At 40.5% G+C, this 121,896-nt stretch overlaps 1 protein-coding gene across 2 annotated transcripts; it reads right to left on the reverse strand.

The window, feature by feature from the left end:
- Window positions 1-50,487: 50,487 nt before the first annotated feature.
- On the reverse strand, window positions 50,488-109,385 carry Etv5 (ETS variant transcription factor 5). Of its 2 annotated transcripts, none has more exons than XM_021730326.3 (13): window positions 109,214-109,385; window positions 106,006-106,104; window positions 105,790-105,877; window positions 105,609-105,656; window positions 105,465-105,515; window positions 80,202-80,331; window positions 79,022-79,309; window positions 68,569-68,828; window positions 66,033-66,092; window positions 60,645-60,713; window positions 60,301-60,470; window positions 55,352-55,453; window positions 50,488-53,046 (listed from the first exon to the last, which is right to left on the reverse strand). In XM_021730326.3, the coding sequence occupies exons 2-13, from the start codon at window positions 106,048-106,050 to the stop codon at window positions 52,825-52,827; spliced, it is 1,533 nt and encodes a 510-aa protein (XP_021586001.1). In that variant the 5' UTR covers window positions 106,051-106,104; window positions 109,214-109,385; the 3' UTR covers window positions 50,488-52,824. The 2 variants fall into 2 exon arrangements, with proteins under 2 accessions (XP_021586001.1, XP_005331068.1); XM_005331011.5 differs by having other exon boundaries at window positions 106,006-106,124.
- Between the last annotated feature and the right edge of the window lie 12,511 nt (window positions 109,386-121,896).

Genomic DNA, 121,896 nt, shown 5'->3' on the forward strand with positions numbered 1-121,896 from the left:
TGGGCTACAGACAGAGGATCTCTTGGTCCAGTTGTGTGTTTGCTGGGGTGGCAGTTGATTATTTCTGTCCAGAACGAGGGTGGCGTCGCCCTGGGCTAACTTCAACCTTTGTTCCTAGAAAGCCTGAGAAGTCCTTTCATGATTTAGAATAAAACATTACAGTGGCTGATCTGAAATGACCCAGTGCATTTTAGAGGCCTCACTCTGACACAACCAAGGAGGTAAAAAGAACTTCAGAAGTTAGCCCAAGAGAGTTTGATATTTGTTGACGGTGAACAGGGATGGCACCACCGCTCCTCTACGTGCCCTCCGCCCCCGGCACTGTAACCTCCAGGCCAAGGGAGAGCAAAGCTTCCCCTTGGTTAGAAACCTGGGGTCTCAAGAGAGGAACTGAAGGAGAAGAACTGAAGTGGAGCTGTGCACCCCAGTGGATGAAACCACCCTCTATGATTTGGGAGGTGGGGGGGTGGGTTAGTGGTGGTGGTGGAATGGGAGGGACATGGAAGGAGATTTATCTCCATCATTCTAGAACTTTCCCTAGAAACCTGGGCTATGAAGTCAGGTAATGCTGGATTTCATTGTCTCTGCCACAGACTAGTTGAACTTGGCCAGGTTATTTGACCCCTGGGCTTTGGTTTCCCCATTCCCACCAGGATCGCTGGGAGGAAGAAAGAGGAAAGGCCCTTGGCACTGTCTTTCACGGACAGGAAGTGCTCATGAAACAGCTGTTACTTATTCTTGAGAGTAGTTCCTGCCCTGGCCTCCAACATGTTGCTCCTAAGTTCTGAGGGGCCCACTAGGCTGCTCTTGGAGCCCCCTGACCTGTCTCCTGAGCCCTGGCCCCCCTGACAGCCCCTTCATCACTTACTAACCACCCATCACCCAAGGTGCTGTCCCTTCCATCTTCTTCTGCCTGCCACTAGATGGCAGAATAAGCCTAGCATGAGAAAGGGTGGCGCCAACCTCACCCCAGGTGGATTTTTCTTGGGGCTCTTTTGGGGACCGAGACAAAGGAGATAGTTATAAGGGTGTATATTACAACCCTTTGGCCTCTTGGTTTCAGCCTGTTAGTCACCTTCCATGGTCATTTCAACAGACATGCGCTGGGTACGGTCTCTGGGCCTGGTGCTGGGATTAGGTACCTTCTCTGTCCCTTATTTGGGGCTATGAAGAAAGAAGGAACCAGGGCATTACCCAAAGGCTTCATCCAGACTCCCTCCACACCTACAGAGGGAGCTCTTCCGGCCAGGGTGAGCTCACTAGGTAGAGGGCTCCCAGGCCTTGCCCCAAGAATGCAGAGCACAAGGGCCTGCTGACCACCTGGGAGCTGTGGACCCTTATTCCTGCAGCTGCTATCTCTACCTGCTATGCTCCTGTGATCCTCTATCTTGTCCCTTGCAACTTTGAGGTCCCATCAAACTACCCAAGGGACAGAGACACACTACCCAAGGGAATCTGGGATGTGGTTAGGAAAAGGAAATGCAGTCCGGGCATGCCCACTCTCCAACACTGGCAAGGCAGTCAGGTCTCAGACCCCTCGCAGAAGTGAACAGGAAGGCAAAAACATGGGTTCTGAAACACTTTGGAGTTCTTACACTAGGACTGAAGAACTCCCCAGCTGAGTGTTGCAAGATGATTAAAATTTTGCTCATCATTGCTGAGGATGTGGCTCAGTGGTTAGAGCACTTGTTTATCAATCACAAAGCCTTGAGTTCAATCCCCAGTTCTGGGCAAGGGGGGGCGGAGTGGGGCGGGGAGTGTGCAGTCTGTCCTTGGTTAATTCTCTAGAGAAACTGTCTTAAGTAAACAGCATAAATAGAGATAAAAGTGAAATTCCAAGGATTTAGATTGGAAGTGTTGTATATGAGAAAGATGACCACCGCATAAACAGAAGTAAGCAAAATGTTCCGCATTGGAGGAATGGACAGTTCACTTAAGTTTTTAAATTCCTTTCAATTTAAAACTCTTTAGAACTATCATTTGTGAAGAATTTTCCCTGAAAAATAATTAATAAAATTATAATGAGAAATACTGAATGTGAAATAACATTGTAGGTTGGGATGTAGCTCAGTGCTGTCCTGGATTCAATCCTCAGCACCAAGATAAATAAAGTAATAAGTAAGTAATAAATGTAAAAGTAATAAGTAAATATAAAATGGCATTGTATCTAGTCTAATCTCAATTGTGTAAATTACACACACATGGTAAGATTTTAAGAGGAATATACCAAAATGTTAATAGGGTTTTCATTTAAAAGCAGAATTGTGGTTAATTTCTATTTTCTTCTTTGAAGTTTTTCCTTTGCCTCAGTTTTTTTTTTTTTTTTTTTGTACTGGGAATTGAGCCCAGTGACGCTTTACCATGAAGCTGCATCTAGTCCTTTTTAGCTTTTGCTTTGAGATAGGGCTTTGCTAAACTGCTGAGACTGGCTTTGAACTTGCAATTCTCCTGCCTCAGCCTCCTAAGAAGCTGGGATTACAGGCACATATCACTGGACCCAGCTGCCTAGTTTTTTATAATAAAAACATAGTTCTTCTAGGTTGAACTTTTATATAAAGGAATTATTTTAAAATTATAACAAATATTATAAATTGTCCTAATTCTACCTTATGGCAAATGTAATAATTATGAATGTTTATGTTCCAGTTTCTATACTAAGAAATGGATATGCATACTTCCATTAAATCTGTGTGCAAATACTCCAAACAAGGTTATCTCTTCATTTTACAGATAAAGAAGCATATTTCAGAGAGTTTAGATAACTTACCCAAAGCCACACAGCTATTAAGTAGCAGAGCCAGGGTTTATATCTGTCTGCCTCCAGTCTGAACTTCTTTCCATTGATCAATAAGTTCTCTAGGTATGAAAGAATTGAGCCATCAGCTTTATCTGGAATTCACTTGTTTGGAATTTGAACATATTTTTCTTAGGAATACTGTATAAATATTCACCTGCAATACTATATAAAGGTCACCCCTCCAAAAGCTGCTGAAGCCATGTCTACTTATAGGCTGTTAGCTACAACTTTCAATAGGATGTTGCTTGTGCTTGTTAACTCTGACTCCCAGACACACACACAGAGAATAATGAAACCAATGCGGGGCTAAGCACTTAGGGGACGGAAGTATCACAGAATTCCTGTGTGTGAGCTAGACAATGGTGTGGACCTGTAGTCCCAGGTACTTGGGAAACTGAAGTGAGAGGATGGCTTGAACCTAGAAGTTGGGGAGCAACCTGGGCAATAACACCACAGACCTTGTGTTAAAAACCAAAAACAACCAGACTTGGTGGTGCACACCCGTAATCACAGCTGCTTGGGAGTTTGAGGCAGGAATGTCGCAAGTTCAAAGCCAGTGTCAGCAACTTAGTGAGACCCTGTCTCAAAAGAAAACATATAAGAAGCTGGGGATGTGCTTCAGTGGTAAAGTGGCTCTGAGTTCAATCCCTGGTACCAACGATAACAACAACAACAACAACACAAATACCCTCAAAATACAAAAAGTTCATGTATGTGTATAAAAAGAGAAAGCAGAGAGCAGAGGTAGGTCTCAGGGTATAGGCAGGAGGGCCAAATGGTTCTTCAGTGGACAAGACAGGTCCCAGGGTTGAGTGTGGAAGCCCAACATGGAAATCTAGAGAGCCCCCAGGAGGCCTTGCAAGTATCAAACCCAAATGCTTCCAAGCGCCAGGCTGCTAAATGAAGGAGCAGGCCAGATATCAGACAGCAAGGAGGGGCAGGGATTAAGCCGACAGGGAACTGGCAACACACCTGTGAGAGGCATGAACAATAAATTTTAATAGAAACAGGGACAACGAAAGGCAACTTATCTCAGCTGTTCCTAACATGATGGCTTCCTGGCTTAGGCTTCGCACCTGAGCCTTCTGATTTTGCAGCTTGGTGAAGCGGTAGGGAGAGTAGAAGGATGCCTCGATCACGAGGAAAGGAACCTGAACAGTACTGCAGGGTCCACCCCACTTTGGTGATGGGAAAACCAGGGGCAGTGACTGTGGGGGTTTAGGAGCTTGTTGGCAGTCATTGCTCCTATTTGTGTGTCATCAGAAATGAAATGCTCCCCTCATTGCTTCTAGCAAATGTTTGGCCACAGGAGAAGAGAAAGAAGAAAGGAACCAACATTTTTTTGGTCACCATTTCATGTAAGCCTATCTCCCTGTAACGCTGGTGTCCATGGCAAACACTAGCTAGATGTTTACTGAACCTGCTTCCTCGACTTCCTTGGCACACAGCTGGGCCTCATTTCCCAGTATTTTCTTGCAATTAATTGCAGCCGTGTGACTGAGTTACAGACACTAGCGTGGGAGTGGAAGTGATGTGTGACACTTCTAGGGCTGCCTTACAGCTCTTCCCCTTGCTGAAATCCTCCATCATCTTCCCTCTGCACATGTGATTCATGTGCACAAGCCACATGACCTTGAAAGCCACATTTAGGGAAGAGCGTTTAGGAAAGCCCAGCCACCTAAATTCCATCTTAAAGGAGAGTGGTCCACAGATGAGGAACACCTGTTTTGGTAAATAAATTTCCATAGTGTTAGAGGCAATTTACACTGTGTATGTGTGTGTGTGTGTGTGTGTGTGTGTGTGTGTGTGTAAATAATTGTAGCAGTTATTGCCTTAACCAACACGAGTATTTTATGCCTATTTTATAAAGAAGCAAACTGAGGCTCAGACAGACCAAGTCATTTGCCCAAGGTTATGCAAATGAAAGTAATGTATTTAAATCCAAGCCGTCTCTATAACAATATACCGATGCCAATGTAACCAATAAATTCTATAGTGCTTATTTTGTGATTTCTCTTCCTATTGTAAACCATGCCCCATTTGATGGGAATCTCCAAAATGTAAGCAAGAGGGAGGCAAGAGTTGGAGTCATGAACTGAATCACGAAGTCTCCCTCTGATATGAAGCTGTTTGGAGGAAATCCACAGGCAATTCTCAGGTCCTTCTCCTGAGAGTCAGGTGGGGCTGCTGACAGAAAAGAACTGGGTCAGCAGCACCCAGTCCCCAGTCTGCCACCAGAAGCCCGAAATCCTGGGTGAGCTTCCCACTCCCAGTGCACTCTTGCTGATCCTCTTGTTCATTAACATCTGTGTCCCTCCAATTTGGGCTCTGGCTTGAACTCTGTGAACTGCTCAAAACGAGGCCCTTGCTACCTCTTTGTTCAAACAGACAATAGTTGCATTAACAAAGGAAAATCAGATGCAGGTGAAAGTTTATTTTTAACATTTCCAAGGCCAAATGGGGATTTAACATGAAAATAGAGCCATCACTTCCTGCCTGCTCTCTCCCAAAGTGGTTGGGGTGCTTTGGGCTGGCCAGGACTCCAACATGCTTGGATCCCATCCAAGCAAGTGTCCCACTTGATGAGGTAGACAGTTCAGTATTTCTAGGATCCCCTTTTGGCAAGAAATAGACACTTTGTTTGGAAATGGGGTCAAATTTGTGCCCATTGCATTTGATTGACCTAGGGAGCCAGGCTGCTCTGGGCACTCCAAATATGGGCAGTTTATTTACATCTTCATCAAATCAGACTGAAACCTGAGCAAATGTGTGATAAAGCACCATCTCTGAAGCCATTAGACTAAAATCCCTGTTGGGGGTAAACTCCCTAACTGATCCTTCCCTTGGGGTGCCCCTAGAAGCCTGCAGATAGCAGAAGTCTGGAGGCTCACGAACCAGCAGAGACTTCTGAGAGTTGCTATGTGTGGCACACTACGTTGTGCAAAGAACTTAGCCCCCTCATCTCATCCCCACAACTGTCTCCTGAGGCAAGAGTCCATTATCAGCTCTTTTTGATCAGGCAGAGAGCTGGCTCAGAAAGGTAATGAGTTACCCGTTAGTTGCAGAGCACATCTAAGATTATTTGGCTCCAAAACTGATTTTTTTTTTCCCCTTCCACCATAGTGTGGAAGGGCTTTGATTTTCTTTTCACTGATTTTCCACCTGCCAGGGGGAGGCAGAAGTGTGCAAATAATGATGTGTTTGCTTTCTCCTGAGAACTCCAGCAAGGGTGCTTTTCCTGTAGAAATCCAGAAATGAGAAGTTAGCCTGGCGCAGTGGCGCCCACCTGTAATCCCAGTGACTCAGGAAGCTGAGACAGGAAGATTGCCAGTTCAAAGACAGCCTCAGCAATTTAGCGAGGCTCTAAGCAACTTAGCATGACCCAGTCTCAAAATTAAACAACAAAAAAAGTGGGGGGGCAGTGCTGGGGATGTGGCCCAGTGGTTGAATACCCCTGGTTCACTCTCTGATACAAAAAAAAAAAAGAAAGAAAAAAGAAAAGAAATGAGACGTTATGGGTTCTCAATAGCTGCAGTTATAATAAATGTTTCAAGAAACCAGAACAAATAATTAAAAAGTGAAATGGTTTGCTCTTCTTTTGGCTTTACTTTAAGCTAAATTGGTGTCCTGATATAAAGTGGTTTTCCTCTTCATTTCAATTCCTCCATTGGCACATCTTGAACAAAGTGTGGCTTGAGAAAGGGGAGCAAGTAGTTCCAGGAACTAAAAGCCACATTTCTTCTTTCAACACACCTAGTAAATGCGCTTGCTTGTATTTTATGTCTTTCTTATGAAGTAGAGAAAAAAAATGGGAGCACTGAAGGGAAGGGAAGAGCAGCGAAGGGCAGGGTGAGGAGGTGGTGTGCAAGAGGATATCTGGGCCCAGGCATGGTGATACACACCTGTAATCCCAGTTTGGGAGACTGAGGCAGGAGAATCGTGAGTTCAAAGCCAGCCTCAGCAACAGCAAGGCACTGAGCAATTCAGTGAGACCCTGTCTCTAAATAAAATAAAAAAAAAATAGGACTGGGTATATGGCTCAGTGGTTGAGTGTCCCTGGGAATTCAATCCCTGGTACCCACTACAAAAAGAGGATATCTGGGGGTTGGGATATAGCTCAGTGGTAGAGTACTTGCCTAGCATATGTGAGGCCCTGGGTTTTATCCTCAGGCGCGCGTGCACACACACACACACACACACACACACACATAATACCTGGGCAGGGCCAAAGGTGGGCTTTATTTATTTACTTATTTTTAACTGATTTTTTTGTTTAAAAAATAAATGACAGCAGAATGCATTAGAATTCTTATTACATGTATACAGCACAATTTTTCATATCTCTGATTGTGTATAAAGTATGTTGACACCAATTCGTGTCTTCATACATGCACTTTGGATAATGATGTCTATCACATTCCACCATCATTGCTAATCCCTTGCCCTTCCCTTCCCCTCCCACCCCTCTGCCCTATCTAGAGTTGTCTGTTCCTCCCATGCTCCTCCTCCCTACCTCACTATGAGTCAGCCTCCTTATATCAGAGAAAACATTTGGCATTTGTTTTTTTGGGATTGGCTAACTTCACTTAGCATTAGCTTCTCCAACGCCATCCATTTACCTGCAAATGCCAAGATTTTATTCTCTTTTATTGCTGAGTAAAATTTCATTGTGTATATATGCCACATTTTTTTTTTTATCCATTCATCCACTGAAGGGCATCTAGGTTGGCTCCCCAAGGTGGGCTTTAAAGCCAGCCCCATCAGCTGGGAAGGGCTGCCTGAGGCAAAACTGACAGGCTGGGAATTACAGTCCTTCTTGCCATCTGCCTGCTATTTCTCTGTCCTAAAGCTCCTCCATGATCTCTGACTGGCCAACCTCATCACTCTTCTGGAAGGTACTCTGTTCCCAGAAGAACTTGTTTCTTCTTGAATCTCCATCTGCAGCCAGTATATCTCACTCCACACTGCCCAATATCACCAGCAGCTTCAACAAAGCTCAACAGGGGAAAATGAAGGCCTTCCCTCAAACCAATTTCTTTCTTATTTTTTTAACAAGGCCATTGCCAGTGTCCAGGAGCCCAGGCTTAGAGTCAACCCTGATTCCTCCTTTCCCATTAGCTCTAATATGTGTCGTCATGAACTCCAGTTTGTCCTTTCTTCCAAGCATCTCTTACCTTTTCCTCACTCCCTCTGCCTCTGTCCTATTCCAGAGACATGCGTCTGTCTCCTGGCTTGTTTCCCAATAGATTCTTCCCCTTCTAAACTGTCACTCCACTCTTCCTCCAGACACTGCCCTGGACATCAGACGTACTGGGAACAGCCATGGTCCAGCTGGGGAGTCAGGTCATTGACAAGCAATTACAGAGCCCTGGGATAAAGGTGGTGATGGAGGAAGCCCTCAGGTGGGGCCCTAATCCACAAGACGGGGAGGCATACGGGGAAGCCTATGCACTTCTGCCAGACCTTCTCTTACTTTGCTCATTTGGGTTCTAACTTTGCAAACTGAGATTCTGAGGTTTCCTTCAGCTTCATCCTCAGGACTCTCCAGTGGAAGAAATAGTATTAGTAATAATAATTATGGTAATGATGGTAAATCTTGATTATCTATGCACCAGATTCTCTTGTAAGTTCTTTTCCTATGTTAACTCTTCACAACAATCTCTGTGAAGGAAATGCTTATTTTTGTCATCCTTCACTTACAGAAGAAGGATCTGAGGCTGAAAGGTAGAGTCTGGGTTCAAATCTAGATGGTATGGCTCCAAGCCTGGCTCAGGTGACAAAATTGAATGTCAATATAATCCAGCTGTGTGGATCTTGGACTCTTTACCAGATGCTCTAATCCCCCCAAGGCCCTTTTCTGGGGAAATGCCCTTCTCTTTCTAATCAAGCCCCATGTCTTTTACAGAGCCTCCCTCTATGGAAAATTATGGGTCAGGACTCAGTTCTATGTTCAAGTCTTAGTTTGCAACTGTCAAAATCCTTTCTTCTTCCTGCCTCTCAGTTTCCCAGCCTCTATAACAAGAGCATTACTATCCCTTCAGAGAGCCATTCTGAGAATCATGTGAGTATGCCCCGAGAACTCTGGAGTCTTATAAAGATGCAAAGAAATCAATATTATTTTTTTCCTCTTGTTTCCTCAAAGTAAGAACACTTTTATACAGTCCACATTTCACTATAGCAAAATTTATTTACACATTTCCTTGAATAGTTGCCTTTTAAAACCTTCCTCATCTGAGAAATGGACGTAATCCCATCTGCTCTTTTATAAGGCAGTCGTGGGAAATAAATGCAATACTATTGAAGAATTAGACATAGACCAGACATTCCAGAGTGTGTACTGTGTGTCCCCCCAACCCTTGACTTTTCTCTAGCTGCTGAGGATAAATCATTTTTGCCTCTTCTGGGAGAGAGGCAGAAATGCCTTTCTTCTTCTTTCATTTTCTTTCTTTCTTTCTTTCTTTCTTTCTTTCTTCTTTTTCTTTTTTGTGAATGAATGGCTTCTGTCTTCTTGGAGTTTCTGATTTCATTCAGTATTAACACTACAGCATTTGTTTACCAAAGAAAAGCATTTGCATGCTCCTTTGTGTTGTCCACACTCACCTCCACCAGCAGCCCAAGCCAGTTGTGAAGTGGCAGAACATTTAGCGAGCTTAGCAGCACTCGGTGACCCTTGGAGTGCTTGTTCAGCTGAAATGACTTGTGTCTGGCACAGACCTTCTCTTTTGATTTTGGCAGAGCTTCAGGGAGTGAAAAAGCTGGGTTAGTGTTAGGGCTGGGTTTAGAATTCGGGACTCAACAGATCATACTGTTAACACTTCTCTTCTTTGCTAACTTTATGAAGTTCAAGAAAAGCTTTCTGGGGAACGGTACCAATTTATTTGCCAAAAGCTGAGATGGGCCAAGGAAGATGTAGTCAGCATTTGGACTCTCCTTGCCTTAGAATTTAACAGCCAAGGAGGAAAGAAGGATCTGCTGGGGAGCTGGGGAGCGGGGGGCCATGTGGGTAATGTGTAAAAAGGATTTGGAAGGATTCAGGATGCTGAACAGGCTTGGCTCCTTGTGCTTCCACCCCCACAGTGTCTCTCAAGCCACCCCTTCCTCCCCTTCCCTAGCACAGCACCCTGTCCTGGCTCTCATCTTCACACACCAGAGCGATACTTTCTGATGCACCCTCTTGCCCCTCTTGTTTATCCTAAACACTGCTGCCAGTTTTTATTTCTGTGCTTAAAAACACTCAAGACTCCCTAATGCTTATTTAACAAAAAACCTCACCTTTTAGAAGAGTGCGCAAGCCCCCCGGCAAGCCACGTGATCCTTCTGTCCTCATCTCATCCTTTATCTCCCACGAAGCCTTTAATGCCAGCCAGCTAGATGCGTGCTATCCAGACTTGCCATGTCCATTCCAGCCTGCGGGTCTTTGCCCAGGCTGGTTCCTCTGTCTTGGTGGCTTCCCCCTCCTTCCCATCTTTGCCTGGCAGTTCCTTCGTCGTCATCTTGGAGGACCCCATTCAAGTATTACTCCTTCTGTGAAGCTTGCTCTATTCCTCCAGACAAAGCTGATGCCTCCCCATTTCTACTCCATGAGACTTGTGTACTGCTCTCCTTTGTGTGTGCCACTAGGCGATCTTTGGGACAGGACCGTGCCTTATTTATAATTATGTGCCGTGTCTTCCAAGAAATCAATATTATTTTTAGCATATCTTGCTTTATTTGAATTTTTGCAAACTGATGGGACAAACTCTCATGATACCAGGGAGGAGCCAGAGCAATAGACTGAGTTTTTTGCTGTGTCAGGCTCACTGATTCTGCCTTCCCTAATTTCAGAAAAATGCAGCATACTGGGTAATGGGCACTGTGTAAATACCCCCCTTGTTTGTCATGGGTAACTGCTCCCTGTGAATGTGTCTGTCTCTGAGAAGGTGTCCCAATTGGCAGGCACTTCAGCTCAATTAAACTCACAATATTTATTCCCAGTGCACAGCAGACCCGGTGTTGGAGTCTGGGGTTGTCAAGCATGACGCTGACTCTGTCCCTTCCACGTACATTCTCGCAGTTTAATGGGGGAGGGACACACACAGAAATGAAGCTCAATGGGGTTCTCAGCCAAACATGGGAGCATCGGGGTAGGCTTCTTGCAAGAGGTGATAAGTGAATCGAACATTAAAAGATGCATAGGAATTATGCAAAGGCAGCAAGTATAACCAGACAGATTCAAGCTACCTCGAACATTCAGAACCGAAAGGTCATTGGTGAAATGGGGGAGAAAGAGGTATCAACAGAGAAGATGATGGCAGGACCTGGGCTTTGAACATGAGAGAGGAATAAGATACAGGTTGTAGGATAATCTGGGCAGAGAGACAGTGTGGGAAAAGACATGGAAAAGTGGGTATCTGGCTTTGAGTGATCAACTCTTAAGATTATCACTGTAGTATTAGCTAAGAGATAAGTCACGGGAGAGATGGGACTGGAGAGAGGCAAGGGTCCAGGTCTGGGAGGTTCTAAATGTCTCCAGAGAGTAATTTGGAGTGACACGGTTAGACTTGTATTTTGGCCAGATTCCAATGATCTATTAACAGTGGTGTCTGAAGATTTGGGTTAGTTAGTCTCCCTGCTACAGACAGGAGTCTGGGGCTTGGTCAGCTCTAGTATTAACCAGCAAAACATCAGCAGATCATTCACTTATTTTCTATCTTCTCTGTCCCCACATTGGTAGGATCAAGCTGACTCACCTCTTAGTGGCAGAGATAGGAATTAAAGCAACTCAGGGACCCAGAAAGCTGAGATGCTATTGAAGGACAAAGCATGCTTCTCTCTTTGGAAACACAATCAGGTTACACATTCCTCCCCTGAAAGAATAGCCTGAGCACTCCCATTCTGGATAGTGTGTTCTTAGATAGTGATGTTCTCTGCCTCTAGCATTTCTGTTGGGCCATGAAATGTGCTGGGAATTGAGAGGCCCCCATGCCCTGCAAATAGGCTGGAGAAGTCTCAGGTCAGAACCCGAAACAGAGGACTGTGAAATTGTCCATTAGCCTCCAAGGGAGGTCAGGTTGATCCAATAATTCTCTCTCTGCTCTTAGCCTCAGATTCTGCCAGAAATGAGTGTCTGTTGGAATGTGAGATACTGACAGCTACGGTAAACAAGGGGCATGGCAGTCCTGGGTCCTTGACCTCAGATTTACTACTGGGCTTCTCCACAAAATATATAAGAAGGGCCTCTGCTTAGTTACAAAATAAACAGTTCTTGAGGAAACACTTGCAGTTCAAGGCCTAGTTTGGGTGAGGGTGAACAATGGGATGAGTAAACCTGGCCTCTGTTCTTCTAACTGGAAACTTAAAGTTAACAGTTAGTCTTGACCCACACTGCAGCTTCTCTCATGGCCGAAACCTGTGCATCTCTGCTGATGACTCGGGAAGGATCCTGGCCTTCTTTCAGTCACTGCCCAGAGAGGGGACAAAGGCTCTTTTAGCTACCCAGAGTTCTGGAATCTAATTAGAAATGTCTAGTGGAGGCAGCTTCAAGTCCATCCAAGAAACTTCTCTAGTACTATGTGCCATGCATGCGCCAGTGCTACAACCACCGGGGACACAACTGCAGATAAGACCCAGTTTCTGTTTTCAAAAATCACTCCGTAATCGCAGTAGGAGGTTGAGCGATAGGACCTAACATTTACTGCCCTTTTGTTTGATGACTTAAGCAAGGTAAGAGAATAGGCACAACAGGGGCCAGGAGCCTTCTTTGGGTTGACTCCTTGTTCAGGCAGGCTTTTCCCTTGTGGTTGTAAGATGGTTCCCACATCTACTGGGATACCTATCAGGCTGATGTCTAATGGGAAATGGAGAATAATTTTTTCCCTCCAGGATCATTAACAAAAGCCTCATAATGCATCACTGGCTTTAACCATTCCTCAACTAATCATTGATGTGATGCAGAGGAGGAGATAATGCACTGATAAACTTGTATCCTAATCACATGCTCTTTGAACCAGGGGTAGGACCCAGCTGGACCCACAAGCTAAAGGTTGGGGAGGGGAGGAGGGTCGTGGTTACCTGAAGAGTGAGTGGAAACTGTGACCAAAAAAAAAAAAAAAAAAAAAAAAAAAGCTTAGACTAAGATAATAAGATTCCTAATGCAATCTACAGCAACCCAAAGCAAGTGAAGCATCAAGGAGGAAAGACACTGAAGTAAGGGTCACAGGATTGAATGAAGAGATTTCCTAGGACAGCTCTTGGATCCTGTGGAATCTCTGAGTGACTCATAACATAGCTTGAGGCTGTGTTGATTACGCTCATTGCCTTTACCTAACTCTTGCGCATCCTTTACTTTCTATTCCAGTGAACAGACTGAGCCAATCACGATGTCCAACCAGTAAGAGCAGAGAGAAAACAGGCCTTTGGTGAGACTGGTTAGCAGCTGTGTCAGCCAGCCCAGGAGACCACCCCACCTGAGGTTATTGAAGACATTTAATTTAAACATTTTTTTTTCCATTTTGTTTATGGTTTGAGTTCAGTGTCTCCTACTTTCATGTGGAATCTAAATTGGCACAGGGTCAAACACACACCTTCAGATCCATGCCAGCTCCTTTCACTGCAGAAAGGCTCCTTCGTGGCAGGCTCTACGCATACATCTTAATGCTGCTGAAAAATCATGGGGAAGGAGTCTGATTGGTCTGGCATGAATACCTTGCCTGCCTTTTGCACCAATTATGTGCAAATGGGCATGGTGAATAGTGCACTTTGGATTAATTATCTCTACTCTCAGATTAACTAGTCATGGGCAAGGGTTGATGGAGGAAGAGAATAGACATTGCACCTGAGGGTAAGTGTCTTACTGCATCTGTACCTGACACTACCATGGTTTTCAGAGTATGGTCCCCAGGCTAGCCGTATCTGCATCACTAGGGAAATTGTTAGCAGTGTAAATTCTCAGACCCTCACCAGATTTCCTGAATCAGAAACTTAGGGGAATGAGGTACTGCCATTACCTCTGTGTGTCCTGATGCACACTAAAATTTGAGAACCATTAGGTCACAATCATATAAGAACCTAAACCAAATGCCACAGTGCAGGGCTGGGGTTGTAGCTCAGTAGTAGAGTGCTTGCCTAGCATGTGTGAGGCACTGGGTTTGATTCTCAGCACCAAGTATAAATAAAGTGTAATAGGGGTCCATCAACAACTAAAAATATATTAAAAAATAAAAGAAGAACCAACCATTTTTTGTCTAAAGATGAGGAAAGCCTTAAGAAATGAGGATGTTTTTATGAGGACTTTTGAAAATTGGGTAGATGGCTTGAATAGAATATAATTTCACAAATAACATGGTAATTACAGTGAAGAATTTTGAAAATTCTTCACCTAGAGAAATCAGCTATTTTCTTTTATCTATGATCTTTTTCATTCTTTGTCCATGAGTAAACAAACATATTTGTAATTAACACAGGTAAAATTATTTAACTTTTTAACATTTTTCTTTAATATTTAACATTTTTCTTCATAATATGTTATGGTTTCTATTGCATAAACATTTTGGCCATTTAAAATAACTTTAGGGGGAAAGGAAGGACAGCAGAATAAAAAAGACTTTATTATTGCTATATGTATATATGTGACTGCATGACCAATGTGATTCTGCAACCTGTACACTCAGAAAAATGAGAAATTATACCCCATCTGATTCAAATGTATGATATGTCAAGATCATTGTACTGTCATGTGTAACTAATTAAAACAAATTTTAAAAAAAGAAAAAAATAACTTGAGGAAAATTCATTCAGGAAATTGGGGAGGAAGGGGCTGCTGAAGATTGAACCCAGGAGTGCTTACTACCAAACCATATTCCCAGTACTTTTTATTTGAGATGGGCTGGCCTGGAACTGACAGTTCTCCTGACTCAGCTTCTAGAGTCACTGGGAAGCTCTATGCTCACCACTGTGCCCAGCACATTTAAAGAAATTTTGAAGTTACCTGTAGACCTACTACTTTAACCCCATAATTATTAAAAATTCTTTCTCTCTTTCTCTCTTCCCCTTTCTCTCTCTTTCTTTCTCCCCTGTACTGGGGATTGAGCCCAGGAGTGCTTTACCACTGAGCTACATCCCTAGCCCTTTTTATTTTTTATTTTGAGGCAGAGGCTTACTAAGTTGCTAAGGCTGGCCTTCAGTTTGCAATGCTTCTGCCTCAATCTATCTCCAGTCACTGGGATTATAAGCATGAGCCACCATGCCTGGCTCTTCTTGTCTTTTTCTTACAGGAATTATTTATATAATTGGGATAGCAGTAGATGTATATTGTACATATATATATTTTTAACATGATAGCACAAACATTCTTTTTTCATTACAGAACAGTTTTCTTAGCCATCGTTTTCATTATGCACAAGGGGCCAGAAAATAAATTTATCATGATTTATTTAACCAATATCTTATTTTTGGACGTTGGTTGTTTCCAGCTTCTGCAGTGATAAACATCTTTGTGCATGAAGTGCTTTTCCCCACATTTTGAGTTATTTCCTTAGAACAGATTTCCAGAAGTGGAAATACTAGGTCACAGGATACAAACTTTTTTATGGCCCTCAATACATTTTGCCAAATTCTTCCAAAAAGTTTATACCAATTTGCATTGCCACCAGCAACGTGGGAGAGTGCCAGCTTTCTTGCACCCTTGGCAGTTTTAAGAATTCTAATTAAAAAAAATTTTTTTTTTGCCAATTTAATAGGGAGGGGAAGAACTTTGCCTCATTTTAATTTGCATTTTTTATTACTTTACCTAATATTACTTAATAAATTTTTTCCTCTGTTGCTTTAAAGTTCTTAATAAGCTCTTTTTGGTTGCCAAGCCCTTTTATGGTTGAGATCTGAGTGAACATAAGGGCAGGGCAGTGTAGTTTAGAGACCCCCCCCCCCCCCATGAGCAGCAGCTCAGGGTCAGGAAGGTTCACACACAGCCAGGCAGTCAGGAACCCAACTCACGGTTTTCAGAATCTTTGTCTTTCTGGGCTCCCCATCCTAGTGAAGAGCACTGCCAGTCATCTAATCCTTCAACCCAAAATCTGGGTGTCATTGTTGATTCCTCCCTGCCCTTTGCTACTTGTGTCCGATCAATAGCTGAGTCCTTTAAATTGCTCTTGAAATTGTCCCTACTGCTACTACCCATATGATCTTTGTTTCCTGAAACTCTTGCACAAGCCTCCTAATGGGTCTGGTTTCTCTCCAAATCATGCTTTACATTGCAGGCAGACTGATCTTTCTAAAAGCCAAATATGACTCAAGCTTTTTATTTTTTAAAATAATTTCCCATTGCTTTCAGGATGAAGTCCTCATATTGCTTAGTCCATTTCCAAGCCTTCTAGACCTGAACTCTGCTCTACATGATCTTTTCTGAGTGGTGCAATGTAAAGAGGTTGTATACTTCTGTTTTTCCATGAGCCATATGGCAACCATGTCCCAAGACTTTGGGGACCATAATTACATTTTCAAAATGGCTGACTGGAACTGGGGTTGAAAGATGGGAACATGACCTGGTTTCATGAGTGGACTTAATAATATGCCCTATCTCCAGACCAGTCACTTAGATGGTACTTTGCCCCAGAGCTACTCGAAGTAGCTCCAGTGTTAGTGAAGTGTTTGCTACCGGTATAAGATGGGGCGAGTACAGAATAGGAAATAGGCACTTAGAAACTGTTAAACCTACTTGATAACTTAAGAAAAATTTTTGTTATATATTTTTAGTTGTAGATGAACACAATACCTTTATTTATTTATTTGTTTGTTTGTTTAAATGTGGTGCTGAGGATTAAGCCCTCGGCTTCAATGTGCTAGGCAAGCACTCTATAACTGAGCTACAACCTTGGCCCTTGATAGAGTAATTTTATGTTTAGAGTTTAATAATATAAATGAGTTTTTATTTTGTGTCTTTTAAATTTTTATTTGTCTAATAATTTGATTTTATTGTGTTGTATAAAAATATTGGTCTACAATGCAATAAACTGGAAAACTAAAAACAACCAGCTCTGACCATAGATATCTTAGATTTTTACAGAAAAGTTCAGGCTGAGCTGGGTGCAGTGGTACCTGCCTGTAGTCCCAGCAACTCAGAAGTCTAAGGTAGTAGGATTGCAAGTTTGAGGCCAGTGCCTCTGGGTACCATGGAATAAAGGAGAGAGAGAGAGAGAGAGAGAGAGAGAGAGAGAGAGAGAGAGAGAGAGAGAGAGAGAGAGAGAGAGAGAGGGTGGTGGTGGGGAGGAAATAAAAAGAAAAATTCACACTAGAGCAAACACTTATAAATTCACACATGAATTTATAAATGCACTTTCTGAGTAAAGAGATATTTAATACCCCAGCTAAAGGTGTGTTGTGTTGTAAAGATGGAAAAAAAACCTGCAAAATAAAAGATATCACAATTTTAACAGACAACTGTTCATGATTTTCATGGAAGAACTGGTTAAAATAGAAAGTTCTGGCTTCTGACCCCTTAGTCAAATGTATTTGATATATTGGAACAGGACGGTGACTTGGAACAGTTAAGAGCAAGAATTGTTTTCAAACCCTTCCCCATTCTCCTGGTCTGGGATGAAAACAAAACAAAACCAACTTTCAATGTTCCTTTCAGCTTTAAAATCATGGACTTTCTTAATTCTACACTCAACTATTAAGTTTAAAAATCTTCCAATAAAGGTACTTGCTGGCATATGACAAAGAATAATGAGAGGACTGGAAAAAGATGTAGATGGAAAACTATTACTCTGTCTTTGTTATTATTATGGTGTATTTTCTACAAGTTCAACAAAATTTTTAATGAATTTATTAAAACCTGAATCACTTATCACACACTAGCTGCTTCATCCTTAACTTGCTATGTGACTAGGAGAGGTGCCTTCCCTTGTTTGTGAAGGGGGATGAGGGGGCTGAACTGAGTTGTCAGTATCCTTAAAGTTATCAAAGGGCTCAGGGGAGAAAGATGGGAAACCAAGCAAGTTGGGTAGTTCTTGAGAGTTTCCCCACCCACAGCCAGAAGAACTTCTCCTCTGTGTTTAGAGATAGGCCTTTGTGTAAGATTTTATTAGAAGAAATATTCCCTGCCATTAAAAGGTTGGGAAAACTATCAGGCCATATGATAGCCAAAGTCCCTGCTAGCTTTTCCTCTTATATTTTGTTGTTGTTGTTGTTGTTAGTGGTGGTGCATTATGGTTGTACATAACGATGGAATTTGCTGTTACACACTCATTCATGCACGCAATATATCAATATAATTTGGCAATATCACTCCCCAGCACTTCTTCCCCTTCCTCCCCTGCCAGCTTTATTTCTGCCTATTGGCTTTGTAACATTTAGTAGCAGACGCCTGAATTGCAGGTGTAATGTGTAGGCGTGGGCTGAGAATTCAAATGTATAGAAGATAGGCAAGCTATGTAAATGAAGGAGGAAAGCTGGATATAAGTCCAATGAGGACTGTGGGAAAGGAAATGCCCTGTTTAAAGAAAACCTCAGAAATTCAGCTGTTGCCCATTGTTGCCATGTGGGATGTGGGCCTGGATGTGGGCCTGTTTTTCATCAATATGTGTTCTGGAAGCTAAATGTGACTCATCTGCCTCCAGATCATAGTTTACCTGAAATTCTTGGAATTGTTTTTTTTTTTTTTTATGTTAAATTACTAGCACACACGAACTAGCAGGCTAGTAGGCCTGATCATTTTCCCCGTTGCTTAGCCTTGTATCTGGCATGTGGTAAACAGACGATGGATATTAGCTGTTATTATTATCATCATCATTATTACCAAATAATGATGGAGCAGACTTGGATCTGTTAATAATTGCAATGGAATTGTAACATAATTATACAATTTTGTGCTATTCAAATTTAATTCCTTTAAAAGCCATATCATAAAACTGGAACATTTTGGAGAATTACTGACAACAGGAAAAAGGAAATAAATGAATCTCACAGTGAACTTGAGTCATAGCCAAGGTAGGTCCTATGCTACTCTGCCAAGTGTGGCCCTTCAGACTCATCACTGCTCACAATGAAAAATATGAGGGTGGCCAGTACTGTCAAACACTTGGATGTGATTTCTCTGTGTGTGTCTCAAAGTCGGGCCTATTCCTTCAATCATACCCAACACAGTCACATTCAGGTGCCTAGATCTTTGGCTTCTTTCTTATTCCCAGAATTATTATGGCTTTGTAAAAAGTGATAGCATCTATGGAATTAAGATCCTCTTCCTTACTCTTGGAAAAAATGCCTTGCCTTGTCTTTCAAGTTTATAAATAAACTTGCTTATGCCAGATGAACTTGCTTACTTATATTGGATATAAATGCGCCGAAACTGATTTCAGATACTACACAGTGAAACCTATCCTAAAATTGACTCTTAAAAAAAAAAGTTGTGAAATAAAACCTAAAAGTGAATTTTTAAAAACTCTTTCTCAGTTCCACCAGCCTTACAAAATTATTGCCATTTCCTCGCATTCCCTCTTGTACATGGTTTTACGTTAAGTTAAATAAATCATGACTTTATGGAACTTAACAAGTTCCAAGGCTGATAAAGGGCAGGCAGTCATAAAAATGAGTAGTAGAGCATGGTTTCTATTGGTGGAGGAGGTAAGGGAAAGCTGAGAGATAAAGAATATTTTTTTGTTGGGGGGGGGGCAGTACAGGGCATGAACCCAGAGGTGCTTAATCTCGCTGAGTTGCTTAGAACCTTGCCAAATTGCTGAGGCTAGTTTTGAACTTGTGATCCTCCTGCCTCAGCCTCCTGAGCTGCTGGGATTACAGGCATGCACCACCACTCCTGGGGAGGTAAAGAATTTTAGAATAGGGCTGGGGTTGTGGCTCAGTGGTAGATAACTTGCCTCGCACATGCAAGACCCTGAGTTCAATCCTCACCACCACTTAAAAACAAATAAGTGAAATAAAGGTATTGTGTCCAACTTCTTTTCTGGTGCTGGGAATCAAACCCAGCGCCTCGTACATGCTACAAATCCAAACTTAAAGAAGAATCTTAAAGTGGATTGAAGAGAGAAAAAGACGACAACAGCTAGGAGTGGCTAAGTGACAGAAGCATAATGCAGAAGTACTGTTTGATAACTTGGAATTAGCTGGGTCTGGTGACCATGCCTGTAATCCCAACAACTCAGGAAGCTGAGGCAGGAGGATGGCGAGTTCAAAGTGAACCTCGGCAACTTAGCAAAGCCCTAAGCAACTCACTGAGCCCCTGTCTTTAAGAAATACAAAATAGGGCTAGAGATGTGGCTCAGTGGTTGAGTGGTCCTGAGTTCAACCACTGGTACCCACCACCAAAAAAAAAAAAAAAAAAAAAAATATATATATATATATACACACACACACACACACACACACACGGAATTATTGAGCCTAAAGTTTCCAGAATTTCTTTCAAACCTGTTCTAGTTGAGGGTTTCTGGTCCATGAGTCTCAAATGGATCTGAGGGCTAAAGTTGTATATATATACAATTTTGTGTTTTCCTTTTATTAAATTTTATATCAAGAAGCAAGCCATTTCTTGGGTGGCTATGAAGCCTTTGTAATCTGAAATATTCCCTTCGTATTAAGTATACTGTTATATCCAACTTATCATTAGTATAAATAATACTATGACAAACATGTTTTAAAAATATTTTTAGCTGTAGATGAACACAATTCCTTTATTTATATATATATATATAATATATATAAATATATAATATTTTTTAGTTCTTGATGAACCTTTATTATTTTGTATGTGGTGTTGAGAATCGAATCCAATGCCTCATGCATGCTAGGCAAGAGGGCTACCACTGAGCCACAACCCCAGCCCCTTTATTTTATATATTTATCTTTATGTGGTGCTGAGGATCAAACCCAGTGCCTCACATGTGCTAGGCAAGTGCTATACCACTGAGCCACAATCCCAGCCCACAAATGTCTTTCTTCTTCATTACAATTTTTTTCTTAGAATAATTTAGAAAGATGATTATGATTTTGATTTGTGTCATGTTGCCCCATGTTGTCTTCCTAGATGTTTGTACAAATCAACATTGCTATTAGATCAAATAGAGTTTTGGTTTTCCTGCAGACTTCTAAGAACTGGATTTTTATACAATTTTTGCTTTTTATTATCTTAATCCTTATATTTTTGATAAAATAGAGGATCTTTTAAAACAGTTTATTATTTGTATTATGTGTTAATTGCCTACCCATGTCTTTCACCATTTTGTCTAATGGAGCTGAGGTGATATATATATCGCCACATTTAAATACAAATACTGGCGCTGGGGTGTGGCTCAGTGGTGGAGAGCTTGCAAGCATATCCGAGGTACTGGAATCTATCCTCAGCACCACATAAAAATATATAAATAAAATAAAGTTATATGTCCATCTACAACTAAAAAAAAATTAAAAATATATAAATGCCCACATTTATATAGTATAAATAGTAACTATACCTAGCCCAGTGATGCAAGCCTGTAATCCTGGCTACTCAGGAGACTGAAGCAGGAGGATCTCAAGTTCAAGTTCAGCCTGGGCAACTTTGCGAGATCCTGTCTCAAAATAAAAAATAAAAAGGAGCTCAGTGGCGGTGCACCTCTGGGTTCAATCCCCAGTCCCCAAACAAACAAACAAAGTAACTGTGAGAATTATAAACAGTCACTGGTCAGCAGTCTTTGTTTTAAAACATGCACTGTTTGTTTCTTTTGTATGTGAGTGGTGCTGGGGATTGAACGTAGGGCCTTGTGCATGCCAGGCAAGCACTCTACCAACTGAGCTATATCCCCAGTCCCTAAAATCTGCAATGTGCTCTGGGCTCCCAGTTACTTTGCATTGATATTCCCACCAGGTCATATTGTTAACTATTGGTTTACTCATCCCTCTCTCTTTCCTATTTATCCCCGGCTCCCTTCTTTTTTTTAATATTTATTTTTTAGTTGGACACAATAGTTTTATTTTGTTTATTTTTATGTGGTACTGAGGATCAAACCTAGGGCCTTGAACGTGCCAGGCAAGCACTCTACCGCTGAGCCACAACTCAGCCCTCCCAGAGTTCCTTTCTATGTACCCAAAGTCTTACATCAGTTCTAGTACATAGTGTTGGCTCAAAATTGCCTATTGAGGTTTTGAAGAAAAGGAACATTTGAATGAAAGAATTAAATAAAGGAATGTACTGCAGTCATATCACCATTTGTCCAATTGACAAATAAAAATTGTTTATATTTGTGGGGTACCATGTGATGTTTTCATATATGTATACACTATGGACTAATGAAATCAAGCTAATTGACATATTCATCATCTCACATACTTATTTATTTTGGCAGTGCTGGGAATTGAACCCAGGTCCTCAAGCATGTTACATAAGTGCTCTACCATCAACTGAGCTACATTCCCCTGCCCCCAGACCTTTTCATTTTAGTTTGAGACAGGGTCTCACCAAGTCACCCAGACTGGCCTTGAACTTGTGATCCCCTGCCTCAGACTCCCAGCAGCGGGACAGACATGCCCCACTGTGCCTGGATGCTGATCATTTGAATTTTTTTTTCTGTTAGCAATTTTGAAATATATATATTATCACTAACTGTAGTCGCACTTCTGCGAAATAGATCTCAAATCGTGTGCCTCCTGTATAATTGCAACTTCCACGATTAGCCTGGCAACTCTGTGCCCTCTCGCCCCATCCCATGCTTAGCCCCTGGTTATTGCCATTCTAATTGCTGCTTCTATGGATTCAATTGTTTTAGATTCTCTATATGATTGAGACATATGGTATTTGTCTTTCCGTACCTGGTTTATTTCAGGATCTTTCTATAGTTTGCTAGCATCATTTTGAATTTCAAGAATTAGAGGAAAACCTAAATTTTTTTTTTCTTCCAGTCAGGAGGAAGTAGGGAAAACCTCTGGCTGACCCTGTAGGGAAGCTTAGCAGTTGGAGAGCAGGCCTTCTCTCTCCCCTGGGGCCTCACCCAGGACTCTGAAGTTCTCTTTGGAGAGCCTCTGGGGGTCTGGGTGGGCAGCTGCTTTCCTTTGGTGCCTCTTTCTGGGCAAAAGGTTCCAGTGTTTGGATTTTATTAGCCAATAAAATTAAGGGAAAAATGCTGGAAAAAAAATCACAGCATACTGTTGTTACTCTTGTGAATGAATAACATAGTTTGCAACTAGACTATTAATGTCTAAATGGATTTTCTGTGCTCCAAGCCAAAACACATTTCATAAAGTTACACAGAAATGGACGATATCCCAGTTAATAAAAACAGTCGTGGGCCAAGGATGCATGGTCCAACAGAAGGGAAGCTGATTGGTGCTAGGTTGTTGATTTACTGCTTTAACAGTGATTTTATGTTACATTTCAAAAAATGAAACATTTTATTAAATAGTTGAACTTAAACATTCTTACCAAACCCCAACTCTAAAAAAAAAATATTGAGTAAGTTCTTGGAGGTATAAAGATATAAATATGTAGATGGATTTTTATGAATTATCTTGAATAATTTTCATCATTATATTGTCAACCAACTTATTCCAATTCTACTTTGCCCCTGGCTGTACACAGAGATGCTTCTTTTAAAATCAGATTTATTTTATTTGCAACTCAACAGATTCTGTTAGCTGAGAATATTCAAAGAATTATTTACATGTTCCCTTTTCTTTGCAAACTACTGTAATGATACAATTCAGAGTTTAACATCTTGAGACACTCCTTTCTAGTCAGCCAAACTAGAAAAGAAAGAGTACAAGTGGCTACACTGAATGCTAGAAAGACCTAAAACTTCTGTCTAAATAAAGATAAATTTTTATTCTGAGAAATCTTTCTGTCATCATAGGTCTTTTTAGTGGGGCTCAGTGGCTGGTGGCTGATGACTGGTTATGACTTCAGTTGCAACTGCCTTTTCCAAGAAGGCTTTTTGTAACAATGGCTAGGAAATATGGGGCACAGACATAAAAGCTTAGACAAAGCAGGGAGACTCCCCTATGTACTTAATATATGTCATTTTCCTTTTTTCTATACAGTACTACAATATAATGTGAAAAATTGATAAAATACAAAACTAAATTTGATGAATATATAGAAATGCCTCACATGTGAATTGTGGGGTATAATATGGGTCATCAAATTAGGGTTGATACTTATTCTCTTTTTTTTAATGTGTAATAAGCCTATATGTCTTATGTTAGGAAAAAAATCAGCTATTTTTTCCTTATTATGTATTTTTTAAGTTTTGGAACTTTTCAACAAATATAAAAAGAGCTAAGACTAAGCTGGGCTCGGTGGTTGCATGTTTGTGGTACCAGCAACTCAGGAGGCTGAGGCAGGAGGGTCCCTAGAGTTCTGGAGTTTGAGGCTAGTCTGGGAAGTATAGCAGGACCCTGTCTCAAAAAGTAAAAATAAAAATAAAAAACAAAAATAACAAGACTAGACTAGTGAACCTAGATACGTGGACACTTGTGCACTGAGCTTCAGGCTTGCTTGAGTCCCATGACTCCTGCTTCCTTTCTATTTCTCCCCTTTGCCAATGGGAGTGTCTATGAGTAACTAGCCCATCATTATATTTTGGAAGCATATGTTTGTTTTCTAATTTTGCAGATCCACAGATGGAGAGGAATTTTGCCCAGCATGTACCTACCTGAGTCTCACTCATAACTGATTTAGATGATGAAATTTGGGACTTTTTGAGTTGATTATCTCTAGATGGGATCTTGGACTTAAGAACTGATGTTGAAATGGCTTGAAACTTTTGAGAACTTTGGGGTTGGTGACTGTATTGTGTATGTGAGACAGATGTGAATTTTGGAGGGTCAGGAGCCAGACTGCAATAGATTAGTTAGTGTTCCTCCAAATACATGTCCTTTCTGGAACTTCAGAATGTGACCTTATTTGGAAATAGGGTAGTTGTAGATATAGTTAAGATGTAAGTTAAGATGAAGTTATACTGCAGTAGGGTGAGTCCTTAATTCAGTATGTCTATGTCCTTTTAAGAAGAGGAGAAAGATACAGAGAGATAGACAGGAAGAGGGACTATGTGACAATAGGGGCAGACATTGAAGTCATATGTCTCTAAACTGAGGAACACCAAGGATTGCTGGCAAGACTAAAGCCCAAGAGAAAGGCATGGATCAAATTCTCCACTTAGATCTTTCAGAGAGAGCTTGGCCCTGCAGACACCTTGACTTTGAATTTCTAACTTTAACTGTGGGACAATAAGTTTCTGTTGTTTTAAGTCATTTGGTTTATGGTGCTTTGATATGGCAGCCCTAAGAGATGAATACAACTTGTGTTTATGCTACTAGTTGATACATTTTAAAATTGATTGATTAGAAAGTATACATGCAAAGAACTATTGACAAATGTATAAAGATGAAACCTCAAGATTTCTAAAATAATTTTATATTGAAGCGAGGCATTTTGACTGAGGCCTGTAACACCAGTGATTTGGGGGCTGAAGCAAGAGGGTTGCAAATTTGAGGCCAGCCTCAGCAATTTAGCAAGACCTTATCTCAAAATAAAAAAAATAAAAAGCACTAGAGATGTAGCTTAGTTGTAATTCCTGGGTTTAATCTCCAATACCATAAAAATAAAAAATAAAATAATAATATTTTCATCTTGCTGGGCATGATGGTGCACTCCTGTAATCCCAGTGGCTTGGGAGACTGAAGCAGGAGGATTGTGAGTTCAAAGCCAGTCTCAGCAAAAGTGAGGCCCTAAGCAACTCAGTGAGACCCTGTCTGTAAATAAATTACAAAGTAGGGCTGGGGATGTGGCTCAGTGGTTGAGTGCCTCTGAGTTCAATTCCTGGTACCCACCTGTAAATAATAATAATAGTAATTATAATTATAATTCCATCTTGTTTATCTATAATATACAAAAGAATTTTGAGAGCAACAATATTGATTTTGCGTCATTTAAAATAAACTTTTAATTTTTGGAATAATTTCACATTTACAGAATCGTTGCAAAGATAGTACAGAGTGTTCTCCAGAGCCTTCCCTGGTGGGGGTGAGGAAGCAGATGGTGCCTCTCAGATCAGTAGGCTTCTGTGATACCGAGGAGAAGAGCGCTGGCTGGCTTGCTCTCGCATTCAAGCCTAGCTGTGCTCCCTCTGCTCCTGCAACCTTTCCACCTCAGTTTCCTCATCTGAAAACAGGGATAAGCCTGTGAAGGTAAAGTGAATCCTGGCTCTTTCCTGTAAGAGCTAAATGAACCCTTTAAGGTACAGCCCCCTCCCCAAATGGGGAAACTAATTCCTTCCCTACAAGGTGGTAGGTTGGCGAATAGCTGTTCAACTCTAGGCTTCTGGATTGTCTGTTCCTCCCTTTCTTTACCTTTCAGACATGTTTTCTAGGTTCCTATTTAAGCTGAGTTCTTGTTTGTGGTTGAAAAAATGCCCAAAGGTAGATCAAATATCCTGGCATTAATATTAGTGGTGTGTGTGTGTATGTGTGCGCACACTCACAAGAGAGAGAGAAGAGGAAAGAGACTGGTGACCCCTCAAGGACCTTCCAGTTTTCAGATTCTTTGTACCAAGATAAGTAGAATCTAGTCTGGATGCTTTTATGCAGGGAGTAGTCCTCAGTTCTGTCTGGAAAATTCCAGGAGGAGGCTTCTTCAGTACATATGTCTGAGAAGAGCTGATTTGTTCTAAAACGAGCAAGTGCGTGGGTTGCTACGTACCACCGCTCCTCAGCAGGCTCCCCTCGCCCCCACTTCTGCCAACACCAGCCTTACTTCAGCTAAGGAACCTCTGCTCCCTCCACTCCTTTCCAGACTCCCTTGGAGGAGGGGATGTACCCCAGGAACCCAACCTCAGCCCCTTTCTCCTCCTTTTCCATGATGGCAAAGATCACAGAATACCCATTTTAGAGTTTTAGAGGTTCTTATATCACATAGTCAACTTATCTCAATGCTAGCTACATTTCAGAATCTACCAGGGAAGAATTTAAAGCATACAGATTCCTGGGCCTCACTCTTGGAGATTCTAATTTAATGGCCTGGTGAAAGGCCCAGGCATTGGTATTTTTTAAAAAGCTTCCCTGGTGATTTTAAAATCCAATCAGGATTGAAAATCACTGCCCCAGTGCAAAATTTCCCAGACTACCTCTAATGGAAGACAGAGATGTTGTCTTTCTTGTTCACCCCTGTATCCCCAGCAAGACTAAATTTGTTGAATGAATGCTCCGACTTACTGCTCAGAGCCCTGGGGAGTCCTTGGATGCTGCTATGGTATAGATATGAAGTATCCCCCAAAAGCTCATGTGTGAGACAATTAATCAGTGAATAAAATCCACAGATATGGATTAACTGGGTAGTAACTATAGGCAAGTAAGTTGAAGCTGCAGGGAAAGCAGGTCACTGGGAATGTTTCTTGGGTTTATATTTTGTCCCTGCCTGGTGAGCTGAGCTTGCTCTCTCTCTCTCTCTCTCTCTCTCTCTCTCTCTCTCTCTCTCTCTCTCTCTCTCTCTCTCTGTCTCTCTCTCTCTCTCTGGTTCCTGGTTGCCATGTTGTGAGCTGTTTTCCTTGGCCCTGCCCTTCTACCACGATGTTCTGCCTCATCCTGGGCCCAGAGCTATGGGGTTGGCTGACCATGACTGACCCTCTGAAACCATGAGCTAAAATAAATTTTTTCTCATTAAGTTGTTATTGTCGATTTTTTTTTGGTACAGTAACACAGAAGCTGACTAAAACTGATGCCCCAGAGGGTTAGGGAAAGGAAGAAAATTTGTTGGGCTCTAGGACCCTTCCCTACTTCTACTGGAACAGATATACTTCTAGGTAAGCCCTGTGCTTCAGTTTGGATCTGAAACAAACCCTAAAGGTCAGGTGTTAGCCTTGATCCCAGGGTGGTGCTATTGGAAAGCCTTTAAGAGGTGGGTCCTAGTGGGTGATCTTTAGATTATTAGGAACATATCAATGAAGGGGATCATGGGACCCTAGCACTTCATCTTTCTCTTGCTTCCTGTTCATGAAATGAGTAGTTTGCTCTACCATATTCCCTCTACCATAGCCATCTGGTACCCTCACCAGAGGCCTAAAAGCAACAGATCTGCTTGATCATGGATGGGAACCTCTAAAACTATGAGCAAAATAAATCTTGCCTCTATCAGATAATAACCTCAGGTATTTGTTATAGTGACAGAAAGCTGACTAACACAATATGGAAACTCTTTATTAATTATACAATGTGTGGTCATTCTAGACAAAAGAATGGGGAGAATTTCTCCTAAGGTGGCAAAATGACCTGAAGACCAAGTGTTCCTGTGATAAAACTCCAACACCCGCTCATTAACAAGTTAAATTTTGTATTTAAGAATAATTTAGTTATACAATTAAGGAATTCAATGCATTATAGCCATTTTCCTAATAGACTATTTTTTAGAGTAGTATTTAAATTTACAGAATTGTGAAGACAGTACAGAGAGTTCCTATATATTCCGTTCCTAGCTTTCTGTTAACATCTTATGTTAGTAAAGCACATCTGTCCCAATTAATGAAACAATATTGATATATTATCATGAACTAAAGTTTATACTTTTTCAGATTTCCTTATTTTCCCTAATTTCCTTTCTCTATTTCTGGATCCCATCCAGGATCTTATCTTACATTTAGTTGTCATGTGTCCTTAGACTCTTTTTGGTTGGGACATTTCTTACTTTCCCTTTGTTGAAGACCTTGACCAATTTTGAGGGCTACTGCTCAGGTTTTGCAGATTGCCCCTCTATTGGAGTTTGTTTTTCTTTTTCTTTTCCTTTTTTTTTTTAGGTGAGGGGAGGTACTGGGGATTAAATCCAGGGGCACCAACCACTGAGTCACATCCCCAGTCCTTTTATATTTTATTATAGACAGGGTCTCACAGAGTTATTTAGGGTCTTGCTACATTGCTGAAGCTGGCTTTGAACTCCCAATCCTCCTGCCTCAGCCTCCCAAGTCGATGGGATTACAGGTGTGTGCTGTGGTGCCAGGCTAGAATTTATTTTTTCTCATGGTTATATACGGAGTGGGTTTGGGAGAGGAAGACCTCAGAGGTCAAGTACCATTTTCATAATACCTTGTCAAGGGAACATACTTCCTTTTTATTTTTGATTACCTGGTTTCTCCACTTGAATGTTATTCTTCCCATCCCCCACCCACTTTCCTACTTTGTAGGCAACTTCCCTCTTGGAAGGAAATTGCTATTTGCAGCCCACAATTAAGGAGTGAGGAGTTATGTAATCCTGAGAGAGCAGTATTCACACAAATTATTTGGAATTTTTCTCTATAGGAGAGTTCTCCCTTTCCCCCCCTTTTTTTCTCCCTTTCCTTCTTCCTTTCTTCTCTACTTCTTCTCTTCTCTGCTTCTTCCTTCCTTTCTTTCCCTTTCCTCTTCCTCTCTCTTCAATAATTTTTATCTCTCTGGTCCCTTAATATGTATTTTATATTTTGGGTTATTATCCAATAGTTGTTGGTTTTGTTGTTTTAAGTTATTCCAGCTTTGACCATTGGAAACTTAGCTCCTATGCACTTTTAAATATGACCACCATTTTTTTTTTAAAGTACTTCCTTACATTCTGGCATCCTGTATATTTCCTGCTCCCATTTGTAGCCATTTAAAAATATATCTGGATTGTTCTTTAGCTTAATGTTATATATTTTCCTTAGAATAATTGAAAAATTTAAAAATATTAGGCAGTTGGGGTTTGTGGTTTAAAATTTTGTAAGTTGTTGTGATTTTTTTTTCTTAATTGAAATAAGCATTATTTTTAGGCTTAATTTGGTATGCATGAATTTGTGTATTTTTCTTTAAAAGAGACTCCCCAAATATAAATGTATTAGGCCCTAGATATTTCCTGGCAAGACCTTGGTGTTTCTTGGCTGCCTTAAGTGAGCCCAAATATGAAGGATAGATCTTCAATATTCAGAGTTGAGAGAGATAGAGAACAACAAAATTGGGACATAGAAAAAAAATCTAGCCCAGCTCATGGACCAGGACAGCTGAGCCTTCCCTTAAACTGATTGCTGACCATGAGGCTTTGCTAACAGCCCTTCTTGGCCATAATGTAAATTCATTGTATTTATTATTTTACTGAACACATGCAATGTGTTCCATACTAGCAATTCAATCAATGAGTGTTCAGTGAATTCAATCAATTCAATCAATGAGTGTTCAGCTTCTATATCGTAGTCATATTGCTGGGCAGAGTCAGACAATAAGACAGTTTCCAACCCTAAGGAACAAATAGTAGAGAGGAAGAGAGAAAGGAGGAGTGTGTGTGGGTAATTACAAATGTAATGTGACAGGTCTCTGGGGTCATAAAATTTTCCAGAAGAGTCCTACTCACTTTTGGGGTATCAGGGAAGGCTCCATAGAGCAGGGCATGTTTCGATTGGATCTTGACAAATGAGTAGAAGTTTGCCAGGCACACCAGGAACACCCAGGGAGTTCAGCAAACTCAAAATGTAATCATGAATGTTTCAGGGTCTTTCCCCAGAGCGACAGTTTCTGTGCCAAATTTATCTTTGTAACTCTAATACCTAGACAGTTCACTGGTGAATAGCAGGTGCTTAAGAGCTTCTGTTGAGTGTATAAAAGAAGCATGCACACTACTACTGAATTGACTTCTTCAAGGTATGTGGATATTTGACTATAAAGATGGCCAGCATAACTGGGTGTAGTGGCACGTGCCTCCCAGCAATTTGGGAGGCTGAGATAGGGGGATCACAAGTTCAAGGCCAGTCTCAGCAACTTAGTAAGGGCCTAAGCAACTTAACAACACCTATCTCAAAATAAAAATTTTAATAAAGGGTGGATGTAGTTGGGTGGATGTAGTTGCCCCTGTGTTCAATCCCTGGTACCAAAAAAAAAAAAAAAATGTCCAGCATAACATCATATATAATAGTCAAAATCCCCAAAGAACTTAAATTCCAGTGAAAATGGATTGATTAGGCAAAGTATGATACTTTCCACTAATATGGCAAAATTCTATGTGGCTATTAACAATTATGACTAAGACTTTATTTATGAATTTTGAAGAGTATTTATAATATATTGTTGAGTGGGAATAGGAATTATAAAAAACAATATGTACAATGTGAATCAGTTTGGTAAATTTTATATATATATGTGTGTGTGTGTGAATGTGTGCATATGTATACATACTTTTAAGTATATATCTATATGCACACATGGGAAATATCTGGAAGGATTTTTGCAAATAAGTTATGGATTATTTCAATTTTTCCTTTTTATTTACCTTTCCTAATTTCTCTATAATGCATATAAATATGTAACAAGAAAAATGTTTCTTAGAATACTAAAATTTTGAGAAAAGGTATTCACTTAAAAACCAACAGTAACCAAGAAGAGTTTCCTATTAAAATGCAAATGCTTGTGTGTATATTGTGTTTCTGTGCATGCATGTGAGTGTGTATAGTGTAGTTATATTTGTATTTTAGCACCTTGTTGCTTCACATTGAATGGTCTTTCCCTAACCTTTGTCTCATTTACTTCTCATGACAGCCCTGGGTTAGAGGCAAGGCTGGCATTATTGTAGTTGAGAAATTATTGGGATCTGAGGTTCAGAGCCCAAGTTCATACAGCTGATAACTGATCCATCTGGAAATGCACCAGCATTTTTTTTTCCCCTTTGTACTAGGAAATGAATCCAGAGGCATTCTACCACTGAGCTACATTCCTCTTCCTTTTTATTTTTATTTTGAGACAGTGTTTCACTAAGTTGCCCAAACTGAACTTGAACTTGTGATCCTTGGGATAACAGGTATGTATCCACAGGCCTTTGTCTCCAAGGCCCAGAGACAAAATCATCATCATCATCATCATCATCATCATCATCATCATCATCATCATCTTTTTTATCCCAGAGATTATCCTGGGGAGGCAAAAACAAAACAAAACAGCTATAGTAATATTTTAGGGCTTTTTCTGACTTCATAGCCTTTGAAAATGATACCGTAGAAGAATATTTGAAAATATGCAAAGATGTCCATAAAAAAATCCTCCAGTAAAAAAAGCATGTTTCAGAAGTCTGATTCCATTTTAGTAAAAACTAAAATGTTTGCATAAACACATTTTAAATATCTGCAATAGGATATATTGTCAAGTGCAAAGAGCCAAATGCAGTGTGTGTGGTATGCAACCTTGTGTAGTAAGCAAAATGTAAAATAAGAATTTGTTTGTGCTTGTATTTGCATTAGGAAACATCAGAAGGATATACAGACAACCCAAAAGAGTTTACCTGAGAAGGGAGGAGTGGGGCAGGGGGAGACATGGTGGAGGGGAATGGGTAGGAGGGGAAGTGCTTCTCAAGGAATATCTTTTTAATACCACTTTGATTTTAACCATTTGAAAATCTAAAATTAAAAAGAAATTAACGTAGTAAACATAAACCAAAATGCTTATTTTTGGATAGTGGAGAAATAGGATATTTACTCCTTTTTGTGGGGAGGGGGATATATGTGTATATTCTCAATGTTTTACATGTGTAAGAAAGGAGTTATTTTGAAAATTTTTTTCAAACCTACAAAATTTTTTATACCCATAATTGAAGAAAGGAGTTGAATGAGATTTCTAGTGGATTTCAGAGTGGGGGGAAAACAGCATTTTTTTAGGACACTGTAAAAATAAATCTGTTTTTCACCTGGAACTGTTTATTACTCCAGGCTGCCAGGCTGCAAAGATGCATTCTGGACCTGGTTTCCATTTTAAGGAAAGCAGCAGTCCCCAGAATTCCCTCTGGAATTGCATTCAGGATACTGATGTGCTGAAAGGTGAAAGCAGATTTCCCATTGGGAGGCCAGTCCTCCCCACACCCTCATTGTTGGTTCAGATAATGCTTAAAAAAGAATCCCACACCACCTACTTTCAGAGAAATGGAAGAGGTTCAAAGATAAAGTCCAAAGATATTCTCTGGGCCTTTAGCATTTTTGATTGATTGTGAATTTAATATATTTTTAACTCAATTCAAGTGCTTCTCTCTCAAGAGACGGCTCCTCCCGTTTCTCGTCTGTGCTGACTGAGTTGTATCTGTGAAGTTTGGCTGGGTGTTTGTTGACACATTTTCTGGGCAAGGCTATTTGAGAAACACTGACATTTCCCCTAACTTCCTCTCTAGGCATCCACCCAGTTTGTCTCCCCATCCCTGTTGGGGCTCCGGTCTCTTTCTTGGAAAGGAAGAATCTGCTTTAGTCCTCACAATCGCTTTCAGATTTTTTTTCTTCTCCTTTCTTTATTTCCTTCTCCAGATTTGACTCTCAGCCCAGACAGCTTCCGACCAGGCTGTCTCCCTAGGCTCTGAGTCTTCTCCTTTCCAATTTGGAAGGGACCTTGGGGATCTTTTTAGCTTGTGAATTAGGAATCTCTTCTACCATGTTTTTGCCAGATGGTCACCCAATGTCTTCTTAAACACCCCCAGTGACAGAGAGCTCACTACCTTTCAAGCCATTGCTGTGTTAGAAAGCTGCTTCCTCAAAAGCTGAGAGCAAGCTAGAGGTCTCCTTGTCTGCTCCTTAGTTAGTTTTCATCCAAGTGAAAAGAATGGCCTGAGGAGAGGAGGGTGGTGAAGAGAGGTCATTGCCCAGCCTGGTCCAGAGGGAGCAGATCCAAGACAGGCATTTCCTCTGAGGACAACCAGTGGCATTTTGCCTCAGAAGATAGGGCTCCAGTTTTATATTGCACTAACTGACCCAATAATCCAGGGCCAGTGATTCGTACTCTGAGTCTAGTTTCCCTCATTTAAGAAATTGGAGTTGTAATAAGTACTTCACAGGGTGAACGGGAGGACTGAATGCAAGTGAAAATATCTTGTTGCCCAAGAGTTTTACAAACTAGAGCCTAGTTCATCTGAGATGCTGAACGCTTAGCTGAGTAAATTTGTGAGCCCTCCCAGCTCAGGGAGGCTACACTGTGGAAGGATTTACTCTGCCTGTACCTAACACTGGCAGGATCAGCTCATGACCATTGCTGGCCTCTCTGAGAGGCCAATAGCCATGTGATGACAGAATCTGGGCAAGTCAGTGACTGAAGGATATGAGTTCCCATCTGTGAAAAATGCTCATTTTCAAGATCAGTGAGGAGGATTGGTGGCTTGGCCAGTCATAGAGCTTAGTCAATAATGGTGGGCGGGACTTTGACCCCCAAAGTCTGATTTCTAGGCACAGCTCCAATGGGGTTTTTGACAAAGATGTAGTTGGTATTTTGGATAGGGCTATCTTTGCTATGCAGCACTTCCTGAATCTCTGTAAGCAAGTTTAACCATCTTGCTGGCCATAGTGGCATATGCTTGGAATCCCAGGCTTGGGAGCCTGAAGCATGAGAATCCTGAGTTCAAAGCCAACCTCAGCAATTTAGCAAGGCCCTAGGCAACTTACTGAGATTCAGTCTCAAAATAAAATATAAAAAAAGCTGGAGATGTGGCTCAGTGCTTAAGTGCCCCTGGGTTCATTCCCCTGTACCCAAAATAAATAAATAAATAAATAAATAATTTCCTCTTTAATCTATTAACAATGAATTATACTGATAGATTTGCTAGTATTGTACTATCTCTCCATTCTTAGAAAAAACATTACATAGTAGCTACTTCTTATTTAGCTACTGGGTCTAATGTTTAACTTAGGAGTTTTGCATCTATTTCTAAGTTAAATTGATTTACAGTTTGTATGTGTGCAATGTTTGTTATTTACTAGGGTCGGTGTTATATTCTCATATAAAAAAAAGTGCATCATTTACCTTTAAAATTTTTTTTTGTATTTTTAGATGTACAGATGCATTTATTTTATTTGTTTATTTTATGTGGTGCTGAGGATCGAACCCAGTGCCTCACACATGCAAGGCAAGTGTTCTACCACTGAGTCACGACCCCAGCCCCCATCAGTTCCCTTTTATCTAAACTGTGGGATAGTTTAAATAGCATTGGCATTATCAAATCTCAAAAGCTTGGTAAGATTTCTAGGAAATTATCTGAGCCTTTTCTTTTTGAGGGAATATCTCTCTGTTAAACTTCTTTTATGGAAATCGGTCTATTTTCATTTTCTACCTGCTCTGGAATTGGTTTGGGTGAATTTTATTTTCCTAGAAACTTATGCATCTCATTCAGGTCTTCAAAGTTACTTGTATAGAGTTAGTAAAATAGTTAGATGATTTTTTGTTTGTTTGTTTCTTCTGCTGTAGGTTTATTTTTTCCCTTGTCATTTCTTATTTTGTGAAGTTGAACTTGCTTCTTGTATTAAGTTTCAATTTTTGTGTAACAAATTCCAAAAAACTTGGTGGCTTAAAGCAATACACATTCATAGCTCACATTTCAGAAGGTCAGAAGTCTAACTTGGGTGTGACCAGGATGCCATCAGGGGTGGCAGCCTGTGTTGCTCCTAGAGTTCTGGAGAGAATCTCTTTCTTTGTCTTTTCTAGTTTGTAGAGGCCACTTTCATTCTTTGACTTACTTATGGCCTCCTATGTCTGTCTTCAAATCTCCCATGGCAGGTCACATTCTCACTTCACAGCTCTCAGAGCCTTCAGACATTGTCACAACTTCCTAAATTCCTCCTTCCTTCCTTCCTTCCTTCCTTCCTTCCTTCCTTCCTTCCTTCCTTCCTTCCTTCCTCCCTCCCTCCCTCCCTCCCTCCCTCCCTCCCTCCCTCCTTCCTTCCTTCCTTCCTTCCTTCCTTCCTTCCTTCCTTCCTTCCTTTTGTGTGTGTCCTGGGGATTGAACCTAGAACTTTGCTCATACTAGGCACGTGTTCCCCCAACCCCAATGTCACATCTTACTGACCTCTGCTGATTTTAAGGACTCATGTGATTAAACTGAGTACACCTGGATAATACAGGATAATCTCCCCATTTTAAGATCCTGCACCTTAATCCCAACTCCAAAGTCCCTTCTGCTGTGTAAAGTAGCGTATTTACAGATTCTGGAAATTAGAGTGTGGCTATCTTTGGGGGAACCATTATCTTGCCTACCACCCACCCCCCCCTTTTTTTCTTTCTTTTTTTAACATGGTCTTGCTAAATTTTCCAGGCTGGCCTTGAATTGTGATTCTCCTGTGTCAGCCTCCCAAGTAGCTGGGATTGCAGGCATGCGCCACTGCACCCAATTTCCCTCTCTCTTTTTCTAGATAAGATTGGCTAAATTTGTATCTACTTCATTATGTTTTCTTTAATTTATTCATTATGTATGGATTTATTCTTATTTCTTGTTTTTTCCCCCTGCTTTCTAACACATTAATTATACCTTTTCTTTTTACTTTCCTTTATTTTCTTCTCTTTTTCTAATTTGGGGGAGGGGAAGATGCTTAATGCATTTTTCTACTTTCTTCTTTATCAATATAAAAGCATGAAATTTTCCCTGAAGGTTGAACTCTATTTACTAGGTTCTGATATGTGGTTTTCATTATTATTGTTTCTAAATAGACCACACTTGTTCTTTTTCCTTAAACCCAATAAATGTCTAAGACAGAATTTTAACATTCTTTTCACTTTGGAAGGGACTCTTTATTTCCTGATTTTTTCATTGTTACTGGTTTTATTGTATATTGGTCTGATAGTGCTTTCTTGTGGCCTACTACTTAGTCAAGTTTCATGAATGTTTCATGGTCCTTGGGAGTGGGGAGAATGTATGTGGGATTGAAATTTTATCTGCCAGAACTTTCTTACTAATAATTATATATAAGGTCTTACCTCTCATTTCTTATTTGTTTATTTGCTTGACCTGTCTCAGACTGAGGGAGGTGAATTAAACTCTCCTACTAATGTGTTTTTGTCTATTTCTCCTTATATCTTATATAATTTATGGTGTATGATTGCTGTTCTTACATTACTTGGTATATGGATTTTCATAACTATTATATCTTCATTGTGGATCTTCCTTATTTTATTTGACCTGGTATTTTTTTTATGGAGAAAAGCTTTTAAGGTTTTATGTGGTCAAATGTTATCAATATTATCCTTTATGGTTTCTGAGTTTTGTGTCATGCTTAAAGAAGCTTTTTCTAATCCTAGCTTTTAAAATTACTCAATCATGCTTTACTCCAGTATTTTTGTGGTTTTTGTTTAAATCATCTGGAATTTATATTGATGTAAAAATGAGTAAGTGCCTAGCTTCACTCTCTACCCCTTAACCATGGTCTTTTAAAATGGCTTAAGAGATATCTAAACATCTTGATTGAATCATAAATTATAGTAGACATCTGTTGCTCTTGCCTTCTGCCCAGCATCTCTACCCCCCATCCTCCCCACCCTCTCTCAATAACAGCCCTTCTTTTTCCTTGGGGAATAACCTCTCCATTGCTAGAGTTGGTTTGGAACTGACCTCAATTCCTGCTCCAGGATTGAGTATGTAAATCAACCTTGGTATCATTCTCCTAGCCACAGTGAGTGGTTTGGTTCAGGGATGGAATATAACCCAAGCTAAGCCAATCAGAATCAAGAATACTAAGCTCTTAGAGCTATATTGGCATTATTTTATTTTACTTATTTTATTTTTTTGGAACTGGGGATTGAACCCAGGGATGCTTTGCCACTGAGCTGCACTCCCAGCTCTTCAATTTTTTTTTTTTTAATTTTTAGACAGGGTTTTGCGAAGTATCTTAGGGCCTCACTAAGTTGCTGATGCCGTTCTTTAACTTGCAGTCCTCCTGCCTCGGCCTCTTGAGACTGTAGGATTACAGAGGTGCATCACTGTGCCCGGCCCTATTGGCATTATTTTAGAAAAGTTAGCCTTTTTCTGTTAGATTTGAAGCCGAAAAAGTGTAAGCTTGGGCTTCCAGGGACCACCATCATGTAAAGCCCAAGAAAGAAACAAATACAGTAAAAAGTACTGGTCAAATTATTTGAGCCTCTGGATTCAGTATGTCCTACCCAGTCTCAGTAATGATATATATATCTTTTGCTTGCAATTAAAAGACCCCTGACTAAATTACAAAATACCCCAAACAGCAACAAAACTCCCCAAACTATCGATTTGAAATAAGACTTATATTTATATATAACATTCTAATATGACCTTGTCTTTCCAATCTGATCCATTGGCCCATGTATTTATTCTGGGAGTCATCACTAGAGGAACTGTCTTTTCAAAGTTCTTTTGTTTGATTAGCTCAATATTTAATCACATTTCAGAGCTGAATGTTGCTATGAGCAATGACTGATAACAACAATTCTTAGCTGGTGCCTCTTCAGAGGCCCACCCTTGGCCAGTCAGGAGACTTCATACAAGGGAGGCTGTGTCCTGACTGTTCCCAAATGGCTAATGACTGACCTTCATGGGGTACAAAAGATCAATCATCTTATCTCAAAGTGGGACTAACTTTGTGCACCAGAGCATTCTTGCTTAACTTTTCCTTCTTGCCTTCTCTGATTACCTTTACTCCCCTTCTGCTAAGAGCACTCCCAGTCCACCACTTGAGCAAGAATCCCAATCTCTGGGCTTTGCTTCTAGATAAGAATTCTTTCCAGGTGTTCTTAATACTCCTCTCTAAGCTGTCACTCAGTGGAAGAAATAACCCCTCTGGCAAAAGAAACAACAAAGGTCAAGGATGTTGATTCTTCTAAATGTATCTGGAAAGTTTCCTGGATCTACTAATCTTTCAAAACATACCAGATAGTTAATGCTGTGCAACTACCAATGTGTAACTTTATTTAGGCAAGTTCATCAGATAAAACCAGTGGGTGATATTTAGTTAGGGAATGGGTTAAGTGCACCAGGGAAAAGTGGTTTTGTTTATTTTGCTATTTTAAAAATTGACAGATAGTAATGTCACAACTTTATGGGTATAGAGTGATGTTTCAGTATATTTACACATTGTGTATTGATCAATGAGGACATTGAGGTTATTCACCATTTCAAACATGTATCATTTCTTTGTGATGAGGACACCAAAATTCTCTCTTCTTGCTATTTTATTTATTTATTTATAATTTTTTTTTTTACCTTTATCAGTGCTTTATTAGATTTAAGCTAAAAGAAAGCAATGTTTGTAGGTAGCAATACATGCAGTATATCACTTTAGCAGGTACAAATATAGAAAAAAAAGATCAAATTCTTATTCTGTGAAACTCCTAAGAATGTTCTCTTGAATCATAGAACAAATAATGTTCTTACTTTGTGTCTCAATCTGAAATCCACATTGCTAGTGAATAAAAATACAACAAAACAGAACCTTTAATTCAAAAGTTTAAATAAAACAATGACTTCACAGGAAATCCACTGAGAAATGCTTTTTGAGGACAAGCATTGTTTCCCTTAGCTTCCTACAACAATGTATGCACATTAACAATTTCAGTTTACAATCACCGAAGTCCCATCTATACATGAGACTATACTCAGACCACCTAAACTGAAGTTCAGATATTTTTAGTTATACCCCAACTTCACTAGCTGCTAAAAGTGGTGATGGTCACGATCTCAGTCACTCAAATTCCTTGGCTATTTTTGAGGATGAAATCCAAAAAAATTCTTATGATTCTAGTTGGGTGGGATTAACTCAGGCATTAGCAGAAGCAGGGCTGTGTAGATCCCGTCTGGCACCACCGGGAGATGACCTTCTGGTAAAGCAGTTTACAGTTAGTAACCTCGCTGAGTAGACACATGAGAGATTCCACTTGAGGTTCAGGTCCATGGTACCTGCCACAGTGTGGCTGCTAGAGGGTCCTTTTCCAACTGAAGTAGAGACTGCACCATTTACAGAAATTTCATCACAAAAATTCTTAAGGTCAATATTTTAAGATGATGGGTTTCACAAGTCCACAGCCAATACCATGGATAGTTCAACTTAACTTCGAACAACTTATGAGGTGGATGTGCCGGGACATCGCACCATCTCTGCTTTCTGGTGATCACCCCCAGGTCCTGCTTGCATCCATCTTTTCTCATTTTGCGGTTCCGTTACTTTCAAACTGCAACCTGCAGCTCTGCTTCTCATCTCCCCAGAAGCTAGAAAAAGGCATCACCCAAGGCCTGTAAGGCTGCTCAGAGGTGCTGCACCCCACCGTGGCCCCATGCTTCCCAGACACGCGGCCGATCGCGGAAAGCTATAATATTTATTTTTTAGGTATAGATGGACACAACACAATGCCTTTATGTGGTGCTGAGGAAGGAACCCGGGTCCTGCCCATGCTAGGGGAGTGTTCTACTGCTGAGCCACAATCCCAGCTCCTCTTCTTGCTGTTTTAAATGTTATGATACATATTGTTGACAATACTCACCTGACTGTGTAACAGAACACCGGAACTGGATATGACTTTGTATCTGTGAACCAACCTCTATCAGCTGGCCTCTGGTACCACACTTCTGGTCTCAGCTCAGCTCTTTCCAATTCCACATATGAGTGAACTCATGCAGTGTTTGCCTTCCTGTGTCTGAATTCTCTCACTTAACAGTTATCTCCAGGTCTAACCATGTTCCTGAAAATAACAGAATTTCATTCTTTTTAATAGTTGAATAGTATTCCATTATATATACGTATCACATTTTCTTTACCCATTCATCTGTTAATGGATACCTCAGTTGATTCCATACTTATGTTCTTTTTTTAAAAAAAGTAATTATTTAGTTGTAGATGAACACGCAGTATCTTTATTTATCTTTATGTGGTACTGAGGATCAAACCCAGTGCCTCACACATGTGAGGCAAGCACTTTATCACTGAGCTACAGTCCCAGTCCCCATACTTATGTTCTTTTGATTGTAAAAGCTCCATATTCTATTATACAGAAGGGTGAGTATAGTCAACAATATTGTATCATACCATTTAAAATAAAGGAAGAGAGAATTTTGAGTGTCCTCAACACAAAGAAATGATATATGTTTGAGATGTTGGATAACCTCAATGTGCTGAGTTGATCAATACACATACACATCACCATCTTAACAAAATGATCAAACCCAGAATCCATAATGTTGGAGCAAACTGACACGTATCTTTTGAAGTGATGTGGCAGGAAATACATAATAGCATTTAGTGGTATTCCTGCCCCAAACCGTTAACCTGAATCCAACCATAAGAAATATCAGATCCAGCTCAGGAGGCATTCTAATAAACAATGAGGCTGGAGAATGTCTGAAATTAATTAAAAAGTGAATAAACAGATGTGATAGATAAATTTAAGTGTCTATATGTATTTATATTCTTTTTTCTTTTTGTGGACTTGAAATTTCTACAAAAACAAGTTTGTAAACACAATGAACACATGCACACAAAATAATACTATATAAAAATCCACGTGCTTTCAAATTTTGTTGTGCAGCATTCAGTTAAAATCCATTTTATCAAATCATATTATGAAATGTGCATTATAATTATAGTCAATACTCATCTTATTTCAGTTTATAATAAGATTTTCTACCTCCTATTAACAAAAAATAAAATTATATGCTAGCTGCTGGGCCAATTAGTTATAGCAATATATACCTTCCTTTTTCATTAAATACATGGAAAATTTAATCATAATGCCTAATGAAATTAATGGAGCTATTTTGGCCTTTTAAATGCATCACTTAATTGCATTATTCCCAAAAGCTGTCCACCAGAATTCAGTACCTATATGGACACACATTTACCTTGCCTTCAGCAACACTCATCACATTAATAATAATTGGTAATTTTAACCAATTTTATAATTTAGGTAATTATAAAATAAGGAGGACTACCATTATCATCTTGCTTAGGTAACTTGGTGTGATTAATTTGTTAGATCTGCATCTGCACCAGTTTAATCTTTGTCTGCTTTAGTAGTTTATTTTTTTTCTTTTTTGAGATACAATCTTACCTTCCCAATAACTGTGGACTTGAGCATGCACTTCCATGCCTGGTTACTTTAGTAATATTTCTTGTGATGAGACATAGTACAAAACATATTGTTCCAAGTTTTAAATTTTTATCCCTTAAAATGTGTAGCGGCATATTTATTTGAATTAAAAAATGACACCAGACTCTCTGGCAAATTAAAGTCAGAATCTGATTTATTGGTCTGACAATGAGGCTCAGCTTTGCCAAAACTATTCTGGAAAACATTTTCTAGAGCATTCATTATTGAATTATCTAAATGGCATCTTTGAAGTTTTGACAAAGCAGTTAAAGTATGCAATAAGACAAAGGCATTTAAACAAAACAAAACAAAAAATTGAGATGTGACAGATTCCATGGTGGTTCCATGATCCCCACTTCCTGGTATCCTTGCCTTTGCGTAACCCTCTCCCAATGAATGGGGATGGAACCTAAGACTTTCTTCTAACCAAGAGAATATGGCAAGGACCATGGATGCACATGATTGGGTGTATGTGATTGTGTTACCTAAGATTATAACAGAGAGACTCCTTTGCTGGTTTGAAGAAACAAGTGACCCAATCAGGGAGACTCAAGGAGCTGAGGGTAGCCTCTAGCTGGCATCCAGCAAAGAACTGATGTTGCCAACTCTTATGTGACCTTAGAAGTAGATCCTCTCCCAGCCATGCCTTAGATATGACTGCTGTCCCCACTGACACCTTGACTGCAGCCTGGGGAGACTGTGAAGTAGAGGACTCAGCTGGATAACCACAGCTAGGTTGGGTGCCCAAACTCCTAACCCACAGAAATTAGGAGAAAATAATTTCTTGGGTTGAACTCACTAAGTTTGTAGTAATGTTTTTACACACCGATAGATACAATAAAAGGAAAAACTATGTTGAAATTAATATTTTAATGTTTAAGTGATTTGGAAACCAGCTGATTAAGTGGCAGTTCAAGAGGAAGAATTGCAGAGATATAATGTAAGGCAGTGGTTCTCAGGCTTGAGCATGCATCAAAATCACCTGGAGGCCTTCCTGGTGAAATTCAGATTCCTGGGTCCCACTCCCAGAGTTTCTGATTCCACATGTCTGGGGCAGGGCCTGAGAATTTGCATTCTAACAAGTTGGCAGGTGATGCCCAGGTAGCTCGTCTGAAATCCACACTTTGACAACTACGGGTGCAGTCACTGCTAGCTAAGTCTTGGTAAAGCCCCTTTGCTATACCTCTCAGAAATTGAGAAAATGATTAGGTTTTAATGACTAGTACAAATTTCTTCACAAGTTAAATTGTCTCCAATCTTTCATTTTCAACAAAATTAAAGGAGGACCTAGAAGAGTTACATAGGAGAGATCATTAAAAATAATTTCTGAGAAAAAAAAATAATTTCTTATGAAAAATAAGCATGGGAATTTTGGCATACAACTTGGAAGTATTCTGTGAATGGAATGGCTTTTCTTATATCTCACACATACACACAACTTCTTCCATTCTTAAGCATGCATTTAAGTGAACAAAGTATGTTAGGGTAAGCTAGACTGCTGTTACAAATAGACCCAAATATTGTTCAAATACAATTGGAGGTTTATTTTTTGTTGATTCTCCAGCATGTGGTGAATCAGAGACCCAGGCTTCTTCCATCTTTGACTCTGCCATTTCCCAAGGTCTCACCATCATCTCCATCCAACCTGAAGAACATATATAGGAGGTACCACTGCTTCCTAGCCCAGAGGAAACATATAGTGTTCAGCTTATCTTTAGAGAGAAATGAACAACATGACCGCTGCCTTCATCTGGGTCCAAACGGAAAAGAAAAGCCACTAAGTAATTTGAAGAGGGGAAGTTTAATATAAAGAATTCCTAACAGGGAATTGGAATAATAGGTGATTGGCAGTTCAGAAGTGAAGAGAGAGAAGATCTAAAGAATGGATGCCACTCATAGGGCTGAGACACAGCTCCTTTTTCTAAGATTCAGACTTCATTGGAGAAGTGTGTTTGAGGATACCAAGATCATCGTTAGGTTCAGTGACTTGTGAGAAGGACTCAAAGAACCCAGAAGAGCTGTTACTCTTAGGGTTATAGTTTATGATAGTAAAAAAATACAGACTAAAGTCACGGAAGGAAAAAGGCACATAGGGTGGAGTCTGGGAGACACTGGGCCCAGGCTTCAGGTTGTCCTCTCCCAGTGGTGGATGAAAAGCACTTAATTCTTCCAGCTCTGATGTACGAAAACACTGATGAAGTATTGCTGACAAGGGAAACTCGTGTGAGTCTTGATGTCCAGGACTCGTACGGGGGGTGGGTCACACAGGCATGACCGATGGTGCACATGGCTGACCTTAGTTACTCAGTTCCTTTCAGAATCCACAGGGGGCTAAGGTCCATGCCATAAATCACAGTGTTATCATAGGTTATCTGGTATGGCTCAAGGTCCTAGATAAATAAAAACACACTTATCAAGCAGGATATTCCAGGGGTTTAAGAGTTATTGCCCAGGAGCCAGGTAAAGGCCAAACTTTTTGGAATGTGCAAGGTTTGGGTAAAATGCAAGCTGAGTTAATCCTTTACTTCAGGTGTTCAGTTCAATGAGTGTTGACAAATAGATACATGAACAACTCCCCAAGCCAAGGTACAGCACATCCACTCTACCCTTCCAATCAATACCTGCCCACTCATCCTTAGCTATTGCTTTCTATCACCAGGGATTAGCTTTGCCTATTTTAAAATCCCACATAAATTGAATCAGATAGTATGTATTATTTTGTGTCATTTATTTATTTGTTTTAGTTTAATATGGTTTTTTGGGGGTGGTGCCAGGGATTGAACTCAGGGGCACCCATCCACTGAGCCATATCCCCAGCCCTATTTTGTATTTAGAGACAAGGTCTCATTGAATTGCTTAGTGCCTCGCTCTCGCTGAGGCTGGCTGTGAACTCAAGATCCTCCTGTCTTAACTTCCTGAACCCCTGGGACTATAGGTGTGTGCCACTGTGCCCAGCTAATATGATGTTTTTGAGACTTATCCATGGCACTGTAGTATGCACACCACAAGTGGTTTATCTGTTCTCCTGTTGATGGACATTTGAGTTTATTTTTTTTTTAGTGGATGTTGTAAATAAAGCTTTTATAAATGTTCTAGCAAAGTTTTTTTTTTAAATAATATGTATCTATATCGCTCTGGAATAAACCCTTGGGATTGGAATTACTGGATCATAGGTGTTTTCCATAGATAGTTTTCCTTTATAAGAAACTGCTAAGTAGTTTTCCAAAGTGGTGGTACCTCTTCACACAACCACCAGCATTGTACCCACGACAACGTTTGGTGTTGCTAGGCTTTCTTATTTTAGCCATTCCAATGGGTATCACTGAAAGGTCTCAAGCAGCGGGAGACTTGACTTTAAAAGAAAATCACTCTTGCCAGGCACAGGTGGCACATACCTGTAATCCCAGCAGCTCAGAAGGTTGAGGCAGGAGGATCACAAGTTTGAGGCCAGCATAAGCAATTTAGCAAGGACTTATGTAATGTAATGAGATTCTGCCTTAAAATAAAAAAGGCTGGGGATGTGGCTTAGTGTTAAATGCCTCTGGGTTCAATCCCCAGTACAAAAAAAGAAAAAGAAAAAGAAAGAAAGAAAAAGAAAATCACAATATGGAGGGGGAGAATGGATGAAGTGAGGGCTGGTCAATAAACATTTATCTATGGAAAACATCTATTCCATGATCCAGCAATGGTGATCCTAAGTATTTACTCAAGAGAGATATAAATATGTATTTCAAAAAGACCTTTGCTAGAACATTTATAGAAGTATTATTTATAACAGCCACTAAAAAATAAAAATATAAACCTCAAACGTCCATCAACAGGACATCAGATAAATAAACCACCTGTGATCTTCATACTACAAATACACACAGTGCCGATTTCGATGGTACAGGTGAGAGAGAATGTGGATTACTTTATGGGACTTAATGCTGAAGATGGATTTGAAAGGTATTTAGAAGGTAAAATTAATAGAGGAGTTTGCTGCTAGTTAGGAACATTAGAAAAGATCCAAATTATTTTTTGTTATTGTTTTTTAATTTGGCGGAGGGTATAGGTCACTTGGCTTGACTTGGTTTTGAATAGACATTTATGGTGCCTCTGACAAATGCGACTGTTTGAACATGTTGTCCATTTACTGTGGAACAGCATACAGTCACTAAAAATGTGTTGTAGAGGAATATTTCTTGATATATAAAGATTTCAAAGTGAGTTGCTTAAATAATGTTACAAAATTTTGTAAATATAGATTGACCACTTTTTATTTTTATAAAACCATATTGAAGGGCTAGGGATACAGTTCAGTGGAGGAGTGCTTGCCTAACATGCTCAAAGCCTGGATTCGATCTGTAGCACTGCAACAAGCAAACAAAACAACAACAAAACAAAAACAAACTGTACTGAGAAAAGTCGTCTGAAAAGCTGTACAATGAACCGTTGACTGTGATCTCTAGGTTGAGTTTTCAGAATAGGTTTTAATTTGGGCTATATTTTTTCCTCATTTTTCTACAAAGAACATGTGCTAATTGTGTAATATGAAAAAAGTTATTTTTAAAACATTTAAAATTTCAAAAATAGAAATTTATTTTAAGAGCACAAAACGAGAATAAATAGAATCCCAAAGGGATGGGAAGGTAGTGGTAACAGCATCTAGCTCCTTCCTTCCTCCTTTATCCTCGAATGGCTCCTTCTACCCTGTTCCTCTGGGCACAATATCTGGCAGGAATTTCTAGGCTTCTTTCAGATTTTGAGAATCTGAGGGTGAAGTGGAAGGGCTTTTGAGAAAGACTGAGCTGAACTCAAATCCATGATTTTGAAATCCATGAAGACTTCTCTTTCTCTGATCCCTGTGCCCAACTTACTTTGGTTAGTTATGTCCCCACCTCCCACCCCTCCAGTACTGGGGCACTCCACCTCTGAGCTACCTCCCCTTTTCATTTAGAGACAGGGTCTTGCTAAGTTGCCCAGGCTGGTGGCCTCCAACTTGTGATCCTCTTGCCTCAGTCTCCTGAGTATCTGGGACGACAGGTATGTGCCTGTCCCCGGTTGGATGCCAATAGTGTTGATCAGTTCTGTTGTATCTGCCACTTCATGGAGTAGTTCATGCACATCATCTATGACCTGTGCTGCTAATCCAGCCCCAGTCCTCATCTTACTTGACACATCAGAGGCAGCTGCCACAGTGGATCTCTTCCTCCTGGAAACTCCCTCCTGGTTATCCCTACTTCACCAGCCAGTCTTTTTCAGTCTTCTTTGCCCCTCCAATCTTTTAATCTTGGAGTGTCCCAGGGGCTTGGTCCTTGGAACCTCCCTTTGTTCTATCTACACTTACTCCTTAGTGATTTCATCCAGCCTCAATTTTAAATACTCTTGCACACACTGACTACTCCTAATTTCTATCTCCAGGCTGTGTCTCTATCCTGAACTCCAGACTCCCACATCCCAATTGGTGTTTCCATGTGATTTCTAACAGCCGTCTCAAAGTTGACATGCCCCTCGGAATGCTGTTCTTCCCTCACCCACAACCCAAATTGTTGCTCCAATTCTCTACTAATGCAACTTCAGTCTTCCTTGTGCTCAGGCCAAAAATCTTGGAGGCATAATCAACTCCTCTTTTTTTCTTCACTTCAGGTCTAAAAATGTATCTATCTTAAAAAATGTATCCAGTTATGGCCTCCGTAGGCCCCTGGTCACCCTCTTGCCCCACCTGGGTTACTGCAGCAGACTATAATGATCTTTGCTTCTTTCCTAGTCACTTCAATTTAGACGTCAAAGTGATCCTTTAAATATAATACATCAAATGATGTCATTTCTAAGCTCAAAAAACTCTTGGCAGCCAAACATGAGTAGATACTGGTGTCCTAAAAATCTTGCTGGCCCTAGGTGCTACAACCCCAGTTCCTTTCCTGATTATAATTTACTATACTCTCTCTCTGACTTCCTTCAATCCAGTTTCATAGTCCTCGCTATTCCATATGTCAAGCCTGCTCAAAGCTTCACTTTTCTTTCAGATATCCACATGGCAGCTACTGTTCTCAAGTCTTTGCTCAACTGTGAGGTCTCCTCTGACTTCCTTGTTTAAAAGTGCAACTCTCCACCCCCATCTTTCACTTCTGTCCCTTCCCTGCTTTATTTTTTTCCATAGTACTTAGTATTTTCCAACAAATGCTATCATTTCTTTCTTACTTTCTCATTTCCACAGATGTAATCCCAGTCCCTGGCATAGAATAGACTCTATTTATTGGATAACTGATACTTGGTATGTTATATCTTAGATTCTAGTTTCATATAGAGAAATGTTTTCCCCACTAACTTGAGAGTTGCTAAAGGGAAGGGTGGGTTTGTGATTCCTCCCCCTCCGCAAAGCTTACCACTGTGTCTTACATGATACATAACTGAATGATGGAAACTCAAGATGGAGACTTATCCATCTTGGAGAGAAGGAAATAAGGTCATCCAGGAGAGCCCTGCTAATTATTAGAGGTACACACTCCATTGATGCTCCACGGCCACCTGAGTTAACTGAATAGTTCCCTGCACAGATACCTGGAAGTACATCCCTGTATAACCAACCAATTGAGGATCCAGGTTCTTCAGCCTGAAGCCAATGTAGTCAGAGTAAGATGGTGGCACAGTATTTAAGTATGGAGCTGGCAAGTAGAGCATTTAAGTGTTTAAGGGATTATCACATGTATTATCATATACAAACAGCCCTTTAGTTTGACAATGTCATTAATTTCAGTATCCTTCAGTGCCTGCCATCTAGTAGGTACTTACCGGGTGCTTGGAAAATGGATAAACATGTCTTTAATTGTGGGACTGAGCTGTCTTTGGAGCTTGCTTAGAGGTAATTGTTGAATTTGACTACACATACACATACACACCTTGAGTTACCTAAGAAACTCCTTTCCTCCTTGCCTCTTAGGAGGTCTGGGAAGCAGCACATTATTGGTTCTCCTATTGACCTAAGAGGTCCTTCAAGACTGTGTAGTCAAACTTAGTCAATCATTGAGCAGGGACCAGAATCAGATGTCCAGCCTTCAAGGGTCTCGTCTTATTTTCACAAAAGCCACTGTAAAGTAATTTTGGAGGCTGACAGCCATGAGTATTTTCAGATTCAATTTCAACAAAGTAATTCCATTTAAGAAAGATTGCCAAAAAGGTAATGGAGATTAAAAAAAAAAATGCTCTGTAAACTGTAAAGTGGTATCCAAAGGTTAGCTATCTGAGGTTCATCACCAAGGTCAACAAATCCAGGCCTGCAGGTTGAGCCAGCTGTTAAATTGGAGATGCTAAGTAAGGAAAGGCTGGTCAGTTAAGGGGCCCCTTTTGAATGGGATTATCAGTGTATTTGCCAGGATCAAAGGATACAGTTGCTTGCCTGTGTATCACCCTCACTCCGGGCACCTATTTTAAGTACAATATACACTTATGCTGAATAGCATCAATACTTACATTATATATGTTTGCCTTAAAATGGATAATTTTCTGGATGTTCCCATTTTTGCTCATTTTTGGAAGCTACACGCTGAGCTCTAGCCACCTGCAAGGCTGGGCATCAGATTATCTCTCCAAGGTTTCCAACTGTCTGGGTACATGAGTGTTTTTCTTCCACATTAGTTTCCATTTGTCCCAGCTGCATCAGAATTGAGATTCTGCACATACTCTGGCTTTCAGAACTACATTCTTTTGCCCTCACACTACCTCTTTGTCATCTGACAACTGAATAAGCATTGTTCCTCTGGCATGGCTCGTGAAAAGGGACTCTGACGAAGAATAAACTTCACATTTTCTGGCTTCCTTATCCTAGCGCCCAACACTAGAAGGGCAGCAGTGTTTGGTGACCTCCCGCATTAGGTTAACGATCTGGGTCTGGGCCCAGGCTGGATAATGAGCCTGTGAATAATGGGAGAGCTGACTGTCAAAGCCTTATCATGGTGGAGTTGAGAGGAGGGCCCCTTTGTCCTGCACCCCTGCCCCTTCTCCCTAAGCATCTTTTCTTAATCTGCTGAAGCTAATGGGGTTTATGTGGCAGACATTCATTCCCCGCAAGCTCCAAACAGAGTGGCTGTGCACCGATTCAGTCTCGATGTTACTACACTTAAAGCTTGTAAACCAGTGAAAGAAAGATAGTAGATAAACTTACAGAAAGCCTTCTGTTGCAGACTTGAAAAAAGGCTCAGTTTTATTTCTCCATTGTAATAGGAGTCTTGAAAAACCCAAATTAAAGGTACAGAACACTAAAGGGCACAATACCTGCACACAACCCTGCAAACTTGATTTCCTTCCACAGGTTTCCCAAGTGATAAACTCTCACAAGAAAGATACCTGGAGGAAAGATACCCACTGTTGAATGGCCAGAAAGAAACACAACAAGACAACAATTTCTTTTTCTTTTTTTTTTCTTTTACAAAGGGACCAAATTTGATAATGAGTAAAATTTTTACTTGTCAAAAGCAAAACTTGTTGGGAGAAAATTAGGAAATGGTCTTGTAAGTTTTTACTGGTTTTCAAGGTGTCTGTCTAAGGGTCTAAAATAGAATCATCCTGGGACTAGTCTAGTTAATCTTTTAACTAGCCTAGTCTAGTTAATCTTTTCACATAATCCAAGGTCCAAACATAAACCCTGTCTTTAAAAATTAGTTACTAAGAGTTGGTGACTAAGTGGGATGAGGGGTGGGGTGATCTCTGTTCACCGCCGGCTAGGAAAAGAATCTTTCTATCTCTCATCCCTTTTGGATGATTTTTTTTTTTTTAAACTAGAATATCCAGGTAACAGTTTCTTCAACTACTTTGAACTCTACCATCTATTGGTAAGGCTAAATAATTGTGCGGCAGGGGTAAGGGTATGGGGCGTAAAGGTGGCTTTTGCTTGCTTGAAAGTTAGACCACTGAGGGCAAGAAAGAGGCATTCCAGGCACTTGTTAAACGAAAAGCAAACTTCTTTATTGTACACAGTACAGAATATAACGCAGCTTGGCAGGATGCATACAGCCCTGCGCAGGGGGAAGTATTTAAAATCAATTGGCAGGTTAAAGCCTTTCTGCACTGTAGACTTTCCACACTCTGGAAAAGAAGCAAACAAACAAACAAAACCCCCCCTCAAAACCCTGAAGAAAAAAAAAAAAAAAAAAACAACAACCAAAACCACCCAGGAGATGCATGAGTCCAATGGGAATGCAACGGTGATGCCGCCATCCTATATCTCGCGACAGCACAGGCCACGTGGTTACAGCAGGGGAGGGGCAGCTCAGGCGACAGAAGATTATTTTCATACTTGCTAAAACAGCATAAATTTATTTAAAAAAAAAATCCCAAACCAGGATAAGTAAAGAAAGGAAAAACAAATCTATACAGCATTTACAACAAATAAATCTCTAGCCAGCTGGGGGGTAAAATATGCATCTATGTATAGACTATGTGTAGATTAGAAAGCTATAAATACGGTTTAGAAGAGTCCTTTGATTAGAGTACAATGCTAATTACGACCCAAGATATAAGCTCCACACCTTTGTGGGCTAATTTCCCATAGAGGAAAATCTCATTTTTCCATATCTATAAAATGCACCTTTATCCCTGTGAACCTCTTCACAAATGTGCTGTTGGTTATAAGGGGGATCATGGAGCATTCCGTTTTTTGAAAAGCAACTCAATGCATGTGCCTCACACTCTTGGACTCAGCACTGTCTTCTCCACACACGAGCAACAGCATAGTCCTTCTTAATGTTCTGAGTGACACAGGGAGCACAAAATTCCATCACTGGAGCAGGCAGCAAGTGCCATCACCCTCTAGAGTGACTTTCCTCTATTTTGAGCTCAACTTTCACTCTGCTTTAACTTGGTTGTTTTAAACTTTCCCAATATAATACAGCAATTAGAAGAAACTTAAAAAAGTGGCAGGAAACCAGAGTGCTAGCACTGTTTTACCTGTCGGTGTCACCAGTAAGCCTCAAACCCTACAGAACTGTTATGCAGGGTTTAAAGCCCAAGATGTAAAGAAAAAGGAAAAAAAAAAAAAAAAACACAAACGGATGAAATGGAAATCGTCATTAGTCATGCCCAGGGAAGAATCCCTAGGGTTCCCACCAGGTGACCAAGTTTCAAATGGACATGACATGTAATATGTACATCTGCTTCCCAGAGAGGGCATGTTAGTGAACACGGGGAGCTATACACATAGAATCTATGCTTGTGTCCAGGCTACCCTGCACACTTCAAAAATGTACAACTCAGGTGCAAATGTTCCATCAGGTTGTCTGGTGCAGAAAGCACAAAGCAGGCCAGAGTGGGCTTTTACGTGGCTAAGGAACAGGCCCAGCAAAGCCCCTCTCAAGCTGCAGCTCTTCATAAGTCGGCACGGCCCTGCCTATGGGACACAGTGCACAGTTACCAAAAGGTTTGTTTTTGTTTTTTTGCTTTAAATACCAAAACTACAAAAATCAGTTTATAAACTGTTTTTCCAAAACAACCATCAAAACAAAACAACCCCCCGCCCCCCCGAATCAAAGCAAAACTAAATACTGTCAAAACTGTTAATCGCCCTTCCCCTAAAATGAAAGCCATCCACATTCAGCCATGTGACTGGGAAGAGAGAGGGGGCCTGCTCTATTTGGTGACCACATGGCTGGAAGGTTCCCAAGCGTAGCAATGGTTTATGATTTGAGAACCATGGAGTGGGTAACAGCTGTCAGGACTGATTCTCCCCTTTTTCTAAACCAAGGGGAAGTATTTCAGATTGAGCTAGAAGAACTCTCCAAATTTCAACACATATTTTTAACCTTTAATTGGTCTGAGCCTCCCCAAGTCAGTCTACCTACTTTTCTATGAGCTTGTGATTTCTTTAATAAATTGTGCAAACCAGAGCCCTTCTATGTAAAGGCATTTAGTAGTCCATGATCAACACAGATTGTCACACACTCGGTCCCATTTTGAGGGTACTAACCTGAACAAGGTATTGCTTTGCATATATTGTCCATGGTAGTGAGGAGGCTCCATTCCCACATTCTCTTCCCGGAAACCTCATCAGAATCAGAGTTGAGGCACCAACCTTTTGGTGGTTTTTCTGCCCCTGCCTGTTCCCACTCCCCAGCCAAGGTATATGCCTTTCAGGGTGAAAATCCAGAGATGGCTTGGGCTCTCCGGATAATATTCAAATGGCAAGCTTTAGAACAGCCAAGAACACAAACAAAACCACTGCCCTCATCTGCCTGAAAGGGAACTGCTAGCTCTAGGGTTTGGCTGCTCAGCCACTCAGGAACTTAGTAAGCGAAGCCTTCAGCATAGGGGAGGCTGCTGCAGCGATCCATGTCCAGGAGGTAAGCAGGGTTGTCTTCAAAGTGGGTCAGTGGCAGGGTGTCCTCCTCGTTGAGGGGGCATTCAGACTCTGCCTTCAGGAATGGACGCTGATTGTCTGGGAAGGCCATGGAGAAAAGGGCATCCGGGTCACAGACAAATTTGTAGACATATCGTTCCCCAGCGACCTGCGAGAGAAACACACCTTAAAAGGCCCAGCTGGGACAGGGAATGCGGGGGGGGGGGGGGGGGGTGTCAAGGGAAGAAAATGACATAATTTGAAGCCCAACCTCTCAGGGAGCTAAGAATCAAAAGGTCTCATGAGTAGCCGGTTATACAAATCACTGGGATTTGAGCAATCTTGGGGACCTAACTCAGCAGTTGAAACAGATGATATTTCAATTTCAAATTCACACCAGATAGGCTCTTTCAGAAGAAAACCCTCATTTTTGGTCTCATTCTGACAGCTTGGAAAGCTTAGAAAATACACTTATGCTGAAGTTGCTGCCTGGGGTTCCAAGGTCTGAGGGTTGAAAGGTGTAAGGCATAAGCCAGACCTCATTTTCAGTTACCTCCAAAGTTTACGGTCTTCATGGGTTGGGTCTATTATTATTATTTTTAAAAAATATTTTTAGTTATAGATGGACACAATATCTTTAATTATTTTTGTGGTGTTGGGAATCAAGCCCAGTGCCTCACACATGCAAGGCAAGTGTTCTACCACTGAGCCACAACCCCATCCCCTGGATTTAGTACTTTGAAGGATCAGGAATTTGATTGGAAAATCTGTGTGAAAATTTTAAGGATGTCCCATAGTCAAGTAGAAATGCTTTTTGGTATACCCTCAGTTTTAAAAAAATTATTCACTGCAAGGTTCTGCTGTACTCTAGGAGCTCACAACTGCCTTGGTATGGACTTTATGCATTGTAATATCATTGGAACCAGAGATCTTGATTATTTACGGTGCTCATCGGGTAGCTGATGAGTCATCCAGCTCAAAAGAATTACCCACTCTCTTTTGGTCATGCAGCAACAGTGCAGGAAGGCACATACCCTTGAAAATCAAACCTGATCCTCAGCTTATCAGGTAATGCAGAAAGACAAAGGAAGACTGCTATCATTACTGGTGAAATAAGCACTTTAGGATAAAAAAATCTGAATTATTGAGTTTAATCCTGCCCATTTGTCATTCTGTTGTGATTCTCAAATAATTAAAAAAGTATGGCTTTGCTTTCAAATCTTGGGTTTAAGAAGTATGTGGTTCCAGTAGAAGCTTGCAGAAGTAACAGTACAATCAGGCCAAGAGGTCTTAAGTTTATTTCACAGTTCCACTTCTATGTATGTTTAGTCATCAGAATGTGGTATCTGCACCAATTTTTCATAGAACCCAAGTATCAGAAATCTGAGATTTTTCTGAAGCTGGATGGTTATGGTCTTCATCAAAGCAAGTTTTAATCAACCACCCCTATTTGTTTTTTTTTTAAGCCACAGCTTAATCCCCCAGAGTCAGTCTGTGTGGAACAGTGAGGCAGGAGAGGAGGATGGTAATACTACTAGATCCAAGTCAGGCTTAGCTGATGACACTAAAAGTAAAAGGGACAGGGGATCAGAAGGAAATGGGAAGTGATTGCTAACAGGAATGGGGTTTCTTTTGGGTGTGATCTTAAAATTGTGATTGTTGCATGGATTAAGGATGCTCAACTAGTAAAGTCCATGTGAATATTCCCAAACCTAGAAAACTGTGTAACTAAAACACTTCAGGTCCCAAGATTTCAGATAAAGTATACTCAGTCTACATCATGTAGACTGCCTAAAAGTATAAATGCCAGAATTTTGGGAACTGCACAGTATAAAATTTGGTGGCTAAGGAAGGTCAGAAAAAGACTTGCCATTCTCACCTTCTATTACTACCCATCCCAATAAGTATTTTGTATTGCCTGACATCTTCAAAATATACCCTGTCCTCTACCCTGCAAAAAGCAACCTGCTACTGGGTGATTCATTTGCCATTTTATAAACTTTGGGCTTTTGAGTTTCAGTTTCTATAGGTTCTGAAAAATAAGATTTTCTTATTCCTCTAACACTTTGGAGAGCATTAAGCCACCAGATTTGGAGGGCAAGGTGTTTTAACAACTGAAGACTTCAACAAAGCTCTTATGGGAATGGAGACCTTCAAACTGATTCCAGATAAAATGGCTGGTTTAGTGTGGACATCTTAATAATCATGCGATTTAAACAAAGCAGAAGAGGCTAACTTTCCTATTGTGTCTCCTATAAGCAACTCCTGGTTTCTTTGTATCCAAGAACATTAAAAGTGCTCTTAATTATCCACTTAATTCTTACCTTGCTTGTTTTTTCAATGCCTTTCTACACAGAACCACTCATCAGGCTAACACTTTCTTTCAGCTATCATAAACAGTCTTATTATAGAAGCCCTGGACATTTTCTTTGAAACTGATCAGAGTGGTCTAAGAGTCTCTTGTAATTGCTCACCTTCTGCATGATGCCCTTTTCATAGTAGTAGCGTAGAGAACGGCTCAGCTTGTCATAGTTCATGGCTGGCCGGTTCTTCTGGATGCCCCAACGCCGAGCAACCTGAAAAGACAAGGAAAGCAAAGAGCAATGGAAACACATTCCCTGGGCCTACGGTTTTCTCCCAGTCCCAGGAGCACCAGTTCTGTAACCTGCCTGCTTTGGCCAATGATCCATTTCTCTGACCTACAAAAGAAAGCATTTAATTCCCTTCAGACCAAACATTGAACAAAGCTGATGATTCAGTCACAATTGTTGGGCCGTGAGACCTAGAAGAATCCTAGCACTTTAAGATTGCAGAGGGCTTGGCTAGTGTCCCAGAGGATGCAAGCTCTCTACTGTTTCTCCACGTATGAATTATTGACCAATACCCATAGACCATTAACATGTTGCCATTAAGTGCTATGGTTTCTGTAGCAGTCAATAAGGAATAATTAGAATGGTCATCCTTGAAACATTAGAAACACACTAGTGAGTTGCTAATGGGCAAGCAGAGCAAAAGTTCAATTCTAATAAGATTGGAAAGGGGCCGGGAGATGTTTACTTATTGTTGCTCACGGACTAAGGAGGAATCAGATCATTTCAGCCTTCTGCCATCCAATCCCCTGCTCCCAGAAGACTTGCAGAATGGACATTAAAGCACATAGCACCATTATCCACTTAATGAAAAATTAACAGGGCCTCACAAACAGTTCTGAAGTGCATTATATCTAACCCAGTACACCTGAGGTACAGTGATGGGGGATGTAATTGAAGCTTTTGGCAAAGAAGACTTATAGCAGGAAAACTTCTTACTAGAGTCTACCCAATTATCAGGGCAGTCAAGCATTTCTGGTTTTAAGTATCTCAACTTCCAAAATTTTACTTATGATGATGACTGTTGAGGCAGAAGAAAAATAGCCCTGGAAATGTGGGTTTTCTCAGAGGTCTTTAAACGCAAATCAGGTCATATTTTGAACATTTTAGGTCAGTTTTGGTAACTTAAAAAAAATAACTATATATTCCTTTAATCTTTGAAAGCCAAATGTTAAACATGGAATAGGAAAGTAGGGCGAAAACAGCATTTCGCATAAAGTATTTCCTTAAATTATTTTGACACAACGAAAGCAACTCTTTCTGAATTCAGATTATAAAACCTTTAATAAATAACAGATGAGCTGGACACATGCACACACCTGCAATTTTAGCTACTTGGGAGGCCAAGGCAGAAGGATTGCAAGTTCAAGGCTACACTAGGCATCATAGAGATCTAGTCTCATAATAAAAGGAGATGGGATGTAACTCAGTGGTAGAGCACTTGTTTAGCACATGTGAGGCCCTAGGTTCAATCCCTAGTACTGCAAACAAAGCAAAACAAAACAGCCCCACAAAATTTAAAAAATAAATACCAAAAATGATCTATAAGGAAGAATGCATTTGTCCTAATTAGAATAGTTCAACAGTAATGATTCTACTCTGCCATGTAAAAAAATCCCATGAAAGTTATGTTTCCATTTATTTGCTTCATGCCCCTTTGGCTCATATACTGTCCCCATATTGTACACCCATTTAATTCCATCTTAAAAACAGCCCAAAAGGCAAAACTGACCAAAAATACATCTTGGTCAGAGAATAAATATTTTTAAAGCAAGGAAAATAGTGGTTTAGAAGGAAAATCTGCTACATCAACCTAAGTTCTTCTGCTCTGTTCAACAGAAATGACACTCTCTGAAACTAATCTTTAACCACCGTCTGCCCCAAGTGACACGGGTAAATTTCAAAGAATCCTAGCATCATTATTTTACTATGCCAACAGAAAGCAATTTTGAATATTCTTCAACTTCAATTTTGACCTCTCTTTGCTGTCACTTGCATATGCAATAGCTTACTGGAGAGAGGTTTTGTATATGCACAGATTTCAAAGCAGCTCTGGTAGCCATAGTTACTGACTCATCCTCCCAGGCCAGAGCCCTATGATTCAGTGGCCCTCACCACTGCTGCTCCTTCTATAGTAATGCATGATGCAGCACAGCTCCAGAGCAGCTGGAAATGAGGGCTGCCCCTCTTCTGCAGTGGGAGGAGCAGGCAAGAGATCATTGCCAGCTCTTTCTTTCATGTCTCCCTTTAGTAACTTAGGGAACACACATCTTAAAGACTGAGGCTGAAGGAGTTAAAAAAAAAAAAAAGTCCACCTATCCCCTCCTTCCCTTTAAAGAGAGAACAGCCACAGCACAGGGAGTGGTTCTTTCTAGCAACCCATCCTTTAAAACCTCCCAAGGCATCAGTTATCTGCCACATGTTCAACAAACAACCCTACCCCCCAAAATATTCATTAATGCAGATTCACAGTTAAAATGGCTCCAGATTAAAGCCGAGTCAGTCATAATTGAGAGGGTGCTAAGCTGGATGACTATCAAAAGACATTTGATTAGGGGGCCTGCCAAAACGCAGTTTTAAAACCACAATTTCCATGCACAGTGTAATGGATATTATGGATAATTACCCAGAGTGCACTACTCAGCCACACAGCTGCCTACAATTACGTCCCCAACAGCTTCCTCCTCCGCTTCACCCTTCAAGCTCCCCCATGACAACTCCTTATAGCTTTTTCCAGGAGTTGGTATCTTCCTGACATTAACAAGAATGGGCCCTCAAAGTTACACAAGGAGTAAGGGGGAAAACTCAGCAATGTCATGTGCCCTGAGGCTAACAGTACATTCAAGGAACTCAGTCAGCCCAAGGTTAAGGGAGCATTGAGAGTTTGTGGAATGCCTGGGAACTTCCAGGTGGGGTGGGAAGAGCAATTCGTGAAGAAACAAAGCTGCCCAATCAACATAGAGAGGCTTAAGGCTGCCACAAGCCTCTCACACATGCAACTCAGCTGGTTGGCATTTATGAACATTCTGGATTAATATTAGTTTCTTTATTAAGTAAGAAAGCAGGGGCCCTTTGCCATCTGTTCATCATTTTCTTTACCACTGGCAGGAGAGCAGAAGATTCAATAACAGCTTTACAAAGGGTCATAACCAGCTTTACCTGTAGCTGGACAGCCCGTGCTAGGCCTGAGGCAGTGGCAATAAAGTAATAAAAGCTCCTGTTTGTGAAATGAGATAAATCAATAAGGCTGCCCACATGACAGACTTGCTTTCAAAAAGCCTTGGTGAGTTGAGGTAACTTGCTTTCCTCAAGCCTCACATAAACCAGGCCACATTATTAGGAAAGAAGGGAGGGGAAGGATAGGCCCATGTGCAGCGGATGGCTCTCCAGGAGGGCTGGAAGCCTAAAACATGGTCCATTTCTACATGACTTAGCCAGAGAGAAATGCTTGGGAAAACACAGCAGTACCAAGCTATTGCTTTGAAGGTAGAATGGCTGTTTATAGTACCTGAAATGGATGTGGACACACATCCATTCTCATGAATGAATACAAACAAGGCAGAGAATACCATACACATTTTTTTTTAAAAAACTGCTTTTAATGAAGTCTGCCTATTCTACCAATCAGGACTCTTCATGCTTCCAACCCATACTTTCTCTTCCTTTTCTGATTTCATCTTTCAGACCATTTCATTCTTCCAAACCAAGTGCCAGGTTGTTACCTCCTGCTGCTAACCCTGGTGCCAACTTATCCCCTTCATGTGCTAAAGTGAGCCCTGGAGTTAATTGAACATCTAATAAAACTGCAGTCCTTGCTCAAATGCTTTCCAAGAGTGTTGTTTCCATTTCCGTTATACTCAACTCAAGGGTATCTTTTGCTCTGCTGATTTAACACATATGCCTAAAAGTTCATGCTATTGAAATGTCAGTTTTGGGGGGGCAGTTATTGCTTTTCCATTTATAATAACTCTAGATAATAAATCAAACAAAATTAAAACACTACCTCCCTTTGAAGTATGTTACATTGAGAGACTGATTTAATTATTCTGTTATGTGGTATTCCAAAAAGGGTTCTATATTATGTCTTCACTAAAGAAAGGACACTGATCTGTCCTAGGTTTTTCTGTCAATAGTTCTTAGAAAAGAACAACAATCTTTCTTTTGTTTCTTTCATTTTTCTTCTATTAATAAAATAATGGTGGTTTTGTGTCATTTCTTCAACTATTGTGATGCTACATGATACACTATAAGAAAAGCGAAGTTCCTGCTGGGCATAGTGGTGCACACCTATAATTCCAGGGACTCAGAAGGCTGAGGCCGGAGGATCACAAGTTTGAGGCCAACCTCAGCAACTTAGCAAGATCCTGTCTCAAAATAACACAGAAAAAGGGATGAGGGCAGGGGTTAAAGCTCAGCAGTAGAGCGCTTGCCTTGCACGTGTGAGGCACTGGGTTCGATCCTCAGCACCATATAAAATATATTAAAAAATAAAGATATTGTGTCCATCTTAAAAAAAAAAAAAGGAATGGGGATGTGGCTAAGTGCTTAAGTACCCCTGGGTTCAATTCCCAGTACCAAAAAAAAAAAAAAATCCAAATCCAAGTTTCTAAGAATGACCTATCTCTTGATTATTTAATTTCCGTGGGTTAAAGACACTTAAAAAAACAGTGGGGTAGCACATGACTGAAATATCATATAACATGTCCATGTAAACCTCAGATATAAGATATGACATAAAATAAGCCTGTGTTGCTGAAACAACACTTAAAAAGACTTTCCAAGAGTCAGAACATATCCTGTTTGGATGTACATATTCAAGGCCTTACTCCTTGATTTTGCAGTAGGGATAGAAACTTTTCATGTATTTTACAGTGGAGAACTCTGGCTGTCCATGAATTAAAAATTGTTTTAAAAAGAAGAGTACTGCCAAGCCCACTGGCCAGGCCAGAATAAAGAGCATACTTAATACAGGAAAAAGCCTCAACGGAGATCTAAATAACAAACATCAACCACCACAAGTCAAAACTCATTTGAGTCCAGAGTCCAGGGCTTACCTCCTCTGGTTCTATCAGCTTAAACTCCATGCCTCGGCCTGTCCAGGCAATGAAGTGAGCATTGGCTGGGTCATCAAGAAGAGTGACCAGGAACTGCCACAGCTGAAGGGAGCCTCGCCTCTGGTAAGGAGGGCCCTCCCGATACATGGTGGGCTCTTGCTTGACTTTGCCTGTTTGGGACAAAGATATATATGCAGAATTTAGTCCAGAATTTCTCTGGAGATTTGGACAAAAAGGAACGTTGTTCGATTCTGATTTAATCATTTCAATTGGTGAGACTGCTTGAGGAATTCTGACATCTCCAACCCTTTCATTTAGCCTTAAACCTTGGATGGGCTGCTTACCTTCCAGTCTCTCAGGCACAACGCAAGTGTCATCAAAATATAACCGGGGATCTTTTTCATATGAAAAACCTGAAGGAGTTGAAAGAGAAAGAACATGTTGCTTAATAGATTCTCTGTGTAATACTAAAACTGGATTTAGAGACTAAAATAGGATTTGGTCACTTCAGCTCATAAGCCCTATGCTGTATCTATGTTGCCCTGAATTTTGGGTGACTTCAAAAGGACTTAAGGCATTCGAGTTCTGATGTAATCACCTGAGCCTCAGTCAGAGCAGCATCAATTCTTGCTATCAGAACTAAGACTAAGGGAAGCGCTGAGTCACAAGAATGTTCTGTCACATCTTGTTTATGTTTGCATGGGTCAGTGTTGCTGTGACTGTGCCCTTAGATCAGAAAAGACATCTTATCTATTTTGGTTAACCTAGCCGGATATATTTATTAGACCTGTACATGGTTTCACCATTTGCCTTTAGCTAATATTAATTTCAATCTTCCATATAAACTTGTCCAGGTTCTCTAAACATCTCAAATACCTTATTGGAGAGTAAAGTACATGGCTCACTTAATAAAGACCAGGGCCTATAGAAGATTGTGAAAAAGTCTAAGTTGCAAAGCCAATTGGAGGTATTACCAGACAGGGTGGAAGAAATCCAAAGAGACTTCCTAGCAAAGCCAGCTAACATACCTCCTCCTCAGGGATCCCACCCTCTGTTTTCTAGCTGGTCTCAGAGTTATTAGGATCCTACCTGGCGAAGGATGCCTCCTCTCTGGGTTTGGTTCTTAGCCGATTCACCTAGCTAGTATAGGTAAATGTGTATTGGACATGTAGTGGGGACAGGGAGGGGAAAGCACTCTGTGATAAAGGGCTGTCATTAGAATCAGAGAGGGATTCACTGTGACTTGAAAAATCTATGGGTAAAGGAGCTAAGATATGATTCCACTATTTTCTCCTTCTTTTCAGTCTGCCCAAATCAAGTAGCTTCTTGGCAGGTCTAGAACACCATTTTAAGAGGTTAGGAAAAGCCTGGCCCAACTTGGAGGAAACTAAAGATTGTTTTGAGTTTTTTATTATTGATTTTTGTTTCCTTAGCTCTAGGCATGATTTCTCTGTTGCTTAACTAAATCAAAAGAAGTGTATTTTACTGACATTTATTTGTTGTTGAATCTACTAAATATTGAGGCCAGTGGATAAGGAGTTAGAACAATATAGACTTGGTTCTTGTTCTCATGGAACTTATGTCTCAACTGGGGGAGACAGAGAAAAAGGATAAAAAGAAATAAGACATAGTATAGTGTGGAAGTTAAAATATGCAGGTCCCAGAGCCAAACTGATGGACCCCAATTAGCTGTGACTTTGAATACATTAATCCCTCTGTGCTGCAGTTTCCTCAACAAGAAAGTCTGGGGAAGAGAATAATTCCTACCCTGTAGGTTGTTATGAGAATTTAATGAGTTAATATATAGTCTATTCCACTGATTTATTTCTTTACAACAGAGCACTAAGAATAGCTCCTATAATAAATGATAGCTTAAAAAAATAACTGCAATTGGGATAATTACTATTAAGAAATTAACTGGACAGTGAGAGAGCCTTCTCGTAACAGTCTCTATAATGGAGTTGAAACTCCTTAAGAAGGACCACATACTGAGTAGTGTCCTCACAGCACTTGCAGACAGAAGTGTTCAATAAATATTTGAATAAATAGGAGATTCCACAGTCTTCATTAAGGAAAAGAAAACAATGCTAACCTTTAAATCAGAGATTTATCGAGTCCTGATCAATTTATTTTCCAATTTGGTATTAGAAACCTGTTTGACTTTTATGATAAGTTGGTATACTTTACATCACAATCTTATCTGTATCATTTTTTTTTACCTTGGTTGCTAGGAACCTATATGTTTGTTTCCTGATAAATACATGATTTTTAATGGTTTCATTATAAAGACACTATAAGTGAACTACTTCAAAGTTTACACACCTGTCAAAACTATTACGTTATTTTTAGAACCTTTCTTCCTCTTGAGGTAAGAATAATACATTTACTGTGTGTGTGTGTGTGTGTGTGTGTGTGTAGGGTGGGGGGGGCTAGATTAAATTCTCAGTTTGGTTTTTAAAACTAATCAGATGAAGGACTGCCTGTAAGGAGTAATCATTTTGTGGTTTCTAGTTATTGCCACATGTGGTCTTCTAAAACATCTGGAAGATGCTCTTGGTTTAAGTGAAATTTATGTCAGTTGAATTTACACCATCAGTTATTTCAGTTGTGGCCACAACCAGCTAATCACTCAAATAAAGGTGGCAGGAAGGAAGAACTTGTTTGAGGGGTAAAGTGGAAATGAAAGATTCAAAACATTCTGCAAGGATTCCAGGTGAAGGCTTAAGGCAGGAAGGCTATCTTAGCAATCACAGATGCCAATCAGAAACACTTGTTTTGCTAACTGTTTCACAGGCATCTGTGGTCAAGCACGTATAAGGATAGAAAAACCATACCAGGGTTATTTAGAACAATTAAAAATGCTGGTATCTTTGAAAAAAAAACTTTTTTCTATGCACTGCGTCAGGGAAAGGAATGGGAAAGAGTGGGAGAAAACGCACACAAACTCACCAGATAGTCTGCGTATAGTAAGCAACCCAGTGTCTTACTAAAAATATTTCCTTTAAGAGCATGCTCTTTGCTAAATGTTGTAATTAAGTAAAATGTTTTCCTCCCTTATTCCCTCACTCCCTCCTAGTTTGCCTGCTGCAAACATCAATTGCTTCTGTAGAGACATTCGGAACCTGGAAGAGAGCCCTGCACAGCTGTGCCTATCGCAGCCAGTGGTCCTGTAGTCCTTCCTTTGGAGGGCTGGACCCTCACAGGGTAACCAGAGGAAACACACCAGGATGTCCCACCTAACCAAACTAGTGGGAAACTCATATGAACCACCCTTGTTAACTAATCACCTGTAAAAATCAGCCAATGCTTCAGGAGTATCAGATCTTCCGCCTAAAATGCCAGAGATCAGTGGTTCTCAATCTTACATGCACCTGAACCCACGCTAGCATTTTTTTTTTTTTTTAAACAAGGGTACTCAACCACTGAGCCACATCTCCAGCCCTTTTTAAAAATTTCTTTTTACTTTGAGGCAAGGTCTTGCTAAGTTGCTTAGGGCCTCAAACCTTTTATCTTCCTGCATCAGCCTCCTGAGCCTCCAGGATTACAGGCATGTGCCACCATGCTCGGCCCACCCCAGAATTTATGATTTAATTGCTTTGATGAAGGCAGAACATAATTTTTTTTTTAAACTCCCCAGGTGATTCTAATATGCAGCCAAGTTGAGAATCACTACTTTAGTTCTTACACTTGGAGGTGCATTTCCTGAAGGCCTTGTGAAAATAGACTGTTGGGCCTCATTCTGGGGTTTCTGATTTAATAGATCTAAAATGAGTCTTGAGAATGTGTGTTTCCAACAAGTTCCAGGTGAAGCAGATGCCACAGGTATGGGGAATCACACTGCTCTAGATATTTAAGAAGAAATGCTATTTAATAGACAAGAAGACACACTTCTGGGGAAGCTGTTCTAAGGGGAAAAAAAAAAAAAACCTTCCTTATTTCAGGGAAATCCTAAACCTACTACCTCAAGTAGTGTTTTTGCCCAGAAAGGTAACTTTTAAGCCCTGAGCCTACCTCTTAAGGCCTTTCATGCCCCACAGACTTCAGTCCTCAACAGTGCTCCTTTCCATCAAATGAGCCTGCTGATTTGCTATTGTCATCCACTCATGCAGGAGCTATTCAGCAAATGATCCTTGCAGCTCTGACAGCTCAATTATCCTCCCCCCACAAAAGGCCCCCTTCCTCCTCTGCGTTCCCATCTAATTACTACTTTAAAGAAATTCTAGATTTAAAAAAAAAAATCTGTGTTGATGCCCTAAAAACAAACAACAACAAAACACAGGCCCTCACAAACACTGGCAGCAGATGCCTTGAAAATGTCATTCCTTTAACCCAGAAATTTCAGGGATTTAGCTTCAAGAATTAATCAAGGGAACGTGAAAAGATTTAATTAGGTGAACGTTTATTTCTGGTTATTCTGAGAATAATCTGGAAATATGTACATTTTCAGCAAGAGGTGATCAGCTAAATGCATACCCATAATAAATACTGTGCTGCCACTACAGATGCAATCAAGGAGGATGTTGGAAGTTATAGCAATTACACTGGCTGTACACTGTGGAGGGTGATGACGCCTTGGCTTAGAATTCTGGCTTTACCTATCCAGTCATATGACCTTGAGCAAACCTTTCAAACTCCTAAACTTCTGAGCCTCAGTTTCCTCATATAATATGGGGCTAATAGGAATATATGTCTTCTAGGAGTAATGAAAGGATTAAATGACTAAAATCAACACATTTAAAGAAGTTAGAACAGGATTTGAAATACATTAAGCATTCATTGAGTTAATGACTATTGTTAAAAGAAAGAACAGTATAAAATGATGAATCTTGGTATGATCTGTATAATATTTATGTCTGCAAAGAAAAAAAATGGAAGATTTTACATAGCAAGTTTATGGTGATCTCTGGACAATGAAATTTAATTTTTATTAAATTTTTTGTCTGTCTGTATTTGCTAAATTTTGTGTAACTATTATTACTTGTGACAAGAAGCTATAGAAGTTTATATTTTAAGTAAAACAAGGTCAAAAGCAAGCTCTTCCAGGAAACTGAGCTTCTAGCTCCATCTGACCACCTCCTTGGGCCATATGCTATAGAACATCTACACATCTTATTTGCCAAGAACACCTCAAATTTTTCTCCCATGTTAAAAGCAGCAACCATTTATTATGTAATAATTTCAAGAAAAAGCTAGCCACCCAAACTAAATCAAACCTAGAAACACATTTTAAAATTGTTTTCTAACATGTCCTTGGATTACCCTCACTGACCTAATTAAAAAGTTCTAGTTTAGGCTGATCGGTCTGGAAATGTGGACATCAATCAACTTCCCTTTTTTCCCCCATATTCTCCTGTGAACTCTTAAAAGTTAGGGTCACTGCTTTTAAAAATGATGGCAGCCCTCACAAGTGCTTAGGAGCATGACTCAGACCCTATGTGCAAGATAACTGAAGATTATGATCAATCAGCATGCACACTCATTAGCTAAAAAAGTTTAACCTATTATCTCAAACCTCAGTCTGGAAACAGCACTTTTAAGTTTAAAATATATATATATATATATATATATATATATATTTATTTTCTTATACTTTTATTTTATGTATTTATTTTTATGTGGTGCTGAGGATCGAACCCAGGACCTCATATGTGCTAGGTGAGCACTCTACCACTGAGCCACAACCCCAGCCCCAGCCCCAAGTTTAGTATATTTTAAAAAAGAAAATTTCTTACCTTCATGGCTGCTGGAGAAATATCCCCCTCTCATGTAGGATGACTGGCAGTTAGGCACTTCTGAAAGGGAAACAGAGACACACAAGACTCCTGTCAAAAGGTTCTGTAGGAAAAGCAGCACACAGGATCAGCTTGGTAGTAAAGTCCCTAAACTTTCTGCTCCAGGGTCAAGTCCTTCTGGTCTTGTCCTAAGAAAGTGGTATCATCCCAATAAGTAACATGGGAAACACTTAATCCACCATCTGAAAGTAAGACTCTTCTCAATAGTCACAGAAGGGGAAAAAAAAAAGATGATGCCTTGCCCTACTAATCCACACATTTTAGAAACAAGTTAACACCAAATATGGCCAGAGAATTAATGGGAGAAAAATTAACTTTCAAAAGGCTGAACTTGGTCTCCTATGCTTTATGGAGAGTAAAGGAAGAAGATTGCTTTAGATCATTCTCACCTTGCTCCCTTTTACTATTGATTGTCATGTCTCATTTAGCTTCAAGGGATGAGGGTATTTTGGGGCCAAAGGGATTAGGGGATCTGAAGTTAAGAAGCCAGGACAAGAACTGGCAGGAGTGGGGACTGCAATTTGGTAAGCATTAGTTTTTGTCACATTGAGTCTGTTATATTGAAACCCACTCATACTCAGGTGATCTTTTCTTCAGGCCTCATGGTACATCAAGGAGTCCATGAGAGGAAAAGTGAACTGGGCTGTGCCTATGTGGGACAAGCCTTCACCCAGGGACACCACTATTCAGATTCAAGAATTAGAGATATGGTAACATTGTTGAATGTCTTGCTTCAAGTGAGTAGGGTAGGGTGAAAAGCCTATCACGGTTGATTAAAATATCAATCCCCAAGGGAAAAAGGTCTCTGGTTATGTCTACTCCTAAGAAAAATACATCAAAGCCTTCAAGAGGAATACTAGTGGACATTTTTGCAAGTTATCACTACCTAATTTTTCTGTCATAAATCAACAGGTATCTCCCTCTGCCCTTGTCCCCAATCTTTTCCTTAACCAATTTCTGCTTAAATAGAGCAATCTATATGTAATCTCAGTGAAGACCAAGGCAAATTCTATATCCCATTCCATATGTGAAAGCTATTCATATTCCATATGGATAGCATGACCTTTCCCAGGGTCTTAAGAAAAGCATACAAATAGCTAAGTACAGTAGCACAGCTACTGGGGAAGCAGAGGCAGGAGAATTGCATGTTCAAGGCTGGCCTGGGCAACTTAGTAAAAATGTCTTAAAAAAAAAAATTAAAAGGCTGGATTGTGGCTCATTGGTGGAACACCTCTGGGTTTAATGCCCAGTACAAAAAAAGAAAAGCAAAGCACCCAAAGGAAAGGTTAAAAATACATAAACTATCCTCGGATTCTTTTATCTGCAAGAAAAAAAAAAAGTGAAAAAGTTTTAGTAAAGTTAAAGGGGAAATGAAGAGGAGGAAACATAGTTCCTAAATGTTGCAAGCTACAAAATTCCAATTCTCCTTTCCTCAGTGGTTTCATCTAATAAGCCTAAATCTAAGACACATAGGGAATAAATGAGTGGTTGGGGAAGGAGAATTTCCCTGTGTACAGTTTAAATTTTTTGAAATGCTAAAGTTCCTAGGCAAGAGGAATCCTTTAACCAAACAATAATTGTCCTCATGTTATACCTTTCTGCTGAAGGACACAGCTTTCCTAGTTACCAGTGCTACAACAGAGCAGTGAATTCCAAGAAGCAACCAACAAAACAATCTTTTGCATGGTATACCAGTACTCCAAATTGCTATGCAATACTAGGTGCTTTCTTAGCACTATTTTAAGAATAGAAAGAACCAGGTCCTAAATGTGGACTCTTTCTTAGAGTTACATTGGGATTTTAATAGGTCTTTTGAATAAAAAACAAAGCCAGGAAAAAGGACTAAAATACAAAATGTGTTCCTTGTGTCCAGTGAGCCTATAGCTAAGAGGCCTTAAATGGGAGACTATACCCCAGAAATCTTAAGGCTTAACTCGGAGGTGCACTTTGCACTATCTCTGAATGCCTACTGCACTTCCTACCATCAGCACAGCTGCTCTGTTCTGTATCCAATTACGTATAACCATGTTTGCTTTACTAACTCCTAAGTTCTTAGAGGGCAATTTATTTTTATTTGTATTTTTTTCAGTGCTGAAGATCAAATACAGGGCTTCAAGCTCTGCAACTGAACTATATACTGCCAGCCCTTGAAGGCATTCCTGTTTTGTTGGTACAGGGGATTGACACTTAACCACTGAGGGACATCCCCAGTCCTTTTTATTTTGTATTTTGAGACAGAGTCTCACTAAGATGCCAAAGGCCTTTGCCAAACTGCTGAAGCTGTCTTTGAACTTGCAACTCTGTTGCCTCAGTCTCCCAAGCTGCTGGGATTACCGGCATGCACCACTGTTCCCAGCATGAAGGCAATTCTTATAAAATTATTATTCCTCAAGATTCTACAGACAAAAGTCACTCAATAAGGAACAGACAGATACATATGAGAATGAAGAAACAAATGGCATGATTTTATGCTCACCTGAATCAACGCAGTAATCCCGGGGCTCCTGCTTGATTCCCATTGGTGACTGGAACCCATGTGCTGGGGGACCTGGCATTCCAGGGACCCCATGTTCATAGAGTGGGTCATGATATTCTTGTTTGAATCCCTGAGGGGGTGGGGGAGCTGCAGGGACAATAGGTTCTGACATTTGTCGGTGGTAACTGGGACGATTATCTCCAGGGACTCCCGACTGGGGAGGGAAGGGATGGCAGGGTTCAGACAGTTGTCTCTGAAATCTGTAAGAAGAAAGAAGTTAAATTGTTTAATAGAGACATTATGATATTTACTTAGAGTATTGGGGACTAGAGGTTCAGATTAATGAAACTACTTATTAATCCATATTTTTGGACATTTTACCCTTTTCCCAAAATTACATTACACACTTCCAATCCTGAGTTGGTGGGGAGGCAAAACAACAATAATCAAAGCAATGATGTGACAATCTCCTACATTTATTTAATGTATAGTCTATCTGTACAGATTATGAGCCAGGTTACATATCTAACTATATAAGACCAAGTATTTGCAACTACCACTAAAATACACATATTTTTTCACTAGTTCATTTACTCTCTTTTACATATAGAATAGAATGAATTTTTTGAAGACTGAAGAATACAAATTAGCTCTAGTTAAAAATGTATTTTTAAAAAAGAAAAGAAAATCCCAGTCATATCAGCAATCAAAGTCATGGAATAATCAGCAAATGTGCAGACCACATAAGAATAAAATCTTGAAATTGTTTTATGTGGCAAAGAAAGATCTAGGTAAAAAGGAAAAAAGTAGTTAGGACTTTGAAGCTGTTGAATCACTTCTAATTATTCTATAAAAGTAAATACTTTCCCAATCAACCTGACAAAGTGATTCTAACCTTTATTTAAAAGATGAAAAAATTTTAGAAAGAAATAATGACCCACTACATGTTGATACAAATTATAAAACTATAATAATTAACACTGATGGTAGGAGTGAAAAATTGATGGCAGATCAAAGGAATTGAATAGAAAGTCAAAATCTGTCAAGTATATTCCAAAACTTACTACTTGTTAAAGTTGGCATTTCAAATTAGTGAGAAAAAAGTTAGATTCCATTTAATACCACATGCCAAAATAAATTTCAAATGGATAAAAGATTTCAATGTAAAATGTGAAACCATAATACCAAAGTAAATAGATATGAAAACTTAAATAATTTTGGAGTGAGGGAAACTTCTAAGTATCATACTAACAGTAGAAACTATGAAGATAAACATGGATATATCTCACTGTATAAATTTCTACAAGCCAAAAAAATAGCAGAAACAAAACCAAAAGAAAAACATTAATTTGGTGGTGGTGGTGGAGAAATCTATAATAGTCAGAAAATATCAAAACCAAAACCAAAAGTAAAACCAGGGAAAAATCTCTGACAATGTTAATGTCATAGCTTTTAAAAACCAATAAAAGATTAACATTTCAGAAGAGAAGAATGGGTAAAGGGCATAAACAGGAAAATCATTAAGAGACATTAATGGTCATAAACAAATGAAAAATTTAAGTTCACTAGTAATAAAAAAAAGTACAAAATAAAAAGAGAAATATTTTTTCCTTGGAGGATAAGCAAGTAGCTAATAAGTCTGTGCCTGGCACATAAATGTCACTTGAATCAGATTGGAGAAAGCTACAAAGATGGCCACTAACACAAATGTCTAACAAGGAAACTGGCCAAAAGTACATTGTGATATAACCACTTAAGTGAAAGCAACCATTACATACAATGTACTATGCAAATACATAGGAACCTGGAAAGATTTTCAAAATATTGCCAAACAATTCATAGAACATCAAAGTTTTACTAAAATAAAAAAAAATTATGGCAGTCATAGAAAATGGTGGGAAGATTTACACCTACATGTTAATGCTGCTTGCTTTGGGGAACTATGATTTTTGGTGATTTTTCTTTTTTGCCCATCTATGGTTTAAACATAAACAAGCATTGTTTTTGTAGTAAGAATAAAGGGCTGGGAATGTGGCTCAAGCAGTAGTGTGTGCTCGCCTGGCATGCGTGAGGCCTGGGTTCAATCCTCCGCACGATATACAAATAAAGATGTTGTGTCCAACGAAAACTAAAAAATAAATAAAATTCTCTCTCAAAAAAAAAAAAAAAACCAATAAAAAGCCTTTTGTTATGATTACTAATCAGTGAGTATCCTTGATGCCTTTTAGCTGTCAGATAAATCCAGCTGTGTGCCAACTGCCCTCCCTGCTGAGGGAAGGAAAGCCTGAGACCCTCAAGTGATGCTACTTACTAGGGAAGTGACAGAGCAAAGAGTCTTGGCTTTGTTTCCCTATCTGTGACGTGAGGATATACTATCCTCCCAAAGCTTCTGGACCGGTGAAACACAATCATATCTATAAAGCCTGGCTTCTGCCATAGGTCCTGATCTTTGACAGACAGGGACAGGCTTTTAGAGTGTGGCTTGACGAGACCCTCAATCCATGACATTTGCATGAGGCACTAACCTCTGGGTACGTAGAGAAGCATTCGTGGTTTTCTCAGGTAGAAAATAGGAATCAGGGTTTGAGAAGTAATGAATGATTTATAACAACTAATTTCAAACAGGGTTTTTATTTTCAGTGTTGACGATTGAATATAGGGCCTCATATACGCTAAACACACTCTGAGCTTCACCCTCAGTTCCTTGATGAGTTTTTAATAAAACCAACAATATAATTCTGAAACACTAGTGTTACTCTACTTTTAGCTGAATCCTTTGAATAGCTTTAATCAAATAACTTGACTTAGATTTAAATCAGTCTGTGGCAACAGGTGGCCAACAGATTTCTAGAACATCAAGATTTGAAATCTTAAACTGCAGAGATCTGGGTGCAGATAAAACACGCTTCAGATCAGGGGGTGTAGCACGTCATAGCATGTTCTTAGGTGGCTATCATTCCATTGCAACCGGCATTGCATGTTTTTTTTCCCCCCAGTATTGGGGATTGAACCTGTGGGTACTTTTACATCCCCAATCCTTTTTAAAATTTTGAGACAGGGTCTTGCTAAATTGGCAAGCTGGATTCAAACTAGCAGTCCTCCTGCTTCAGCCTCCTTAGAAGCCGGAATTACAGGTGTGTGCCACCATGTTTGGCATAGAGCCATAAAATAATCTTATAACACGATCCCTGAGCAATTTTATATGTACTTATCCTTTTAACCCAGACACCAAAAGTACCCATATCTGCTTGGCAGATGTCTTCAATGTGTTTTAGTAACTGCGTAAGGTTCAGCGGGCCCAGAGCCTTTCACAAGGGACAGGCATGCCATACAGCAGAACTTCATCAGGAACTAGATTTTCAAAGTTGCTATTATTTAAGGAAACCTTGCAAGGGTCTCTGAAGACAAGAAAATTTGCAACTCACTTTGAATCTTGACATTTAGAATTCAGGCACAGCAGCATGCTGCAAAACCTGAAGGGAAGTCTTTCAGAAAGGAAACTCAAAAAGCTATTCTTAAGGCTTTATTTTTATAAAGTGCCCAAACTTAGGCTACTTAGGAGGAGGAGTAATGAGGGCACCCACCTTCCCTTTTCTCTCCTTTTCCCCTCTGCCACCATCTTAGCAACTTCAAAGGTGACCTCCACAAATCAGTTCCTCTGATGGCTCCAAAATGGCCTGTACCTCTCAGTTCTGTAACCAGAGCCTCTGCAGCTGGCAGGTCTGATGGCCCCACTTCAGATTAGTGTTCATCTTCTCACCTTCCAGCATGAAACTCTAGAGTGGCCTGGGATAGCCTCTGCAGGAAAAGGTCCTTCCACATGGGCACCGGCCACCCCTCAACCCCATACTCTAAGGACACATGAAGCTCCGAGGCCTAGGATCTGCAGGGCAGCTTCTGTAACTGGGGTTTGCTCAGCACTGATTTGCTTTGAAAAAGCAGGAGTAGCAAAGGGGAACTTGGGGGTAGGTCATCAACCCAACATATTTGGAAGAAAAGAGTCTCGCAGAATTCATTGCTGTAATTGTTCCTATTTGTAGAGATTAAGTAAAGTAATGCAGTTCTTGTCCTCAAAATACATTCTGTGAACTTTACTCACTGACCTTCATTTGAACCCCGTTCCCCTCACAGCAATGCTTTTGAAGTATCTAAGAATGTGTTGTCTACATAAAATAGCCTGGACAAAGCCGCTGCTTCTTTACTGAGGCAGGCGATCGTTCTGAATCCAGGAGCAGCCGGTCTCTACCCAGCCTCCACCCGGCCTCCTTTCCCTCCCACTGCGGCCCATGACCCCAACAGAGCTCAAGCATAATGAACTCACATTTGGTGAGCAAAGGAAGATGGACTACTGAGTAAGGCTTTTTACAGTGCCAGTTTATTTAAAGAACCAGTTATTTATTTATTTGTCAGATTTATATAGCGCCTTTCCTCCCAAGAGCTCACCCACGCTACCAACATTTGGTTTACGTTATGAAAACCGTTAGATGCTTTTTCTGCATTTCCTTTTCAGTCTCTCCTGCCAACATATAGAGTAAACACAATGCTTATGGGAAAAAAAGAGGAGAAAAGTACAGATTTGATGAAGCCTACACAGTGGCTATGGGTGCCAGGTGAGGAAGTACGGGCTAGGAGGCCAGCTTAGAGATGGTGTGTGCAATCTGCCAAGAAACCAATACCACCACTTACTATTTCTATTAAGGCTAAGAGAAGATGATGAAAAACAGAGAGGCTCTGGCTGTGGAGTCTAAACATTCCAGGCTGAAACCCAATCTTTACCACTTACTAGCTGTGTGACCTTGGGTGAGTTATGTGACTGCTCCCAACCTCAGTTTCCTCATCAATAAAAGACAGACAACAAGGATATCTGTCTCAAAGGTCTATTGTAAAGGTCATTATAATAGAATGTATGGAATAGGGCCCAGCACACTGCCAGGTCCTCAATACACAAAACCCTCAAATACACAACCTTTTCTAAAATTCCCCAGCTAAAATCAGAAGCTATGCAAGTCTAAAGACCCTAAAAAGTTGGGAGAAGATCATCACAGACACAAATTTAACTAAGAGAGTTTATTAGTTGTCTACAATATCCATTCTCCTTTTTCAGAAAGAGGATCCTGATTTTTATTGCAAGTGGCAATGTACCGCCCAACTTCACATCTGTGTTTATTTTCCTGCCATATACTCCTAAGCCAAACATGGTTCCTAAAAGCACACCCAAAAACCTCTGAAACAACTCCCAGGACTGTCAACTCCTGGAGACCTGTCAACAATGCTTAGATTCAAACCAGTCGATCTAAACTGTGATAAAACACTGACAGATGGGAGGAGAAAATGTGTCCTTTCTAGGTCTAGATGTTGGTCTGATTTCTCAAGATGAAATCTGGGAGAAGGAAGGTAAAGCAAATATGACACACTACTAGGATATTAGATGAATCAAGTATCAGTTGTGCATATACAGAATGATAAGCCTTATGATGAAAATATTTGGGATAAAAGGAGTGTTACATTTTAAAAACTTAACATTAACTTTCTAAGTTTGTGGTATCTCCATATGTTTTGGAAGATTTCTTTTAGTATATAGAATATAAAAGCGGTGTTTTAAGTAAAATGGTCTCAGAATATTTACTGAACATCTTCTCTATCCCAATGTGATTTTATTTAATCCATACAATGATTCTATGCAGGAAGTGTAGTATACTTCCATTTTCAGACGAAGAAACCACAGCTTACAGAAGTGAAGTGCCTGCCTGACATCCTACAGTAGAAGAGCTGGGATTCAACCCTAGGTCTGTCAGTCTGTTCAACTCCAGAGTCATAGGCCTACCTTGTTTCCTCAACTATATCAACTTTTTAAATACTCTGATGATGACATTTAAATAAAAATCACATTTCATGCTTAGAAATTAAGAAATATATTTGTACATAACTCCAAGGTCAAAAGAAATGATAGGAAGTACTTGTAACTGCATTTTTAAAATGCTACAAATCATAACTTATATAATGTAACTAAAGCAGGATTTGGGTAGGGAGATCAAATAATTGATTGTCCAAACTGGGACACTTTGGGGAGTGAAAGGGAAAACGACTAGCAACTATTTCTAGATAAGACATGAACCTTAAGAGACATGGAAATCATCAGTCTATATCATTCCCAGCCTCAAAAGACATCTTACTTGGTTATAAGCTCATATTCTAAATAAAAAGGGCAAAAAAAATTAATGCACTAGTCATCCAACCAAATTAATTAGAAAAAAAGAATAACAGAATAGTTTTAGTATGAAATCAATGAAATACAAAAAATTACCAAGAGACAAATAAGGCTAAAAGTTACTTATCAAAAAGACAAAGTATATGTTAAGGTTAAAAAAAGCAAAAAAGGTCTGAACAAACACTATCAAAAATGAAAAAGAGACAACTACAGATGCTATAGAGATTTTTAAAAAAGACATAATTAACAACTTCCTGCCAATTAATTTTAAAACTCACAAAAATTCCTAGGGAAAAACATTTTATTAAACTTACTCAATTAAATAGAAATCCAGAACAAAACTGTAACAGGCAAAGACACTGAACCAGTAATTAAAAATCTTCCCACAAAGAAAAATGTCAAGTTCAAATGGTTTTATTGGTAAATTCTTTTAAAAATTCAAGGAACAAAGAATACCAATTTCATGTGTAATATTCCAGAATACAGAAAATGGATGACACCCTTTATTCATTTGATGAGACCTCCATGCTAAGACCTAACAAGGACAACAGAAGAAAAAAATGATACTTTGTTCTCAATCACGAATATAGATTCAGAAGTCCTAAATAAATACTAGGAAATCAAGCTCAGGACTAGGGATGTAGATCAGTGGTAGAGCACTTGCCTAGCATGCATGAAGCCCAGGGTTCAATCCCCAGCAGTGCCAAACAAACAAAATAAATCCACCAAATTCAGCAACTTACCAAAAAAAAAAAAAGATAACACATAATAAACAAGTGTTGAATGTGTCACAAATATCCAAGATTGGACTGGGAGAGGTGACACATGCTCGTAATCCCAGTTACTCCAGAGGTGAAGGCAGGAGGACTGCAAGTTGGAGGTCAGCCTCAGCAACTTAGAAAGACCCTATCTTAAAAAAAAAAAAAAAAAAAAAAAAAAAAAAAAAGAACAGAAAAAGAACTGGGGGATGTAGCTTAGTGGCAAAGTGCCCTTGGGTTTAATCTCCAGGACCAAACAGAGAAACAAACAAAAAAGTTGGTTTTATTTAAATCAGTGTAATGTACCAAATGATTAAAGGAGAAAAATCATATGATCACTTCAATAGGGCCATAAACAATGTCTGATAAATTTCAACATCAATTCATGTTAAAAACTTTTGGTAATCTAGAGATAGAAGGAACATTTACTAAACATCTTGATAAAAGGTAATAACCCTTCAGTAAACATGGTAAAATGTTGAAAACCAGCCCTCTTAAGATTCCGAATTTTAAAAGGAGAAAAAAATTATATATATATATGTGTATATATATATATATATATATCTGTATTCCAACCAATAGAAGTTCATTATTTAGGTTCCATTAATCATACAAGAAATTTAGTTTGGATCCCAAAGTGAATCTGTGCTGCCATACATAACATGCTATTAACAGGGTACGCCGAGAGAGATGCGTCAGACACTATTTGCTTTGTTTCAGGTCAGCCCACAATACGTGTGACTCACAGTCAAGTCTTTTCTTCTCTAAAAACTATAAAATGTGAGAGGTAAAAATGAATGACAATTTATTAGTATGGAAACGAGAAAAATTTGAGTCTATTAAAGATCTTGATTTATCTACTATCTTTAAGGACTGAGTAGTTTCTATTAAATCAAAATTCCAGAAAACTTAGCTCATCCCAGTAAGCCTTCAGGTATGGACTGTCACCACCAAGGGAGAGAACAGGTTAGGCCATTTCTTTTCCTAGGAGATGCCAAATGTAAGTAGCCTTCTCTTGATCACTCAGCCACTAGAGTCTATCAATGGCAGCATGATCACCTCCAGGATGCTGATGCTCTCAGGGACTATTCAGAAGCGAATTTTTCCACTACAGGAATGTTTTCTCTTTTCTGGCTGTCAAGTGCATGAGGGTATCAGGATATCTCAAAATTCTTAGATGACATATTTCTTCAGTGGAGCCCCTTTCGCTGAATTGTGGGACCTTCCTCTACTTGAGATGTAATGAGATATGGTACAATAAAAGACAGAAATACTTGTGGCCAGCACTATGGGCGTAACATAGGATCTACCCGGCACATGTAAACACCGTGAGCAGCCTGCTGAAAATCCTGGCAGGACCGGGCTGGCTGAAGGCAGAGCACGTCCCTGGAGAAGCAGCTGGTCGTTCAGTGTAAATGGAACATGTCTGAACATGCCAAATTACATGGTATTCCCCCTTCTTGTGGGGAGGAAATCAAGATAAATCACGGCTTTCAAACACAGTGTTTATCTTCTAAAAATAAACTGAGCTGTGAAGAATTATATACGAAAATTACATGAAACATTAAGAATGTACTTTTGACTAGATTACATTTTAGTTGTTTCAAGTATGATTCTAGCAAACTGCCATCACTATCAATATACACCAGGGACAGTAAGCACATAAGGCGAAATGCAGTCTAAAGAAAGGAGTCTAAACCGTGCTTATTTCCTCAAAAAGCTTACTTGATTCACCTGACCAGATAAAGTACAACCAGAGCAAAACAAAAAAGATATGTTATCACATGATTTTGGAGTAACTATGCAGGTCCTGAGGGTTTTGTAATTTGAGAGAGAAGTTCTATTGGTATTATGAGATGGATATAGTTTAAGTTGGAATCAAGGTCACTTATCCAGTTTTTAATAGCCATTAGTGGATGTCAACAACTCAAAAACAAACAAACAAACAAAAAAACCCCTCATAACCAAAACAAATAGTATAGTTACAGGAGTTTACATTTGGTTTCTGAATGTGAGACCCTGTATTTGGCTGTGTGTTCTTTAAAAGTCCTTTAGTTGCTCCAATGCCTGATTTCTCTTCTATAAAATGTTTTGCTTTTTAATTCTGTCCTGGACACAGAGCTATTAAAAAGTTCATAAAACATAACACTAAAAAACTGTTGAAATAAAAATGGTGTCTAGGTCAGAGTTTCACAAACTGGCAGGCATGCAGAGTGATTTTGCCCACAGATAGGTTTTGTTTAGACTGCAGAATGTTGTTGTTTTTAATTTAAATCAGTTGCCAACTTAAAAACAAAAAAACCAAAAAACTTTACTTTTAATAAAAGTCCAAATTTCCCAGTTATCTTGAAAAAGGACAAAGTTATTGATATAAGGTAACAGTTGTCAAAAGCCTGGTGGCAGCTCTTTCAAATAAGTGAAGGCTCCTCCTGAGCCAGCACCCTAACAACACTCACCCCTGGAACCCTGTACAGCATAGGTGTTCCTGGCCCTTGGCCTAACCAAGGGAATAAACACCAACCAGCCATATTATGTAATTCTTTATGGGGGCTGTCAGAGCAAAGGAGGAATGGATCAGAACCAGCCAGAGGCACTTTACTTCTCTAGAAATAAGGAAAATGAACTCCAAGTAAATATGGATAGGAATCTGAGCTTGACCAGACCTGGGGAAGTACACTCTACATTCTCCCCACCTAACTGCCTTTATCTCAGCATTCGAGACTTGGAATAAAAAAAAGGACAGGTCCCCAGAGCATTCTACGTAAAGGCAAACTATAAACCTTCAAAATTCTAGAATACCACAGATAATAGAGTTAGGAGGCTGGAACTCAAGTTTGGAGTGTACAGAATAAATTCCCTTAATACTTTTTAGTTTTTGATAAATGAAGGACTCCAAATTACCCCTGATGCCTTGCTTTTCTTATTAGAAATGAAAAACTACAGGAAAAAATAACCATGAGATTTCTCAAGAGCAGATTGTTACAATCAAGGTCTTTGGTTAATCTACTGTTGAAACGTGTTAAAATCAGATGAATAATAATGACTCCTGTAACTCAGCAATCTTCCCTAATATGTATGTAAAATAGTAATAAAGTAATTATAGGCAGCATAAACCAAAGATCATCCCTCACAGACAAAAATCAATGAGGAGCCAGGAAACCTGCCCTTGAAGAGGGTCAACAGATTACACATCCTGGGCAAGTCAACCTTCCCCTAGCTTGGAGGGGGGCGGGCAGCACTAATTATCTCTTCCTTACCTACCTCATAAGGATGTCGTAATGTCTACAAACCATTTGGAGTACCTCGGGAGTAGTGTGGTATATAAACAAGTCATATTCATATCATTATTGGTCTTACCTCACAAGACGCCTCGGTGGAATGAGAACATTATAGGTACCTGGCAAATACGACTAACTGCTTCCCTTCTCCCACTGAGAAAAGGAGAGGGATACTGGAGGCAGTTCAGAAGGTCTGGAGCAGCACCCACCTCTGTTCTGATGGATACTGGTTTTCAGGCATCATCTTTGGCATCTGCAGGGGCTGATGTGGTGGTCGGGGGACCGCAAATGTTTGCTGCTGTGGTCCAGGTTCTGGAAGCGAGTGAGGGGTGGGGGCAGGGCCCACACCTTGTACTGGGCCAGCTCCAGGGGCATGCGCTGAGGTGGGCAGAGTTGCCTGAGATGGGGGAAACAGGGAATTCTGATGGGTGGGTGACAGAGGAGTGGTAGGAGGGGTTAATGGCTTGAACCCAGAGGGAGGCTTCCTATCATAGGCACTGTGAACAGAAAAAGAAAAGGAACCATTAAACTGCAATGAAGCCATTAGCATGGTTACCAGGTCCAGCAGAACAGTAGTGAGCAGCCCATTGTTGCCAGGAAATGACAGCATTAACATAGTTAAATTGCTAGCAGCCCTGAGGGAATATTTGTACCTCTGAAAAGTGACAAACACACTGCGTCACAGGGATTTGTTTAACACTTCTAGTGATTTTTCACAAAGATAATTTTAGCCTCTGCTTCCGGTTTCCTTTTTCCCTCTTTCTAAAAGAATTCTCTGTGTATGTAGGCACGTGTAGGGGTAGATGGGTGAGGGGAGAATTTCCGCCTCAGGTACTCTCTGGTCCCCCTCTCCTAAATATTCCAGGGTTCCTGGAATTAGAATCTTTGCAGAAGGTAAATTTCTGATGTAATATCACTTGAATTAACAAGTCTTCTCTTCCCCCTTTCAGGCAGAGATCTATGTTTACCTTCTCTAGCAAAGAATGATTTAAAATTAAAGCTTCATTCTGGGGGCCTGCATATTCTTAAGTAAAGGGCACAGGCATCGGGACTCTTTTGTTTACTCTGATTTGAAGATTACTTCCTTGGTGCTTAAAGTTCACATTAACATATGATAGACATGAAGAAGTATATATTACCTGCCTCAAAGCCACAGATCAAACACCCAGTATTCTGGGCTCTAGCAGGGCTTGGTATCCCATGAACTTGGTTCCCTTAGAGCTACAACACTTTAAATGTTTTGCCTTTTATGTGTAGCTCAGTGGTTCCCAATGGATTAGGCTACACCTATATCAATGCCACAAAAGACCCCCCAAGGATCTGCTGGATAATATTTGGGTCACTGAACTTGATGGCTGTTTCTGGGAAGCCTTTCCCTGCTCCACTTACCAATAGTTGTAGAGGCACTTTTCTCCATAGTTAGCACCAAGAGCCTGCTCATGGCTACAGGATGACAGCTCAGAGGAGGGGCTATGCAGCTCCCGTTTGATCTTGGTTGGAGGTGGGGCATGAAGCACCACTGAAAATCAGAAGACAGAGGTCAGCCTGTTAACAAGGAGCTTAATGCTTCCTTCTGCAAACCTTGTAAACTAGCTGACTGTTCTTGTCAAGTCTCGTGTCAAGGAAAGCAAACCACACATATAAACTCCCATCAAAACCCAATGAAGAGTTCTTTTTTCTTTTATTTGTGCTAATTCATTATACATGTCAGCAGAATGCATTTTGATCCATTTTTATGGATTATACACAAATGAAGCACAACTTTTCATTTCTGATTATACCTGATGTAGTCGTACCACATGTACAGTCATACCACATGTACAGATATACATGTACATAAAGTAATGATGCCTGTCTCATTCCACCTCTTTCTGACCCCATACCCCCTCCCCAGTTCTTTTATTTTTTAAAACATTTTTTAGTTGTTGATGGACCTTCATTGTTATTTATTTATACATGGTGCTGAGAATTGAACCTAGTGCCTCACCCATGCTAGGTAAGCGCTGTACCACTGAGCTACACAGTTCCAGTCCCCTCCCTAGTTCTTTAAAATCAGAAATGACACTTTTAATTAGCCAAATCTTTCCCCCAAATTTCGATGGCAATGGATCTTGTTTCTCAGAGGTTCCAAAACCCTTAAAGATCCAACAGGTGGGCTGGGGTTGTGGTTCATTGGTAGAGTACTTGCCTAGCATGTGTGAGGCACTGGGTTCATTCTCGAGAACCACATAAAAAAACTAAATAAAATAAAGGTATTGTGTCCATCTACAACTAAAAATATTTTTAAAAAATCCTATAGGTGATGGATCTTCAGGAAAAAAGCAGGTGGTAGTGGACCACCAAGAGTTAAGGACACAAAGAGAAAAAAAAGAAAAAGAAAAAAAAAAGACACAAAGAATTTTTTTTCCAAAAACAACAAAACAGTCAAAAAAGTGTTGATAGGCACTATACATTAGCTTATCAAAGGCTTCAAACTGCTGGTGCAAATACATTTCTTATTCAGAGAGAGTAGCAAATTATATATATGATTTTTAAAAAGTCCTTTTCCAAATAACTCTAAATATCAGCTCTGAATAAGAAACACTCAACTTCAGGAGCACTACAAAAATTTTAAAAAGCAAAGGAATTGAACAGACCAACCAACTTACTAGGAAAGGCTAAAAGCATACTGAAGTCCTGGCTACCTCTATGGTCACGTCTGGCCCAGGCCCAACTAGTGATCAACCAGCAAGGGCAGCTTTTCACAACCAGTCCTTCCATACATGATGCTACTCATGGTTTGAATGTGCTTTGTCCATTCTGAAACTTATATTTGACTTTAAGGCAGTGTTTGAGTCATGAGTGTTCTGCCCCCAAGAAGAGAATTAAGGATGTTCTCGAGGGAATGAATGGGTTATTATAAAGACAATCCAGCTTTTCAGACTTTTCTCTCTTGCACATGCTCACTTTCCCTTCTGCTTTTCTGCCATGTTATGAACCAGCAACAGACGCTAAACCTCTAAACCGTAAGCTAAATAAACTACTAGTGTGTGTGTGTGTGTGTGTGTGTGTGTGTGTGTGTGACAGAGAGAGAGAGAGAGAGAGAGAGAGAGAGAGAGAGAGAGAGAGAGAGAGAGAGAGAGATACTGAAGATTGAACACAAGGCTCTGTGCATGGCATGCAAATGTTCTACCTCTGACCCACACCCCCAGCCCTTTTTATTTTTTATCTTGAGAGGGTCTATAAACTGCCTAGGCTGGCCTTGAATTTGTGATCCTACTACCTCAGCCTCCTGAGTAGCTGGGATTATGGATGTGCAGCCTGACCCCAGACAACAAGGTTTAGCTGAGTCCTGCCAGTGACTGACTAGAAAAGACTGGTTTTTATAATTCCTTTCTTACATAATGCCAATTGCTTTTCCGGAATACATGAAATAAGTTGAGAACAGGCAGATTATATTTAGAAGTCTAATATTAGAGTCTCTCGTGATTTTTCGATGGTGACATCATGGCAGCCAACACTCAATTGTTATCAAATGTCTTCAGATATTCAGACACAAAGTAGCCAAGATTGTTGTTGTTTGGATGTTGTTATTAAATGTGGAGGGAGAGTCAGACGATTGACACAGAACATGGTCCCCCTGAGGCAGCTCTCAGCATGGCCCTGGTTACTGCCTCTATTCTCACTAGTCCTCTGCCATAGGTATTTTGGGCAAAATAATGGAGACAAGTAATGATGTTCCAGTCTAAACAAAAGTTACATGCCCCTGAAAAGTACTTTTCTTACTTTGTCTAAAAGAATTCATTTGTAATCACTTTTTGACCTAAGTTTGGAAAGGAAACAATCTGAGGAATTATTCAATTTTCTCACTTTTAAGAAATGTTTTGCTTTTATTCCACAATGTTATTATAAAAGTTATCAGTTCTGCTGACATGATTGATACTAGAGAGCAAACCAAAGTCGCCCAGAAAGAAAAGTTTTACAATGGTTTCAGGAACAGCATACATACATTTTAAAAGAGATCTAAACTATTAGCTAATTTTGATGTCTTCATTTCTTCAAATGTAAACAGAACTTTTAGAGTGTATTACACCATTTTGGCTCTAAGTTACTATAGTATTTTTTCACCTGAAAACTATTTTACATGTAAAATCTTCTGTTCTCTAAACAAAAGGGAGTTCAAGAAATGTTGGATGAGCAAACAAGCAGATACTATTTCCAATTGGTTCTTAACCTTGAAGGCAGGGACCACATCCACCCTATAAGTTTAGGTACAATGTTAGTCACGTATAGTTTCTTCCCCCAGGAATCAACCATTTGAAGGACAATGAAACATGGAAGGAAGAAGAATGGAAGGTCTCACAGATCTATCCTAGCAGGAGGATCCTATGAGTGTTAGGGATCCTATGAGTGGTGAGGAAGAAAGCTCAGTTCCCCCAAGTTCTGCTGGACTAGAAGTAGAAGCCCAGACTATGGCATGTGTTAGAGACAGTGGTGTATTTAAAGCAGAAACTCAGAAGCCCAAGGAATGTTCTTTGCTTTCAGTCTGTTTCCTCATTTGTAAAATGAGGTATGCGATGCTGCCTGAGAAATAAAGAAAATGGCACAGCACCTTGCAGATGGTGCTATGATGTTGCATAATTATACCCTGTGCTTTCAAAAATAGAGTACCTTTGCATAGCTGCCTTAAACAATGACAGAGACCTAGGACTATGAAGGACAGCAACAAATTGGAAATGAAAACAGATCATAAACTCTTGAGCGGAAGTTAGAAATGTTAAAAGTGTTTACTATTTGAGCTGATAAATATCTTCTTCAATTAGAAACTTTGATTTTAAGCTCAGAGTTACAGAAGACAGGCCCACAGTGTGGGTCAATGGTGCGCTAACAAGAATTCTTGATGAATATGGGCCACCTTCTTTATCGTAAAGAATTCTTCTTCCTTTCCTTTTCTCGCCATCTCACTGTATTCTTTGAGTATCTTCTATGGGCCAACCATTCTGGAGATTCTGAGGATGTAATGGAAAGCAGACTAGACTTAAGCCCTTCCTCAACGCATGCATAATTTGATTCTTAGCATCCTTTCATAGATGCAGTGAAGAGAGACTAAGACTTTAATACACATAAATCAAGCCCTTACACATACAGATAAGAACTCTGAAGAACTGGGCATGGTGGCCCATGCCTGTAATCCCAGTGACTCAGAAGGCTGAGGCAGGAGAATCAAAATTTCAAGGCCAATCTCAGCAATTTAGAGGCCCTAAATTAGAGAGAAAAAAAAATTAAAAAGGTTAGGGATGGAGATCAGTGGTTAAGTGTCCCCTGAGACCAAAAGAGTTAAAGGACTTGATCAAGATTTTGGAGCTACCCATGAGAGGGGAGAGGAAGCAAAGGCTTCCTACCGTCCTTTTAGCAGTCTTCTGCCATATTGACAAAAATGGAAGATATTCCACTCACCCGCTTTGTACATTAAAAATGTTAAAACCTTTTTTCCCAACTAAAATAAAAATACTTCATTGCACCTGGTTAAGAGAAAGTGCTCTAGAACACAGGAAAAATGGGCAAGGAAAAACCATATCTCTGGAAAAGAACAAGAGAGACCAACAAAGAGGCATATGGGCAGACCTCTTAACATTCACTCTTTGCCAAATTGCTTTCATGTACCTTATTTCATTCAATTTTCCTAGCCAAATAAGAAAACTACTTTCGCTGGGTTTGGTGGTGCATGCCTGTAATCCCAGACACTTGGAAAGCTAAGACAGGAGGATTGCAAGTTCAAAGCCAGCCTAAGCAATTTTGCTAGGCCCTAAGCAACTTAGCAAGGCCCTGTCTCAAAATAAAAAAAAATAATAATAATAAAAAAGGCTGGAGATGTGGCTCAGTGGTTAAGTGCCCCTGAGTTCAATCCTTGTACCAAAAAACAAACAAACAAAAACAAAAGGCAAACAAAACTACTTCATTATCTTCATTTACAGACAGGAAAATAAGGCTCAAAGAAATATGCCACAGTAAATGCCTGGAATTTCCACCCAAGCAGTTCTTAGCCATTCCATTCCTTTACCTCCCAGATGGAATCTGATAGGAAAAAGACGAAATCAAAAAGGGATTAAAGAAATAGGAAACGTGATGGAGAAGGAAGACAAACCAGGAGAAGACAAAGGAAGAATTACTTTTTGCCACTGCCAAGGCTGTATCCTTATGTCTCCTCCGTACTGTCCAGTAGGGTTACACCTCAGACACTTAATTATACTCAAGAGTGAACAACTTCCCCTATCTGCAGGACACCAAAATGCCTAGGATCCTCCTTCACCCCTATTGAAAATTAACTTTTCTGACTTAAAAGCCTTCATTTTTTTTGGCAATCCTTGCCTCTTGTTCTAATTTCCACTTAAAAGGTCACATTCTCCTTTTATACTCAAGTTGATCAAAGTCTTCAGCTCATTTAGACAAATGCAGGCACTCTGGAAGACCTGTTATCTTCTACAGCCAGTTACTAACTAAGCAGACTCCATATTATTAAGTGGGTGCTGTCTCTCACACCAGAAACCCTGTGGTTCCCTAAAAATGCTTCTGGACAACCTCTCTTAATACTACCTCTGAGGCAGGAACACTTTGAATACCTATTTGACAAGAACTCTGTTAAGGATCCTTGCCAAATTTTATAATATATAAATGAATATTATGTTATATCTATATCTATATCTATCTATCTATCTATCTATCTATCTATCTATCTATATATATATATATATGAATATAAATAAGTTTCTGCTTTTCGGGGATAGAAATGCCAAGGGCAGTTAGTAAATAAGATTTAATTATTTATTTATGGGTATGCATTACAAATATGGTGGACTGCTTTATACCATAACATTTTAAATTTAGATATGGCTGGGCATAGCGGTGCATGACTGGTAATTCCAGTAATTTGGGAGGCTAAGGCTGGAAGACTGAGTTTGAGGTCATCCTTGGCAACTTGGCAAGATCTTATCTCAAAATAAAATAAAAAGGGCTGAGAGACAGCTCAGTGGTAAAGCTCCCTGTGTCCAATCCCTGTACTGCAATCAATCAATCAATCAATCAATCAATGCCTCAATAACAGGACTGGTAGAATACCCCTTGGTTAAATCCCTAGTACAGCCAAAAAATAAAAATAAAAAACTTTAGTGTTTATGAGTGAATGAACATAATTTCCTAGTTGCTCTTCATATTACAGTAGGGAGCTCCTTCAAAAATTTTTCTGACCCAGAGATGATTTAAAAAAAAAAAAAAAAAAAAGGCTTGATCCTAGCCAATGCAATAAGGCAAGAAAAATAAACACAAGGCAAAAGGATTAGAAAGGAAGAAATATAATTGTCATTATTCACAGATAGTTTGGTTGGTTACATAGAAAATATTAAAGTATCCACAAAGTTTAAGAACCAGTCTAATTTTGCAAAGTCATTGGATATAAAGTCAATATAGAAAAAAGAACTATTTCTATATCCAATATCCAAAACAATGTGAAATTTAAAAAATAATTCCTAATAACAACAAGAACATCAAATATCTAGGAATACATCTAATAAAAAACATGTAAGATGCCTATACTAAAAATTACAAAACACTAAGAAAAATTAAAAGACTCTCAACAAATGTAAAAATGTATTGTTATGGATTGGAAAACTTGATATTATAAAGAGATCAATTGTTCCAAGGTTTATCTATAAGTCCCATGTAACCACAAACAAAATCTTAGCCCTACACAGAATGAGAATGAATAAAATTTCAACTGCATGAACATGAATGTCACATATATGCTGAGCAAAAGCATCCAGACACAGAAAGTTATACACTGTATGCACCCATTTATATAAAGTACAAAAAGAGATGAAATTAATCCATTAAAGCAGAACAGAGGTTACTTTCAAGTGGATAGGGCAAAAGGACTTTTTGTATTCTGATAAGTTGTTTCCTGATCTAAATGATTATAATGTTCATGAAACTTCATCATGCAGCTGTACCCTTATGATTTCTATTAGTTTCAATTTAGTTTCTATTATTTCAATTTAGTTTCTACTTTTTTAAAAAAGCAGCTCTGTCCTGTCCCAATGACATCAATGAGTTAATGCTAAATTCCTCAAATTTTAGAAAGCTTTTCTACCATCACAAAAGATAAATTGTCTTCCAAAGAAATAACCCAATTATTTTAAGATAGAAAAAAAGACAAGCTGGTCCATTCAAAAGAAATAATAATTCTCTCCAATGGCAAATTTTTTTTCCTGTCCACAAGTACAGGCCTGTGGACTCTGTCTAGGGCAGCTACCCCACACAGGGTTAATAGCAAACTTCACCAGTACAGCAAGGGGACATGAACAAGGGGAAGCACTTACGTTAAATGTTAGGATGAATGAAAGTTTCATTCAAAAGGATTTTTTTCTTAAAGGCAAAACCTATTGACTAATAAGACTTTCCTTTGGTGTTTCAAAATCATCAAAGTTTCAATTTGCCACAGACTTTGCTGTGAATACATGAAACATTTACGTAGCTACGGAGGAGAGTAAATGAAATTGCTGATCAGTTAAACTGCAGTCTGAGGGGAAGAAGGCCTAAACCCACCCTGACTTTTGCTGCTCTACACAGAGGCTTTGCCTGCCTTCTACCAGTTGTCCTTTAGATTTTGTTTTAGGGTTTTCCTCCTCCCTTCTTCAATTTCATTACCTTCACGTGAGACAGACTCATCTTTTCCAAATCAGCTGTGTGAGCCTGACCTTGGGAGAGGCCCTTATTTGGTCACATTCAACAGCCATGATCCTCTTACTTTACATGGAAGGTTGTGTCTCATGACGGAAGTTGACCAGAACACCAACACCTGCTTCTGAATGGCATGCCCATGAGGTTGCGTCTCAGGTGGCCAGTGTCCACTCCAGAGCCTCCGATAGCACTTCAGAACAAATGTGATGTGGAATGTATTCAAACAGTCATGGCCAGATATTATTAAGATTCCAGACAGTAATCCTAAATAAAGTGAGGTAGGTTGATTCCTAAACATACTACTATCTTGACTACCAGCTTAGGGTCACTGCTTCTCAAACTGCTACTATGGTACCCATTTCCCTCTAAGGGAAGAACCATGTGCTGTTTAGTCAAGAATTGGGGGTGGGGAAGCCCAGGGCATCTAACCATACTATTTTTTGATTATGTCAGGTGTAGAGAACATGAGGAAAGGCAAAGGAAAGACTATCAAGCAGAGAGACGTGTGAATATAAAAATGACATTGGCAAAGCAAAAACCAAAGGACCCAACAGGAAAGAAAAGAGGTGTGGCCTCTTTTTCCTTGATGGTTTACCCTTAACTTGTCTAGCATCCCAAAGACCAGAGGGCTTTTAGTGACCAGAGGGAGTATTCTCTGAGGTCTATGATTTGAAAAATCAAGATAAAGTCAAAAGTCTACTTTCTAACCTTGTCTTGCCTTTTCTTAGCTCTGGCCTTTTTTGATGAATTGTGAGACAAAGCTCATACAGTTAATTAGCAAGAAAAAAAAATGGGTGAATAGGATGAGGCTTATTTTTTAAATTCTGCCATATTATTAGAAGTAGTCAGAAATGATTTTCTATTTTAGGACCAAGTAGAAACTCATTTTAGGCATAAAATTTATTATTATCACCATATTCTTTGTGATTGCTAAAGCAGCACTAGTGAATGACAATGGAAGTATATAATACCCTGTTCTGGGAACAATAAGGATCACAAGGAGAACACCAAGTGAGTGGATTGTTTCTGGCAGTTTAAAAAAGAGTATGTGGAAAAAGGGATGTCTAAGATTTCTCAACCCAATAAGAGGCATGCCCAAACTCATCTGAATGGTTAGCATTGATCCTGCCTGGCAACAGGTTTTGAAAATAAAAACTGGAAATATCAATTTTAGTCAAGGGGTACACGTTCTAAAAACAGAACTGGAGGAAGTACAGGGGAAAATGCTATTTCAACATCTAACACACTGAACCTTCATATGCATAAATTCTCAAATTTAATGTAGTGAAAAATCATTCATAAATTGTAGGATCAACTATTAAACAAGCTGTGTTTAAAAAAAAATAATGAGGGGGCTGGGGATGTGGCTCAAGCGGTAGCACACTCGCCTGGCATGCGTGTGGCCCGGGTTCGATCCTCAGCACCACATACCAACAAAAGATGTTGTGTCCGCCAAAAACTAAAATAAATATAAAAAAAATAATAATAATGAGTCCCCCCCAAAGCCCCTCACCCCAAATATGCACAAACTATTTGTGATGGGATTAAAGGGACTCACTCTGTTCTTTTAAGGTCAGTACATACATGGATGGGAAAAGTGAGAGAATCAACAATTTATTGTATTTCCAGGCCTGAGATCAGCATTTCTGAGTGCTATTTGCATTTCTATATATCCTTTTAAAATGTATCCTAAAAAACTTGACAACTATAAAATAACTGGCCAGTACTCTTAAAAAGTCAGTGTTATATGGGCAAAATTGGGAGACTATTGTAGATTAAAGAAGATATATGAGGAATAAAATAAATGCAATGTGTGATTCTTAATTCAATTTTAGGTAAAACAAACAAACAAACAAACAAGAAACAATATCAATATTAGTCACAAAAGACTGTTGGGAACAATTGGAGAATTCTGAGTATTACACCAAATGACATGTAATTTTCTTAGGATAAAGGGAAGAAAGTCCTTAATCTTTGCAGATGTGCATAAAGTACTTGGGGGTGAAATGCCATAATGTCTGCAACTTGCTTTCAAATATTTCAGAAGGAAAAAAAGGATACATATACAGAAATCAATGAAGTAAATGTAGGAATCTGTCTTAAAAATAAATCCAATAAGACATATTATATTCCATTTCCTCTAAGAAATGGAAAAAAAGCATTGAGAGGGGGGAAAAATCCTTTATTTTATGGTTGACTAACATGTCAAAAGCAGAAGTGTTAAGAACTTCAAACCCATGCATTCACACATGAAGAAAGCTACCCTTGGCTTGTTACCAAATTGGAAGGATAATTCAACCCTGGGAATCTAAAATTACACAAGGATAAATGTTGGTCATACTCTAAAGTCTAAGCCTGTGGTTCTCAAATATTTTGTTGGCCTTGGCCCACTTAAAAGGGCAAGGAAAACACCCTAGACATGGCAAAAACTGCCACTGCTCCCACTGTGACTATTTCCTGCTGCCAAGACTTGACTGCTTAAGTAAAAAGACTGCTTAAGTACAAAATGACCTGCCAAAGTAACACCCATCAGTAATTCCATATACATATTACTGATATATAACAGGAACTAAAACATATGTCCAACTCAACGCCATAAAACATTCTTGGGGAAAAAAAATTCATTCTTTGTGAATATATATTCACAAGGTTAGAACATTACCAGAAAAGCTAGACAATGCATTAGATTTTATCTCCAGCGTCCTCAAGAGAGCAAAATACAGTTATCACCAACTGTGAAGGTTAGCAGAATTAAAAAGAATTCAAGGTCTCTTTCTTGAGGTTCTTCCTCATTCTCATCCCCCAAGCAGCTGGCTTGGCAATTTCTGTCCCTAATGGCTGAACAGGACCAAGACCAGGGCAAGCAAACAGAACTTGAACTGGGTGGCCAAGACTTCTGCTGCTGGGCCCTTGGCAGGAAAGGCACAAGAGGTTCTGAGGCTCCGACTGGCCCAAACTAGCTTATCAGGCTGAGGAATCAGAAAGGGATATGGAGCTAAAGATCTAAATTGTACTGAAGAAAGCATGCTGGCCTTGGAGAATCCCTTGTGCATTTATGCCTTAGGAACCAAGGATGGCAGCAGGAGTATGGGATGGAGTCAATGTCTGAGAGACACGATAAAACACTTGGTACAGTCAACACCTACGCAGACACACCCCGTGAGATTTCAGGGCAAGTTCATTCTGCAATCCCAAACTTCAAGAACAGATGCATTTGTCTTAGGCTAAGTCCTACATGAAGAAAATAAGGTTTCTACTCTGAGATAGGGAATCAGTAGGTATAGAGAAAAATTGCTTTAGGATTGGCACAGTTGTAGTACTCAGGATTTTAGATTGATAATTAACCATGGCGGAGGGAGGAAGTTACGGTGGGAGGAGGTTATGATGTGAATTATTCCAGGTATTTTTTCCAATTTGTCCTGTTTCTCAGCAAGGACCAAAAGAACTGACCCTCATGGTATATTTTGGGGTCTCAGAATATAGGCTTAACCATGAGGTTAAAGTCCTTTCTGTTTGGCGATATCACCTTCTGTACAATAAATAACCCACAAGCCAAATTAGGAACCAATAGAGCTAGTTCCTGGAACATTTGGCTACAGGAATCAGATTTCTCCTATGCAGCGTGAAAAAAAACTACACTCAGCAAAAAAGGCTTCGATAATTGGTGTGTGGACAAAAAAAAAAAAAAAAAAAAAAACCCACTCTATTGTTAGAATTTAGTCCCAGAAATTTGGGTAACACAATCAGCTCCAGGAAAAAGGCTTTGAACTTAATATCATGATACGGGCAAGGGGAAGAACAGATCCAACAAAACGAGTTAGGGTTACACTGGTATAGGAATAGCATCAAACTAAGATCAAGATTCAAGTTTTTGAAGTTTTAATGACCCTACATTAAAAAAAGATGGGGAATACCAGAGTGAAATGATAACCCATGCAATCAGAGCCAAGTCTTACTACAGTGGGAACAGAAGTGAAGTAAGGGGACATCTCTTATATCTAAGAGCAGTTGAGGGGCTGGGGATGTGGCTCAAGCAGTAGCACGCTTGCCTGGTATGCGGGCGGCCCAGGTTCGATCCTCAGCACCACATACTAACAAAGATGTTGTGTCCGCCGAGAACTAAAAAAATAAATATTAATAATTCTCTCTCTCTCTCTCTCTCTCTCTCTCTCTCTCTTTAAAAAACAAATTTATAAAAAAAAAAAAAAAAGAGCAGTTGAGGTTTATACCAAGTGTTGGGAAATTCAAGAACCAGAACTGTATTTGGGGGGAAAAAGCCCAGGAATTTCTCTAGTGAACTATTAAAAAAATGCTAAGCACTTTGCTTGCAAGACAGTGTAGAGACTGTGTCTTCAGAGAACCCACTCTTGATTTATAAATGGGGTGGCAGAAACACACAGTTGTTAGGAACACTGGAAGATTACTTTAGAATTCTGACAATGGAAACCCAAGGTCCCTGAATGTAGGACTTAGAAATTAAGGGAAGGAAAAGGAGCTTAGAAAATAACTGGACTAATTTTTCAAGAAGCCCTCTGAGAGAGAATGAATTTCTCACAGTTTAGAGGAATTAAGAGTTAGTGATAAAACTTCCCCCACCTAGGTTTAAAATTAGACAATTTAACCTGAAGAGGTTAAGTCCATGAAGCCATGCTCTGTAAGCCTCTCTCCCCTCCCCAGTTTATCCCAGATCACCCTTAATCTCCACTGTGGAGTTCAGCCGATAACAGCACCATGGGTCTAAATTGTGACATGTATGAAGTATTGGGTTTGTAGAATATCACTTCCTCTGGGAAAATGCTGGAGTATATTGAGTTGTTCTTTGATGACAAGGTGCTGCAGAGTGTATGTTTGTTTTAGGAGTGGGGGCATTTCTAATTTGGTTTGCATAAAGCCAGTGCTATAGTACTTTTTTTTTTTAATAGATGGACACAACATCTTTATTTTATTTATTTATTTTTGTGTGGCGTGGAGGATCAATCCCAGTGCTTCACGCATGCAAGGCAAGCGCTCAACCAGTAAGGTTGAGGTAAGGTACAACCCCAGCCCCAAAGCATGACAGTATTTTATGCCCTTATTGCTCCTTGGAATGTGAACTATATGAGATGCAAGATAGATTCAACTACAGAAAAACTCAGCTCTGAAGATGCCAAAGCACATCAGCAATTCAAGCCTCAGGGGCCCCAGGTCCTAGCTTCCATTAGACCCTCACACAAAGCCTTTCTGGCTGGAATCACAGCAGGAAGAGATGAAAATGGTGGCTTTGCAATCACAAAGGCAGATCAACTTCTTTGTGGGAAGAGGGATTGACTTGACAGGGACATGTACTCTGCAGGAAGGGGATTTCTGGATTTCTAACTGTCAGAGGCATTCCAAACTGTTAGAATCATATTATTTGAACTATGGTGTCGACATTATCTAGTGATGTCATTTAACATGGGGGGAGGGAAGGCAGTTGGGAGAGTTGCTTCTGCTGGCCCAGCTCAAGGATCCAGCAAGAAATTCCCTCCTTCCCCTCCACCATTTCTCATGGCCTCTTCAAGCAACAGTAGCAGTTAGCTCTGGAGCACACGATACCTCACAATCACATCACCAACTCTGAAGATGACACCCCCAATTTTCCCCATGAAAGTCCGCTTAAGATGTCACTGAGTTATTTACAACTACAACCAAACAGGTGGACAGTACTACTCGGGCTGACCAGGGAAAAATGTGGGGGGCACTTCAAACTCCAGGGGACTTCAAGACTTCCCCCATCATTTATTAAAATGAGTTTTCATTATAGTTATACATGACTGGGGTTCATTTCGACATAACCAAACAAGCACAGAATATAATTTGCTCTACTTCAGTCCCCAGTAATTCCCCTTTCTCCTTCTCTCCCCACGCCCCACCTTTTTCTTGGGGGGGGGCGAGAGGTATTGAACCCAGGGTACTTTACCACTATGCTACATCTCCAGCCCTTTTAATTTTTATTTTAAGCCAGGATCTTACTCAGTTGCTTAGGGCCTCGCTAAGTGACTGAGGCTAGCCTCAAACTTGCAATCCTCCTGCCTCAGTCTCCCTAGTTACTACCTTTTTATTTCTCTCCAGAGATAAGAAATGTGACCCAGGTTAAGAATGACACTCAGGCCCTAAAAGATAGACAGTGGGACAAATGGGGAAGGGAAGCTTGGCTAGGAAGAGCAAAAGGGCTCCTCAAAGCTGTCTACCCCTCCCAATGCACAAGGCTAGAAGCCATTTCCACCTTCTAAAGGTTCAGAGGGCCCAGGGAAGAGCTCAGGGTAATGGGTTCTGCACAGAGACGCACAGACTGGTCTACTGCCCGTCTTCAGAACAAAAGAGCCATGAGGGTGACATATGTTCCAGTATCAAGTTTGTCAGAGTAGAAATGCTGGCATGTTCTTGGGCATCCGCTAGGAAGGCGGGTTGCTAGGAGGATTTTGAGACACTGGCTTTGTCCTTTCTTCACCTCTGTCCATACTAACAAGAAAGACGCAGGTGATTTTCAAAGGCTTCTATTCTAACTCTGGCTAAACAGAAGGAAAGACATTCTTTGTGTTAATGCTCTTTCTTCCCTCCTCCCAAAGAAGTGGTCATGGAAGTAAGAAGAGCCCACTTTGTACATATGTACTAAATCAGGAATGTCCTGACTCACAGATGGTAAACTGTGGGTAAGAATGATTGTCTAGCACTGAAGTGCTCTCTCCTTCTTGGTACAAACTGCATCTTTTAAATAGTCATTTCCAAACAGAAAAGCTGTTATCCAGTAAGGAAGAAAACTGAATGCCAACAGTAGCAGAGACTTTTTTTTTTTTTTTTTTTTTTACCTAGATGAACTACTTTGGGGTTTACTTGAAGTTCATACTCTTTCCAACAGCATTGTACTTGAGACAACTTGGATCTATGCAGCCTCTTTCCTTCCGAGGACACATGTCCTAACAATCCTAACAATTTAGAATTGTTGCTTTAGAATTCTAAGAATGGGAACTCAAGAGAGCTTGAATATAAGAAATTAAAGAGAAGGAGCTTAGAAAAGAACAGGGCCAACTTTGATTAAGATAGGGCTCATGTGTCAATAGATATGGATGGAGCTCTTCCACAAGAAAATTTTGTGTGTGTGTGTGTGTGTGTGTGTGTGTGTACGCAGAATGATTATTTCTAATTAAGAATCACATCCCAGAACTTGTGGGCCTTGGAGAAACCAAAGTATTTAACAGTTTTAGTAAATGGCGTGTCCACATGGATAGATCTAAATGAAAAAAAAGAAAAAAAAAAACCAAGATAAAAATAAGGAACTCCCTCCCATCCCCACTTCTGATGCACTACCCCCTTCCACTGTAGTGGGCTGGGGATTTAGAATCAGCCACAGAGTTGCTTCCATCTGGGGTGTTGGTTACTTTTGTGCATATGACATTGACAGGAAAAAAAATGTGACTGACTGACCTGATTACACCAAAAGGAGGATCTGAGCATCCTCAGACCAGCTTACTACTTTTCCTTGGATGGCTGTTCAAAGAGTTTTAATAGTAACATTTACCAACCATAGGCAACTGTTTCATTTTCAATCCTGAGAAAGAGGTCTGAGGAGAGCCCTAGTCTTCCCACTCCAGCCCTGCTATGGCGGACCAGGAAGGGCTGCTCGGGTGGAACACACCACCTACATTAAGGGTAACAGGGCATTTTTCCTGAAAGGAAAAAGGAAGGAGCGAAACCAAACCTTAAGCTTTATCATCCTTTCTACACTTACTCCCAATTTATACAATTCTCTTCTAAACTGGCACTAAAATGAAATATAACAGTATTTGAAATAGCATTTAAACCCTGTGGAAAATCTTATCTTCAACTTCAAATTTAAAATTCATCCTTAAAATCTGACAGGAGAAAATCCAAACCCTAGAGGAATCAGCTTCTCCTTCCAAAACCATTCCCTTCTGTCCACAGCCCTCCTCCTACTAGCAGAAACTAAGAAAGTGAACAGGGTGCCTGGACTGTGCCTTGTTCTCTAGCACATGCAGTCTTACTGGAAGCATTAAGTATCAGCTGCACAAAGTTTAAATGAAGCCAAAGAGCACCTGACTAATGTAAGCATTCAAAAAAAAAAAAAAAAACCAGAAAATAAGAAATAGGGGCTGGGATTGTGGCTCAGTGATAGAGCGCTCATCTAGCACGGGCGGGACCCAGGTTCGATCCTCAGTACCACATAAAAAAAATAAAGGCATTGTGTTGAGTCCATCTACATCTAAAAAAATAAATATTAAAAAAAATAAGAAATAGCATATTTTTTTCCTAATGTCATCCCAAGGACTCTTAGAATTCAGGTTTCGAGATTCAAAGAGTTACTTTCCTACTAGTGAAGAGGCGGGTATTAGGCCTATTGGAAGATGTATTGGAAGAGAGAAGAGAGAATGTAGTCACGTGCAAAATACATTTCCTAGGTATTGACTGTGCAGAGCTGGTTGCTGTAGCTGAGTTGGATATAAACATATCATAGGGCCTCTCTGCTTTTGGAGACACTTGAAGCCTTAGAAACATTTTTTCCCTATTTCAACAAATGGAGATTGGAAGCAGGGACTAAATTTAATATTCATCAAGATACAGAATATGTTAGGCCCTACGTGCTTTTCTCAAGAAATAAAATTCTATGGCTGGTCAGGAAAGGAAGAAAAGAAGAGAGAATTGAGGAGACACAGAAACTTTCTTGCTCAAGATATTCCTCAGCACAGTGCAGTCACCTTCATTCAGTTTTTCTCTATTAAAACGCAGATTAGGAAACTTGGAGTGAGCTCTGGATCTGGTCTTCACTAAGGGTGACCATGGGCAAGAGACATCCCCCTCTTCCATTCTAAGTGTTTTTTTTTATGGGAAAGTATAAAACATCCTTGTCAAGTGCTCTTTCAGGCCATTACAAAGCATTTCCAAGCACTCAGCTAAAAAGTGTTTATGTAAGCCAAGTTCCCCTCAGCTCCAGTGGAGAAGCCCCCTATCAGCACCATCCTGCACAACCAGTATCTAGGGTCACCTCCTGACACATTTCAAACTCTCTCACAAAGGACAATCTGCCCAGGCCTGTTTGTTTGTTTGTTTTTCAATAAGGAAGGGAAAGCATGCTTACAAGATCAATTTACAGCAAAGGGAATCTTTCAGGGAAAAAAACCTTATGACAAAACACAAGTGCAAATGGCAGTATTATTATTGTGAAGATGTAGAGTAAGTACTAAAAAGGGATCCATAAAATCCTGAGGAAAAAGCATGGAATCATTACTATTAAGTTTTGTTTTGCTTTTTAACTGACTGTTCTTTTGATCCTTATCACATAGCCCTGGGCTAGCCCACCCAGCCCTTTGTGGGTATTAGCTAGCTGAAGGATTTTTTTTTTTTTTTTTTTGATACTAAGGACTGAACCCAGAGGTGCTTAACCACTGAGCCACATTGCCAATGCTTTTTTATATTTTATTTATAGACAGGGTCTCGCTAAGTTGCTTAGGGCCTCACTAAGTTGCTGAGGCTGGTTTTGAACTTGTGATCCTTCTGCCTCAGCCTCCTTGAATTGCTGGGATTACAGGCATAACCATGCCCACCCTGAAGGATGTTTAATGGTGGACACTGCTGAGGTGTGTGTAGCCCTAGAACCTGGCCTGGTTCCAGTGTGAGGAGAGGTCACTCTGGTTTGGGGCTTGATCAGAGGCTGGGTTCTTTCTGGTACTTCTGCTCATTTTGGGAGGCAAAGTATTTGATTAGTGCCCAGTGCAAGGGTTGCAGCCATAGTGAGATTCCCCAACAGCTGAATACCAGAGTTTGCGTTTTTATAAAATGACATTTATCCATCCACAGTGGGAAATTAAACAGGAAAGGCGGCCAAGGGATAATTACAGCTTTGTCAATCCAGTGTTAAAATCTTAAGAAGTTGGGCACAGTGGCACATGCCTGTAATCCCAGCAACTGGGGAGGCTGAAGCAGAGGGATCATAAGCTTGAGGCCAGCCTCAACAACTCAGCAAGACCCTGTCTCTAAACAAAATAAAAAGGACTGGAGATGTGGATCCCCAGTACCACACACACAATAAATTAATAAAAATTAAAAAATAAACCTAATCAAGAAATATCCATGTGTGGAAAGTTCTTCAGGCCTGGAGTGAAGAGCAATGGAGGTCAGAGCCCAAGGGCAGGCAGGAATCTTCTGTGGGGAGTTAAAGCCACAACTCTAGGGAAGGAGATAAAAGGATAATATCCTCAGATCAAGTCTCAACACCTCTCTCCAGGGGAAGCTACCTCTATTATCCTGCCCTTTAGATAGCTAGTCTAAAAAGGGAGACAAGATGGGGCCAATAGGGAGAGGACTCCTGGCCTAGAGGCGGCCCTTCCCTGTAAATGCAGCCCCATCAGCCAGGCAGCTTGAGGGTTAAAGACAGCACTTAAAAGAAAACTCAAACTCCTTTAAGCCCAGGCTTGGAGAACAGGGAGCAGCAGGGAAGCCAAAGGAAACTAATTTTGGAGGCTCTCCAAGCTGCCAATCACAAGCATATTTCTAACAGTCCCAGTGTTGTTTGAGTTGGTTGTTTTTCCACAGGCTGCACAATGGGGTCTGGTTATTCATTGAAAAGTCTGCAAGTGAGCCCCGCCCTCCATTCACAACCAATTTGGAATGCTCCATTCAGGCAAAAGGGGGAGTCTGCAGCTCAGCTAGCTAGGGCAGACCTAACAGTGCCCAGCGCCCAGCTGTCGCGGCAGGGACGCTTGCTCGCCCAGTGTGCTCTGTTTATGTAAGAAATTCAGACCCTGCAGGGGCGCCTGCCAGCTTTGCACCCTCCCTAGGATCTAAACAGCCAAGACTGTTGCTGAAATCTGCAAGGGTGTGCAAATCTGCTATAAGTGAGGTCAGGGAAGTGCCCTCTGGCAAAAGGGGAAAGGCAAAAAAAAAAAAAAAAAACTATCATACGCAGCCCAGTTCAGAAGCAGTTCAGTTCAGAATCGGAGTGTAGCTTCCAGCTGAGAAAAACAGAGTTCACTGGTATTTCTCCTGCCCCTGGGCGAGCTGGTTTGCATTAAGAGACAGCTCTCTCTCTCTGGAAGCCTGCCTCTCTAGACTTTCTTTCCCATTCATTGCCAGTAGCTACACTGGGAGCCACCTGGCTTCCTCCCAGGGGAGAGGGATTCTGGAGACACAGATTCTCTGGCTGCAGAGAAGGGGGCTGTGAGCTCCCTATTAGGACAGTTTCACAGTGCCTTTTCTTGGCTTTGGCATGGTTTGGAAGGGTTTGGAACACCCTTTGAATGCCCAGGAGACATTAAAAGGGAAGAATGTGCAAGTCTGGGATTGGACGGTGAAATTTACTCCAAGATTTCCAAAAGTACAAAGGCAAAAACTGGTTTGGTTTCTTAGAGATTTTTTTCCAAACCTTTAATAACTGCCCCTAGGGAGAGCTGATGGAGCCGGTTTGACAACCACATTTTATTTCAAGGAAAAGCATATTTCTTTATGAAAATCAAATCCAGGAGATAACTGAGTTCACAGATTGTGTCTTTCTTTTTCTTTCTTTTTTTTTTTTTTCTTAGCACATTTGGCTGTTTTTCAAATGTCTGATGTTTATATCTTTCCACTGCCTGCCCCTATTCCTCTGAGGTCTTTCTGACTACAATCCCCACTCCATGCCTTGGTGGTTCAGGAGCCCAAACTCAAATTCCTGGCTTTTTAAAACCTAGATTTAAGCTTCCTTCTTGGAATCTTTCATCCTCTGCTGCAAATTTCCTTATACACTTGTTCCTTCTAATCAGGGAAATCTCCTTTATTTGCTAGGCAGGTTCCTTTCACATGGGGCTCTTCTCCCTTTAACATCTGAGTTGCTAGTCCATTTCATCTCCCCCAGCAGGCCCAAAGGTGCACACACATTATAATATGATTTATGCGCACACACACAACTAGGAGCCTAGTATCTCACCACTCCTTTTAGCAGAGCCTAGAGGAATAGGACAATGATAGAAACTGACGACCAAAGCCTCTGTTAAATGAGTTTGATGAGTTCACAAAATGAATTTTTAAAAAAGCAACCTAATCCGGTAATGGCACCAGCATGCCTGGCACTCATCCAAGAGCTGGGAGCTGCAACATGACAAGACTCTGAGCTCCTTGGAATCCAAGTAGAGAAGCACTGTGTGCCAGGGCACAGATGGGGCCCAAGCTGCCTCAAGGGCAGCCGTATGCCTGAGAGGGGGCCGTCAGTCTCTGAGACTGGATATGCTTTACCATCATTAAAACCCACGAAACATTGGAGGAAACAGTCTCTAGGCAAAGAATCAGGCACCCAAACCTATCCCACTCCAAGTAACTGAAGTCACAATACTACTCTTAGGTAGTAGAAATGGCAGACAATACAAATTTTTGGCTTTATCAGCTACCTATGTCTTAATCTTGTAAAATTTAAGGCTATTAAAGGAGAAAGGAATGGACAGTGGCTTTAAAAAAAAAATTAAGTTGTAGATGGATACAATACCTTTAATTAATTAATTTATTTTTTAATGTAGTGCTGAGGATCGAACCCAGTGCCTCACACATGCTAGGCAAATGCTCTATCAGAGAGCTACAACCCTGGCCCGAGTGATTGGGGGCTTCTTGATAGATGTCAGGATCTTGTTGCTTCTGGAACCTACACAGGTGATCTGCCTGGAAGACAGAGATTATCTCCTCAAGTCTCCTCATGAAATATAAAGGACTGAAAAGGCTACCTGGTTTTGTTTTAAATAAGCCTAACTGAATCAAAGTTAGAAAAAAGCAGACTTTGTTAAACTTAGGCTCTTTTAGGTCAATGGGTACTTTAGGTCTTGAGTCCTTGAGAGTTAGAGGCTATCAAAACAGGAAGGATTTCAGATCATTTAGCAACCTCTCCAGAGACAAGTAGTGGGTAGGTAGTGGGGCTGCCTAACAAAGACATTGAAAGTCACTCTGTAAAATTGGACCATGCTTTTCCTTATGCTTTCTTCAGCATTCTTTTCTTCCTTCTCCCTACCTACAGAACCACTTGCTCCTAAAAAGTATAAACCAATAGCCTTGACTTTCTTATGCCTCTCCTTTGTGAAGTGCCTACAGTTCTCTTTCTTATCTTCCAAACAATGCTAAAGAGTTTAGGAGGATCCTTTCAAATGGAAATGGCCCTAGACCTCAGAGCAAGTAAACGTGGAAGCTTTCTACACCCCATCAGGGTCAGAAAGATGTGCCTTGCCCAAAAGAAAGGAACTGATTATTTCTACTATATCTGCTTCCCATGTTAAAAGAAAAAGAAATTTTTTTTCAGCAGAATAATCTCACAGTGACACAGGATTAAGATCAATGTGTTTTAGGCTCAAGGGCTGTCATAACAATTAATCCTATTTCCCCAGCCATCTACTGCAATGTATTTATGAAAAGTTGATCTTATCAGTTAATTAGTCAGTCCTTAGGAAATTACTTGTACTTCCTTCAGTAGTTCCATTCTTTTTGAAACACAGGTCTAAAAAGGACACTTCAAGGGGAAAATGGGGTCATTTGAATTTTAGAACAAACCTTTAAATTGTAGCTATGATTTTAAAATAAGATTTTATCATGCTCTTTCCTCAGTATTAAATATTTTTGTTACTCAAGATCCTGATGGTGGTATTCACAATACCATCACTGAAACAAATGAGAGATATTTTAAAAAATAAGAAATTAAGTTCTGCATGTTTTTAAATTATTTTTGTAGTTTTATTTATTTTTATGTGGCACTGAGGATTGAACCTAGTGTCTCATACGTGCAAGGCAAGTGCTCTGCCACTAAGCTACAGCCCCAGCCCTGAAGTCTGCATTTTTAAAAACTGCTATTTATATATACCAAAATCTAGTATTACTCCCGTAAGTACCCAAGTAGTCAGTTCAGAAAAAAAAGAATGTAACATGTACTCCACCCCCACATTGAAGAGCTTTTGAGAACCAATCTTATCTATGACTTTTATTTGTTAATTCTGTAAAAATGTGTAGTAAAGATGTGTATATATGGATATACTGACCCAGATTCCCTGGTTTTGTAGTCTATATGATAATGTACGTATTTAGCTACACATTCATTTATATAGATACACATACGTGCAGTGATTTATAAACACATAAAATATGTATATACACATTAATATGTCTTTAAGGAAATATCAGTTTTAATAATTTTTCTGTTTTATAATTTCTTGCTCTCTTCCAAATCCTAAATGGAAAAACTTGAAGCACTAGATGTAATAGCTTTCTTGGGATTACAGAAGAGAATTGAGGTGATGGACTAAATGGCTGGCAATCTCCCTAAGGCTTTCTCCTGAGAGTCACCTCCAGGTATCTGAAATGATGAGACAGGGTTTTGAATCCATTGAGCCTGCCCATAGCCTGATTCTGCAGCTCTGTGAGAGTTTCTTAAAAGATGTTATTGTAGATTTTTTTTTTCCTTCTCATTTCACCTAAACCTATTTGCCGCCAAACCAATGGTCAGTCTCTTCAGCTATTTGGACATTATATTATCTCTTCTGTAAAATGAAGGGGTGAGACAAGATGATCTCTACAAGGGACTTCCAGCTCAAACAGTCTAGGATTTTTAGGGTTACTTCTCAGGACCAAGGGACAATGGAAGGTACTGGTAGAACGCTTATAGTCCATAAGTCACACTTTCTCCTTCCTTGAATTTGACTTTTAGGAATTTGTAGTAAGAGATACTTCATTAATGTCTGCATAGCTAGAAGTAAATTGGACATTTCCATAAGACTTACAATAGTTTCATTTATTCATATAACCCAGGGATGGATATCTATGGGCAGGGAACCCAAATCTGAAAAACTTAGAAAACAGAATCTCTTTAGAAGTTAAACTTAAGGGTTTATCCCCCCCAAAAGAGTCATAATCCTCAAAACTGATATCCCAAAATAAAAAAAATAATTACTCACATTACTTAGCAGTTTTTTCTTAATACTTACACACACTCTCATGCATACCGGAAAATTAAATCAAATCATTTTAACAGGATAAGCTGACATTATCAGTGGTTACTGGTAAGAACATTTATTACAAATGTTTCTGATACTGTGGGAAAAAAGGTTTGCTCTTCCTGGCAATTATAAGTGTGGTTTACAATTCATTGATTGGGTGATTCAAACTAACTCCTAAGACTTCATTAAATTTGAATACGTTTCTTTCCCTCCCTTGGAATAATCATGGCCTCTTCCAGAGATAACTAGAATGGAGGCCTCCAACACAAGGCTGTGGAAAGTCTTCCCAAAGAAGTAAGGGTTCTCTGCTCTGCCCTGCCCAGCTGTGGACTCTGGCAGTTCTTCTGGGGCTCCATGTCAGTCTGAACCACAAATAGATCAGCCTGAATGAACAGCTCAAGGCCACACTGCCCCATAATGGCGCTCTTGCCCAACCTCTCAACAAGTAAACCTATTTAAATCTATCCTTCCCTAAGCTCCATGTCAAGAAATAAGAGTTAGAGGGGGAAAGAGCTATAGGAGGCTTTTCTAGGCTGCAATTTTATCCTTAAAATATAGAAAAACTCAATTTTAAGCATTTAAAGCAAAAAGCAAAGTAAAAAAACTCACACTTGGTAATCAGGGACATCTCCCAAAGCACCTCCATTTAAGGTATGGTATTTTAATTACTGAACTTAGCACATTCTATTCACTAAGCAGGAATTATTTCTAAGGAACCAAAACACATTTATTGATTTCTTTGCTTTAGCTTGTTCTTCCAGATAAATATCTTTTCAAATACAAATCTTATTTGCTGACATCTTTCTCTTATGAACAGACCTTTGCTTCAGCACAGGCAATCACCTCCCTTTTAACTCTTTTGGGTTACAGAGAAACAAACAAAAGTGTCATAAAAATGTTTCAAAGAACCTCTGCCAAGAAAGCCACCTCCCAAACAGACTCTAGTTTATGTTGCTCTGAGCAAGAAATGGAAAGGCTGGGCCAAATTGTCAACACAGAACAAAGTTAGATTACAAATTCTGTCTTTCATTTTGCTCTCTCTCTCTCTCTCTCTCTCTCTCTCTCTCTCTCTCACACACACACACAAAAAAAAAAAAATTTGAATTATCTTTATTTAGCCTTTCAGTGGCAAGCTTCTCAATCACTTGAAAGCAATCAAAGGGCAATAATTAATAAGCATTTCCTTTCATATAGAAAACATCCACAGCAAGCTACGACAAAGCTAAGGTAACCATGCATCTCTGTGTTAGTCTATTCCTTTTAAAGTTTCATGGCATTGTGCCTTGGACATAAGGCCTATCATTAAAGAATGTTTAGCTGGTACCTCTGTTCTTTCATTTAATAGATTTAGAATACCCAGCTTTTACTTAGATTCAAAGATACCCTCTCTCCCAGTGGCATTTTTACACGCACGCACGCACACACGCACACGCGCGCGCACACACACACGCACACGCGCGCACACAGATTTAAAAAGGTGGGAAAAATCTTGGTGCAAAATGAGAAATTGAATCCTTGCCTGGCTCAGGTGCTTGCTATTATAAACTATGACTAAGAGACATGAATTTTTCTATGATGCAACTCTCAAGAGAGACAGCATTTTCTCCAGGCCTCTCTTAAACCTGCTCATTCGCCAGTGACTAATGTTCTCTAGAGCAGCCCTGTGCTGCTCAAATTTCATCAGCCAGCTTTGTCCTTGATAGCTCTGCCTGGACCATAAAAGCTCCCAAACCTGTTGAAGACAGCCCCCCCCCCCACTTCAGGTCAAAATCAACCGTGCTCCTGTCAGCACCTAAAGCCATCTTTGGAGCCACAAGCTGCATCTTATTATCTCAAGTAATGAGCACTTAATGACCATTTTAATAAAAAGGTTTTACTCTTATATGAACAGTAAAGGCACAGCAACTGCAAGAAAAATAAAATCAGGTCACTCTGTGACACCCTCTGATAGCTTAGCAGAAACAAAATTAACATGTTGAGTGAAACCACAATTAACTGGAATTTCCCATTAACTATCTGCTGCCTCTTTAAAAGAAAAAAAATATCCAGATTCATCATTTGTATCAAAGGCTTAATGTATTAAAAAAAAAAAAAGCTATAAGAACTCGGATGATTAATAATTGTTTGGCCCAGCATCTTATATGTCAGTTAATTTACAATTTTGAGATCAGAGCTTTGCAATATTCTTTTTTTTTTTTTTAAAGCAGAAGGCAGCTTTTTTTTTTTTAAGAGAGAGAGAGAGAGAGAGAGAGAGAGATAGAGAGAGAGAATTTTTAATATTTATTTTTTAGTTTTTTTTTTTAGTTCTCGGCGGACACAACATCTTTGTTGGTATGTGGTGCTGGGGATCGAACCCGGGCCGCATGCATGCCAGGCGAGCACGCTACCACTTGAGCCACATCCCCAGCCCCTTTGCAATATTCTTAAAAGTAAAAAGAAATTTAGGCCAGGCACAGTAGCATATGCCTGTAATTCCAGTTACTCAGGAGGATTGCAAATTTGAGGCCAGTCAGGGCATGACTGGTGAGACCCTGTCTCAAAAAATAAAAAATAAAAGAGTTGAGGATGTAGCTTAGGGTTAACAGTGCCCCTAAGTTCAATCCCCAGTACTGGGGCGGGGGGAAGGTGTGGGGGCACTGGTAATGTAATAGTAGAATGTCTGCCTAACATATGCAAGCTCTCAAGTTCAACCCCCAGTATGCTCTCCCTGCCCCTCCCCGCAGAAAAAACAAATTTAGGATGAAATTATGTTCAGTAAATCTTGCCTGCAATAGAGTAGAAACATTTCAGAAATAATTTCAATAAGAAATGGAACAAAAAGTTTCAGGTTTAGTCTTGAGTTATTAAAAGAAACTACATGCATACCACTGTCCAAATTAGCTTGGTATGGCTGAAAAGAATATTCTAGACATTGATGATCCCAAACCAACCAATTTCAGAACAAATGTGTCTTCACCAGAAAGGTACTTACAGTTATCAGACTGAAAATCTGGGACAAATTGTTCATCATCAGGAACTTGTGCTGAAAAAGAGATTTTTATTTTAGATCTTTAAGTTTTATTAAAAGGCACAGTAAAATGTTTTATATGGAAAATAGGACAGCCAAGAAACTTGCCTTCAGCTAACCAAGCCTCTTGAAGTTGACTGAGATCCTGAAACAACTCTGGAATTAAAAACAGAAGACCCCAGAATGAGGCTATTACTTCTGCAAGGGAGAAGAGGGGAAGAGTCTACATGCTGCTATCACTGGGAGTGATGTGAGGAAGACAAAACAGAGGAGGGGAAAGCTACACTACCTTCAGAATCATGAGCCAGATCTGTGTCCAAAAACTTCCTCTTTCTGTCAATCACAGGCCGCCCTCGACATTCCTCTGATCGAGATTTCTGAAAGAGGCCAACAGACAAGATTGAAGTATAGTAAAGAGGCCCAAAGGGAACTGACCCACTAACAAATGAGAAGACGACTCACTGAAGAGGGAGGACAAAACAAACCAAAAGCCACATAAACTTACCCCTGGGACCATAAAAGGGACTTGCTGATCATAAAACCCATCCATGGTGCTTCCAACTTCTCTAATATCACTTTGAAAGGTTTCAGCATTGAGTAATTTCTGGGGGAAAAGAGATCCTCCTGTAATATGAATTTGGGAGATTTTAACTCGGGGGCGGGGGGCAATGAAGCAATTTTATACTGCCCTTTCTTTAGGGTTGTACAAAATCACTACCCTTCTCTGAAGTACTTAAAAGCCCACTCAAAGTGTAAGCTTTCAGACCAACTTTGAACTTGATTAATGGTATCAAAGGTTCACAATGTACTCAGTGCCAAATCCATTTACCCAGTCATTATTGTCTGTCTGTCTTTCTTTTATCATTAAGATTATAGACTTGGTACTCCTTTTCCTCTACCAAGAAAAAAAAAAAAAAACTAAACCAAAAAAAAAACAAACAAACAAACAAACAAAACTCCCCCAAAACCAAAAACCTTATTTTCATCATTAAAAGGTGATTTCTTGATTCTCTGATATAGAAGATACTCCAGAGCATTTGTAGTAGGGTTTTAAAAATACAGTGACAGGAAGTAGAGAAACTGGGTTTAAGTACTCCAAAGTATTGGCAATTAAGAATCTGACACACATGGTGTTTCTAAAAGTATTTTATAGGTCAGTGGTAAAAAACACTATGTATAATTCCAAAGAAAAAACTGATCAGAAATATACTTATCTTCAGACACAACTCTTTATATTTAAAACCTAAACCTTCTGTCCAAACAGGTGTATGTCTGTAATGTCACAAATATCTCCATGGCAACTTATAGAGATACCTGTGGTATCTCCAACTTCTAAAAGAATAAAATATCCATGAAAAGAAATTGATAAACAACTTCACTGTACATATTTTAAACATATTTTTACCAAAGACCTTTAAAAAATGAATTATAATTTAAATTTTATTTTCTTATAGTAAGGTCAGATTTCCAAGACATTTTCCACCCACCCACCCCCAGCATTAAACTCTTTTCATTCCTGGTATGTGTTGGGGCTGGGGGGAAAGATTGAGGTCAAATGCAAGATGAGAGAATGTTTCCTAATTTGTGAAAAATAAAGTAACAATATTACGAAGGTACCATTTCCAACTTTATTTTATTCTCCAAATAAAAATGCAGTTAGGTAAACATAAAGGTGGAAAACATTAATTTCACTCACCCCAGACCTAAGCAATGCTTAATGAATAATTTCTTTAACTTGCATATAAATTTTAAGTGGGGAACTTTTTTTTTCCCAATGGGCAAATCCATCCAATTTGTTTTCACAATGTGGAACCTATCAAATTTTCACAAGTGAGCAGGATACAAGAAAACTCTTCACAGCCAGCCTTCTCAGCACTTGGCCAGAGTAATCAGATATTTTCAAAGTCAAAGGAAAGAAAGGAGCATAACAGTACAGTTCATAACTTCTAGAAAAAGACTGCCGCCATCCTGCCTGCTTGCTTTCCTAACAGCGCAAAAACGTTCAGAATAAAGCCTCTCTCAAATGTCACCAATCCGTACAGCAAATCTAAGAAATCTTAGCATTGAGTTGAAGGGCATGAAAAAGAGTTCTCTGACGCCTTCGAAAATCTGTCTGATTAAGTCGTGGCCTTAGGAATTCTGTAAATGTCTATCAGAGAAGGGAGACAACGAAGAGAAAAGCAGGGAGGGGGGTGAGGAGATATTTTCAGAGTTTCATGATGAAATACTTCTCCCTAAGAAAAAAAATTTTCTTTTAATATTTTAATAAAAGAAACTGCCATAAACGAATCCAAAGGAGCACGGAGGATCTAAAGCAGCCCTCAGAGTTCAAGGACTAGAAACATTGTGTTCAAAGTATTTTTTAAAGCCTGAAGGGAAGGCTCGAGTTCATCCAGGAGTTTAAACCACTTCCTTTGTGCACCCCCCCTCCCGGGTGCCCCCAGGAAAACTTCAACACAGCGCAGCGGCTCGATGGAGGCCCCTCCCCGGTGGCGCGCAGCGGGCCTGGTTTTATGAATGGGAAAGCGAGCCGCGGCCGCCACATCAGGTAGAGACTGTAACTGGATCCCTAGCGCTGGGCCCCATTCACAAAACAAGACACACTTCCACCCAATTCCCAGCCTTCCCCATTCATGAAAACTCCTTCAACTGCGCCCCCGCCCCCACTCCCAACGCACGCCCAGCCTCCAACGCAGGCCCCTCACCCCAGCGTTTTAGGAAGAAAGCTCGATGCTTCATTCACAAAAAGGGAAAGGGAAGAAAAAAAAAAAAAGCCGCAGGGAGCAGCGAGCCAACTAAAGAAACCCGCTTCATTCATAAAGTCACCCACATTCATAAAAACGAGGTGCGGCGCCGTGTGCTACCCACCGCCTCCAATTTACCCCCTCCAACCCAAAACATCTCGCCTCCGCACCCCATCCTCCACCAGGAGTTCGGTTCCCCGCTCCCTCTGAAAATGCAGCCGGACCCCCAATCCACCGCGAGGCTCCAGCATCTCTCCTTCCCCGCTCCGCACTGTGTTTCTTTCTACCATCCCCAGGCCGCAGTTCTGGCGCTCCTGGATTTTCTCAAGAGTCGCCGCGGAACCCGGTGCCCTTACCCTGCTAAGAATTGGAGTGGGGGACTGGGTGTCTATTTTCCAAAATCTGAAACTTGCAAGAGCTGCATAAGTTCCTGGCCGACCCCCAAACCCGCAGGCTGCACATGCCTATGTCATTTAACCCTTCTTGGTTTTTTGGTGTTGCGGGGGGTGGGGGGAGCACCTCTCAAACATTCAGCCTCAAGCTGCTTCCCGCCCCCTCCTCCTAACTGCAAAGCTCCGCCAAGCGTCTCTTCTCGCGAGCCTCCAAGTCCCTCAGGGCTCCCAGATCTCCAGAGACAGTAAAGCCCCGCAACTCCGCGTTCCCCCACCTCGATCCTGAGCCCCGCACCCGCACCTAGCGCTCGGGCGGGCCTCCCCCGCGATGTGCGGAAACCCGCTCGGCTCGCGCTCCGGAACCGTTAGCCGCCCCCGCCCGATGCCTCCCAGGAACCGAACCGGACCGGACCGGGACGCTGGGGGGAGGGGCCAGTCAGCCCCCGGGGTTCACCCCAGATGTGCACCCTGACTTTAGGATTCTGAATCAGCCAGTGAACTCTCGCCGTCTGGGCCTTTCGGACCCGTTGCAGGACACACCTTGTGATGCCCCTTTGCCCCCTCAACGCCCACTCACCTGAGGATGCTGCTCTCTGCCCCTTGCAGCGGTCCCGGCGGCGCAGGCGCGCTCACGCACGCGCGCACCGGGCCTGGGCGCCTAGGCGAATGACTGGGTCGAGCCGCTCCGGAGACGGTGAACCGCTCAGTACACCAGCGGCTGGACTCTGCGCGGCAGCTGCCAACCAGGCTGGAGCGCTGGCCCGGCCCCCAGCAGCCCCCTGCTCCGCCCGCTGCCATTGGCCCGCGGCCCTAACCCAGACTCTTTCCCATTGGCCTGAGGCCGTTCCCGCGGCTGTCCATCACTTCTTGTTTACCCTGTCTTCGGGCAAATCCTGCGGAGCCGCCCCACCAACTCCACCTCCTATTGGCCCACGATAGGTCTTTCTCCACCCCCTCAGGGGTCTGTTTTACATAATTTATGCACCGGGGGCCATTGGCCAATCAGCATTGGCTTGTTTATATAATGAATGTAAGGACGTTTTTCATTCATAAAAAACGCGACCTGAGGGGGAAGCTTAGCTGAGTCAGTGAAGCACTTAAAGGGGCCGAAGCCGGGAGGAGCCGCCGTTACTTCCCCTCTTGCAGCTCTCGGGACTTTTCACCAAGGCTCTGCTCTTCCCCCTTTTCCCCTCTCCCCCACTCCTCCCTCAGCTACGCCACGGCCAGGATTGGGTCGCTTGGCGCCAGACGTTCGCAGCTGCAGCACCAGGCAAAGTTATCTTTTTAGAATTCAGACGAGAGGAATTCGTCATTCCACACAGAGAAACTCGCTGACCGACCTGGGCGTTCGGCCCACAGAAACACAGAAAACGGAAATCGAGCCTTCTAATCTTAGTTACCTTTAAGAGAGGCCTTAATTTCTTTTAACCAGGTTTCCAGTGGGAAGAATAAGCACTTATCTCCCTTTAAAATCTGAGCTCTCACAGCTTTTAGCTGCTGTTTTATACTGGCAAGGCCTAAGGCCCAACCAAATACCGTTCTCTCTTTATGCTTAATTGCAGCTCCATAATCTTTGAGGGAGTGGGCTCAGGAGGGGAGATGAGGGTCGTGGCCAATGAAATCTTCTCCGCAGCCGGCACCAGCTAGTCAAAGAACCTAGAAATATAAATTCCTCCGAAAGGGGCATGCAGAGTTAGACCACTTGCTTCCCTCCCCGGCTGCTTGTTTTCCATTTAAGTGTTGAACGCAAGATGGTGTATTTGCGAATTAGATCCCGTGCAGCTGGGAACGACGAGAAACAGCTCTGCTTGCCAAACTATAGGGCACTAACTGCAATTGCTGAGATTCTTAACAGGGTGTTCCAGGAAACAAATAAACAAGCAATCTTCTACAACCGCCCCCTCCCCGCCCCCTCCACCCCCTCCCGTGAAGGCTTGGGGCCTCTTCCCCAGGATACTGGGGGCTTAAGAGGGAGCACTTCTGTTCTTGTTCGGTTGTGTGCCCTGCCATTCACCCCGTGTGTCAGAGGTGGGGGAAGAAAGGTACCACATGTTAGGAGAGAGCCCCTAGTAAAGGAAGTCCTAGGGTAGCCAAATCTGGAGTTGCCCGCCCCCCCCCCCATTCCCCACGGTGGGTAATGCAGTGTGGATGTTTAGGGGGATTTTTTTTTTAAGTCAAGATTTGTCCACTTTTTTTTCTACCTTCACTGATATATCAAACAGTGTGGACATTTAGTGTGTTGATTATAGCCCTTAAAATGTTTGTGTCCTAAGGAACAGTGGAGTGGGATGAGATGGGAACCCAGCAGCCACCAGGCTCCTGCCAGAGACGCGGATAGGCAGGAGTTGATGTATGGGAAAGTGTCTGAACTTTTAAGGAGCAGTTCCTTGATATTTAATTTCTTGGTTGAGCGTCGTGCTTCCTCCTCCAGCTTTCTCTTAGTACTTTTATTTGTTCCACAGGCAGCGCCATTTCAGTTTGGCAGCTGGACCTTCCAGCTTGTTGCTGACATTCCTGTAGGCTGCCTCTCCTGGGCTAGATGCAGGGTCCCTTAGCTCCCAGATCCTCTTCCTTTCCTATTTTATCTACTCCCCACTGCTGCCACTCCCCTATCTCATTCCCTCTCAGCCTTCTGTGATCTTGATTCTCCCAGAGTTTTCTTATTCCTCTTCCTTTGGGCCCCAGGCTTTCAGACGGCTGGTAGCCCATGGGGCCACATGTGATCACCACAAAAACCAGGACAAATTAATCCCAATTTATAACTTTAGCTACAAGAAAACAGGGCAAGACACTTCACAGTGATTTTCTCTACAGGATTGGACTTGATGTCTGAAGGGTGGCTCTTGTGACATTTGCCTTGAGCCAAGGCTCTCCATCCCACCTTGGGAAGAGAAACTGGGAATTTCTGGATTGAGGAGCAACTAACAGTAGCTAAATTGAGGACGGGGAAGAATTCAGTGATAGATTTTTAGAAAAGAAGGTTGTCATAGACCCAAGATGATGTACAGGGATTTATGCTTGAATACAGCTACTGCTGTTTAATTGTTTAGTCATCCAATATCATTTATTTTTTATAAAATATTCAGCCAAACCCTATGCTTGGCGCAAAAAAAAAAAAAAAAAAAGTTACAGAGATTAATAAGGCCCAGTTTTTGCCTTGGAAAACTCCATGATCTAGTGTAAACTTTCAGTAGCTACAGTTCTCTAGTTTACTGAGCATGAACATATGATCTGTTTGTGCCATACATAATTCTCCCCAGATCATCTAATTTTCGGTCAGTACTATTAATATCTCAATTCTATAGATGAGAAGCTGAAGTACAGAAAGATTAATTTGTTAATGGTCACAGAGCTAGTGCATAAGTTGCTGACCCTGGGTAAAAACCAAGGTGATCACACTCCAGAGCCCATATATCCCTTTGTTGCTGAGTAGGCCACCAGAAAATATTATTTAAACCCAGAGTTGTAGAGGACATAGGGGGGCTCAGTATAGTGTTAAGAAGATCTTGGGAATGTTTGGAATGGTCCAACAACAGAAACCCATAGGTAGTAATAAATGAGTCTTTCATTAAAGAAGACATTTCCACAGAAAAATCTGGGGTAGTACTGAGGGACTATTATACTGGCCAGGACAGATAAACTCGGGGAATTGTACCAGCTCTCAAAGGCTATGATTCTGGGAATTCAGAGCCTTGTATTGGACTAAGAGGTCTGGCCCTGGACAGCCACCTTGGCTCTAGCATGGAAAATGGAGGTACAGCACATGATGACCTATCACACCAGACCAACTTTTGGTCCCACGATTGGTACCTTATCATTAACTGTCTTCCCTCCACACCTCTTCCTTCTTTTCTTCTCCTCTTTATGATTTACTGCTTCCACAGCCATTCTCATTCCACCCTCCTTCTCTTGTTATCTTTGCCTTATAAGAGTTAAGGGTCAGTATTTAGAAGTTCTTTGTCTAGTACATTTAGGCTTTCTTCCTAAGACCGTTACTTACATTGGAGGGTTTGTAGAGCACGTGTCCTAATTATCATTCCTCCTCCTCCAGAAAAGAGAGAGAGAGAACTGGAAAAGAAAACAAAAAGAGAGACTATGTCCTCTGGAACATTCATCTAGTGTCAATCTGGCCTTTGTCTTTTGTTATAGCAACTCATTTAATCACAATAAGAAAACTAGACCCTTAGCTTTTTGTTTATTTGTTTTTGTTGTGTTGTTATTCTGGATTAAACCCAGAGGTCCTTTACCAGGGAGCTACATCCCCAGTCCTTTTTGTTTTGTATTTTGAGATAAGTTCTCACCAAGAGGCTGAGGGTCTCCCTAAGTTGCTGAGGCTGGCTTCAAACTTGTAATCCTCCTGACTCAGCCTCTTGAGTCCCTGGAACTATAGGGATGTGCCACCATACCCAGCCTAGACTCTTGTTCTTTACACTCAGTTTACACTGTGTCTTTAGGGAAACAATGTGGAAGAATAGAAAGAAAAAGAAAAAGTATATTGCCTCCAAAAAAATTATATTGTCTGACAGCTTCCATTTCTATCTAGAAGGCTACTTTTAAAGTTTCCCCTAAAATGCCAAAGCAAGTTACATGTAAGACCAGCAAGCAACCCTGCCTTGAGCCATCACCAGTGTGATGGGAAGTGTGGCCACATCATGATCTTGGGCCCTCACCTTGTGAGCAGGCCTCCTTTCCTCTGTTAGAATGTTGCAGTGAGTGTGTTGCCTGCCTAGTGTCTGGGGTGCAAGCACATGGACTCCGAGGTTCTTTTCCATTCTTATATGTAGAATAGGACTTGCAGACAGGGCACAAAAGGTGCGAAAATATTTTCTTGTCTTTGAGAGAAAGATAAAGAAGTCTATCTTTCTTTTTAAAATTCAGAAATAAAGCTGGGTGCAGTGGTGCACACCTATAATCCCAGCAGTTTGGGAGGCTGAGGCAGGAGAATGTTGAGTTCAAAGCCAGACTCAGCAATTTAGCAAGCCCCCTAAGCAATTCAGTGAGACCCTGTCTCTAAATAAAATATTTTTAAAAGGCTGGGAATGTGGATCAGTAGTTAAGCGCCCCTGGGTTCAATCCCTAGTCCTCCCCCCCAAAAAAAAAATCAGAAATAAATACCCTAAAAAGTGAAAGAAGAAAATAAAATCTTATAGGTTCAAAATCTCTTTAAATAAACAGGGGCCGTGTTGCCTCCAGGGTTCTTCATAGCCAGGGAATAGTAATAGCTCACATGCCCGAGGACTTCACAGGAGTCAGACACTGTGCTAAACACTTCGTATGTGTTAGAACACTTAGTTTCAACAATGGCCCTCTGAATGAGGTACTATTATTATCACCTCTACTTTTCACAGGTGAGGAAGCTTAGCCATAGAAAGATTCAGTAAATTGCTCCAGCTTGCATAGCTAGCACATAGTAGGAGAAATGCAGAAAGTAGATCTCTCCCAGAGTTTGCTGTCAACTGCTCCACTGTGCTTTCTCAGTCCTGTGGAAGTGGTGGGTGCTTAATGACAAGAGGCAGCCTTGAAAGAGTAAGCACCTCACTCTGCCAGGCCCACTTGTTTAACCCACTTGGTCCTCTTAACAACACTACGATGTAGATCCTATTATTATTATCCTCATTTATTTTATTTTGTTTTTGATATTATTTTTGGTACTGGGAATTGAACCCAGTAGTGTTTTATCACTGAGCTACATTCCCAGCCCTTTATATTTTTTTATTTTAAGATAGGGTCTCACTAAATTGTCTAGGTTGACCTCCAATTTAACATCCTTCTGCCTCAGCCTCCTGAATTGCTGGGACTATTTGTGTGCACCACTGTGTCCAGCTTATTATCCCCATTTTATAGATGAGAAAACTGCAACACAGAGAAGTTAGGAAACTTGCCCAAGGATTTCAGCTAGTTGGACTGAAATAGGAGTTCAATGCAGATCTTGAACAGAGATTTTGCTCTTTAATACTTTCCTGCGCTGCCTTATTTCCTGCAATCTCTCACTTTATCATCTTGTCTCATCTTGCCTTTGGGGATGGCTGCTTACCTGCCACTCCAGATGAGATCCTTGGAAACTTGCTCCAGCAACTCCAGACAAACTTCTGAATTATTATCCTGGGCTAGCAAGGATTTGTGTTCAAAGAGCAGTTTTGGTTTGTTTGTATTTTTGTTTCTTTTCTTCTTCTGATATTGGAGATTTAGCCCAGGAACCTTTTACCGCTGAGCTACATCCCCATCACTTTTTATTTTTTATTTTAAGACAGGGTCTTGCTAAATGACTGAGGCTAGCCTCGAGCTTTCGATCCCCCTACTTCAGCCTCCTGAGTCATTGGTATTACAGGCATGTAGCACTATGCCTGGCTCATGAAAGCTACTTTACAAAGAAAATGGAAATTGCATTTACTAAGCATCCCTATATACTAGATTCTGGGCTAGATACTTAACATACAATATCTTATTTAATGTCTTCTGATTCCTCTCAGAGGTAGTGATAGTACCCAGTTTGCTGATATGAACATTGAGGTTGAAAGTCAGAAGTTTAAAAACATGTCTGAGACTTCTCATGAAGGATCAAGTCAGGTTAAATGCATGTTCTTGACCTTTGACCCTTAGAACCTGGGGCAGGAAGGGGGATGTGGATCTCAATTCCTTTCCTGGTTCATTTCCTGATCTAAGACATTCTCTCTCATGTCTTCTCTCAGTTGTTATAGATTATGAAACATCCACAAACATCAAGAAAACCTGGAGGAGCTTGAGGAATTTGGATTCCTGATGGCTGAAGGATTTCTTCCTTAAGCCCCAAACCCTAAAAAACAACAAACAAATAAACAAAAACAAATAGGATGGAAATATCTGAAAACTTCTCATGGTTTCCCGTTGCTTTCAGAGCCAGTCCTGCTGTGCACTAGGAGCTTCGTAACATCCCAATCACCAGCAGTCTCTTCAGAGCCCCCTGGGACCTTTGATCAGGTCATACAGGGACAGAGCTGCCTGTTCCTGGCCAGTTCATGTGCCAGTATCCTGCTCTACCTCTGAGGCCCAAGAAGAACTACCTGCCTCACATCAAGGATCCTCAGGCCACTGGGCTGTTGGGGGACCCTATGTCTGATCTTCAGAGTTTTCCTACTTCTCTATCTTGGATTGTCAATCAGAACTTCTCAGTGCATTAAAGACATGGTTTCTCCAGCTCCTCATATCCACAGTAATTTTCTGCCTCTGATCTTGCCAGCTTGAAAACCAGAAACCAGATGAGTTTGAAATGGAGCCTAGAGAAAGAGACCACAGATTCTGAGTAAGAGCTGAAGTGCTCACTCCAGGGAGGAAGCGGAAGAACTTAAATGTGTAGACTTGGCAAAATCTATTTTGATGGCTCAGGGACCTCTTTTTTGCTTCCTTTTATGCCCTTGGTGGCAAGTTTCCTATGACCTGGGGTTAACCCTTGCTGTGACATCCTTGTTGGAAGACTTTACTTCCAACACAGGAGTAGGCTAATTCAGAATTTGTCCACTTTGAAAGGCCTTACTTTGGCCTCTCCCAGCAGTCCCACTGGAAGGGGCTGGTAGAGCTGGCATGTGTTTCTCTCCTCATGGGCCTTCTTCAGTGTGGCAGCTGGAGAGACTGGCAAGGCAGGACGTTTCAGCTCTTGGCTTGGTCTGTAAGTGCCCACCTCCTCCAAGGTTCTATGGAGGAGATTGTATTTATTTTGAGTTGGGCAGTAGGAAGATCAACAATGGCCAACTGGTAGTTGAACCCCCAGATGAAATATCCCATCAGTGGATTTGATCATTTGTCTACCAATGGGGGCATCCAGACTACTTTTTTTAACCCAAGGCAGTCTGACCACCACAGTATTCATAAACAAGTACATCCTCATCCCTCTTCTCCTGATCATGTTGCTAATGGTCTGTCTGTGTGGCCCTTCACTCTGGGGACAGAGGGCAACCTTGATTTGAACCAGAACCATTTGAAAACCTCTCATTATTCCCACTCCTTGCTTCTCTCTCTGCACTCTCTTCCATTGAGAAGCCAAACAATGCTTAAATATGCAAAGTATGAGAGCAGCATCCCATTTGAGGACAGCCCTGGCTTCTTGGCACTGTGGAGATCCCCATGGCAGGATACAGGTGCTCACAAAGCCATCAGAAACCACATTTTAGCTCCATCTCCATGCTGTCCCATGGCTGAATATCTAGGAGGCTGAGAGGTCGGCATCCAACTCCCAAGAGGGATTATCAGCTTAGTGTGAGGTAATGCTCAGGCATCTCAATTTTGACCTATTTTGTTGTTGTTTACTTTTATTGGCATATAGCACACATATAAGCACAAGACTCATTTTTAAAGTCTTATCTTGGGGCTGGGGATGTGGCTCAAGCGGTAGCGCGCTCGCCTAGCATGCGTGCGGCCCGGGTTCAATCCCCAGCAGCACCACATACCAACAATGATGTTGTGTCTGCCGAGAATTAAGAAAAAATAAATAAATGTTAAAATTAAAAAAAAAAAATAAAGTCTTATCTTTTTGAAAAGTGGTAGGGACTCATGACAAAAATTTCAACATCATTAAAAGGTATACAATGGAAAATCAAATCTCCATCTCCTAGCCTGGACCCATTCTCCAAAATCATACATTACCAATAGTTTCTTGTACATCATTCTAAGTATTTTCTATTGCCAAGATAATCATATTTGGGTGTATGCATGATAGCCCTTTAAAAAACCACAAATTGGATTTTACTATACTCTGTATTTATTCCTCCTGGTCCCCTTGTTCCCTGACCATAACACTACAGGATCCCAACAATAAGTGGGTAAAGAGCATGTGGTCAGTGCAGGGTGAATAGACCTTTCTCCTTTCAGAGGGGGCTGGGCTAGCATTTATAATAGGTCCCTTTGAAGGTAAGACACATGAGAGTTTACAGAGCAGTAAATTTCATTTCTACTTCCATAAACATTTGTTGAGTGGCTGCTGTCCTCAGCTTGGGGCTTAGCTGGAGAAGAGCTCACAGTCTGATGGGAGGAGGGAGAAGGGCATAGGAACAAGTAGCTATTGTACAAAGTTTACACATGTTGCAATAGAGGTGTGTGAATGGTCCTGGGGGTACAATGAAGAAGCAGTGAGTACTTTTTGTAGGTTCAAGGAAGATTCCAAAGAGAGTTGACATTTGGGTCAGCCCTTGAATGATAGATTACTGGAATCTTGCAGAGCAGATTAAGGTAAAAAGGGCTTTCCGTGTAGAGGTAATAGCACACCAAATATACACAAGCTTGGCAATAGTTGGCATGTCCAGGGGAATGTCAATGGCTTGCTGACCTGTTGGATATTGCCACTAGGAGGAGACATGACTGAGAGAGGGCTAGAATGGGAATTTTCGGGTACATGCCATTAGGTGTCTTATACTGTCATCGGATGGATGAACATTCACTTTGTATAATCTTAGGATACATCTCACAGATGCTTAAAAATAATCAACCAGGGCTGGGGTTGTAGCTTAGTAGTAGAGTGGTTCCTCGAATTCGGGGGGCACTGGGTTCATTCCTTAGCACCACATAAATAAATGAAATAAAGGTACCGTGTCCATCTACAACGAAAAATTAAAATTTTTTAAATCAACCAAAAGATGCTTCAAACATCCTTTCCTCTGTGGTGCTCCTGATTCAAGTACATACTACATTGTTCATACATCTGTGTTACCCATGGGACAAATTCCTTTAATAGGAACACTGTCGGATTCTTGTCTGAAGTCTTCATCCCTTAACACATCACTTGGTACTTAGCAGGTGGTCACCAAAGATTGAATAACTATGTGAATGGATGAGCAATTTTTACTACACAGAAAAACACTGTGACTGAGAAAAGGGCAGCTGGGTAATCCTTTGTGGACTTAGTTTCACAGGTACATAGCTCCTGCAGTGCCCATGTGTCAGGGAAGATATGAGCTGGTAACCTGCCTCTGCAATGGCTCAGGTGTGTGCCAAAGGAAGTGCTTTATATCCTTAGCAGCAGAACCTGGGCCCTGGGACACTGAATTTCATTTTGGCTAGACTTGGGATGACCTGGAGCTTAATGGGGTTTTGAGCCTCAACAGGAATTCACATGCACCAAAATACCCCAATCTCCCATTTTCCTGTTTGGAATCTCAGCCTTGTTTGGAGGGAATAGTTCTGCTTCTTCATTGTCTCATTTGACCTGTGTTCCCCATTCTCTCTCCAACAGGGTCCCCTCACCCACTGGGATTGGGAAATGTTGAAGACGTTAGACGGATAATTTCCATTTCTCCTCTGGCTTGGAAAGAATAGGGAGCTTCAGATTCCAAAAGGAGAGCATCGGCTTCATTCCTGGGTTGCTTACTTTTCACGTGGCCTGCCGGTTTTCCTGGGATAGACCCTGTGCCTGGAGGGGCTCCTTTAGGCAGCTGAGAAAGATGAACTTTCACTTCTGGTTTACTATTGAGGAATTTTCTTCCTCAAGTCGCATCTTGGTTGGAGGAATTTCACATATCCTCTGGCTTGAACTACCTTTGAAATCTTTCCACACTCTTGTTGCTCCTTGCTGCATAACCTAATTGCTCTGTATATTTATCTGGGTTTCATCTGGACCTTCCCACTTAGGAATGTTCATCTTAAATCTGAAAGCTGATCTCAGGGCCTGCTCTGACAGGGTCTCTCTGTGTCACAATAGAATATAAAAACTAAATATGGTCTTCCTCTTCCTCCCTATATGTTAAACTGCCTTCAGTGACAAGATGTAATTTTTCATTACAGGATCCATGTTTTACTTGTTCCAACCCACGCATTCCTGACTGGAATGTGGGTACATTTCAAGCACAACTATGTGTACACCTTGTAAAGGTAACTAGGTAATCCATATAGTAATATGGTAATAGCTCCTTAGACTTGTATCTGGAAGCAGCTCCTTATGCAAGGAGTTTCCGTGGGCTTAGTTAACTCTCTGTTTCCCAGATTTATCACCTTCTCTAGAAGCTGCTGAATTCTCTCTGTGTTTCTCCGTGGCATCTGGGATGGTGAACAGACCATGAACTTGAGCCAGAGCCCCACTTTATATCTCAACTCCATCACTGCTTACTAGGTGACCCTTGATGTAGGACATTTTATTCCTCTGCACGTAAGTCTTCTATCTGAAAAATGAGAATAATACTTCTGCCTCACAGAGCTGATGGACTGTTCAGTGAGATAGTGTATACAATGTTACGTTCAGTTCCTCTCAGGATCCATCCTCTCAGATGCATCCAAACTAAGCATCCATCATGCTTAGTGGATGAATTTGAGCAATTTATTTAATTTCTCAGAGCCTCAGTTTTATCATTATAAAATAAGGATTATAATGCAAACCTTAAAGTTCCTGAGGAGAATAAATTTAAGACTCATCGAGCTAAGTGTCTGGCATAGAGTAGGAACATAATGCATCTTGTTCCCTTGCTTCTTGTCTGGTTGAACCCAACCACTATGTACAAACCTTTCATGACCACCACCAACCTTTTTAATAAGACCCACAATAATATCCTCTGTAATATATTAAGCAGTTCCCATAATTTTCTTCTCAATTTGTTATTTCCTCTTCTATAGGTTTTACTTAGCTTCTATAGGTTTCTTCTTAGCTGCTTTTCTCTGATGTCTAGTGTCTCTTCACTGATTTCCAATGAAACTAAAGGAGTTCTGTAAGATCTCAGTACAGAGGGCAGAAAGATAGGATGTTGCAGAATGCTCAAGTATTCGTTTTCAAAGAAGGGGGCAGGGAGATTATGGACAGAATGGTATCAAAAGTCACAAATGGGTGAGTATGTGACACATTGGAGTGTATTTTGTCTGACACAATTGTTTGCAAAGTTAACAGAGTGCCTTTTCTCATAGCAATCATAATGCCATATGCGTGTGTATATATATATATATATAGTATTTAATTGTTATACCGACCAAGCATAATTTTATTAGAAAATGGGAATTTATTTTACAAGTACATACAAAACCACAACCATGAGCACGTGTCTGTGAAATAAACAAGCTGTGGAAGGACATATGATGGGCTGTCCCTGAGGCTTTTCCATCATTATTTACCAGGGACTTGTTCCTTCACTTCACCATCTGTGGGTTCTCACAAGAGATAGGCAGAGCTGTTGGTGCCAAAGGTTTAACAAAAATTGATGGGAAAAACTTAATATTGGCAAAATTGTATCTTTGAGCACATTTTGGACAAGGTTCCATTATTCTCTTCTAGTAAGGGAACATTTCTTTCCAACTGATGGAAATTCTGTGGGTCACTGATATGTATCCTGCAGGACAGGGAGGGCTGGGCTGGAAGCTGGGGGTGGGGGTAAGAGGGACAGGGTTGGGAATGGGGTTGTGCTAGGGCAGAGGAAGGTGGGTCTGGTGGGGGTTGGCTAGGGCTTGCATATTAGACATCTGAGGAATTTTGGTCTGGTTCTTCCAGCAAGAGGGAACCTCCGCAAGTTCTAATGTAGTGGAGTGACAAGCGGAAAAGGGGGTGAGAAGCAGATAGTACAGCACCTGCAGACGTAGAGGAAATAGAAAAAGCCTTCCTCATTCGCCTCCTTGTCCTGGCCCCAAACACTCACAGTGCACAGAACAGGACTAGGCCACAGGAAGAACAGGGACGGCTGTCTGTGGGCTACCAATTCTCTCGAGTGCCTCAGAATGGTTGGAATCAACCCAGTATGTCCTTCTGCTGCTGTTTTCTGTGCACTGGCGGAGAGATAGGAGAAAGAACAAAGCTTTAAGTTCCTTCAGTGAGTAATTGACTAAGCTCCACACCAGTGGCATGGAAGGGGGGGGCGGAGTGGGGAGCAGTGGAAGCTCATATTTTCTCCTCCACCAACGTTTTCCCCTGATCCCCACCAGGATTTTCTCCCAAGAGTCCTTCATCAGAGCTGAACATGAAAGGTAGAGATCCATTCAAGCCATTGTGAGACACAATCCAACTCCAAGTCCACAGCAGACCAAGTAACAGAATCCTGCAGGCTGTTACATTTGTTATTTTAAAAGATGTGGTACAGTACTTGTAAGGGAGTGGGATCGGAAGTGAAAATTGTTCTTTCAACTGGCACGCATGCTTATCTATCATGGTACTTTTAAAAAATTTGAATTTATGGCCTAATCCCAATCAGAGTGGTTTCAGATATTTAATAATCTTACTTTTTGCAATTCCTCCAAAATTGGTTTTTTGTTTTGTTTTGTTTTGTTTTAAATAGTCTTCTTGTTTCACATAAATGAAGAGTTTGGTCTTTGAAAAGTTTTAAAACC

This window comes from Ictidomys tridecemlineatus, chromosome 3 (assembly GCF_052094955.1).
Source record: "Ictidomys tridecemlineatus isolate mIctTri1 chromosome 3, mIctTri1.hap1, whole genome shotgun sequence".
In the NCBI taxonomy this organism is placed as follows: domain Eukaryota; kingdom Metazoa; phylum Chordata; class Mammalia; order Rodentia; family Sciuridae; genus Ictidomys; species Ictidomys tridecemlineatus.

Bases quoted from the DNA above. Each gene is read 5' to 3' on its own strand.
- Etv5 (XM_021730326.3), bottom strand. From the start codon at position 106,050: ATGGATGGGTTTTATGATCAGCAAGTCCCTTTTATGGTCCCAGGG. The intron at 68,829-79,021 runs GTGGGTGCTGCT...TTCTTCTTACAG, and splicing joins CAGTATCCATCAGAACAGAG to ATTTCAGAGACAACTGTCTG. The intron at 66,093-68,568 runs GTGAGCATAAAA...TTTCCCTTTCAG, and splicing joins GGATTACTGCGTTGATTCAG to AAGTGCCTAACTGCCAGTCA.